Here is a 128,812-nt window from a genome sequence, read left to right on the forward strand (position 1 = left end):
GAGAAGCGTGCGCCGAGCCCTAACCTAACGTAGAGGCCCTTTTGACACGTTCATGAAATGTAAGATGTACACCGAGCTGATGCTGCCCTTGCCCATGTCATAGGACGCACGCAGAGGCAGGCCCGACAGGGTGTAAGGACTATTGAGAGTTGTTGGAATCTAAAATAAACTAGGTTATTGTGTGAAAGCGATGGGCTAAACACTGAGCTATGGGATAAAAAACCAGACGCCTGCCTAATAAAACGGTATACAATTTTATTTCCGGCAGACGACACAAAAAGCGACATCTGGGATGGCTCAAGAGTAACTCTGGTGTGAGCGGCTCAGGGGTATCGAGAGGCGTGCACCGCTTTCAACCCAGTGGCTGTAACAGCCACTGTGCCAACTCGCGTCTTGCACTTCCACCCTTGGAACTTATAGCTCTAACGACTCCACCCTGGCCGGCCGGCCAAGGCAACCCAGAAGCAGATAATCCTGTCCCACCCACCCTCCTTCGAATGACAGAACTCCCTAGGAACACTCGGGTACGTGAGATCGTTACTCCCAAACTGCATGCCACAAGCTGCCCGAAGTTGACTGATTGCACTGGTAAAATCAGCGGGCCATAGATTATTAGTTTGCAGTTCCTAAAAGCCATTGCTGAAAGGATGTGTAGCTGTCATATACAAAAACAATGGGTAGACAGTCTCAAAGGGTATGTCTTATGATAAATAGTTTCATGCCGCAGTAAAATAATGTGATTTGTAGTATTTAGTTTTAAAATATATTTTTATAATGTGTATGCTAATCTTAAGGTATTTATCTATGGGCCGCTAGTTGCCTGAAATAAATTATGATAGATAGACGGATAGATGGGGTGTTCTAAGAGAAAGTCGCTTTGAAAATGCTTTTGTCTTGTATGGCAGCTTCCTCAATCAACTGCGTAAAGCTCGAGAAAATACTGCCAAAAGGCTAGGCTAGATAATAAGTTTTTATAAAAGAAACATGTCTTTATGGGACCCATAACATTGAAGCAATACAAAAGTTAGAAATGAGAGTCAAATCTGACAATCGTTATCTACGCACGAAACGCCCCTTATTAAATGATACTTGATCGTGACGTCATGATTAAGTTTAATGCGTTTTATTTGCATTGCATTTACAAAAAGAGGAGCTTTCGAGTTTCGAGGATTATGTTTTTAAAATACGTGTATATTACGTAGGTTTGTTTGTATTGATTTTTTGATTCTAGAAATAATAGTTGTATAACCTTAATATGTATGTAGGTAAGTACTAAGTACATAAAAGGTACCGAAATAGGTCAGAAGAGCAGTAAATTCAATATTACTATACAGTATATCCAAAAAGAGCGCTATGATAAGTAAAAGTTCCTTTTTAGGGTTCAGTACCCAAAGGGTAAAACGGGAGCCTATTACTAAGACTCCGCTGTCAGTACGTCTATCCGTCTGTCACCAGGCTGTATCTCGTAAACCGTGATAGTTTGTTGATATTTTCACAGATAATGTATTACTGTTGCCGCAATAACAACAAATACTAAAAACTACGGTACCCTAGATGGGCGAGTCCGGCTCGCATTTGTCTGGTATTATTTAAATATAGGAGGCAAATGAGGAAAGCCCATGAACAGAGGTCGTACCTATCATAGGATAAGTAGATATATATGTACAAAGAAACAGCGGTATGTTAAGTAGATTTTTTTTATATAGTAGGCAAACGAGCAGAGCCCATGAACAGAGGTCATACTCTTATCATAGAATTGGTAGATATGTACAAAGAAACAGCGCTATGTTAAGTAGAATCGATTTTTTTTAAGTAGGAGCTAAACGAGCAGAACTCATGAACAGAGTTCGTATCATAAGATTTGTAGATATGTACATAGAAATGGCGCTATGTTAAGTAGAAGTATTTTTTTAAATATAGGAGGCAAATGAGCAGAGCCCATGAACAGAGGTTGTATCATAGGATAAGTAGATATGTACAAAGAAATGGCACTATGTTAAGTAGATTTTTTTTTAATATATGAGGCAAACGAGCAGTGCCCACGAACAGAGCTCGTATCAGAAGATTTATAGAGATGTACAAAGGAATGGCGTAATGTTAAGTACAAGTATTTTTTTTTAAATATAGGAGGCAAACGAGCAGAACCCATGAACAGAGCTCATATCATAAGATTTGTAGAGATGTACAAAGGAATGGCGCTATGTTAAGTAGAAGTATTTTTTTTAAATATAGGAGGCAAATGAGCAGAGCCCATGAACAGAGGTTGTATCATAGGATAAGTAGATATGTACAAAGAAATGGCACTATGTTAAGTAGAATTTATTTATTTTAATATAGGAGGCAAACGAGCAGAACCCATGAACAGAGCTCTTATCATAAGATTTGTAGAGATGTACAAAGGAATGGCGTTATGTTAAGTAGAAGTATTTTTTAAATACAGGAGGCAAACGAGCAGAACCCATGAACAGAGCTCATATCATAAGATTTGTAGAGATGTACAAAGGAATGGCGTTATGTTAAGTAGAAGTATTTTTTTAAATACAGGAGGCAAACGAGCAGAGCCCATGAACAGAGGTCGTATCATAAGATTTGTAGATATGTACATAGAAATGGCGCTATGTTAAGTAGAAGTATTTTTTTTAATATAGGAGGCAAATGAGCAGAGCCCATGAACAGAGGTTGTATCATAGGATAAGTAGATATGTACAAAGAAATGGCACTATGTTAAGTATAATTTATTTTTTTTAATATAGGAGGCAAACGAACAGAGCCCACGAACAGAGCTCGTATCAGAAGATTTATAGAGATGTACAAAAGAATGGCTTTATGTTAAGTAGAAGTATTTTTTTTAATATAGGAGGCAAACGAGCAGAACCCATGAACAGAGCTCATATCATAAGATTTGTAGAGATGTACAAAGGAATGGCGTTATGTTAAGTAGAAGTATTTTTTTAAATACAGGAGGCAAACGAGCAGAGCCCATGAACAGAGGTCGTATCATAAGATTTGTAGATATGTACATAGAAATGGCGCTATGTTAAGTAGAAGTATTTTTTAAATATAGGAGGCAAATGAGCAGAGCCCATGAACAGAGGTTGTATCATAGGATAAGTAGATATGTACAAAGAAATGGCACTATGTTAAGTAGAATTTTTTTTTTTTTTTTATAGGGGGCAAACGAGCAGAGCCCACGAACAGAGCTCGTATCAGAAGATTTAAAGAGATGTACAAAGGAATGGCGTTATGTTAAGTAGAAGTAATTTTTTTAATATAGGAGGCAAACGAGCAGAACCCATGAACAGAGCTTATATCATAAGATTTGTAGATATGTACATAGAAATGGCGCTATGTTAAGTAGAAGTATTTTTTTAAATATAGGAGGCATAAGATCAGAGCCCAGGAACAGAGCTCGTATCAGAAGATTTATAGAGATGTACAAAGGAATGGCGTTATGTTAAGTAGAAGTATTTTTTTTAAATATAGGAGGCAAACGAGCAGAACCCATGAACAGAGCTCATATCATAAGATTTGTAGAGATGTACAAAGGAATGTATGACCTCGTAATTTATTCACCTCGTAAATTATTTGCAGGTGACTAAATAAACACCCTGTATATATTTGTTGTTGTATCAACAAATCAAGCATTTACATTAAAAAAGTGAGTGACATTTAATTAAGTGGAACTGCTGATGAAGACCAGACGGAACACCTCAACTACGCGTATTTCACGTTTGGCGATATCTTCTTCGTTGAGATTGTTCTGCAAGTTATTTTTTAAGCTTCATTTTAGTCAAGATCTATTTCTGATAATGGATCCCAGGAATAATGGATGAAACTCTTCAAATATTTTACATATAGTATATTTTTATATTTGCATTTAAACAGTGCTATTTGGTGAAACGTGTTCATGAAGATTAGAATATAACTTCTCCTTGACAAGTATTTTACGAGTTAGGGCTTAGGTATATTATATGGGCTTACCTATGGGCTATTGTTTTCAATATCATTTCATTCAATAGTTTACATATGTGAAAGAGAAAGTATAACAATATGCTTGTTAGACTAAAATAGCTTTAGTTTTGTTAATTTCAAAAACTTAGTAGGTGATAATTATAACATAGGTATAGAATCTTCAAAAATAAAACAGTAGATACAAAGCAGGTGTTATTGGCCCGTCTTTATATATAGAAAATCGATGGCATGATTCCTAGGAACAGATCTTCGTATGTGTTATAGTTTCAAACTTTCCCATACTGAACGATCTAAATAGGCCACCATGTATACCCTACGGAACATTTTATTTCGTTGGATGAATTTAGGGTGTAGGGGAGAAACTACCCAATTATGAGCTACTTACTGAAAACTATCATTAATAGACAATTGTAAGAATATTTAACATTGCCAAAATAAGGTTAAAGGTGCCCTCTAGTAGTACTTAGTCGATATTGTGATACAATGAATGGTATTATAAACATTTTTCTTTTTTCATATACTATGGACATTCCTCGATGGCACCAAGCTGCAACTGGAAAGCGATGATCACACGGCAAATAAAATCGTGAAGACTGCAGCAGCCACGTCTAAGGAGGATGAATGTATCCACATTCAATATTTTTTATTTATTTTTTGTTTGATATGTAAAGATGCACGTTAATAAGGTGGCAAACTATTATTAACAGAGACCGGAATTATTGTGGCATTCTTGAACTGTCATAGAGAGTTCTCATTTATCGACTTCGAGTACACATATATCGATACAACGTAGAACACAAAATATAAAAAAGTTATAAAGTTAATGGATATTTGACTGTAAAAGAAGTAACTGCTTTTTTGCATTTCTTTTTACTTATTAAAAAATAGCTCTATAGTTAGGGAGTACAAGTCCAGTAAGGGTTGCTAGATAGCATCTCTCCAGCAACTCTTACTGAGTTTCAACATAATTACTTATATTTTCAAGAAATGAGAGGGGTAAAAAATTATAACTAACCATATTATTCTCAAAATGTTGGATTGTTTTAAGCATGACATCAGTGGAATACATTTTGAGCGCTGGGATTCGGTGGTTAACAGTCATAGTCGGTCTTTCGCATGTATTGCCGTTATTCTTTAAAAACGGATGGGAAAGTTACTTACATTTTATTCACAAGAAATGCAAAGTAATTTAATCATTCAAATTTTGAAATATTTTATCACCTAGGAATGTAAAATTAACGACGACGACGACTTGTGATGATTTTGTAGTTTAAATAATTTTTGGCGTTGGTGTGGTAATTATACATTAATTCATAACGAGTTCAATTATTCACAACCAGTGGCAGTAAATTAAAACACGATCGAAAGGAGTGTTTTAAATCGAAACGAGTTGCCAATTATCTATTCGCACATATACAACGTTTTACAGTACATATGGCACTTTAAATTTTCGACATAGGCGCGTAAAGTGCTAATTAACGCCCTAGTGCGGTAAAGTAGTACCATATGTACTATAAAAAATGTTGTGTTTCAGTCGTTAGAAAAAATTGTTTAACCCTCGTGTCTTCAAACCCCCGAAACGCTCAAGATTTCCACTTCTCTAAAATACATAACTGTTTTAGCCAAAAATATTAACTGTTGAACTATGTATATTGAAGGCCCGGTTCACATTGAGTGGCTGCACCACTGTGCACATACAAAGTTTATTCTAACTGTAACTTTTTTGACCACATTATTTTCAATATTTCTCGATTTTTAGCGAGGTAAAATTTTTTTGATGTCATGTACCAAATAATACAAAAAAGGTACTAAAACTGAGAGTAAGCGTCAGGATGTCAGGACCATGATAGCTATTTATATCGTTATTGACCGAAGCGTAGCGTAGGTCTACGTTTTGACTCGGGCAATCTGCTTTCGTATGTCCGGATGTTCTCCTCTACAGGTCGCAATTCTCAACCGATTCGCGTGAAATTTTGTGACCATATTCTATGATTAAATAGAATTTTTTTGTCGATCCAGTTTTTGGAAATTCTTCAAAATGGCGGAGTCATGGTACGTCACGCCTAAACAAATAGCTGTATCCATATCATAAGAGTGTCTTCCTTGTGAGACATGTTTACTGAGTGATTTGCGAAATATTCAGATATTTTAGAACGCTGGTTTAGGGGGTATTTAGATATTTAAGTTTTACTCGAGAATAAGTAGCCTAATTTCACCGTGTCACAGTTGGAATACGCTCGCTTTACAATGACGAGGTTCTGGGTTCCAACCCCATACAATGAATTCTTTTTTGTTTTTTTTTTTAGCATTTTAATTTCCTATTTTTGATTAAGGTTTGTAGCAGGGAGAGAGAGGTCCCTGGATCTATCCCCTGAATTGTAACTTTTTGTATTATTTTTTGCATTTAAATTTCGAATTGTTGATTGATCAAGCTAAGCGCGTTCGTATCAGTTTTTTTTTGTCTGAACTTTTTTTTTCAGCCATTATAGTTCAAGGATACGGACAGTTGCGCAGGCGAAAACGGGTGCGATGTGTGGGGGGGTCCATGTTCAGAATTTTTCGGAGCAAATTTTACACTTTAGATTAATTTATCAACTTTGGCTTTTCTATAGATTAGTTGTAGATCGGAATATTGATATTATTTTAGGAACAGAAGTTTAAACGTAAATGTTTGTTATATTGCTTTAATTACCAAATTGAATATCATAGCTAAAATAGGGAAACTGTTTTTATAGCATTTTTCCCCAGCTCCTGCCGGAGCTGCAATGTTTCAAGATGGCTGTCGCGGCAGGAAGTTCCGGTACGGCACGTGGCATTGTTGTAGATAATTTTGGTGTATATAGATTACTAACAGTAGGCGATGAGAAAGTGGCGCCATCTAATAGATCAAAGGCCAAAGCAAAGGTATAGCGTTTCAAGCGATGTCGCCATAACCTTTAGGTTGTGCCCGGTAAGATCGCGCCGGTTTTTGACATTTAACAAATTGAACACATATTAGTGAAATAATAAGGATCAAAGTCAAATGGCGTTCTAAAAGTTTTAATCACGTGTCGAAAGATAAGGCAGTAAATTAGGTGGCTACAAAGTTTTCTTTGACAATACACCTCTATTTCAAATTATCTTTGCTATTAGTTACCAGCAGGTAGATTACCAGGCAGGGGCCGCATATTAGTATAAACCCAAATCAGTTGAACAGTTTGCTACCTTGCTGTGCGGTATTTAGAGCACCAACATAGGTCTTGACTGGCTTAAAAAGTTAAAATGCTCAGAGTTTTTGTATGTTTTTGTTTCGTTATTTTTGTTGCATGTTGAGACGGCCCAATGATGCCATTTTGAGGTCATTTACTGAAAATAGGTCCGTTGGCACTGTTTGATGTACCTATCTTTCTAATTATGCTCTACCCGTTCCTCGCCTTTAGGTTGTAATGGTCAGATTTGATAACGGCACAGTCACAAGAACTTGGCGTCCTAAAGAACTTACATTATTCAGTCAGCGACAGTAATGCAGTTGGCAGTAATGTTGCGTTACAAATACTGCGGCAGTAGTGCAGCTGCGGTCGGAAATCCGAATGTTACCTTTACATTGCTTAGAGTAGTGGTTGACCTGGGGTATCTTGCTGTAGGTTGTTTATACGTTGCGCTTTCTCAGGTTCAAGCCTTTTGGATCGCCTCGCTAAAATTAAGACTGTGAAACTTCTTCTATTGCGATTCAAGGACTTCGAGGAGGAAAAAATACTGAAAAGACTGGCAAACCAAACAAACCGACGCGTACGATGAAGCATCACGGTTCCAGCTTACAGGCCAATTTCGAACGTACACTGACATTAGAATCCACTAATTATATATGAACCATTTTATTTAGTTATCATGCGTCTCGCTTGCGCCAATACATGTACGGACTCCGTAGAGTACGAGCGAAATGCATGATAACTGAATGACATTAATATTCGATAATAGGTGGTCCAAAAATATAAAGTAATGAAAATTTCTTTTCCATGCGGGTTTTTTTTATTCCAATATACGTAACAAGTATCCCTAGCAAAATTTAGAGCATTAAACATCATTTAAGCGTCGCTATAAATAAAACAATTCTGCCATAAACAATTGTATGAAAATAAATTGACCCATCAATAATTCTGCTTTGGAAATGTCCTTAAGGACTTCTTATACGTTTTATTTATTAATCATAAGTATGTTAAAAATATGGCAGTTGATTTTTTTAAACTTTTTGGTTACTTTGCATTTTTTAATTTGTATGAGGATATTGCAAATCACAAAATCATAGCGAGTACAGCGACCACTAAATCATTTGAAAATTAGTTCAAATTATTTCATAATATACTAAAGGGAGCCTTGTGAAGATAAAATCAATTTCATTTTTTTTCCACATACAGAGTAAAGTTGGACCACCCTATTCGATAATTATGTATTTTTGTCAATTTAGTTTTTATAAATTCTTTTAAACAGTAGAGTCATACATTTATTAAATTTTAAGCTATGCTCGCGAGGTCTACAGCTCACAGAGCTACTAGTAAATAGCTATCACGGTCCTGACATCCTGACGCTTACGATACTACAATACAGTAAGGGCTATAACCGCGAACCACTTCATTAGTTCATCTATTCGCCTCTCTATCACTGCGCGATCTTTCTTTGTGCGAAAGAGAGGCACATAGGCTTCCCCTTCCCCCTGACGAAATTATGCGTTCCACGTCTTAATCATTAATTTAAGAACAATAAAACATACGAAGAGTATTATTGTATTATTTCAGTAGTTACAGTAATAATAGGCATAAAATAGGGAATATTACGCAAAACTCTGCGTAGAGGGCGTTACTAACGCACACGGGGCCTACCGCGAAATGGAAAATCTAAATTGTGGTTTCTGCCTCCATCATTCTTGCATATTCGATAGACAGAGAGGCAGATAGGTAACGAAATTTCGTTTCGCGTTAGACCATCTGTAACCAAAACGCCTTGATGCATCAATGCCATAGTGAAAACTTGTCAAAAAACTGTTTAAGGCATAGTATGCATAAGTTACTCTCAGGTTTATAATACATGCTAGTGCTGCTCTCTACAGCCTGAAAAAATGTATGGCCTATCTATTTCAGGAGAATGCATCGTACGCGAGCAGTTAGCAATAATATCGCCAACGACAGATTGCAAATGAAATATAGGCACCTTTATGAGTAATTCAATAACTGCACTGAAATATGATGTTCGTACTCTCTGCAGGCAGATTTACAGAAGATCAGTTGGACTCTAAATTAAGTAAAAGAAATAGTTTCCCGTAATCTACAAATTTATTAACGAGATATTTCATTATATATAACTTCGTACGAAATGAAAAGTAATACGTGGGAATATGAGAAAAAATTAGTATATTTATATTAATTTATAACCTACATGCTCATTAATGAATAATTTTTACAAGCAGTAACATTACTAGATATCTCATTTAATATAATCCGACTAAATTACATTTCCGCAACACCTCCGTATTTCACAAAATAAATCAAGACATTATGCAACTTATATAATTTTGACGTATATATCCGAGTCGCCCGTGTTGCGACCGTCGCGACTTTCATGTAGTAACACCTAACATGGAAAAGTAAATAATAAAGACTGAATCTTCACGGATACCGCGTTGTTCGGGAAATATATATAGGTCAAATAAATACTTAACTAAGTCGCTTGTAATAAACCTTGCGTAGATAGATAGATAGGTAGATGTATAAATAGAATACTCTTTATTGGAACACCTCAGTAAAAAGATACAAAAGAAAATAAAAAACAAACAATTGATTAAATGTAGAGGCAGACAACAGGCGGCTACGTAACGACTTATATATACTTATAGTACGTTATTCTTTTGTTATATAATTTATTTCATTGTCAATAATATGATAATCCGACAATATGTACGAAACGGCAGTATTTAGTTCTTAAAGCTCTGCTTCTTCTGAACATTTTTTTATTCCACTTCATTTACTATTAAAATTGGTAACAAATTCTTAGGCAACTTGTCTGGCGCTATCAACTATCTCAAGTAAAATGTGGAGCCAGCGTGACTAAAATAAATATACTAAGTACTATTTTTTTATTGCTTTCCACAAAACCGGCAATATGTAGAATTGTGTAGCTTTATTTACAGAAATTTGGTTTCATATAGAGATTGGCAGTCATTGTTAATTAACTTCTCTCTGCGCCGAGTAAAATATAACCCGACCAAGTAATGTATTGGCTATACCATCCATATTTAACAAACAAATTTATGACGTTTTGTAACCTTCTTATTTTGGCAAATATATACCGACACATCCGAGCATGCACATTGCGAAGGGTGGTATTCTGGTTTTTCATCTTGGTCCAATTTGTATTTGCGTCTGACATTTTGCTTAATGAGAGAGTGAGACGCAATGCACATTGGACAAAGATCTTAGACTAGTGGAATATCACCCGAAAGGAAGAATTGAGTCACCGGGTGGCCCGGAGGCTCCGGGAAGTCCGATTTTTGCTCATAGCATGACCGGCTAGTCTCCGGTCCGAGCCCGCACCGGGCCACTACAGAGCTCCGGTGATGACGTAATGCTTTCCATAGTAAACGAAGCGCCGGAAGCTCCGGCCCGGCCCTGCCCCTGTGTAGCGTGAGTCAACCTTAAGGCTTGTGTTGAAGGTACTTAGACAACGATATATATAATATATAAATATTTATAAATACTTAAATATATAGAAAACACCCATGACTCAGGAACAAATATCCATGCTCATCACACGAATAAATGCCCTTACCAGGATTTGAACCCGGGACCATCGGCTTCGTAGGCAGGGTCACTACCCACTAGGCCAGACCGGTCGTCAAATATAGCTTTATAAACCATTTATCATAAAATAAATTGTCACATACTAATTGTTAAATTGCTTATTTATATGACCATGACCATCTGCATAGATTTTCGACATTGGGGATTACGACCCCGAAATCATCCAGTACATTTGAAACTCATTCACTGTTTATTAAAAATACTCAAAAATTTATACTTCAATATTTAGATAACAACGTAAGTCTGTTGAGGTTTGCAGACTGTTTCTTTTCATTCTCAGTCCTTGTATAAAACTATATTATTATCTGACTCTGAAAGGGATATTTGCTAGACCTTGATCCAGTTTCTAGCATTTTCCAGTAAATTACACTTTCTTATGGAAGCTTGTATCTACTTTTACATTTATGCTTTGAGTTTTCATCCCTTAATAGAGTTAAAAAAGCGGCCAAGTTCGAGTCGGACTCGCCCATGAAGGGTTCCGTACCATTTATGACGTATTAAAAAAAACTACTCACTAGATCTCGTTCAAACCAACTTTCGGTGGAATTTTGCATGGCAATGTATATCATATATTTTTTTTAGAATTTTCATTCTGTTATTTTAGAAGTTACAGGGGGGAGGGACACACATTTTACCACTTTGGAAGTGTCTCTCGCGCAAACTATTCAGTTTAGAAAAAAATGATATTAGAAACCTAAATATCATTTTTGAAGACCTATCTATCCATACCCCACACGTATGGGTTAGATGAAAAAAAACTTATTTTTTTATTTTATGACGTATTAAAAAAAAAAACTACTTACTAGATCTCGTTCAAACCAATTTTCGGTGGAAGTTTGCATGGTAATGTCCATCATATTTTTTTTAGGTTTATCATTCTCTTATTTTAGAAGTTACAGAGGGGGGGGGGAGACACACATTTTACCACTTTGGAAGTGTCTCTCGCGCAAACTATTCAGTTTAGAAAAAATGATATTAGAAACCTCAATATCATTTTTGAAGACCTATCCATAGAGACCCCACACGTATGGGTTTGAGGAAAAAAGATTTTGTGAGTTTCAGTTCTAAGTATGGGAAGCCCCCAAAATTTATTGTATTTTTTCTATTTTGGTGTAAAAATCTTAATGCGGTTCATAGAATACATCTACTTACCAAGTTTGAACAGTACAGCTCTTATAGTTTCGGAAAAAAGTGGCTGTGACATAATCGGACAGACAGACGGACATGACGAATCTATAAGGGTTCCGTTTTTTGCCATTTGGCTACGGAACCCTAAAAAGGGGTTAAAAATATGTATCGGGAAGTAAATACACGTGAATGAAGTCGTGGGCAACAGCTAGTAGTAAATAAACATAAATTACAAACATAGATGTATAATTATAATTTGCAAACCAGACCAATATTTGGAAGAGTAAATTCCTTAGAATTTGACGTAATTTATCATATTCTAAATGAAATTCGGGATACTTAATGAAATTTTACAAATTTCAATTAAGTGAATACTGAAATTTATTCAACATAAACATATACAAAAACAACAACAGAACCACTAGTGTAAATTTATTCTATATCGTGACGTGACATACGCGTTTCTGTTAAGTCCGGATTTAGAAGCAGCGTACCAAGCGGGACGTTTTGGAAACTCAAAATCCCATACAAAATGAGACTTAACGCAACGCTCTCGAACTTACAGATACGTCAAATATTAGGTCGATATGTCACGGTCAAAGGTTTGTTCAAACAAAAACATCACTTTTGACACTGACATATCTGATGCATATCGTATCTGCACCTAGTATTTGACGTATCTCAAGTTCGAATCGGGCCGATAATCACGAAATAAATTGAAATTTACCAACTTGACGGATTACATCAATGAAACCTTAAATTATTTAATTATTGATTCGAATGATCTTTTACAATTAGCTATTTACTTAATTTTAGATGGAGTAACAGGAACATACTTAGTTTATTTTTACATGGGGCAAAATAATATAAAGACAATCCTCAACAAGTGTTCTTATTACCTCATGTGCTGACGATACCTATTTATTTATTAAATTTAATTGCTAACATTTCAGTTACCATTATTGTAATGTGTGTTATATTGGATGTAATGTAAGTTATGTATTAGGATTATTAGTATAAATTTTAAAATTACTCTTAAAGTATTGAAAACAAGCAATACTATTTTATCATTTTAAGAGTTAACGATCACTTGAATAGCATGATCACAGTACCGAAACGGACTCCAGTATTTGTCTCAACAAGCTGTATCTATACAAATCCTAATGACGCAATAAAGAAACTTTTACTAGAGTCTCCGAGCACTGGAGCATCGGGAACATTCAGCCACAACGTAATTTGTAGCAGACGTTATTAAACAGTTCAGTCTGGCGAACTTTCAGGTCTAGGATGTATGAAATAAAAGGACAAAGAACCTCAACAATTGTTGTCACTATCTCGTTTGTTTTGTTTTTATCTTTAGGCATTTGTTTTACAATTGTATCTTTTATGACTTAACATTTGAGTGAATCAAAAGTTAGCTTGGTCTGAGCATGTTGATAATTAATGTACTTCTAGGTGTTTCGACACGGCGCTCTACTTCTTTGTCTTGCCTGTCACTCAAAAGAGACTAACTGGCTATCTAAACTAAATATACTCGTTAACTTAGTATATAGTCTGTCCGTCTACCGCAACCCCACGTTTCGTACTGTTGGTTATCACTTGAGCCTTGATTCGATTCATTTGAAGTTCAAGGCTTGCGTTTGTTGCTCAGGTCTTGGAACTTGATCAGAACTTCTACGGCGGAAGGGGTACACAGAACGATTCCATCGGCAAGGCGAAGGTTTGATAAATTCCTGTTACCGAAGACCACTCATTTATCCCCCCAGAAAGATGCTCTCAAAAATTTCTTCTAAGGTGCTTTTGAATAGCTTCGGAGTTAACGGGTCAACGGGACACCTCGCTGTATTTTGAACAACGGATGGGATCACAATACGATTGTTTATTTAAATGTACTGACACCGTCTGCACCACGGCATTTGACAAATTTTAGAATAGCTTTAGGTACTTCGTCGGTTGTAATTGGGGTGACAGTGTTGGTGCAGAAGAATTCCTCGGGGCTGTAAGTACGTTTTGTATGGGTCTGAATATAGGGAAGTGTAAAATTCTTTACATATATCCATTAATTTGTTTCTGTCGTTGTATTTCTTGCCATCTATGTCTATTAGGGTGGTGAATTTACCTTTTTTTCGTTTTTAGATGCTCTGAGTGTACCTTTATTAATAAGTACGGTTAAGGTATTTTTAGTTCTACCAATATAAATGGGATGTTAGAATGAATAAAGAGTTAAGAGACATTTTAGTTTAACACCAAATTATTCGCCGTCACCACTAGGTATTTTTCCTGGGTCTATTAGGTTCTATGAAGATTCGATTCGTGTTGTAAATATTATTTCGACTCCCAAATTTAGCAATAGTTACTCGAAATGTCAAAAAGTCATGTGTGTACCTAATGCTATCGAATAAATAAGTTTTTATCTGCTGAAATGGTATTTTTCCTGCCATTTGCTGCGTTTTATGAAACGTGGGCGGAGAATGACAGTATAGACCATCCCATTTTACGTAAATACAATGAAAATGTAATTTGACATGCTTATCCTTTTCATACTTTTTTAACTTTGGGAAGAATTTATCCAATATTTTGATTTGTGTTTTTAATAAACACCTTGTCACTTATTCTTTACTATATGACATCTAGTAGTTTTCAATTATAGAACGTCGTAGGTAAAGTTTTTTTTTCAAAAAAACGTCATTGACTCTTTCAATTCGAATTAAGTTATCTTTTCGTTTAGGTACTACTAACAATATTATTATTAATATTACTGTAGATAAGTGGGTTTACATTATAGACTAAATGTGATATTTGGATGGCAACTGAAGCTACTTACTGCTGCGGTGTTGAAGCGGGTGGTGTGGCGTTGGCGAAGCCATGGTCAGGTGAAGCTGAGTGGACTGTAGGTATTTATAGTTAAAAGATGTACTAGGAAAATAAAGATTTATTCCAGCTGAAATGGGAGCACGTTACATTTCGAAGGTATTATGAAGAGTGTTTCTATAGTAACAAAAATCAATAATGTCATAGTTTTTAAATAAAGAACTTTTAGTTTATTTTTAATGTTGCTAACAGGCGTCACTGTCAATTTCCTTGACGTAATGAAATTAAGAGGATATATCAAGTGAGCCCCTTCTCAGATTTGAGAATTTTAAGTAAATATTTCCGTCGCCCTGACGGCTCCTAAAATTAGTGCGATAAGGGCAACTGCAGCTCAGGCGAATATTCATGCGTAAAAATGTCAGAATTAGAGGTTACGTTCTCGACATTTTCTTTTCCTCCTCCAAAACTTTACCAATCGTTACGAAATTTTGGAAACGGAATGAAAAAGAATTATCTGTATCAGCCCGTTTTGATTTTTGCGTTTATTGTTGCCGATTTTGTATGCTAGGCGTCTATTTACGGCGCATTTATTTGGCCGTTTTAGCGCTGTTTGAAGTAATATAGTTCTTATAAAAACAAGAATATTAAAAAAGAAAAACGTACCAACACAGAAACTGTTAATATTGAACGCATTTATAAAAAAATATATATATCTAGGGCCAACATCCAGAGAGGAAAATGTCGAGAACGTTTGTATGGAAAAATGCCTTCTAATGTTATCCTTTTAAAAATTCGTTGCCGCTTTACTGCCGCGATTAGAACGTACAGCACGTACGTACTCGTTTTATAAAGGACATTGACAGTGACAGCGCTCGCATCAGTGCCATAGCAGGAATGCAGCCGCAGATCTGTCAATTTCTTAGACCAAGGTAATGACCTTCCCAGCCGCATTACTGCCGCGATGTTACCTTAATATAGGCAACTATTGAATGCATTATCTAGAATCTATAAATATGGCAAACATTCAAAGTATAAATACTGTAATAATGTCGCGTCCATCTGTGTGCACAACTGCTTCCAACATGCGCTCGCGAACCCGCCAACTTCGTCTGAATGAAACTCCGAGACTTTCGTTTTCCATACGAGCTCACATGTTCGCTTTGCATTTTGTTTCCAGCTTTTTCACGTGACGTCACTCGCGATACGCTAGTGAAAATAGTAAATAGAAAATGGTTAACAATTTTTCGAGACCTATAACATTGTACAATCATCGTCAAAAGTATGTAGATACTTTTGACGCATTGTCTGTACCGCTACTTCAAACAGCTTAAGAAAATAAGATATATCTCTTTATATATAATAAGTAGACTGTAATAAATACTTTTGAACGCGGACTCTAGATATATTATATCTCTATTTGAAAAAGTATTTTTGCAGATACTTTTGGCGCTTTGTTTCATCCGCTACTATTGATTCTGACTGTTCATGACAACAGCAGCTTTAACGTTGAAATAGTCACTCATTAGAGCTTCAGAATCCTATAAATCTTTCAAGACATTATCAGTTATGTGTTCTGTAGTTGGTTCAATAACGCATGTAAAATTAAAAAAAATCTGATGTTATTGGATCACCACATAAAATCCAGTTATTATTAAAGTCAAGCATCAGCAAAGGTTACCGATTAGGAAAAAAAACCGGACAAGTGCGAGCTGGACTCGCCCACCGAGGGTGCCGTTTTTTTAGTATTTGTTGTTATAGCGGCAATAGAAATACATCATGTGTGAAAATTTCAGCTGTCTAACTATCACGGTTCATGAGATACAGCCTGGTGACAGACAGACGGACAGCGGAGTCTTAGTAATAGGGTCCCGTTTTACCCTTTGGGTACGGAACCCTAAAAACAGACGCACCCACAAGTATGTTGTGTGTCAACCGTAAGCAATCTTAGTTTTCACAAGGTAAAAAAATCACAACGAAACCGGAACGAAAGTAGTCATTAACTAAAAAAAGATAATAAGACCTACCTACCTACCTCCCTACCTGTTACCTACTTTTTAGGGTTCCGTAGCCAAATGGCAAAAAACGGAACCCTTATAGATTCGTCATGTCCGTCTGTCTGTCCGATTATGTCACAGCCACTTTTTTCTGAAACTGTTCAAACTTGGTAAGTTGATGTATTCTATGAACCACATTAAGATTTTTACACAAAAATAGAAAAAAAAAAACAATAAATTTTGGGGGTTCCCCATACTTAGAACTGAAACTTAAAAGATCTTTTTTCATCACCAATACCATTTTTGAAGACCTACCCATATCTATGGATAGGAGGTCTTCAAAAATGGTATTGAGGTTTCTAATATCATTTTTTTCTAAACTGAATAGTTTGCGCGAGAGACACTTCCAAAGTGGTAAAATGTGTCCCCCCCCCCTGTAACTTCTAAAATAACAGAATGAAAAATCTAAAAAAAATATATGATACACATTACCATGCAAACTTCCACCGAAAATTGGTTTGAACGTGATCTAGTAAGTAGTTTTTTTTAATACGTCATAAATGGTACGGAACCCTTCATGGGCGAGTCCGACTCGCACTTGGCCGCTTTTTTAATACTACGTCAGTGGCAAACAAGCATACGGCCCGTCTGATGGTAAGCAGTCTGGGACCGGGGTTGCAGGAGTCCATACTCCTGCAACCCCCTGGTGGCTAAAATATACTTTTAACGTTTCGTCAAAAAGTTTAAAATTGATTTTAAGTTACCACCAAAATCTACCCGCATGAAAAATTATGTTTAAATAGTAAATCTTTTATTGTATAAAGGCACAGAACCCTCTGTTGTGCCTGATCCAACCTACACATACGAGTAATATTTTTTTAATTTGTTTTAAAATACAGAAATTAAACGCAGGCAAAATAGATACTTAATTATTATCAGTTCAACGAGAGTGGCGTGATTGCCGTTCAGCGATTTGATTCGCCAAGGCCGTGGCGCGTCTCGTCCAGGAGTCAATAAGTTTGAACTGTAAAAATCTCAACTTGATTTCATAAAAACTTATAAACACTGACCGGGTGTACTGCTACTAAGGTCAAATCAATATCAAATTAAATGAAGATTTTAAACTTCGAATGTGGCCCTAGATGTCCTCCATGCAGGCGCACTGTTTTGGCAAAATTAATTTATTTTATATAACAGACTACAGAGGCTATCTGTGGCGCGGTTTTATTACGATGCCGCTCTTAGTTCACTAGGATAGCGTCACTTAGGTGGAGCCTAGAACTAACTTAGGGTACCTAAATGTCAATGTTTGTATAGACTAGGCTATAAATTAAAATGTAAAATTATTATTTGTTATTAGTATAGGCTACTATTGTGTTCCACTGCTGGGTAAAGCCCTCTTCTTCATCCACGCATCTCGGTCTATGGCAATGAAGGTAATATAACAGTATATTCAGTATTACAGTTTGTGTGCTATTAAATTACAGTGCAACTTAAAAAGTTACATGTTAAATTTACTTAAAATGTTACATATGGAAGTCATGCTTCTGTATTTTAAAGTTGTTCTATATAAAATTTGTAGTCTAGTTTGTGTCAAGTTTGTTGTACATTTAAATAAAATACAAATGAACAATAGTCGTCATTGGCTGCCAATTCTCACTAGTGCATTATACAACAAGCAAAATTGTATTTTTAATGTTTTTATATTATTTATTTAATCCAGTTGTAAACTGAAATTGATATCACACACGAAAGAAAAAGTAACCACGTCCACCGTGAATTTGGGACGGGTACCGCCGTTGCCGGGTGATCTAGTGGTCAGCCCGCGTAGCCAACGTGCCTATCGTTCACGCTCCGTGGCGAACGAGACGCAACTGTCACAGTCGCACTAATATGGAAGAGTGATAGAGAGAGATGACTACACTACGCTACGGAGCATTAACGATTGTAACGTTGGTAAGCTGACGACGCGGGTTCGATTCCCACCTCGGTCACCGGTGGACTTGGTCAGTTTTTCTATAGTGTATGATATATAATTTATACATAGTAGAGGAATACTTTAAAAGCGAATAAAAATATATTTCATAAAATAATTTAATTTGTTCTCTAGTTTCATCCAGTTAATTAAAAATGTACTGTACTTATCAGTGGCGGCGCGTCACAAATATTCGTAGGGAACCCGGAGCTAATTTTGGTTTCCTTTTCTCTATAAACGGATCCTGAAAGTACTCAACGGGCTGAAATTAGACAAGCCGGTGGGAATCGAGTTCTTTGAACGATCTGCCACTGGTACTTATACACAAAATGTAAGAATAACATAAAATAACATAACGACATAGCACACTCATTTGAAAGTCACCATCGTAGTTCATTCCGGTCTTTTATTAGTAATGCTAAGTTATTTTATGACACTGTTTTACAATTCTATATCCGTAATACTAGATAGGTTTTATTGCTTGATTAAGGTAGCCCTTTTATTATTTCTCAGCAGTATATTTTAAGCTTCTGTTAAATAATAACATAAAATTATGTTAGGTATAAATTAATATCCGGGCAGCAATGACTGCTACTTTTATCTCAGTTTCATCAAAATGTAAGATGTGACATGGCTGTCTCATGTCTATTTGCCTGGGCGGTATTCAGATTATAAAACCCACTTCTTAATATCATGTCAGGTACTATGTGTGACAATATTTATTGTTTTACTAAACACATCGCCTATTCCATTACCGTGATAGAATAGAATACAATAGAAATAATTGATTCAGACAACACATCAATATAAATAACACACAGCAAATTCAAAGCAAAGGTGCCATTCACTTATTACGTAAGACGATTTAGGGTGGAGAGGGGTCGAATATGTTTTATTTTTTCTTAAAAGGGGGTGGGAGTAGGTTTTCATAGTTCTTACATATGATCATAAAGATGGGAAAATTTACAAATTTCTATGAAATGATGACGTTTAAAATAATACTTCCACACTCTATGCTATCAAACACGCTGTAGAGTGTAGTTAGAGTTAGCTTTGACGGGCTCCAGTACCTTTGTACGTTGTTCATACAATAAATAAAGAACAAATAAACGTTCCGAAAATGTTTTTTAAGTAAACACTAAAACATACCAAACTTCTATTCATTTTTTCCTTTACATTCTTGTGTAATATAGGGGGGAGGGGGTCAGCATATTCTTATTTTGTCTTACATAGGAGTAGGAGGGGGAAAACATAACAGAATAAATGAAGATAAATCCTAGGACACTTTTCCGTAATTAGAATCAAAAGAGTTTATGATTTATAAGTAAAAAACAAATAGGAAATTATATTTTTGGTAAAAGGACAGGACAAACGCTGGTGGCCTAGCGTGACTCGGTGAGAGCATGCGGACTTGTAATCCAGAGGTCGCGGTTTCAAACCCCGGCTCGTACCAATGAGTTCTTCGAAACTTATGTACGAAATATCATTTGATATTTACCAGTCGCTTTTCGGTAAAGGAAAACATAGTGAGGAAACGGGACTAATCCCAATAAGGCCTAGTTTACCCTCTGGGTTGGAAGGTCAGATGGCAGTCGCTTTTGTAAAAACTTACGCCATTTCCTGGGATTAGTTGTCAAGCGGACCCCATGAGCCTTAGCAATAAGGCGGTAAAAACGCTAGGAAAACGATGATGGTAAAATCGACGGTATGGTATGTTAGCATTGAACAACTTTTATTAACTATTAGCGTGGATATTTTTCAGCCGACATCGTATAGGTATTTAGGAATGTAACCGTAGACGCAGGTGTGTTATCGGTAGACGTCGCTATTTTTAGCATGACCTGACAGGCCGTATGGATAGATAACGTATCAAAAATGCACTTCACGATTTGCCAATATCTCGCTGTATCTATAACTCTATAAAAAGTACAAGAATAATGTAGGCATCTTACAATATAATCATAGTAAAAAAGTCATTTATAGCTAGCTACTTAGAGAAACAGTAATCTACTTATAAAAAAAATCGGTCAAGAGCCAGTTCGTTTTACTCGCGCACCGAGGGTTCCGTACAAACTTTGAATATCTCGTGTAACTATAAAGGCGAAAGACTTTTCAACAAAAGTACCTATACTAAGATGATTAAGCATTAATGTACACAGCGCCATCTATCGGCAAATTGTCTAACTAATTTGCGCGATGTAATGCGTATGTTGGTTTTTCTAGGATAATTCTCTATCATGTCGACCGATTTCAAAATTTGATCTTTTATTTGAAACAACGTGTATTTATGTAATCTCATAGAAATTTTATATGTAATAAACGCACTTAAAGTTGGTTAAATTGCAAACTGAAATCGGAAAGGTTTTTTGTTAATTAAAAAAAAAGTTACCAAGATAGAGGTCTGATTATATTTTTCTTGTGAAATTTATAGTAATGTTAATGTTATCTAAAATTTTCATAAATTTTCGTCGGTAAACTTCGGAGATAAGGGAGTGGTTCTCGAGATATTTAGCGATGTGACGGACGGACGGACAGAGTCGCTTCATAAGGGTTCCTTTTGTACCTTTATGGTACGGAACCCTAAAAAGTAATCGATATATTGAATTTTTAGTTTTCTTCTTAAAAAACCAGTTTCTATTTACTTACTGAAAATATAAATTTGTTAAATTACGGTTTAAAAATACATTATTTGGTTATTTCTGGAAGAGTGTATAGGATGTTTATACATACTTTTACATTTCTTTACTTATAGGTATTATGTTAAAAAAAATTAGACAAATGACTATTTACGAATGGTTTCTTAGTAAAAAAATATTAAAGAGTACATGATGATATAGGTAATTATATTTTAAATGCAGATTCAATTGTGTGTAATTACATAGGTACCTATCTCGATTCAACCCAAACACTAATCAATGTCTTAATAACGTAAGTCGCCGTTTCTTTATCTTGATAAATTCCAAAAAGTTATCTTACTCTTTATTTGTAACATAAGTTTCAATTCAATTTAAAACCTAAATAAATGGAATAGGGTCCAGAATAATAAAGTAACTGTAATCACGATACGAGTTTGTGAAAGTTACGGTTTACTGCGGTTGTTTTCGAACCGTACCCGAAAGTAATATAAGAAAAGAAGACATAATTATGCGAACACGTCTATTAGGTTTTCGGAATGAACGCTAATGTGTCTGGCGGCCTACTTTGATATACCTAGCTTACACGTGTATCCAACTGATAGTATATAAACTGCATTCAGGTATCAGGCACTTATGACAGTTGATTCCGTATTTGTATATGATTAATGTCGACAAAGACTTATGTGCCACTACAGTGTAAGATGCATTTTGCCTTGGTAGTCGATTTGTCTAGACTTTTGACAAACTTTACATTGTATATGCATATATATTTTTCACTTATTTTAAACATAAATAAATAAAAAGAAAGTTTATAAATGCAGGTGTAACACTAGTATAAATCTAGAGATTTATAATAAGATTAACTAATTGAACGTATATGCTTTTAAAGTATTTATACTTTAAATTAAAAGTAATTTGATTATTGCAGTATATACCAATTAAATATATCCAGTTCCATGAAGTTCCCAAAGCGCATTCATCCGAAATATATTTGAAGTGTTATTTTACACGTTACCAACTTACTTATTTAATCTTCGGAATCATTTTAAAACTCGATAATTTCATAGAAAAAAGATTTTCCCAAAAAAATTCTTAAGCGGTTATGGAAAAACAAATGAACAATAATGAGAACTACAGTTTGTATGTAAATATCTGCTTAAAATACGATGGGCCTTGTCACAATGCACATTTAACTGTCACAGGTTGTAAACCGATACCTAAATTGTATCTTAGCATCCCATTAGAAACGAAGTAGGCAAATATACCAATAGAAAAAAAATACAGCAATGACACAGTACACAGTCAAGATAGGTACCTACACCTTATTGTCATTTAAAATTACTGAAGGTCGAAATACCCACTAGTTATAAATATACATCAGCAAAAAACGTGTGAATAAACTAAAACGGTGCTAGACAGTGACGTCATCTCTTGATTTTAAGGTCTAGCTTAGAACCGCTTTCGCCAGACTCGGCTAGATTAGGCTTTCGAATCCTTGTTTTGTACGACGGCAGACGCCGAAATATGCGTTCGTCGACCTTTTGCAGGCCGCCGGCCTTATACCTGTCTAGCTTAGTCTGGCACTGAGTCTATAAATAGGTACCTATATGTGTGTTTAGTTCTAGAACTTTTAAATTTAAATCTTATGACACTGCATAACACCATGCTTTTTTACTGAATATTTACCAAATGAATAAAACACCTGTATACACACCTAACGGTATCATTTTGACAAAATTACGATTTCTCAGTACATTTATACGAGTGCACAGTACAGTAAACTTAATTGTTTGCCTAGATAATTATTTTGTTGTTGAATGACTGTCAGACTAAAGATGTCAATATTGAAACAAAAAGTTATTTTTAGAATTAGGCCCAATTTAAGTACTCGATTTTAACTGACATTTTGGTTTTAAACTAAGGCTTACACTAGGATTAGGTCTTTAACCAGCTGTGGCAGCATGGCTCCATTTTTATCACTTGCCACTATACCCGTCACTTTTGCGCTTACATACTTGTTAGAACGTGACAGCAATGGTGACAAATGAATGATAAAGAGCCGATCATCTTAGCGCTACTGGTTACAGTAAACATCTATAGCTATAATTTATACTTCGGGTATTGCGATTGGTTTTTGAATTAAAATTAATCGTAGTTCTAACGAAAAAATACGTATGTACCTATATTGCAGAAGCATATTAGGAGTTGGGGTTGTAAGAACCGAGACAGGCGTTCAAACCACGCTTTTTGCGTGCCTGCCTGCCGCCGTCTGGGGCAGGGTTGTTAATGTCATCGCGTAACGAGTGACCGCGACTGTTTAATTCACTTTATGATAATAAGTATGACCTCTAGATTTGTAATAACTATACGTAGTTGGAGATCACACTTATACTGGCTCGCCTGATTTTCTTACTCTCGCTATATTATGGGAATACAGTGCTAGTAGCCTTCGTTTCATCCACTGCCCACGCCGCGCCGGCTTCACCTATACCATTCTAAAACAGCCTAAGGTCGTAACTGTCAATCTTACATAGTGCTTTTCTTAATATAGAGACAAAGTTTGCAAAGGCATGCATTTTTTAATAAACGACAAATAAAAACGCAATAAACGACTCTTAAAACTTTTAATTTCTAAGACTAACTATCCTGCTCTAAATGACTATTATAAGCGATATGAAAAAATATTAAAAAAAATAGTAACAAAATCAAAAAAGCTGCACTACATACATAAAATTAAAAACTCTGATAACACTACAAAAACAATGTGGCATATAGTAAAAGAGTGAACGAACAAACTTCCCAAAAAAAGTAAACAAAATTTAAAGTTAAAAATTAATAACACTGTAATTGAAGATCCGAACAAACTTGCAAATTACTTTAACGACTTCTTTGTATCAGTGGGCGCGGAGGAGGGAACGAGTACCGACAGCAGCGCTAGCGCACAACGCGCGCCCGCTGCTGGCCGTCCCGTCCTCGCCCCCACCCCCAACTCGCTTTACTTAGATCCAGTTACCGAATACGAAGTCTTCCAGATTATACGCAATTTAAAAAATAAACGAAGCTTTGGTCACGATGAATTACCCCCTATACTGATTAAAAAATGTGCCGATGAAATTACCCAACCTTTAACTTTTCTAATAAACCAGTCTTTCACTGAGGGTATATTTCCAGATTCCTTAAAACTGTCTATAATAAAACCAATTTATAAGAAAGGACAACATACTGATTGCAATAACTATCGACCAATTGCACTTTTACCCACTTTTTCAAAAATTCTTGAAACAGCTATGTCCACACGTCTATACTCATTTCTTGAAAAGTACTCTATATTCAGTGAATGCCAGAACGGATTCAGGAAAAAACATTCTACAACCTTAGCAGTGTATAAGTACATCAGCCAAATTTTGGAAATAATAAATAATAAACAATATGCTGTGGGAATCTTATTGGACATGAGTAAGGCGTATGATAGGGTTTCTCATGATATCCTTTTAAATAAGTTACAAGGTGTCGGGATACGGGGAATAGTGCATAAGTGGTTTGTGTCATACCTCAAAAACCGAGTACAATGTGTAGAAATCGAATACTATGATAATAGAACTGGAAACATAAATAAGGTCAGATCAAGTATAATAAACGTTAAAAGGTCCATACCTCAAGGCAGTGTGTTAGGGTGCATATTGTTTTTAATTTATATAAATGATCTACCAAAAATTATAGATTCACCAAGCGTTTTGTTTGCTGATGATATATCCGTTGTGTTTCCGTGCTCAAGCGTTAGTAACTGTAAATTTTACCTTAATAGTACCCTTTCTAAATTAGAATCTTGGCTAACTGACCATAATCTCCAAATAAACTACAACAAAACCAAAATAATGCAGTTCAGGCCTTATCAAAAACAACCCTTAACAATAGATATTTCATTTAAAAATAATAAGTTAGAATCTGTAAATACGTTTTCATTGCTAGGATTAAATATAGACTCACATATAAATTGGAAGGACCACATACAACAATTAATTAGTAGATTATCCCGATTTACGTATGCACTGCATGAATTAAAAAAGACTACGGATATAACAACTGCTTTAACAGCCTACCATGCTTATGCCCACACCTTGTTCCGCTATGGCATATTGCTTTGGGGAAATAGCACGATTGTAAACAGTCTGTTCACTGTACAAAAAAAGTGTATCAGAATAATAGTAAATATAAAACAAATGCACAGCTGTCGAACCTATTTCAAGGAGCTAGGCATCTTAACACTAACGTGCTTATATATATTAGAAATATGTAAATTTGTAAAAGCCCATAGCAATCTTTTCTTACAAGCCAAAGAACGTCACACAAAACCGCTAAACCTCCGAAACAATAACAACCTCGCGCTACCCACATCCAACCTAACATTATATCATTCAGGACCTCACATGATGTGCACTAAAATATATAACAAAATTCCACAAGCAATAAAATCAATAGCAAAACCTAAATCATTTAAAACCGCCTTAAATAATTATTTATTAGATAAAAGTTATTATTCTTTGAAGGAGTTTTTTGAAGATACCTTTCCGACAAAATAGAAAACTAGTTTTTTTTTTTTTTTTTAGGTTTATTTTTATTTTTACCTACATAGCTGTGCAATGTAATGTAATTAATAATATTAGTTTTAAGTATAAGTACTTATAGTATAAGAATAAATTGCTGTGCCCTTACAGGGTCTGTATTCAATGTAATATATGAGCAATAAAGATGTTATGAGATGTTATGAGTTATGAGTTATGAGTTTAAACAAGCTAATTACTTTCCATGCGTTGAGAAGTTTTTTTTAATGTTATAACCTCATTAAGCCTTTGAATGTTTGTAATAGGTTAATGTAAGACTATATTTTTACATTGTCCTTATTACAATGAATAAATAAATATTCCAATATTTATTTATTATTTATTGTCCTTATCAAAAGTGACAGACTATGAAAGTATGTAAGTAATAAAGTTATTACTTACATATTTTTATTCTTCTGGATATCCCTATAAGTGCATGTTACGCACATATTTACACGAAGTGAGACAGTTTTGAAAAATCTTCTTTAAAAAGTTTGACAAAATAAATTATCACCTGATATTTATTTTAATCTTTATTGCACATAAGAAAACAGACTATACAAAAGGCGAACTTACTGACATAAGGCATTCTCTACATCTACAAATCAATCTTTAGGCAAAGCAGATAATTTGTAGCAAATAATGTTGATATGCAAAACATAAACACAAGTCCTTATTTGTAACAATTATCATCAAAAATTATATACAAGGCCCAATAAAATGAATAAAACAGTTTGAGCACGCGAAAACACCATGTTCGTAAAAAAATTGCGTCCATCTTTTTTCCTGATTTAGTAGTTACCTGTGAATTAAATGAACGCACGGCGAGACAGTTGAATGTCAGAAGAGGTCGCGTGAGGAAAAAAAAGATGTCTATGCGCTTTGAAGTAGACATACAAAAAATTGTTCGAACTTGAAAGTATTATCTTCGCTTACCGAGCGCAAGCGTGGCGGATAGTTCCGGGCGTTCCGGCAAACCAGCCTTAAGTGCTTTTTTTATTTCAACACAGTTTATGAAATCACTTGTCGTGTATACACTGGTGTGCAAAGCCTTCGTCCGTTATTATGTTCAGCGAGCAATGAGAATCCACGGCCTAATGCCGACGGTCTCGCTGCAACGAATCCTACGATTGTTTTAGCTATTCTACGGGCATGACGCACTGTATAATTGTATAATGTGCTTGCGTGTGGCATATGTTCAAGGACATAAATCATCTTAAAGTACAAGCATAAGTAATTTTTTTTCTCACAAAGACAGTGGCCCTGGCCTTGTTTACTTTTTAATAAGTATATTTCAGTTTCTAATTTCCAGTTTTTTTTACTTTAAAATAAAACGTATTAAAATATTCCACTAAAACATTATAAACTGAAATAAACGTCATTATAGTATAATAATAATATTTAATAGAATAATTTGATTTGTTTCCTAGTTGAATTAATATTTTATTTGTTCTATGGTTGTCAAAACATAAGCGCTGGTGGCCTAGCGGCAAGAGCGTGCCAGCGGCAAGAGTGAGCTTGCAATCCGGAGGTCGCGGGTTCAAATTCAAACCCCGGAACGTAGATACCAATGAGTTTTTCGGAACTTATGTACGAAATATCATTTGATATTTACCAGTCGTTTTTCGGTAAAGGAAACCATCGTGAGGAAACCGGACTAATCCCAATAAGGACTAGTTTAGCCTCAGGGTTAGATGGTCAGATGGAAGTCGCTTTCGTAAAAACTAGTGTCTACGCCAATTCTCGGGATTGTTGCCAAGCGGACCCAAGGCTCCCATTGCCGTGGCAAAATGCTGGGACAACGCGACGGCGCCATCTAGTTTTAACAGTTTTCAACCTTTTTTAAGGGCTTAAAATGCTTTATTTATGCTTTAAATTGGGTTATTCTCAACTGTACCCACCAAGTTGTTACCAGTGGTTACAACTGGGGAAAAAAGTCTCAGTAGTTAGGTACCCGCAACATCTTGTTACCTACTACTACATAATTATAATATACTTCAATACTAGTAAAAACAGATTAAATATAGAGTGCTTTAGTAAGTAATTGTATGTTGATTAGTCTTTCGGTAAACTGCTTTAAAACCGATCAGAAATATTAAAACAATTTCACCGGTACAAGTGTAAAACAGTTGAAATTAACGTTTTTATGAAAATTCATCTTATTAATTGTAAATTGAATTATTTATACGAACAAATATACAAATCTGTCGAAAATCGACAGAACTGAAAGCTACTTTATTTTGTTATATTATAATATTTATACCTATTATAAAACTTACTTACTTATTGCTGTGGCGCAGCGACCCGAAGTGGATCTTGGCCTCCGACACCAAAGACCGCTATACTTCTATGTTGAAAACCCCGATGGCTCGGGCACGTAGTCCCGATGGGTGAAGGTCTATTATGAAAACCTGTCCTTTACTTATTTAGCCTGATTATATTATAAGTATATCCAGCCTTTATCCAGCTTTGCATCATATTATAAATAAAAATATTATAAATGAAATTAGGTATGTTTAACTTAGAATAACCCTTTAAATCTTGTGACTGTGTGAATGTGTGTGAATCGCGGTCAGTCAAGTATAATTTTAGGTTTTGATAATTATAAATAGCTTTAAGGTGGCAATTATACGCAAATAAATAAAATATATAAATAATATTTAATATCATCTAAATATTGACGATTCTCGCAGCGTTGCATTGTTGCCAGTTTTCTTTATTTACTAGACTCTGGTACTACACATAATTGTTATGACTGTATACTGTATAATATGTATAATGCTGTGCTGTGTATGTATGATGTTAATTCTAATGGTGAGTTGGGTTGCAAGAGAGCTCCTAAAGATTAAATATGTCGACGGCGAGAGAATTTAACAGAGCAGTAACGCGAATAATACACTTCCGAAGTTGCAACCGTCCATAAGCTACGGTATTGACGTTTACAATCAGACAGGCCTTTCGCTAACTACCGTCGTAGTATAAGAAGTTGGATAAAAGCCTGCTGAATTAATGAGCTATGAATAATTGCAGCAAAAATGAACAATAGCTACTACTTGCCGGCTTACCTACTTCAAGCGCCCCGCTGGTGACAACTGCAAAAGGTGCTAAGGTCACTGTCTAGACATTTGCTTGTTACAATGTTTTATCATCCTATTGTTTTTACGGTTCCGTCCTAAAAAAATATAAGAAATATTATTAGCTAATGGTTCCAGACCTCCGAAAGATTTTACGTCGGGTAGGTTAGTTACGCTGTATGTTAGTATATTTTGATTGTGGCATTAGGGTAACTTGAAGCTGGGTAATTGACATTTCAAAATTTTCAATATCCCTAAATCGAAAACCATTTCGAGAGGCGCTCCTGTAGATTACAAAAAAATAAATTTTATATATTTTTTACGAATTTTTGTATTAAAAATCTCTAAAAATAGTTAAAACGGAAATTGACGTCATGCACCCAGCTCCTTCAGTTCTGCCACTACAAGCAAAAAAATGACTTCCGATTGGGTTGACATTGTCATTGTCATTGAAAACGGGATGAAAACCATCGTTTGACTTGACTTTTGACGTTTGTGACACTTGTTAATTTGTGATTTTATTTTTAACGTTTGAGGTTATGTCACTCGCACTGTTGTCTATGCTCAACCGTAAATTAATTCAACGTTTTTTCCAGTGTATGAAACAGATCCGTGACGTCACGATTCTCACAAATGACGTTTGTTACATACGCCCTTTTGTTTCAAGTAATAATATAAATAGATTTTATGACCAAAATATAGGTCTTATGCAAAAAAAAATAAAAATACGGGTACCTTAAATTAGTGCGTTCTTTAAATGTAGACAATAAAAAGTAGCACTTAAAAATATCAAATGTTGTCAATTTAAAAAATGACAAATATAAGTATCTAATAAACTAGAAGCACCTTTTAGATCGTGTCATTCTCGACAACGCGTGCCTTGACTCGTATTGTCATGTTATTAAAGGTTAGATTTGACAAATCTGCGCGTCATCGTGGATGAAATGAACTATACTGCAGCAACAGTTAGAAAGATGGCAAGCGTTGCAGTGGCAATGGCGTAAGTGTAGCTAGCGTATGAAATGCTTTTGAGTTTATAAATATTTGCTATTTTCAAAATTATCCCTCTTCCGAAGTTACCCCAATGTACCTTACTTCAGAGATTGAATAGAAAACTGTTTACGGTTTTTATTTTGACTAAACCATAGCTAAATAAGTAAGCATGGAGTGGTCACTCAATGCAAAGATAAAATCCTATTATAAGAAGTCTAAACCGTGCTTTGCGAAAACCGTATTTTTAATAAGATTTAAGCCTAATAAGTATTGAGTTTTAAGCAAGCTTTAAACTTATTAGCAATATGTTTTACCATAATTCCCATACACCTTAATATTATTAAGTAAGAAAACTCATGTATGGAATGAACACTCTATGCTTACTTATTTCTCTAAGACTAAACTAAAAGAAACTCACTTTCCGCAGAAAATCCAACAATACCTACTTGTATAATATTAAATTATGCACTCTCAAGTCCAGGCAGTTCTTGATGGAACTTAATTTTGTTCTCTATCCGTTTGTCTAAGACATCGCCTAATAGGTATTTAGTCTAGAAACTTGTGTAACTGGTTGCAAGAATATTCTTTTAGAGCTAGCATTAGACGATATTAAACTGGTCAACGACATCAAGTCATCCAAAAATAACCTAGGTAACCTAGAAAGTAAGCTAAAAAGTAGGAAAAGGGAAGGTCTATTCAAACTTTCGAACACTTAATTTGATTTCATATTAATTAATAGAATCAGGCGTTACTTTGCGGAAATCCATGCTAATTAAAACAAGTAATATTACTTTGCTAATCCGCGAGAAAATAACGTGTTAGTCAATCAGTGCTAACCCGTTATACTTACTTGCGTATTTTTACATGCAATTAATGTTCCCACCCTCCCACCGCAAAAATAAATACGCAAATAAATATAACAACCCACCACCAAAAGTACAAAACTCGACACACGTGTCGAAACACGAAACACGTGTCGAGTTTTGTACTTTTGGTGGTGGGTTGTTATATTTATTTGCGTATTTATTTTTGCGGTGGGAGGGTGGGAACATTAATTGCATGTAAAAATACGCAAGTAAGTATAACGGGTTAGCACTGATTGACTAACACGTTATTTTCTCGCGGATTAGCAAAGTAATATTACTTGTTTTAATTTGATTTCATATTTATTTGACACTAGATGCACCTACTCGTACACCGCAGAACTCTCTTTATGCGTCATAAGATTTTGAATATATTATCTTGTTCACGGTGTCTAATCTAGGTCTAATACTCACAATAATAAGTGTCACATATTGTTGTAATATGAATATTATGTACTAATTTTATAAGTTAAGAGACCTATAGCCAAGCGTTTCTTATACAACGTGTATTTTTTATCAGAACACATATTATAAGCATAGTTATTTTAGGTGCCCTAATGGGCAAACATTCATATGTTTTATTTAGCACACGATGTATCACTACTTCATTTTTATTCAAAACGTCGCACTCACTTAACTTTTTTTTATACTATGTCGGTGGCAAACAAGCATAGGGCCCACCTGATGGTAAGCAGTCTCCGTAGCCTATGTACGCCTGCAACTCCAGAGGAGTTACATGCGCGTTGCCGATCCTAACACAACACTATGAGTAGGGTAAGTAAGTAAGTAAATATTCTTTATTGCACCAACAATTATACATTTTACATACATGTAAAACTACAAATTAATTTTAAAGGAAAATAGAACTAGGTAACAACAGGCGGTCTTATCGCTAAAAAGCGATCTCTTCCAGACAACCTTTAGGTATAGTGTTATTTGGCTGCGGTTTCCTGTAAGGTACTTCCCCAGTGGGCGGTTGGGTTGTAACTTGACGTTACAACTGTCATAATAAGTGATAATGATGTATGTAGAGTTAGACCAAGAAAAGTCTGCAACCATTTTGATAGCAGACGCAATGGTAGCGTTATTTAAACGTCAACCTTCTATGAAATCATATAAGTAATAGTATTTGATTATACTTTTGTAGGTTTATTTTATTATGTTTATCTATAAATAATATTTTGTTTTGTTGTTCGGTTTTTATGAATCTCTTCCGCACCAACACTATGTCTCTGTTTGACCCAATACCCAATGGTTGACTGGTAGAGAATGCCTTTTGTCATTAAGATGATACAGTTTTCTTTGTTTATGCAATAAAGTGAAAATAAATAAATAAATTATGACGTATTAATAACAGTTGCACTAAGTGTACTATCAAAATCGTTGCAGACTTATCTTGGTCTACCTCTACTGGATACATGTTTAAAAAATTACAACTCCTTCCGGTGGCCTTTAATTTATGCCTATATCGCCAAACGATTAAATAAAGGACATTTTAGTTGGTAGGATTTTTAACTTTCTGTCAATAAATAAAATTTCAAATAGTCGGGAATTTGCCACACAAAGGATGATTACGCTCTGGTAGTTAGGACCAACTTATAAATTTCTTTCAAAATCATTTCATAATACTGAGTCGTACGTAGTTTTGTACCTATATCAAAAATACACGCTCATAACATATTTTGAATGCAATCGGCCCATGTAGCCAACATACCATTCTGTCACTGATACAGTAATATGGAAGAGTGAGTGAGATGACTACGCTTCGCTGCGCAGCGTTAACGACTGGCATATTGGCTAAACGGGGAGTAATCAGTTGTTAACACGTCCTTCAAATTTTCACACTTTATCTACACGTGTAACAGATGATTTGTAACGATAAACCGTTGTCTCTGAAAATTTGCAATTTTATCGAAATGTTATTTCTATCTAAATTGGGCCGTAAACTTTGTGTACTTTTCGATTTTAAAGCCTTTTTATTGATACATGTACCTACAGCTTAACAGTCTTTTCTTCCCCAAGATTATTGTGAAATGATTTTAATTTACTAGTATATGAATATTTAGGTAGATGATGTAAAATTAATGTTACATGAAAAACATTTTTTATTTCAGTTAAATGTCTTTAGGCGGTGCATTTTATCAACACGTGTGGTGCCTACTATTAATGGCTCCTCTACACGATGGCCCAGCGCCATCCCGCAGCGCCATAAGCCATCCGACACCACTACTTTCTCTACACGCTGGCCCATCTTAGTGGACCAGTATGATGGCTCATCGTGTAGAGAAGCCATAAGAGTGACAGCTTGGTTTTAAATTAATTTCTACCGTCATCTGCTTGATTTAAACTAAGACCCTACACGAAGATTGAATTGCAATTGCCTAGCATAATCAGTGATTACGTGTGATACATAACACATTATCTCTGCATTATTATTATATATATACATAACACATTATCTCTGCATTATTTCTTCAGGCTTGCTAAGTAGGTAATTTGTCTTCGGATCTTTTTTTTTATTAGTCATTATTTCTACGTCTATTGGCGCGGGGTAAATATTAGTATGCAACCTGTGATCAAACAAGCAAAGAGTAAAAAATAATGATTTTTAAATTAATGTATTTTCAAATAAAGACATTTTTAGGTATATTATACTTTTTATGAAATAGAAAATTATTTAAAATATGGGTACTATTGACAATTCTTATCGCTCAATTGTTCAAAGGTTAACTGGAAGAGATCCCTGAAAGGGATAAGTTCGCCTTGTACAAATGATGCTTGTTTTTTCCTGTTTTATGTTTCTTTTTGTACAATAAAGTGTTTTACTACTACTACGATAACTGAGTGTCATCATTCATGTAGATTTCATCATCTTTTTAATCATTCATTCATTTTTAATATCAGTGTACGTTCGAATTGGCCTGTAGATCTAAATCAAATAACAGATAAGGGTACTTATAGCTTATGCATATTGTATAACTACCTTATATTGCTTTTGTTATAACTGACCGAACTCTGAGGGGTAAAATATACAATAGGCCATACTGAATAACTCTTACTATGGGGCCAAATCCGAAATTGCGGAAGAAAATTAGAATCAGAGTCAATGTGTTCTATAGAGCAGCTGATCTTTTTTTCAGGCTTTCGGGCCCCCATAGTAAACGATGTTCAGTATGACCTACATATTCCTGGCCGGCCCGATTCGAAGAATGATTAAGACACGATTAAGATCTTAGAAAGATCTTTAAAAGATCGATAACTAAACGACATGTCAAAATTGACGTTTATTTCGATTCCGCTGTGATCCCAATAAGATCTATCTACGATATTTCTAACGTGAAAGTGGTATTGATTGCACAAATTGAGCTGCTTCTGTTAATTATACGCCATACAAACGATTAGATATCTAAATGAGAAATTATCTAAACCAGAACTTATCGTTATCTTATCTTTATCGTATCTCATTCTTCAAATCGGGCCGAGAGTTTGGTCAGTGATAGCTAAAGCATCCTGTATTTATGCTAATTACAGAGAGCTTTCTTTGGGTAATTATTTTGTCTTACCATTTTCTAGAAGGTTGTTTCAACATGGCGTTGAACTACTAACTTAATTCATACATGTACAGACATGTGCAAATACCTGAACCCGTGAGGCTATTTATTGTCCACTCTCAAAGTTTTTCAACCACTCATTTGTAAACAATGCCCTTGCAATTAGTGATAATAATGCAGTTTATAAAAATGCAATTAAAAGTTAGCATTTGTCAAGGTACTCAATTTTTATAACTTCTTGACATTATTACAGATGACGTTCGAGACAAATTGCAACAATGTCATAATATAAAATTTAGATTTTTTCAACTGATAATATTTAACCAGTAGTAAATTTGCAGGATGGAAAAAAATGCCTCAGATATAATTGACCGTAGCGTTAGCAAAGGTCACCTTTTAAACCCGGGCATTTTGCTTTTTTCGTATGTCCGGATATTTTCTTAACCGATTCTCGTGAAATTTTGTGACCAGATTTGGCATACAGGACTTACGCACCAAAAGAGTCTATAGCTTTATTTATCTTAAGACCATTGTGGGTTCACTGTGATAACGATTCAACGAACTAAGTATTTTTCATTTTTACATTTTCTATGGTGGAGGCGGATCTGCGCGAGCTTCGAGTCGACAATTGGCGAGAGGTCGCACAGGACCGAGAAAAGTGGCGCTGTCTTGTGTCGGAGGCCAAGTCTCATTTTGGGTCGCTGAGCCAACGGAGTAAGTAAGTAAGTAAGTACATTTTCTAAACTTAAGAGGCTGTCAATACCTGAAGCGCGCACACTGTTTATTTGTATCGGAGTAAATGAGATAGCACTGTCGCATGTTACTGGGCCTGGGCAAGGGAATAATAAGAAAATTATTTAAATAAAAAAAAGTGGATTATTAGTGTAATATTTTACTCGTTAGCGGTTTAGATGTAAATGTTTTGAAATTGTGATTTTAATTGCAGACCCATAAGTCAAATCAATAAAGACATAGAACCGTTTAATTGTGATTTTAAGACCAATCTTTGCAATTATTTTCTATCGAGCCGATTTCGTGCAATCATGTATCGAGTACGACCACGGTCTTTGAAATATAATTAATATTAACATATATTTTTCTTACTTTACTAAAACAAATAGTCTTTCTTAAAAAACTGTTTAAGTAACATCAATTTCAAGGACATTGGGTGTTGACAGCCCCTTAACACGAGGTCTACAGCACACAGAACCACTAGTTGTAGTTTTAGAGGTTTTCTTGTAATATCATACTCATACTACTAATTATTGTATTGTATTGTATCCTATCCCTACTAATTTTAAAAATGCGAATATAACGCTGTCTGTCTATCTGTTACCTCTTCACGCTTAAACTGCTGATCCGATTTAGATGAAATTTCGTCGTGGGCAAGCTAATAAGCAATAAATACCTTCGCTCCATTTTTCTCAATAATAACGGTTACAGTTTACACTCATATATGGTCATAGTGTGGTGTTCCTACCGGAAACCTCAGGAATTACAGGCGTCCATAAGCTACGGAGACTGCCTACCATCAGACGGTTAAATCACATACATTTTTTTGTTCCTACTATTGCCAATAATGCAATAAAAACTGTACAAAATATATTTACGTCACATATTTTTATTAAGAAAATCACGGCTTTGCTAGTGTTCTTCAACAACAGATTAAAGGGGAAAGGAACCTAAAGCTGGTAGGTGTTTTTTTTTTAAATGAAGTGCGGATGTCAAAGTATGCACATTACGTATGTGAAGAGTCCTGTGTTTTAGTAAGTTTCAATGGGCTCCAGAGTTATTATATAATGTAACTAAATGCAAATTTAGGATATGGATGAATTTATGAAAACTACGACAGAAGTGTTTCAACGGATAATTCGAAATAAAAAGTTTTGTCATAATGTTGATAAAACCATATTATTTTGGTACTTAGCGAACGATGAATAAATATATAAAAAAAAAACAGATATACAATCTTGATTGTGGCCTTATTGTGGGTTTTCACCCACAATTTGCTAAAAAAATATAAAATAGTTTTAAGGTTATTTTTTGAATTAATAAAACCTGTTTTTTTTTATAACAGTTACACACAACCATAGTGTCAAAATATGTTTTATGATTAGATTGTCCTCGTTTGTAGTGCTTCTATCCGCTTTAGGCTAGGTGGTGAAGCAAAACGCGTTATTAAATTCTTAATTTTTTTCAAATCAATAATTATTAGGTACAAAATTACACATTATTTTTATCTTATATTCAAGTTCTGTAACCTGATAGCTAACAGGTGGACAGTATGTATAATGAGAAATGATGAAATCACGTATTAAATGGACGTATAAAATAATATAAGCAAGAAGATATCGCACAATTTCTATCAATGATAACGGCAGACTGACACATATGACATGGAATAACAAACCAGAAGTATAAAGATTTGAAACAGAAGTTTAAAAAAGGTCGCATGCTGGCCAGTCGCTAACAATAACTCTTCTCCGTTAGTTCACCCGCTTTAGGCCTCCCTCCCCTAGGTGTACTCACAGAAAATTAAGCTCAAGTTGGCTATCGTGCATCCAAAGTTAGACGTTTGCGAACTAGAGTATTAAGTAAATAGTAAAGCGAGTACTGAACTTACGTGTGATGTTGGAGCTTCTTCAAAGTCACGTATAAGTTAACTGTCGTGAACTTGTAACTATTTAATAGATTCTATACTTTTTTTTTTACTACAACTTTGAATATCATGAAATAAACAAATGATTCTACATACATTATTTCGAAACATATTTTTATAATTAACGGTCGACTTAGGTTTTAAATTTAATACAGAATAGTAAAATTAGTGCTATAACTTTATAACAAAGACAAGCGGCCTGATTCGTACTTTAAGATACTTACATCAAATATTAGGATTGGATATGACAGTGTCAAAAGTGACGTGTCTTAAAAAAGGTCACTTTTGACATTGACATATTCGATCCATGTCGTATCTAGACCTAATATTTGATGTATCTTAAATCTCGATCCGGGCCGTAGATATGTATAAATGTGTTTTCATGTACATAATTACAAGTAAATGGCAAAATTATTGATACAATATACGCAAAAGCAATGAAAACGGCCAATTTCCATTCCGGTAGCTCAATTTCCATTCATTGACCGATTTTCATTGCTCTCGAGTATATATTGAGTAACGCTCGACTCTCACGCAGCCGATTCTCAGAAGAAGGCTTACCTACCGCCTTCGGAAGCCACGTTTTGCCACCCACTGGATGGGAACTTGGCAACTTGGCACGTACATTTGACTACACGTTAACCTATATCCTTGGGAACGGATTGCGGCAGTAATGAGCATATCAGCGATCTTGAATATATTTATACATTTTAGACTTATGATTCGTGGCATCCAGGATGACGCGCATGTTTGTCAAATCTAACCGTGAATAAGACGATCTTAAAAAAAATCTGAGAGGGAGTCATTATAACCATTGTACTATTATTTATAGGTATAGAACCGGCACAGAGAACCTTTATTTTGCGCCATGAGTGGTTGTTGTTTTGACAACAAACTATAGAAGTTGAGTGTGGATCTCGTGACTTAAACGCGTAAGCGCCATCATTTTTTACGGCGTTTACGACATTTTGGCCGCGTATTACAGGTTGTGATTGCGACTATTTCATTGTTTGGTATGGCTACTCTGTAGAAATAATAACTCAATGTTATAAACGTCAATCAAAGCCGTTTCTGTCCCAGTCGACGGCGCCGAGTTCGCTAAGGTCTTTTTGTACTTCGTCTCTCCAGCGGTACCTAGAGCGTCCAGACGGTCATCAGCGATTTGGAACATTTGGAACGGCTTTGGACAGAGAAGCATGGCGGTCTTTGGTGTCGGAGGCCAAAATCCACATCAGGTCGCAGCAGTAAGTAAATTAAGTATTATAAACGTCATATTTTCATAGAAATTTGACATTAATTATGACATTGCCACGTTTTGTCATAACAAATACCATGCATAGATAGCTTAGTCCGAGTAGTCAATTGTTTGAATCTTATATTTCTCAATTAAATGTCATAGTATGATGTAACACTAGCCCTTAACCACTGACGTGTTTTTGCGGTACGCGAATGTGAACGTTAACACGCCGTCATAACGACTATGGCGCGTGGTTAAGGGCTAGATGTGATTATTGGTATTCTGTACAGTAAAAAATCTGGTAATCTGGAAACTGATACCTTAGATGGAGATTTCACCTTAGTTTTTAAAGTTGTAAACATCGTGATCTTGGGAATATTAATAAAAGTAACTTATATACCCAAAAACCTAAATAGTTATAAATTGTAATTTTAATCATCAACGGCCTCTTTACTTGAACGTGGACTTCAAGTTGAAGTTAACATAGTAGTGACCCTCCTGCCTATGAATCAGGAGGTCTCGGGTTTGAATCCCGGTAAGGGCATTTACCTGTGTGAATATTTGTTCCTGAGTTATGGATGTTATCTATGTATTTAAGTAAATATTAGTACCCATAGTACAAGCTTTGCTTAGTTTGAGGCTAGGTTGATCTGTGTATGATTGTAGCTAAGTATTTAAGAGTATTATTTTTTATTAATCAATTAAGAACGGCATTTACATTCATCAGAAATGAAAGAATTTGATTATCTAATGTCATTGAAATTAAATCGCCTAGCTGTATTTTTAAATACCATAATTATTGCAACTAGCATGCAAAATATACGAATTACTTCTAAAACAATCCGATACGGTGGAAACAGCACATTTGATTTCTGGGAATATTACACAAAATATCACTTGACCGGTGTTGCATTTCTTGCACAAACGTTTAACAATGATTTGACGACGAAGTAAATACAATTAAATATACCTAAAGTGAAGCTCAGGTTATAAAAACATATTATTATACTACCTATTCGTCACTATGTTTTGTTGCTAGGTTTTCAACTGATTAAATATAACATAAAGCTTAAAAAAAAAAAAAGTTTAAGCACAGTTTGATAGTTGTCAAAACATTATATAATAATATAAAATTCTGATGGAGAATTTGTGGCAATTCTTGGAAAGCTCCAGATTGACCTCTTGAAGACGTAAACACGCGGTCAATTTTTGAAAATTATACGTTACAAAAGTGTATCCTAAACAATCTTGCAACTTTGCCAGAAGGATCAATTGGTTATATTAATGAGGCCTCTATATCACCGCAAATTTGGTGACCACCATTTTTTTAAACTAGTTTATATCTAAGATATTCCCCTCCAAACATTGCATATTTTTCAGCTTCACAAGCTTTCACAAAAACGACAAGACAATTCTGCAGGAGGCAGACTTGGAAAACTCTGTCGAGTATATATTTAATCAAAGAAAGCTATTGAATTAGGCAAGGCGGATACGTCCTTAATATTATGTGAAATAAATAGCATGTAAAAGCGACATGAACAGGGAGCCAAGTATAGGGGGACAAGTAGGAAAGCGGACCCTGGCAAAGCCCGGGATAATGCTAGGTAGAGGAAGACGACTAGGGAGCGTACTTCGGACGTGTTTTTTTACGTCATTTTTCCGAGTGCTATAAAGAATTCTGCAAAACCAGAACAACAATATTTATTAGGTTGTATTGTAAGCTTATCATTTATAAATGATGTTTACACCTGTATACATGAATAATTAAATTTCTATTTCCTATTATTCCGTGAAAATTCTGGTAACAGAACTTAGTAACCAACTAGGTACATTGTGACTAGAAAGAAAGTTATGTTACTTATATTTTATTAGCCAATTTTATCATTTTAAATGTTACTCTATTACAGTATTTTCTAACTTCTAACGCTTCTTAAGTGCATACCGGGTAATGTTTTTCTTGCGTATGTATGTATGCTGTCCATTTCTTTGACATGCCCTAAATCCGAAACTGATACGGTTTTTGACATAAGAGGGGTAGTTGAATCTGTCAGAATTGTGGTAGTGACAGGCGGGGGGGGAGGGGGGCAGGGTTCTTACCAATGGCAATATGGGTATCAAATGAAAGCTAGTGAAAAGACCATTTCAAAAATACATGTATATGTATAGTGGGTCAAATCTTGGAAGCAAAATTTTACCTAAGTATATCGGATTGAGCTGAAAATTTGCATACCTATTACCTACATATGTGAGTTTGGTGACAATGCAATATTATGGTACCATCGAGCTGACCTTATGATGGAGATAATAAAACAACGCAACCTAATTGTGTTTGGGTTTTTAGAATTGTCTCGATGAGTATTTATTGCCTGCGGTAAGGAAAGTACAGGTAAGCGGTAAGGAAGGTACAATAATAAGGTACTATACACCAACACGCACCACACTTTTACATAATCCATACTACGACACTTATTATTATTTTATAGGCATGCTACTAAATATTTATGTATATATATGTTTTTTTTTGTTACATCGTGGATCGTTCGTGATCTGGGTTCTAGCACAATTATTAGTGCTTCACCCGAAAGAGTGGAGCGTATTACTGAGCCAGAACCCTTTTGTTTTGCTGCAACGCACACAGCACACATTACCTTTTATTGATGCTTTTTGTTCTTTATTTAATTTTTATTTTGGTGTTGCTATTGTTTGTATTATTTTTTTTTAGTTGTGTGTATTGTGGCAAGCGAATAAATAGTTATCTATCTATCTATCTACAGTCAGCTGTAAAAGCTTGTACTAATAACCGGCCAAGAGCATGTCGGGCCACGCTCAGTGTAGGGTTCCGTAGTTACTCTTCCGTCACAATAAGCTAAACTGGAGCTTAAAGTATAGTAAATTGTTAACCAAGGGATGAAACGGTACCTTTCACCCGAGTTAAAGAAATAGGCAAATTTGCATAATCAGCACCTAATTAAAGTAAGTCTTTTTACTATGAAGGGAAAACTTTTTGCGATAACTCAAAAACAGCTAAACTGATCATGTCTGCTATAGTTTTCATTTAATGTCTTTCTTAAGCTCTACTTCCAAGATTTTTTTCATATTTTTTGGACCTATGGTTCAAAAGTTAGAGGGGGGGACACATTTTTTTTTTCTTTTGGAGCGATTATCTTCGAATATATTCACATTATCAAAAAATGTTTCTTGAAAACCCCTATTAGTTTTGAAAGACCTTTCCAACGATACCCCACACTCTAGGGTTGAAGCGAAAAAAAAAATTCACCCCCACTTTACGTGTAGGGGAGGTACCCTAAAAAAATTTAAATTATTAGATTTTATTGTACGACTTTGTCGGCTTTATTGATTTATATATCCATGCCAAATTTCAGCTTTCTAGCACTAACGACCACGGAGCAAAGCCTCGGACAGACAGACAGACAGACAGACAGACAGACAGACAGACAGACGGACATGGCGAAACTATAAGGGTTCCGTTTTATGCCATTTGGCTACGGAACCCTAAAAACGAATTTTACTGCCAAAAACTTATTTGTTTTTATAATAAAAGCTTGTTTATACAACATAGTATGTTAGTCCGGGTTCTTAGCCTAAACTATATGTCCATCCAGCAGAAAGCATAATATTTCTGTAACCATAAACCATGTATAAAAAAATGAAATAGTAATGATTCGCCAACTATTATTTTTCCCTCCTTTTTGACAAGAATCTCTAGCTTTTTGAGTACCTTGTTCATCTCATTTTTGTGTTTCTTTGATGTGTAAAATATTAAATAGGTCCCTACATCAAAACAAACCACGTTATGCAATGCTATAAAGAAAATACTTTAAGGGTTTTGAAATCGTAACAAAATGCCAACAATGAAAGTGATTGATGCTACTACAATTAGTTTAATTAAAGGCTCTATTGTCGAGTCAACAATCTAAACATCTGGATCATGCAGTAGCCGATCAATTTTCAATTACCGCCATATTATCTGGGGTACTTACTTTCACTTATTGGAAGGCCGCGGGCCTGCATTCGACTACAACTGATACAGTATAAGTTTATAATTCTAGCTTAATATGATTTAACTCAAATTAGCCAATTTCAAAACTAAAAATATAACCCCATCTGACTATGTTATTATTTAGCCCGAAACTATCCCAGAGGTCATAGTCAAGAAAACCATCGTTTATCGACAATCGTCAATAGAAATCCTATAAACTAGATTGTATTGTAAACAGATAATAATATATATAATAATGTTATAACAGTTTAGTTTTATGTAAATATGTAATTAAACTTTTGCATGCCTAAATTAAGGTACAAACATTATTGATACTGAATAACTTTGTAATCCACCAACTACACATAATGTTTGGTAAAATAAATGATGTGTTTACTATTAAAGTTAATATAAAAATGTATTGAGATGACAAATGTGACGAAAAGTCATTTTTATTTGTATTTAAGTTTCGATTGTCGTTTTATACGGGCTGATATATTTATGTTGCACAACTGTACTCATTACTATGAATAACTAGATTGCTTTAATAGTGGAAAAATTACTATTCGCTGGCTATTGGTGAGATCTTGGTAGCTTAGACGGTAGAGCACTGGGCTAGCGATCTAGTGTCCGTGAGTTCAAGTCTCACCCAAGACAAGTCACAATTGTATGGACACCAGGATTATTTTTTTGTGATTCCAGAGTTGCTGCTATAGTGAAAGTTGATCATAGAAATGAGTACAATCGCGTACATATATTTTGTATCACTGGTCGTGCAATTGTGATTAGACTAGAACCCCAGTTTTTTAGCTGGTAACCTTATTAGGACTGAAATTTAATGATGGGATGAATCATCGTCACTTCTCAAAATGATCGCCAGTCACGACTGTTGTTTTTTTTTTTAATATATTCACAATACGCGTATTTTCTCTGAGAAACCCTCAATTTTGAATCAAATGGTCAATTTTGAATCACATAACTCGGTTTTTATCATTTTTTTTTGAAGCCATGATACAATGAATGGTGGTTGACGTTAATCTTGTTAAGACGTTAACGAATGATGTGGTTTGAATAAGGTTTTCTGTTGAAAAATTAACTTCAGAGTAAATGCCTTTAAATATAAAAATATAATATATGTATGAAAATAACATTAATCTTTATTATTTGTAGGAGCGGATTTAAGTTTTTATAGACTTTTTGTAAGTAATTATTTTAAATTTAATATTTCGCTTTAAGTGAAAAAGAGTGAGTAAGATATATAAAAATATTTATTGTTCTGTTACATAGGTACTAATACAATTGTAACGCCTCAATTTGGTTTTGGAAAATTATTCCAGAAGAAAAAAATGTGCGAAATTCAAATACTTGTATGAAAGTTCGCCTTTTCTACTAAAAACAAAATGGCTTGCCATGCTATATGTATATATAGGTTTTTTGAGTCCATTTCTAAATTAGTCATAAGACTCATAAGTTAAATAGTGCTTTGTAAAACTAGTTCTATTTTATCAAAAGTATGTTTATGTATTAACATTAATGTGTTTGTATGTTTGAAGTATATTAACATTAAATTACAGCATAGAGTGCAAGCGGCAATGAATTAACTCGGAGTCATTATCCGGGGTACTTTCACTCGCGGAATTAGACAAAGCGCGACCCGGGGCTGCAGTTTCGGTGCAAGAACAAAGACCTAACTTACATGAGAACTGAGGCGGTTGTTTACTTCCAATTAAAAATACCTGGGAATGATTATGAGCAAATTGAATTAATTTAAAGTGAAAAACACGGTAATGTGGAAAAGATTTTATTAAATTTTTTTTAATTATAAATATTAATGAATTATGAATTTTTTTTTAAACTGACATGTTTTAATTTAACTTATAATTATTACAAAAATAAACAATATTTGTTTATTTGTTATATTTTATAGTCTCGTATTAAAAGTATGCAAGCATTAACAACACTATGCTATTTCTGTTTATGCAATAATGATGCTACGGGTTTTCAATAAGCGGGCGAGTGAAAGGTGGCGGCTGTGCGCTTGACCGTCTCGGCGCGAGGACGCAAGGGCGCCGTGCGTCTTGCCGAAATTATTCGGGGCTCGCTGCACAATCGATTTTTCCCGTCCGATGCGGAAAATTCTTCGGGGCGGGGCGGGTGTAGCGCGGCGGTCGGAGAGGGGGCCGAGGGGGGCAGGGGGGCAGGCGGAGTGCAGCGGGGCGGTGCAACGCGCGCCGCCGGCCCGGCCGTCGACGGGCAGACAGTAGGACGGCAACGCCACTGCGAGTCGGTGACCAAGGCGCGAACAGCGCGCTCGCACCGTGACATGTAGCGCGGCCGCCGCGCTCAGCCTCGCGACTCCACCGTCGGTGGCGGCGCGCCGATGCGCCTGCCGTCCCGCGCCGACGACGCCCGCGCCGCCGTGATCGTACCAACGCGAGTACCGAGTGAATCCCTCTCTTGGACCTGAAACGAGCCCTTCAGCCCGACGACCGTCGGATGGAACCCCGAGTGCGCCGATTCGCATCAAGGTTAGCTGAATATTTGAATGTGAGTGATGTGCACCGGCCGGCCAGCTCGCGCACCCCTTTAACCCCCTGATCGCGGCTACATACGACACTGTAATTGCCTATAGGTGGGCTCGGAACACGTGAAAGGGTGACCGCGAGTGACTCATATGAATTTCCACAGCCAGATTGCGACTTATCTTTTATGCGGTGAAGGAAAAAATAGGATTATGACTGTTATGATATATGTATGTATTCATGCAATTAACTTTCATCATGATGTCTAGACAGATTTTTTATTTAAATATCTACGTGAGACTAAAAGTTACCTATAATTCTAGACCGTAACGGTGCACTATTGAAACTTTGGGTAATTTCCGTCTTTTTGTTGTTCGCCAGTCGAAAAATGTCATTAGGCATAGTCTGTCTGTCATGTTTTGGCGCGGGCCGGCGTCGGCGGTTGAAAACGCAGTAGAGCGACGGCAGGGTGCACTGTGAGTTCTATATATGTTGGTTTTAAAAGGGTGATATTTGAAGAGCCCTGACATTAATCGCATCACATACAATATTATTGTTTCAAACATGTAAGTAATTCCCTTAATAAACATTTTAGTTGTGATTGACTCAATGCGGTGTCTTTTTTGCTCGGTCTAATGGAATTGTACATTTGATAAGTTAAATTGTATCTTTCTAAATGCTATTTTCACGTCATGTTTGACATTGTTTTAAGCTTTTTGTATTAGTAATACATGCTTATATAATAAGCGCTGGTGGCTTACCGATAAAGCAGGCGTGTTCCTAACCGGAAGTCGAAGATTTGAACCCTGACGCGTAGCAATAAACTTCTGACAAGTTGCAACTTATGTACAAAAATGACATGTGATATTTAATAATTATTCTTCAGTGATGGAAAACATCGTAAAAAACCGGAGTTATCGCAATTAGGCCTGGTTTACCCTTTGAGTTGCAACATCAGATGGCAGCTGCTTTTGTATAAAATCAGTGACCGGACCAATTCTTGGAAATATGGTTTCCAAAACCGACTGCGGGCTAATTTATCATCAAACCGTTCCATCAGAGCACTAGTATGCAATCTCAATTTGGAAGAAATGCGTTGGCGTAATCTTTTCATGTTGTATCTGTGTTGCATCAAACGCCTGTTTACTTGCTTACTCAAAGTAATGAGATAGAAAATCATAGATTGGTCAAAAATAAGAAGAATTACGAGATTCTGTTAAAATGTTGGTACCTATAAACGTATTTCTTTCATTTGTGCTAGTACTAATCTCTATTCTAAGTTTTTTTTTTTACGTTTGAAAGCTTTTGGAAAACTTAAATATAAACTAAACGTACCTAAATAAAAAATAAAACTTGAAAGTGAAACTTATTAGCATTGCCTACTACAAACAAAACTTACGGAATAAATTAGTAACGGACTAAATATAACGCTTTTTTAAACAAGTAAAATTATTCATCACGTGGACATGTCCATTACAACATACACTGGAGCTTCATTACAACATATTAAAATCAGATCATAATAATCATATTAATCATGTATGATGTTGTTTCAAGCGAACGGTCTCATAGCGAAGAGTCTCGACCAGCACCTTGAGAGACTCTCGCTAGGTGGTTGGATTAAGGGTCAGATGCAAAGGCGGTGATCTTGGACACGGCGCGGATAGTCCGGCGGTTCCTCTCTCTGCGGCCCTGACCACCGCCATCTTGGGCCCTGCCCCGCTGCTGCCGGCATCCTAGGTTAGGTTTTTTATAATGTGTTTATATGTGTTTTGTATTTTTTTTAATGTGTTTTTATATTTTACTTTTATATCCATATTGTAAAAAACCTCAGTCTAAGAAGTAAGAGAAATAAAGGATATTAATCATAAATTCAATACCAATTGAATACTGCCAGTAGTCGATGTGCGATGCGAGAGTGAATCTACAAGTAGCAGTTAGAAAGGTTTTTATCCGGATTGGTTCTCTACGCAGCGCCGGCGCAGGCCGTGCTACGTTGTCGTAGCGTTTGAAAGTAGCTTTACCCGTCCGTGCGATAAGCCGCAACGTCGTTGGTGGACAAATGGAAATTTTGGCAACTTGTCGTGCTTATTTCAATTGAGATATCCAACAGCAGTTTTTAAAAGAAGTAACAAAAACATCGTTCGATAAATTTATCAATAAAATAATAAACACATTTAAAAAATATGATACATAAACAGAACGTACTTATATTCAATTATTATTTAATATATTTTACTACACGATAACAGTAATCAATATTCATGAAAGTGCTAAATATAAAACAAAGTAATAAGAGTTGTAGGTCGCCCGTACTGTAAGTGAGGAGGACCTATAATTTTTAAAAAGATGAAGAAAAAAAAACAGCAGCCGGGAATGGTTTCTATGTACTTGTTCACAGTTTGCAAATAACATACGCATTTCGAGACAATTGGATCAAAATACGGTTTGAAGATCACTTCCTTGTTCAAACGTATCTTGTTTGATCCTGAAATTCATTCCCTAAGAAAACGAAAGAGATGTTCCGAGTTAGTACAGAAGTGAGTTTCTTTTTAATTTATTGAATGCAGATAAAATCGCGGGTGAAGGTTAGTGATACAATACTTATTTACTTCAATTTGAGAATGCTCTTATCTGTGTAGATCTTCTTGGCCTGCTTTAGCTTATTTTGTTTCACTTGTGTGAATGTTTTGTTTCTGTACATTCCTCTTCCTTAGCTTTCTCTAGTCTTGATGTCGATTACTTTCTGAACTAGATCTTGTCATGTCATGTCTTAATTTATTTTGTGGGATGGCTTAGGAAATATTTATTTCGAAATATAAACTTTAATGTTTGTAGTATATAGGAATTTAATTTAATTTTCAATTAATTTTTTTGCAACCAAGGACAAAACACATACAACTTAATTTTGGATGTACAGTACGTGGAGCTGATAGGGCGCAGCAAAAACTTTAGGTACTACATATAGCAATTTTTTATCTAATGGTAATTAATCACTAGTAAAATATAATGGGACTTATGGATATTCAATGAATATCTAGACAGCTGCATATGATGGCAGTGCAATTCGATAGAAGACAAACAAAATGGTGATCTTTAAGCTTAAGTAAGAAATTAAAAAAACTCGCATTTGCCGCACCACGAAGGGGCATTTGCCGCACTAAGAATTTTGTATAATAAACATTAGCAAATTCTCAAAATCAAATGTAAATAAAGCAAGAAATTTTTTTTTGTTAGCCTAATAAAATAATAAATGTATTAATTTTAATTATTCTTTATAATGACATGTTTTGTATTTTTATTGTTGTATCTTCCTTTGTACTAATGTAATTATGTTTGACATCCATCTTGCACCTATGTACCTAATAAAAATGTAACACTGACAATGTATAATTAATACAAATAAACGAATATGAATATATGAATACTTTAGTGTCCCACTGCTGAGCACAGGCCTCCCCTTGTTTTCCTCACTCGACCCTGTCATTGACATTTTCACACCATTTTGGATCAACACATGTATTTTTAAATTATTCAATTTAAGTTCAAAAACACAAAAACATTACAACAAAAATGTGAGGTTTTGGGTATGTGTGTATAGAAAGTTGACCACCATATTAAAAAGAAGTAACGCTGAAGTTTTTGCTTGAAAACCTTTGGCTCGGATTGTGTATTTTAAACCATGGTCACAATAAATATTAACTTTGATCCATTTGTCGTTAGGTTGCGTTATTTATCTGTTATAATCACCTCACTTTAGACTTATATCAGTTACATTATCATCAATCCCTTAAAAAGTGGATAGTTGTTGTACTAAAAAGTGTGCAGAAAATGATACGCTTATGCTCTAGAGCACTGTACTTTCTAAGTACGTTTTTTTTCTCTTTTTATTTACAACATTAATTAAAATTTTAGTTTTAAATGGATTTTCTGTTGAAAGTACCCTCAGGTAATACTACTGAAGTAACCGTGTTTTTTACGTGCACGTATATTTTACTTTCCTCGTATTCGAAATGAAAAATAGAGTGTTTAACTCGGGCAAGAGGCACCAATTCGTCCCTTGCCTACATTCTAGACTTTAATTTTTTTATTTTTCGTGACCTTTTTATGATATTCTTATTATTAAATTAGCTTTTTATAACAATTCACACAGGCCCCTAGAAATCCAAGCAGATACAAATAATAACATTAATAAATTGCTTTGATAGATGAAATCGTTTTAGACTATTCTTAAGTGCTTGTTCTTAGACCTACAAAAGGCTTAAAAAACAGCTAGGTATTTATAAGGCGCCCAGAGATAGTCTTCTCCCTTCCGTGGTTAGGTGTTGTTTGGTTTTGGCTGCGACTTCCAAATCTGAGGCCGTTGGTTCAAATACACACCCAAAAATTTATTTTTTTGTATAACAAAAACTTTGAGAAAACGGGTCTTACGGGAAAACGTCACTTTCGTAAAAACTAATGAATAATTGCCAAGAAATCGACTGGACTCTTTTCTCCTATAGAATAGAAAATAAGCGGGAAAAACGCAAAGTTCGTGAGGTGTTCCGCTTTGTCCTTGTACGCAGCATCGAAAGATGCAAAGCTATGGAAAAACTGTGTTAATATTATGACTAAGCTGGTCGTTGTGCGATTTCTACAACCCTGGCAATTGCGGACGTTTACCATTCTTAGTCGGAACAGGATAAGTTTACCATTTGTGGGGTTCTATTCAGCTGAAAACATAATTAAGTGCTCCCCTTGTTCTTATAAATTTCATCCTTATTCTCATATAACCCAAAAGACATCTACTAGTAGGCCTCCTTCAATGGTATCTTCAACGGCCGTTTGTGCACTGCCCGCAATCCACATCCAACGGTCCCTTGCGATCTTAACTAGATTCAGATTGTTAGCGTCAAATATCTCTTTGTATGGTACGGCTCCAACGGCTTTGTCCATGGCGTTTCCTACACTACAGTAACAGTGAAACTGTCCATTCTGACTAGTTGCCCTCAGTGTTCCTAACTGAAAGAAATGTTTGTGTAACAGTAACAAAATAAGTAATTTGTTACTACGAGTACTTACTTTTGGGACTTGATGGGATCTATTGTGTCATACAGGTCAACATGTCGGTTTGTAACAACCAGTTTTAGGATATTGATCAAAAAAAAAAAAATTACTTTAGTTCATAATTTTTTTGAGTTTGGCTAATTATTTTGTTCAGATTAATAACTACCAACTTCTCCATGCTCTCATCGCCCGTTATAATATGTCGGAATTCGGGTTTTAATTTGTGGTTATAAAAGGATTGATTGGTCTGAGGGTCCAGGGTATCTAATGCGTCACTTTCTTTAAAGAAATAGTTTCGGAACGATGTTATATAGGTGATACTATTTTTTTTACTCCATAAGATTTTTAAGAGAAATTAAAAAATATATATACGATAATTATTTAGCCAATTTCACTGGTTAAATTTAAATTTATATGTATAAGTAACATGTAACTTCAAAATAACAAAAAAAAACCTACCTGATACTATTCATTATGTAACTACAATACATATTGAAGCTTCCTGCGTATTTGGATATAACAAAGTAAATAGGATGATTGGTAAAAGAGAACTCAGTACATATTGCTCTATATTTTTAGTAGCTGTACAAATTTTTTGAAATTTTAGTAAACTACTTTTTATGAAAAAGTCTCATTTGACGACAATACTGAAATCACTAATGGATAAAAATTCCACACAGTCTAGATTATTTTTTCATCACAGATGCCCGAAAAATATCTTATTTCATGCAGGTGTACTGACGGATAAAGGCCTATATTGTTCCCGCGGGAGTTATGGATTCTCAAAAAAAGCTATAACGCAATCAGGAGTCAGGAGGGTTTTTATTCAATTATGTGACTAATTAAATACGAAGCAAACAGGTTATATTATATTTATATTCATAATTATTTCACTTAAAATTTTGTTTTTTCTTCGCAAGTTAGTTGAAAAACATTGTGTGTAACTCTACCGGGGTAAGAATATTGCAAACTTGAGTCTTTAATTCATTCCAGTCTGCGACTGTCGTGAATATATGGACTCCCGTTTACAATATTTCACTTACCTCCCTCGTTGCATAATGTACCATCGCATTTTTACAAAAAAATGCATAATAAATAAAAAATCTTATCTAGCCACTATCATAAAGGGGTTAGGCGATTGCGTGACAGTACTGAAGTTATGATACGAGCATGAGTCATGAACATCACGATTTTTTTTGCATTTTAACCCTCAACAGGATAGAGTACCAATTTTATATTTAGGAATATGAACAAAAAAATAACATAGATTTTTGAATAATTTTAGGTGTTCAAAAAAAAGGTCCCTCCATTTAACATATGATTAGAAATCGGATAGTAAAACTCTTCTATTACGTCAATTTAGTATTAAAAAACTATACAACGTATATTTTTGATACGACCACATAATCAAAGGGTAGTTCTTTTAGGCTTCAACGAACGCACTTTCATTGGTTTTATAAAGAATGCACGACTTTTATTTTTCCATATAAAATAATTCAGCAAGCAATGTATCACTACTTAGTACTCACTTTGTTTTAACTCAAAACGTCGCAATAATGACGCAACGCCACAACTAACCCAAGTGATCACGATGAACGGAATACATTGCCGCTGCCGCTCGAAAACAATCAAAAAAATAATTATGCTGTTGTGGTTAAGTAATAGTACTTAAATAAAATAAAAAAAACAATAAGTTCATACCACTAAAACCTACAACCTGGTTTCAGTTTGTAGTTATGTCAAAAATATATGCAGTAGAATACGATACAAACTAATTACTCAGTAGATAGGTTGTAGTGTGTAATAAATACTAGATTATTATATATTAAAAAAAACTGCAGCATGTCTTTCTAACATTTTATGCAAATGCTAAATGCTATTTAATTGCAAATAATTTACTTCGGTTTTGCATGAAGGGGCTTCATTGAGGCATCCAATAGTTAATTAGGTACTTATATTTAAATTGCACAAGTCTAGTGTCGTGGGACAGGAAAGGTGTAAACGATAACAAACAGGCCAAGCAACGCGGCTGTCCGCTTATGGATGTACCCTTAATTGTACACAAACTTAGCAAGGCCGCCGTTACTAAAGTGTGTTTTAAACAATTGTATGAAATACGTACGAGTAATATTACCGGTTTCAATAGTGTTTATATTTTAGGCGTCTTATCACGTCTTATCTTAGGTTATAGACATGTTTGTCGAGTTGAAATTAATGTAGAAATAGGAAGTAACTTTATAAATAAAAGAAATAAATAAACATTGTTGCGGGCACTTAAAACGATAAATATAACATATAACTACAAAGATCCCTTGACTCAGGATCAAATATCCATGCTCATCACACAAATAAATGTCCTTTCTGTGATTCTAGTTTCTACTACTACTACTTACTTATTCGACTCCTACTTCTGACTTAATCTTTTGTGTAGTTACTTTATTCTAGTTTGTATATCTACTTCGGATCTTAGGTCAGAGGTTGATATTTTCATGTATTTCGTATGTCATGGTGACAGCTTAATGAGGTTGCATCTTACGAACCATATATATTTAAATGAAAAATATTTTTCAGTTTGACGGCTTCCTTGCCTATACCTAATTTTTTTAGCATTAGAAAAGATTACACGATCTTGAGGTGACTTTTTATTGAAAAACGCTGTTAAAACATAGTAACTATATAATAACTTATGAAACCAAAAATACGTAATTGAACATATATGCTATATAAATGTTACATATTATAAAGTTACTTCTTTTTCAAAAGTGTTTTTTAATCTGCAAAAAAAACTAAGTCGATCCCGGATTCTAATCCGTGTTTATCGTTTATTCTGTATAAGTATCACGCATATTTATTTCTGAGTTATTGGTGATATCTATATATTTAACTATTTATTGTTATTGCTTAGCCAAAATGGTCACAACGGACTTTTTATAATAGATTCTACATGTCATGTGAGAAGTCTCTTTGTCTGCAGGTTTTTATTATGGAACTATAAAATGTATAATAATGATTTGTATTTGGAATGTAACAGTTTAACTAAAAAACAATCTAGAGGAAAGCATCTCCGTATAAGTAACTGCGCTAAATGGTCAATTTTGTTTTATGTCGCGATTATTAGAACAGTTGTCACGTTTTGATATGTAAGTGTGTGGGTTGGAGAGTGATTAATGCTTCATCTACGGCGTTTTACGATACAAACGGCATCACATCCAGGTCCACATCTCGCTTTAAATTCATTAACGTTAGTATAATTGACGTACGGAACCTTGCACTCCGTTTGCTGTATGTAATGTGGAAACTTTTCTGTTGTATTTTGTTTGTCAATAAATATATGTTCTTACAGATTTTACAGGCACAATGACAAATGCAAATCGCAAGGGGTCGTAAGTTCAAATCCTGTCATTACTAGATTTTTTTGATATCGCTAATATGATGGTGATTTGGAATAAACGCATTTGTTTTTTTTTTCTAGTTTTTTTTTTACTTGATGTGCCAAAGTAGTCTGAGATGTATATTTTGTATATATATTTATGTTATTATTGTACAATTCCATCCATTGTTAGAAAAATTTACCGTTGTTGATGATACATATTGATTTTACGACTTTATTTATAAAATACTTCGCATATAAAAAACAACCTGGTTTTTTGTCCCTGATTAAAATTATTTATAGTAGCCATTATTTAATTTAAAATAACTTTGGCCTGAAGGCGTCACAAAGATCTTATTTAAGCGGAATTAAATACTTTTTATGAGAAGCGATGCGAAGTGCTCTAGACGTAGGTACTAGAGGTATAAAAACGTAATATTATGTATTTTTGCTAAATCATTGAAGCTAACCATCAAAATTCGCAATTCAGGTCACTAAAACTAGAATGTTTAGGAGGATGAGAGCATCACATCGCGGGTGGGTGCAGCGACGCTAGGTCGCGTGGCATTGACGCGGAATTCATCCGCGTATATTTCGGGCATGGCAACTGTATCTGCAATCGAAAAAGTCCGCCGTCTACGCACTCATGCAAGCGGCACCAACACACACGTAGCACAATAGAGGCGTAGATTTCGTCTACACGCGCTGCGCGAGCGCGCCGGGCGCAGACTTTACCCTTGAGAGCATGCCGTTACGAAAATTGGTGCATTGATAAAAAAACGTGATAACCTAATTAACCGATGCTAGAGTGTCGCGGTGTTAAACGTGTCGGCCACCGGTGTCTGGAGGATACGCGACATTACTGTGTAAATAGAACGTGGAGGACATTTGTTACAACGTAATATACTCGTATGTTGTTTAAACAATAATCCCTACTACATAACAATATCACAAGGCCTCAAGGCATTAAGTCCGCCTATTGTACTTTTTACTTGTATTTGTACAGTAAAGTTTAAAATAAATAAATAAATATCCTCATCCTCATTCCACGCGGTTGCCCCAGGACTTAGGTCTACCCAAATGTAAACTGTTACAAAAAATGATATATTCACTTCTGTGAGATTCATACAATACAATACAAATACTTTTCATAGCTCACCTTAATACAGAAAAAAAATACAGCCATTAAAGCTAAGGTATACACCGAGCCTCAATATTTGTGTTTAATGTTAAAATTTCATAATTCCAGAATCATTGTTCAAAATTAAGTAATATTTTAAAATAAATGTCTGGCCTCCGGACAGGTAATATAATTTATACCTAAACGAGAAAAAAATAAGTCACCTTGCATTGTGAAAATGTTCTTTTTACGTTAAAAATAACACTCAACCATTTAGCGTTGCATGCATAAAAGTTATGTGTAATAAGCATACACTTGCCACATGAGTAAAGATTTGAGTGCGTCGGTTAGGTACTAGACACAGCCTAGTTGTTTTAGTGTTTAAAAGGTTATATGTACGTACACGCTGGTTGTAGCGCTTACGTCCTTTTGCGCTTCAGCTTGCGCCTACGCAGCCGCCAGCGTCATTGCAGAGTAAATGACAGGAGAGACAGACGGCCACATAATTATACGGTCAAACAAGAACATGCGATTACGGCTAGGTTTCAGGATGGGTACACAGAGTTTAGATTAAATTATACGAGTATGTTGTAAAATAGTTGAATACAGGGAGATTCTACACAAGATGCCTTAAATTAACAGAGTATAATTCCAGTTTGAATATAATAAATATAAAATAATATCTTAAAGTGTGTCTCTCACGTTTAATATATCTGAATCTTGACTTTGTTGTTTTTCTGCTCTTCAAATCGCACAACTTTTGATGTCATATAATTGGATCTAAATTAGTTAGTATCGTTGGTTCGTACAAATTAAATACTTATTATTGTTCAGCCCGCTTATTATGCGGAAAATGCCGTTAATTTGTCTTATCATTTAATATATAATATATACTGGATGTTTATTTAATCACCTGCAATAATTTACAGGCTGGTTGAGCAACTTTTACGACTTTGACCGATATATCCACCCCGAAAATTATTGCAGGTGACTAAATAAACACTCTGTATAGTACCGTAAAATGTGCCTACGTTGCACGTTGCTCTAAAACGTGATCCAAAATTAGAAATGTATACTCTGGCAAACCCACTTTGTCAGTAGAAAAAGGCACGAAATTCAAATTTTGTATAGAAGACCGAACTTTTGCGCTTATACTTTTCTAATTTGCCGCCTTTTCTATTGACGGAAATGGCCAGCTGTACCTAGTTGAAATTTTAAAATTATTATATTCCGGTATGTATTTTAATTATAAAACTCACGCACTCACGGACACTCAAACATAATACAATTATGATAAACGGGTTACTCACGTATTACTCCTATTAAAGCGATGCTATACCCAACAGCTCTAATTAAAGGGTTCAACAGAAAAACTGTTAAAAAGCTTCTAGGGCTCAAAAGACACAAAATCTGCCCAGTGTCTAGAATATTGACTGGAAGTACTGGAACAAACCCTGTAAGTTGAACAAACACATATTTCAAATTAGAAAGAAACAAGATGTGACATGCAGGTTCTGCCAGGAGTTAGAGGAGACTGCAAGGCAAATTCTCTGTTCCTATGGACCACTAATGTCAAATAGAAGTACCTATCTACTTAGGGCGGCATGTATTGCAACCCGATGCAATGAGGTACAGAACATTTCGGCCCAAAGAATATGGAACTTCCTAATGAACTTTAAAGGACTGTCACAATAGATCACTGCTTGGTCGACATGGCACTCAAAGGCCCGCAACACCCCAATAATAATAAATAAATAATATCTAACTTACAGTCAGGGATAGGCACGAAACAAAAGCTTCACTCGCTCGCTTGACCCTTTTATACATGTCACTATAAGGCTATAAGTTAAAAGGTCTTAGTTTCGTAAATACCTTATATTTATTAATAATGAAGGCTAATTCATAACTATCATAATTTACTTTTTAACTTACACTGACTGACTATCATGTTTAAAGATATTTTACTTATCAAAATACTAGCGTAATTTCGACAAACCTTATTATACTGATCATTGGCTCAAGGCATAATTGTGCGGCTCCTGAGATTGAGGTCCGGAATTTAAGTACTAGAGCGAAATTATGTTTTGTGTTTTTTTTTTCATTGATCTTACCGGTTTTTACATTGTGGATTAGGCAGCACTATAAAATAGCACTTGCATGTTTGTGTTACAAAAATCGCCGCAAAGTTATCATGGTCTGACTCTAAAATATAAAATATTTACTATTTTATGTACACAGTTGTTTAGTATACTTACATATTCACCCCTCAGAGTTTGGTCACTGATAACAAATGCGCCCTGTGTAAGTTATTTGATTATAACTATATTAAGGTAATTAAATAAAGTAATAGCGAGAATGTTAAAAGGACTAAGATAATGGTATCTTAGTCCTTTTAACACTTACCTTTTACTTATGGAAGTAACATAACATTTCCGACATAGCATTTGATTTTAACCTTCTCAATGACATGTAACAAGTCAAGTTGATGAATACATTATTTTTTCATTCAATCATAAAAAAATTACGATAACAACGATTCCGTTTATTCCAATGTTAAAAGTTGCCACAATTTGGCCCGATGTTATTGATGAAAATAAAAATAAATAACTATAAGGCCTGTCTTACAATGTCCAAGTAAAGTCCTGAACAAGCTACTTGCCACTTATCTGATCAATAAAGTCATCATTGGAATTTAACAGTCCTCAAATAAGCTTAACTGGTAGATATAGTGCTAAGCTTTGCAGGAAGTATCTGACAGTTAATTTATTTATTTATTAGCTATCCAATACTTTCCTCAGACTTTGTGAAACATGCCTAGGTCATTGAAATAAATAAAAGATAGGATGTTTGTATTACGTATTTTGTTATTGTGACAAAAGTTACGTGAAAAATTAAACCCAAACAGTTATTTTTGTTATAAGTTTCTTTGCCGTGACTTTCTAACATGAAAATTAGGCCACAATAAGTTAGTGACGCTCGTTGATGTCTACTAAAGGGCTTTCCCTTTTGCTTTCCAAATATTGTTTACTTCATTGCATCTAGTATCCATTACCCACGCGTGTTGTATTTGTTTTAGGAACTTAAAATAGTAAATAAGGTAGTAGCTAAAATAATGCGTTTGAAATACACAAGAAACAATAATAAATCGTCGTCACTATAGGCAATGCGAAAAAATGCCCCAGATAAATATTGTGACAATAGAGGCAAGCCAAGATTGTCAAGTCTACTCTTTTTTTGGAGGCAAATATTCTTGAGGCCTAGCGTCATGCATGCAAAAAATACTTACCTACTACTCGTAATAAATAACGAAACAAAAACTTAAGGCGAGTCTATTGGTATGATGCAATTAAGTAATTCCTATGTCACAGCACAGACTTGTACTCGAAGTTATTTTATACGAGTTCCTATCGTCATATCACGAGCTGTTATTAAAGCAAGTCGGTACGGCCTCTGCATGGGGCCATAAAAACGCACGCACTGCCATTTTCTCGTTCGCCCATTCTCATCTCTATAGCAAATAATGGCACAATTACGCTATGTGCGCTTGTGTGTGTTAGTCACGAGTCTTCGCCTTGGTTCAGGGGAATAATTATAAATGCTTACCGAGCGCGGGTTTTAAGACTGGACGCTCCGTCCAGTGGCGACCTCATTAGCGGAATGTGTTTCCTAATAAACCAATAAACTGTATAAATCAGTATATGAATGTTCCAACAAAAACAGAAATGTGAAATGAGAGCCAAGTTCAATATTAAGAATATGTATTGTATCGTTTTTGACTTGCCGATAAAATAATTGAAATCTATATTGGTGCCAAGTTCTGTGCTGTGTAGAAAATCCTGAAATTATAATGGATTTGACTTGGCTTGTTTTTACTAACAAACCAAATTTTAGAAGAGTAATATAGACAAATATAATATCCTATACGTAAAAATTGATAATAGTCTACCGTCATGCCAAATATCAAGTTTCTAGATCATCTAGAAGTTGGTTATGTTTTTGATCTATAAGTTTTAATTAATCTAATAATTATCAAAATGTGTTATTTTTTCCTCGAATCATCAATAATATTCAGTTTTCAGATTTTTTCCTCTATATAAATTTAATACACATACTACATTGATGCCAAATATTAAGTTTCTAATAGGTTATCTAGAAGTGGGTTATGTTTTTTTTTTATTTATAAGTCTTAATTAATCTTATAATTATCAATATATGATTTCTTAAATCGAATTTTCAATAATGTTCTGTTTTCAGATTTTTCGCCTTTGTAAGGACCGTATCGATAAGAAAGTAGACAACTACTTAGCTATATAATTAGATCGTGTTTTTGAAAAATAACAAAAGTAAATGGAAATATGTAGTCTGAAAAAGGTTTTTTTTTAGGTAAACAACTACAATGGCCCTACTTTGCCTGCAATCTGACTTCTCTTTTGATGTTCTGCATGAGGTTTTGGACGACTTTCTTGGTCACGCTTTCATAAGCCTTATTTCACTTTTTTTTCAAGTTAGCAAGGGAAGTTGAAGATATCTTTTCATAAGGGCCCAGTATCTCTCGATAGGGCGAACTTCCGGACAATTAGGCGGGTTCATGTCTTTCTCTACAATATCTACCTTGTTGGCCTTATAGCACTCTTTAGTCACTTTCGCATAATGACAGGAGGCCAAGTCTGGCCATCCTGTGCTTTTTGATCAAAGGCCACAACATCTTTTGTAGGCATTCGTCGCGGTAAACTTGGGCATTTATAGTTCCCGTAGCGAAATATGGTTTTGATTTCAGTCCGCATTGACAAATTGCTTACCAAATAAAAAAAAATATTTCCAATTTTTTCCGTATTGATTGACTTATCTTTTTGAGAAACCTTTTTATTTGCCGAGACCGTTATAAATTGTGGGCCAGGTAGAGTTTTGTAATCGAATTTACAATAAGTTTCGTCATCCATTATGATACATTGCACTTTTTTAGTAAGAACTCGGTCATAAAGTTTCTGGTTCGTTTTCGAACAGTAAGTGTCTGTTTTTCATCATGTTTGGTTTGTTTTTGTTTTGGTACGTCTTCAGGTTGCACCTTTTCTTGACACGCTGGATCATTTCTATAGAAGTTTTTGCTTTACGAGCAGCATCCCGAATAGACAGAGTTAGTTTTTGATTGAACATTTGAACGAGTTTTCTCTGCAATTCCGGGTCGGAAGGGCCTCGTTTTCGTCCAGACTTTGGTAGAACTTCTAAGGTAACAGTAGTGCCAAACTTATTAATTAATTTATGTACACCTGCGGGGCTAACATTGTATTTTTAGCAAGCTTTCTTATAGTTAACCCTTTATTTTTGCACCAGTCGTCCAGAATATTTTTTCTCACTTCTAACTTAATTATCCCCATTTTGAGGAAAATTAAGTTAGAAGTGAGATGATAGAATGTACGATTTATTTTTAATTTTAATAGAGTTAAGAAATATGTTTATATTTCAGTAAAACCTATGTTTGTCTTTGAAGTCCGTGAAAAAAATATGCAGTCGAAAAGTTGTCTACCTTCTTTTCGATACGGTCCTTCTAGCTGGCCTTCTACGGCCTTTCTAGGTCATCTGGAAGTGGGTTAGGTTTTTAATCTATAAGATTTAATTAATCTTATGATTATCAGTATAATATTTTTTTTCCATCGAATTAATGAATAGAATCAGGCGTTACTTTGCGGAAATCCGAACTTATTAAAATGAAAAAAAATTTGCTAAGCCGTGTAACGATAACGTACTAGTCAATCAGTGCTAGCCCGTTATACTTGCGTATTTTTTACATGCAATTAATGTTCCCACCCTCCCACCACAAAATTAATACGCAAATAAATATAACAACCCATCACCAAAAACCGCAAACTATTGTCCCGTTAAGCCTATTGTGACGTAAGGGTAACTACGGAACCCTACACTGAGCATGGCCTGACATGCTCTTGGCCGGTTTTTTATTATATGATCGCACTTGTGAGGTAATGTATGATAGTCCGGCCATGTTCATATTGTAACTAATTGCTAATAATTCAGAGTTCATATTGTAACTAATGTATAGAGACGGAGCCATCTTAAATTGGTCGAGTAGATTTTAGAACGACGAGGGGCACCGGCGCTCGATTTGCTTAATCGAACACCATATCGGAAATCGCAACAAAATCCGTGCAATCATGAATATCATAACGATGAATCGACATTGTATGGCTCTTTGCGATCAATGATTTGATTTTTGTCTCATTCATGACGCAGGCCGCAGGCGCTGCACGCATTGCATCCCTCGACTAATTGCTCCGTGTATGAGCGCTGTATGCTGCATCCCTCGATTGCTCATCGATGGTAACGACCAATCCCTCCGTGTGCTGACTCACACATTACGATGTCCCTCTCTAACGTATAAGTCGCATGATCCTATTTCTCGCTAGACTGTGCCCTAACAACTGCTCGGAGCAATCGTGAGCCGAATGTATCTATCCAAAGAACGTTTCCGAATAGTTGAGTACCACTGATCATGTTACATTGGTCTGCTTAAAAACTCGGCTTGCCCGCGTTCGTACACCGATATGAATAAACGCCTTGTATGGAGGTACATATACATATATTTATGACATTGCCATAACATCTATAGACACAAATCCTTATGCAGGTGACAAATTGAATGCAAGGTTTTATTGAAAACAATGAGATTTAAAATATGTCAGGCTTCTTGTTTCAATAAAGATGTCTGGGCTGTATGTAAAAGGTCTAGACTTATTATAAATGTAATAAGGTGCTATGCATTTGCTATGTAATTAAATTAATTAACGAATAAAATTCTGCTAGTACCTTGTTTTGTACACGCTTTCATCATTTGTTTATATTATTATTACACTTAACTTATACAAACGCCAAAATACCGGATAAGTACGAGTCAAAAAAAGTTTTTCAAACTTTAGTTTCTCATTATTCTCAGAATGTTAGGGCCCGCCCGGAGATAAGTGTGAGGGGATAGTACATTTTCGCTTGTTTTCTTAAATAATTTCAAAAATGAGAAGTTTAATGATATATATTGGATTTGTTCACAACGAATGTTTCATGTTATATGTGACATGATATAAAAAAAAAATTCAGGACAAATTCAATGTACTGATCAATTTGTACAAAATGAAACCATTGCAGCAATCGAATATATTCAAAACTTATTCAAATACTAATTGATATAATTTGCAAAACTATATTTTTAATACTCTATTAAATTTAACCCCGTCAAAGTGGCCCATATGTTAAGAATTCCGTCCGTTCACGTCCGTCTTTAGGCTACTCACATATTTGTATCAATCGGTCCTGTAGTTTCGGAGCACACTGGCTGTGTCAGATGGACCGACAGTCGCTTCCGTTTCTCCTTTTGACGTTGACGTTAAAATCTTTTTTTTTTTTTTTTTGGGTTTCCGTAACCCACCCGCACCCGGACGTGGACGGACGGAACTTTTAACATGTGGGCCACTTTGAGGGGGTTAAATTAGAGTAATAAAAATATAGTTTTACAAATTATATCACGTCACATATGAAATGAAACATTCGTTTTGAACATCTCCAATATATTAAATATGTTTTAACTTGACATTTTCAGGTGCTATGTGTGTATATTACAATGTTTCTAGATGTATGTATAAAGTTTTACATGCCAATATAGTGGTGAATTATGTTGAACCACCAAATTATGTCCACCATCTACAATGTACCATAATTCTAGCAAATAAATAACTATAACTAATATATGCACATTTTAAAGACTGACTTTTGGGTTCCGTAACCCAAAAAAAAGAAAAAGACTTTCCACGCACTTTTAACGCCTTAATTGTGTGTTTTAGCTTTAAGATATATTTCATAATAATAGGTAGTTTTAAGGTTTATTTATGAGCCAATAGTTGCTTGAAAATAAATATGTTCATTTCATTAAACCATCTACCTACCCGCTGGAAAAAACAATCAAAATATAACAAAGTAATATATAATGACCCTGTGTCCAAGACTATTTAGTACATGATAGTTAAAGTTCAATCTAAAGTTAACTAGTAACTACTTGTTAAGTTAAATTTAGAACTCGATAAAAATAAACCACCAATACCCCTACAAAAACGCTTCAAGACAAGATGAGTAAAAGCGAGTCCATTAAACGGCAATTATTTTCGGGTTTCCTTATAGCCGTTTTTATTTCAATAGAAGTAAGTAGAACGATTTTGCCATGGGTTTATAAGCTTTAATTCAATACTAATAAAGCTTAGAGGTAGCGACTTTGTTAACACATAGCGATGGTAAGTACTTACTCAATCAGAGCATACTTATACAGTAGCAGACACCGACAAAAAGTGAAAGAACGTTGAACTACTAGAATTTGGCCGTTTTTTGTGCCCTAATTGGGGAATACCTATGAAGTATGAGTAGTTTGAGTAGCGGTGTTACAGTACGGAAATACCATCCGACGGGCGACTGCACAAACTGAAACACTTGAGACCTTATGTCCTTGCAATAAGGCTTACAATTGGTCAGTGGACAATGTGGAGCATCGGTCACGAGAAAAAGCACGAGGCGGCGGTGTTGTATATGTATCTGGTACTCTTTAAGCCATTAACATTCACAAATAGTTTGTTTGTTGCTTTTTTAGTATATCTAGTCCAAGGGGCCTAGCCAAGATGACGTTGATAGAAAACGCCAATCGAAGCTTTAAATTAAATAATTCCTTAATTTATTAAATCAAACTAAATTGAAAACAGAACCATCATCTATTTAAATCCACAGCTCAATTTTTTTTTTCTATTCGTTTGCCATTTGTCGAAGTACGATTGTCATCTTGGCTAGGCCCCCTGATAACCCACGACACCATCGCACTGGACACGGTCTTTCGCGAGCCTTTAACACGAAAACGTAATGGGTCCACTGCGCGGTAGATAGAGTAAACAATCTTCCTTCCGTTATAACTACATGCATTAGTATATTTGTAGTATAATATAAGTCCCTTATTTGTAAACTTTACGTAAATCACCAACCAGAATTTGAACCGATGGACTGATCAAGGTCAGTTAGCAGTGAACTATGAAATTTACCATACAATATTATTTTTACACTTAGATATATTTATATCAAGTACAAACAAGGCAAGACAACTGTTCTTTTAATTAACTTAACTACTAAAAACATATTTTTTAGTCGTCATGTATTATAAAACGACGATTATGAGTGAGGCCACACTGGTACGTTGCGTTGCGTTTGCGTTGCGTCGTCGCAACGCATCAATGTGGCATGTCATAAAAAAATATACGTAAAACGACGCAACGTGGACGCTGCGCCGACGCTTGCGACGAAACAACGCGACGCAACGCAACCCACCAGTATGGCCTAACTCTAATTAATAAAGAAATTCAAACAAAAAGGTGTCTGTCGACTAATAGTCCGTTAGGTAGACGGGTTTGCCGTGCCAGACACTAAAAAAAGATTAGTCTAAACTTTGTGGCTAGGTTTTAGGTATTTCCAGTTTTTTGTTAGTCTGGTAATCTCAAGCGTAACATAAATAAAAATACAATGCTCTGTAGAATTATTAATTATTCAATCAAACACACTTATCTAGGCTTTAAATGAAACCAAAGAGAATTTCAAATAGAGGTGGATTGTCAAAGAAAACTTTGTAGCCACAGTAAATTTATTGCCATCTTTCGACACATGATTAAAACTTTTAGAACGCCATTTGACTTTCACTGATATGTGTTAAATATCAAAAAGTGACACCATCTAATAGAGCATAGGCCAAAGGTTACGGCGCCATCGTTTGGAACGATGCCGCCATACCTTTGACCTATGATCATAAGGATCAAAGTCAAATGGCGTTCTAAAAGTTTTAATCATGTGTCGAAAGATGGCAGTAAATTTACTATGGCTACAAAGTTTTATTTACAATCCACCTCTATTTTAAATAATCTTTGTTGATACTCACAATTTAAGAAAAAATGTTTAGTAAAGTAAATACTTGTGAAAATTTCATATCTGTGAACATACTTTTCATGGACTTGCCTATTCTTCAAACAAATGCAACAAATAGTAAGCCACAAACATTGGCTTTTCTACGAATATTTTTTTTTATGTTTCACCACTCCATCATAAACAGGCATATAACAACGAACTATACAACAACACCGTAACGACAATCTCAAAGTAAACCAGTACTAAATAAAGTCGCTATCTAAACTTTAAACTAATTAGGTACATATATTATGTTTTGATCAGTATAAAACAAGCTTTCAAATCATAACTTAATTACCAACATAAATATTTTTTATTTATTTTCCTACTCCTCTACTGTTATCTGTCATTTATGCATTCATTAACACGAATATAAGAACATACATAAAAGATTTCAAAAAAAGTCTATATTGTCTATTCCTCATAAAAGCTCTTGTGCTTTTATAAGCTATAATGTTACTGCGATTAATGGCTACCAACCTAACAAAACCAAAACGAATACAGTTTTAAACTAAGTGCATTGATGCCAACTTACAAAATATTCATTTGGTTGCATACTAAAAATAATTACTTCATAAGTCAGAAACACGCATGTGACCCGTAATATAGCAACACCCATAGACTACGAAGACCGCTTAGCGTTGCTTGTTAGTCTCCGTAGGCTACGGTGGCCAAAATTGAGAAAAAACTGTCCAAAAAATTAATTTAGCAAGTAGCAAGTACCAGGGCCTCATGAGTTACGAGGAGGTGTCGCCGACCGGCCGGCCGCGGCCCGGGGCGGGCCGGGCGCGTAACAAGGTATGCTCGCGCGTCTTGGCTATATACTTTTGCTGTAATTTGTTTACCTAAATTAAGATTTATTTTTGTTGACTCGTAGGAAAAATATTGTATGCAACGTTGTATAAGTAGGTCAAAAAATTCTCGTGGCGTATTCCTTTACAATGTTCGCCTACGCCTTCGGCTCCGGCTCACATTGTAACTCACGCCACTCGCCTTTTTTGACCCTTCTTATACAACTGATGCATAAAATACTATAAAAGCTTTGTATTACTTTTCAGTCAGTCAGTCAAAACCTTTGCGTCAGAACTTATGATGTGACTAAGTATTTATAAAAAAAATATCAACATTTTTCGAAACCTACAAACCACATAAACAGGTGGCTTCATGAAAAAAACCGAATAATTGTTAATTTAAAAAAAGCGGCCAAGTGCGAGTCGGACTCGCCCATGAAGGGTTCCGAACCATTTATGACGTATTAAAAAAACTACTTACTAGATCTCGTTCAAACCAATTTTCGGTGGAAGTTTGCATGGTAATGTATATCATATATTTTTTTTAGATTATTCATTCTGTTATTTTAGAAGTTACAGGGGGGGGGGGGGGGACACACATTTTTTCACTTTGGAAGTGTCTCTCGCGCAAACTATTCTGTTTAGAAAAAAATGATATTAGGAACCTAAATATGATTTTTGAAGACCTATCTATAGATACCCCACACGTATGGGTTTGATGAAAAAAATTTTTTTTTTTAATTTTTATGACGTATTAAAAAAAACTACTTACTAGATTTCGTTCAAACCAATTTTCAGTGGAAGTTTGCATGGTAATGTATATCATATATTTTTTTTTAGATTTTTCATTCTGTCATTTTAGAAGTTACGGGGGGGGGGACACACATTTTACCACTTTGGAAGTGTCTCTCGCGCAAACTATTCAGTTTAGAAAAAAATTATATTAGAAACCTCAATATCATTTTTAATGACCTATCCATAGAAAAAAGATTTTATGAGTTTCAGTTCTAAGTATGGGGAACCCCCAAAATTTATCGTTTTTTTTCTATTTTTGTGTAAACATCTTAATGCGGTTCATAGAATACATCTACTTACCAAGTTTGAACAGTGTAGCTCTTATAGTTTCGGAAAAAAGTGGCTGTGACATAATCGGACAGACGGACGGACATGACGAATCTATAAGGGTTCCGTTTTTTGCCATTTGGCTACGGAACCCTAAAAATGTGCTTCTCCGTTTTCACCTCCTTACTGTTAAATTTTCATAATGTTTGCATGTAGGTGTGTATCAACATGTCAAATATGCATTGATATATCGCAACGTATCGGTACAATGCACATAAATTGATATTTTCGACTTGTCATCCGGAAAACATGCTATGAAAACAATAATTTTGAATTTATTGCATCGATGTTGAAGTTGGATAGGCGTCGCCTTGTGCAAAAATCAACGTGGGCGCAACATTATGCTTTACGCCAGAAAATACGCTACGCAGTTTGTTTATCTAGTATTTAATGTGATTACGATTAATAACCTTAATTCAGAGACAAACAATTTTATTACATATAACGATGTATGGAGTACTCTATTTATTGAATCATTTTATTATTCCTAAAGATTAAGGAACACAACTACACCAAATTTAACTAGGTATCTACAGAATAAAATAGTTGTAATATAGGGCTATTCCTACCGGTAGATAAACATGACGAAACTATACCTAATGGTTCCAGTTTAGCCATTTTGGCTATAGAATTCTAAAAATGGATTATGACATGCAAAATTGGTTAACGGTTAACGTACTTCCATAGGAGGCAAGTTTCGATTCCCAGGCTATTCTATTTCGTTACCTAATGTATATAGGGTATTTACATACCTCACATTCTCGTCGACCAACACAACTACACGATGAAGCTACTGAAAGCGTCTAATACAATCTGAATTTAGCATTATTATAACCGGGGGAGGTTTTCTATTTTTATTTTGCTTTCATTCTTTGGGTCGTTTTAGGGACTGAATCTTATTGTTTTGATATTCAGATCCTTAACCTACGGAATCTACAACGTATTGTGTGCATGTGTGTGTGACGTACGCAGCACACACAGTCTTACAACGTCACAACATGGTGTTACAAAGGGTAGTTGCCTTAGTTCATTGAAGACTTATAAGTGGTTTTATGTATATAATATTTAACGGTCAAGTTGCGAGTTATGACTTTGATTAATACTGGACATCTTAAGGGGGTATGGCATTTACAGCACAACCATACATTTACGGTTGGCGTCCTTGAAGACCTTGAAGTAAAACATTATGACAATTCAGATTACATTGACCTGACCTTCACGAACTCATTTTCCTCAACCAGCACCGGCGGATTTAATCGTTGGCTGGGCTTAATCAAAAACGGAAAACTGCATTATATGTTGCGTTGTGTGTTATCACCAAGTGAGATATGCTTTGAAACGTAATATTATTAAAGACTATAACGTAGGTATATATTTTAAAATCTTAATATACAAATTTTGTTAATATAAATGAAGTTCCAAAAACGGACCAACACTTGAACATACATCGGAGAGTGATATATCTTAGGTATTAATAAAATTATATGATTGGGCTAAAGACATTATTTGAAATTATTAAATAGATTTTAACTTAATTTTAAATATTTCCAACTACACGTTAAGAGCTTAACGAGTTAAAAAAATGTAACAACTAAATTAAATATAATTTAAGTAATTACTCATACGGAACAATCATATTATTTAACTAGCCCGTTCGGCGGTCGCCTTCCGGTCCATAGCATCAGCATCTCCTTTCATGGTTCAGGTCTAGTAAAACGATACTACACTCTCAATCACCTAGGAGTTAACCAGTCATGTTGTTTCAGTCTTGCATACCACTATTATATAACAACGGAAGTGTTAAAGATAACGTTTTTTCGAGAATTATTTATACCTTTAGCGAGAATGACATGCGTAATCACTAATCACGATCTCACGAAACGAAAGATGCGTAAGATTTTTTGTGAGTTTTTTGTTCCTGTCGCCTAAACATGGCAACTTGAGGAAAAATTGACGGAAATCTAATACTTATATACATTGAGATGCGAGAGGGTAAAGAAACTTGACCATTAGAAAATAAGCCGTGCGAAAAGTACAAAAATAACTACAAATAATTAAAAAAATATATACAATGTATATGTTGCTCTTAAAGACTAAGAATTGTTATTATTTAAAGAACAATGGTTTACAAATGTGTGAACTACGATTCAGACAGAAAAAGACATTCAATATTAGTTTATAATTACTCACTTACCTTACCTGCCTGCCTGCTACCTGTTGTTACCTGGTTCTATTTTCCTTTAAATTTTATTTGTAGTTTTACATGTACCTATGTAAAATGTATAATTGTTGGTGCAATAAAGAATATGTACTTACTTACTTAAGACTTATCACCTTAACAAAATAAATAGGTTCTTAAGTATTAAATATTAAACTGCAGTAGATAATCATTATACGAGTGGTATAAGTCTAGTTTTACATTTAAACAGTTGTATAAGAATCGGGCCAAAAAAGACAAAAAAGCTGCTTGAAAATACGTGCTTTCTTTGTACGGTTTGAATACAAAAAAAAGCATCAGTCATGGAGTTAACAGATCCACAAAATATTTAAAATGGGATTACTGTCACAAGTTTCAAGATGCTTAACAATTATTTAAAAATTAAAATAAGTTCAAACTGAAGGGTTGATTTGTAATTGTTAACCATGTTTTTATTTAAATCTCAAGGGCTTTATCTAATCATTAGATGAACAACCGGTATATCTAATGAAATAGGTTTTATACCTAGTCACTAATTAACTCGTGTACTGTTCGTAATTAGCCCAAACAGACGACAGAGGACCATTTCGACATTTTTTGGTAGCTCGAAACATGGCTTCTCGTAAAAGCTACGTTGATATGATTGGTGAGGTATCAAGATCATGATTTTGAAGTTTAAATAAATTGGCTAGTTATGTCGCACTGTTTGCAAATTTTCGCGTTTTTCTACAGAATCATACCATACCACGTTAGCTGTCAAAAACCAAAACCGAATACAACATAGTTCATCGTTCAACGTTTTAGCCTGTATAACAATTTATCAGATAATATATGGATTTATCGATATTTACTACGCCTGTACCGGCGTCACCTGAATTTATTAAATTTTCGGCTACTGTAGATAAGGTCGCAGACGGATGTCCAATATACGTTCGTATGGTAGGGAGGCAACTGTTCAAAGATATGAATGTCCAGAATTAAAAGGGCTTAAGCGTGTTGGTAGCTGCATTGCAGATAAGTCATTTTGGGTCCGCGCAGCTGTAAGTACGGCGTGTACGCATTAGTTCGCACGACCTTGATCTCCACGCAGCGCGCTCGGAGTTGCGCGTGTAACACGTAATATTAGCACCGCCGCGCATGCGAACTGCATCCTCTATAGAATAAGGCGGTGCGTACACTAGATCCGGATGTTGCGGCTGAAAATAGCGCTAGTAGGCAATATCGCGTTCTCGGAGTTAAGTAAAATGCAATAAAAATCTGTATACGCAAAAAAGTATATATTACGTGTGTCATCTTCTCAAACATACACCTCTAAATCTAGTTAAATATAATTCATAAAAATGTAAGGTAAACATTTATTTGAGAGTGTAAATAATATTTATTTTACTGGCAACAAAAATTTGCAAAAGTAAATAAACCAAAAGCGTTAAAAATAACATATATCTCTTCCAGATAACTTTTGGATTGACCATTTTGAGCAAATTAACCATACCTAGTAGATGGCGAATGGTCGCAGAGATATCATGAGTGGTGACTGCACATCAGAAAACAGCGCGGATAGACCCTCAATAAGGTAGATCGAAGAAGATCGAAGGGAGCCGTTGCATGAGGACAGTGTTCGACGGTCGTTGAAAAAATCCTTGGGCTTTACGGCATATATTATGATAATGATGATGAGGACGCGTAAATGGTGTAATTACATGTATACATCAGGTACTATACAAATGTATAAGGTGTTCTATTATTCTTATTTTAAATGATCAGATAGTTTGACGGTGGGTGCTATCGCAAAGATAAACTAAACTAGCAAAAAAAATCTTATTTCAAGAGAGCCATGAAGACTTTTATCATAAAATATTGAAATCAAATGAACAAACATAAAATGTAACACGATTTTCGGCATACTTATTATAAAAAGAGTCAATTTATTGCATAAATCTTTCCAACAACTTTGAAGGGTTGAATATCGAGCCGCAAAAAAGAACTTTATCAAATAATTAGCTTAACATGATATTTTTAAGAATATTCAAAAGTGCATGTTGCCTTTTTGAAAAAATAATATTTTAATCTTGAATTAGTCTGTAAACGAAAAAAGGTCACATTCAGGCGATGTGGTGTCGTGTTACGTCTGAAGGTTGATATTACAAAATGAAAATAATCACTCAACATATCAGTTTTTCGCCAACACATTTAGATATCATCTTTGTGTATTGTATTTCTTTTTTGAGTTGTGCAATAAAGAGTGTTCTATGTATTCAAATTAGATTGTCAGAGAAAAAATTGTAGCCACAGTAACTCCGTAATCATGTGTTGTAAGATCAAAAAAAAAAAAAAAATAACCAAAAGGTTAGTTTTGGTAAGAAACCTGATTTAAGGAGTGATCACTCTATGCTTACTTTTCTATGCTTTCTTCTCTACTGATTAAAATAGTTTTTTGATGATTCGCTGTAACACTTATTTCATCAATATTAATTTTAATTTTGATTTCGATAATAGTTCCTTTTTAGGGTTCCGTAGTCAACTAGGATATCCCTATCCCTTATAGTTTCGCCATGTCCGTCTGTCTGTCTGTCTGTCCGAGGCTTTGCTCCGTGGTCGTTAGTGCTAGAAAGCTGAAATTCGGCATGGATATATAAATCAATAAAGCCGACAAAGTCGTACAATAAAATATAAAAATTTAATTTTTTTGAGGGTACCTCCCCTACACGTAAAGTGGGGGTGAATTTTTTTTTGCTTCAACCCTACAGTGTGGGATATCGTTGGAAAGGTCTTTTAAAACTAATGGCGGTCTTCAACAAACATTTTTTGATAAAGTGAATATATTCGGAGATAATCGCTCCGAAAGAGAAAAAAAATGTGTCCCCCCCTCTAACTTTTGAACCATAGGTCCAAAAAATATGAAAAAAATCATGGAAGTAGAGCTTAAGAAAGACATTAAATGAAAACTATAGCGGACATGATCAGTTTAGCTGTTTTTGAGTTATTGCAAAAAGTTTCTCCCATAGTAAAAAGACTTACTTTAGGTACTGATTATGCAAATTTGCCTATTTGTTTAACTCGCGTGAAAGGTACCGTTTCATCCCTTGGTTAACAATTTACTATACTTTAAGCTCCAGTTTAGCTTATTGTGACGGAAGAGTAACTACGGAACCCTACACTGAGCGTGGCCCGACATGCTCTTGGCCGGTTTTTATTTTCAAGTTTCGGCATGGCACAAACCGATTTAATTAGATACTAATTTTATAGGAACAACTACTTTTAAAACCTTCCTCTTAAATAGTTCCACGTGTAGTTTTTTTTTATGAATTTGGTTTCCTTATTATTTTGACTGCTGAGCTAATGTGAGAATATTCAATGTCAGTCAACGCGAAAACAAATTTTTACATGATCGATTACTCACAACACTGCGAAAATTTAATTTCATTTTGTAAGTAATTTGTATTTCAAATATTTTTTTATAATGACATTTTTGTGGATTTGTTACCATTATAGTGAACCGGACCTGACTTTTAAGACATAACTCAAATTATTTATGTAAGTAAATAATAAACACTATTACGAAACAACAGATATACCCTACATTAAAAAGAGCAAAGGCGGATTTATCCTTACTTAATTACCCTAAAATACGGGCTGTTTTTTAGTCACCTGCAGTAATTTACTTACTTGCTGTACAAGTATTGCTCAGTATAACCTATATCTTCAGCCCGTAAATTATTGCAGGTACCTAAAAAATAACCTGTGTAAAGTTGTATCATCATTAGGTACATATTTATATGTAGTTCAAGTAACATTCAATCATTTGGATTTCTATCGTCTGTCCACTGCTCTGCTGGCCTCGTAGGAAAAATCATAAGACCTCTGCCCACAAACTACGAGATCTCAGGTTTAGATGACGTTACAAATTCCTGACTGTCTGCCTGCCCGGGGCAAAACATCCCACACATCCCGTGTTCACAAAGGGGGTGGGACGATGTTTTAAACAAATTAACATATACCTCCCTCCTAAATAGCACCGCAGGAGCTGAACTAGCCCAGCTGTTGGCTGTCGGCTGCAGAGAGGCTGGCCACTGGTTGATCGCCTACCCGTCGCCCAATATTGGTACCCACCTAGACTCCGAAACACTCCGATTGGCAATGGGGCTAAAGTTAGGGGCCCCAATCTGCACACCGCACAAATGCTCCTGTGGCTTTGAGGTGGACCAGCTGGGGCGCCACGGGCTTGCTTGCCAACGTAGCGCGGATCGCCTTTAGCGCCACGCTGCACTTAACGACATAATCCTTCGGTCACTTGCCACCGTCAACGTTCCGGCTATACTGGAGCCTGCCGGTATAGCCGGAGACGATGGCAAGAGACCAGACGGGATTTCTTTGATTCCGTGGAGGATGGGACGTGTGCTCGTGGGTGACGCAACTTGTGTTGACACGCTAGCACCTTCCCACCTTCACGGAATTAACACACAAAGCCGGCGCGGTGGCGGAGGCGGCCGAGGCTCTCAAAAAGCGCAAATACGGGAGTCTCGACACCAACTACAACTTTGTTGCATTTGGAGTCGAGACTCTTGGTCCATGGGACCCCGCAGCACAGGGCCTATACCGGCAATTGGCGAAACGGCTGTTGGCTGGGACCGGGCAGCTGGCACCTTTCTCGCCCAATGCTTGAGCATAGCGATCCAGCGAGTAAATGCTGCCAGCATCCTCGGCACCATGCCACGGGAGCCCATTTTAGATTTTGGTTTTTAGTTTCATAATAATAATAAATATTCTTTATTGTACACCACATATTGAAGGGTTTCATAGTAGTTTTAGTTTAGTTCATTGTAGTTTGTTAATGTGGTGGTGGCCGAGTGGATATGACGTCCGACTTTCAATACGGAGGTCGTGGGTTCAAACCCAGGCTCGTACCAATGAGTTTTTCGGAACTTATGTACGAAATATCATTTGGTATTTACCACTAGCTTTTCGGTGAAGGAAAACATCGTGAGGAAACCTGCATACATCTGCGAAGAAATTCAAAGGTGTATGTGAAGTCCCCAATCCGCTTTGGGCTAGCGTGGGGACTATAGCCCGAGCCCTCTCGCACATGAGAGGAGGCCTGTGCCCAGCAGTGGGACGTATATAGGCTGAATTATTATTTCCTTTATTTATTTTTCGTCTTAGGCTAGGTCATTTATAATATGAATAAAAAAGTAAAATATAAAAACACTTCAAAAACAATACAAAAGATATAAACACATTATAAAAAACCTAACCTAGGGTGCCGCCAGCAGCGGGGCAGGGCCCAAGCTGCCGGTGGTCAGGGCCGCAGAGAGAGGAACCGTCGGACTATCCGCGCCGTGTCCAAGATCACCGCCTTCTGCATCTGACCCTTGATCCAACCACCTAGCGAGAGTCTCTCAAGGTGTTGGTCGAGACTCTTCGCTATGAGACCGTTCGCTGAAACGACTATTGGGACAATGATCGTCGAATCAACATCCCACATGGCGGTTATCTCGTGGGCGAAGTCTAGGTACTTGCTGGACTTGTCCTTCTCAGCTTTCACGAGATTCTCATCATGGGGAATGGTGATATCGACGAGCACGGCCCGGCGTTGCGATCGATCTATTATCACGATGTCAGGCTTATTGACTACAATAGTCCTGTCAGTGAGATAGATCGATCCCAATAAAGCGTGGCACGACCATTTTCGAGAACTGGCGCAGGTGAGTACTTGTAGTACGATACTTCGCGGTCCACAAGGCGGTATAGAAGAGCAAGTTGCTGGTGAATAATTCTAGCTACGAGATTATGTCTGTGCAAGTACTCGCCGTTAGCAAGATGAGAACAACCGGAGATGATATGTCTGAGTGACTCTCCGGGACGGCGGCATGACCGACAAATGTCGACCGTACCGTCCCTCAGGATATATTTCGATAGTTGTTCGTCATCATAACTTCGTCCGCAATTGCACAGGCAAAACCCTCGGTTTCTCCGAAGAGGTCCCCGAATCGTAACCAGTTCACTGACGCGAGCAGGTCCACGTCAGGTCCCGTGAGGGCCTTGTAGAACCGCCCGTGTAGCACCTTACTCTCCCATGCCGCTTTGCGATCCGCAGTACTTAGTACCACAGGTTTGCGCCAGTTCTCGTTTGCCAAGGAGAGCGGCGTGAGGTTCCTGTCTACTGCCACCACATCACGATGCATCCCATACTCGTTGTTAAGGAAATAATCCCTGAGATTGCACACCTCGCGGTTGTGGAGATCTTTGGCGTTTAGGAAGCCTCGACCTCCACACTTCCGTGGGATGTACAATCTCATAACAGACGAGCGTGGGTGTAGCATACGGTGTGTGGTGAGCAGTAGTCGGACCCTCCTATCCAGGGCGTCCAGCTCGGTCTGAGTCCACCTTAGTATGCCAAAGGAGTATGTGAGTAGGGGCATTACCCAGGCGTTGAAGGCGCGCACTTTGTTGCCTCCTGACAAAAGACTGTTAAGGACTTTTGTGAGCCGACTGAAAAAGCGCGCCTTCACCGACTGTCTAATACCCTCGTCCTCAATACCCAACGATTGTGACATACCAAGGTATTTGTAGGTTTCTGATTCAGAGATAGATCTGAAAGACATTGTCTCAGAAAGTTGTAAATTTGTTGAATTTACAACCTTCCCCCGCTGTACATGCATAACCGCACATTTATCGACACCAAACTCCATGTTGATGGCATTACTGAAGACTTCGGTGGTTTTCAGTAGCTCCAACAAATCTTGGCTATTTGGTGCAAATAATTTGAGGTCATCCATGTAAAGAAGGTGAGAAATGACTTCACCCTCTCTCCGAAGCCGGCAACCTAGTCCCAAATCCTTCAGCAGGGTGCTGAGGGAATTCAGAGCTAGGCAGAACCACAGGGGACTCAGACTATCACCCTGGAATATTCCTCGCTCAATCCTTATAAAATCCTGCGGGCCAAGGCGGTCATCCCCGCCTCCTGGTTGACGAAGGACTGTGGTCCACTGCCTCATACACGCGCTTAGAAAGGTTCTTAAAGCTGTATCAACTTTATACAGCTCTAAGACCCTCCCCAGCCATGAGTGAGGCACCGAATCATAGGCCTTCTTGTAGTCAATCCAAGCGGCAGAGAGGGCCCCCCTGTTCCGACGGATTTGTTGGCAGATGGTCATGTCTATGAGGAGGAGCTCTTTAGTACCACGGGACCCAACCCTACATCCATTTTGAGCAGTGGCCAAAATGTTATTAGCGACAATATGCGCGTTGATTTTTGATCTCAAAATGGATGTAAAGAGCTTGTAAAGTGTAGGCAAGCACGTGATGGGTCTGTAGTTCTTCGCTTCCGTGGTACTACCGGACTTATAGAGCAGGAAGGTGACACCAGTTGTTAAGGAAGATGGGAGAGAACCAAGCTCGAGGGCTTGTTGAAATTGTGCTGCCAAGCGCGAGTGCGAGCATCGAAACCATTTTAGCCAGAAGTTGTGCAATCCATCCGGCCCAGGGCTTTTCCAGTTCTGGGCCGTGCGAATGGCACAACTTACGTCATCAGGACTGATGGTGATTGCCCCCATAGGTTCGATGGACTCGCACTCACGCTCGACAACACTCATCCAACTCCCCGCGGTGTGTCCGACAGGCACCGACCAGATGCTACGCCAAAAGTCAGTCATGGCAGTAGCATCCGGCGGCTGCGTATCGGACGCACGAGGGTTGGTTTCCTCCCACTTCCGGTACACCTTCCTTTGGTCACTCTGAAAAAGACGATTCTGCTGGAATCGATCCACACGCTCTCTGTAGCGGCGAATACGGTTAGCCCATGCATAGACTTTCTGCTTCAGAAAGTCGATGCGCTCCGTGACATTGGCCATGTAGTCACGGGGCCTGATATCCGTCCCCGCGAACGCCTGGTTCACAAAGCGCATTACTCGGGGGCGATTGTTGCCCCCCCTGAAGCAGGTCAGCTTTGCAATGAGAGTCCTAAACGAGCTAATACGTCGCTCGATCCGTGCTTGCCATGCAGGGACACCTCCGGCGGTCCTAGGTGCACGTTCAGCGTCCGGGAACTTGACTCGAGCAACACGGCACGCCGCGATGGCACCGCAGTACATGATCGAGTGCGTATCATCAAAATCTTTACTAGTCCGTAAATGTGGCTCTATTAAAGCGTTTAGGGCTCCCATTAGCGCTAGATTGCGTCTATTCATAGGCAGACGTGGTAATCGTGGCCTAGAGTTGGTTGTGGTGCGATACTGCGTAATCGCCTCTTCCAAAGTCCTCCTCAATTGCTCATTGGCAGATGTACCCACGCTCTGACTCGCAAAGTCCCCCTCATCGGTACTGAAATCAACCCGCGGTGCCCCCGATGCCAGGTCGGGTGCAGGCACCGGATCCGGCGACGTGGCGGGCAGATCCCGCACAGAGGTGAAGTCCGCGCGAGCAGAGAGAGCCTCCTGGCGAAGCCGATCAAGTGTCGCGTCATCCAACCGCTTTAGCCGCTGAATGACACGCACCTGATCCGATAATCGCTGTTCCGACACGGTGATGGTGGGTTCAAGAGCCTGAAACAGAGGCAGTAGTCTTGAGCGATACGCGGACAGCATGGTTTCCCCCTCTGTAGCCCCATAATAGGCGCGCATGACGTTCTCATTCATTGTTTGAGTCCATCGCATGCGTCGCACTATACCACCGGCAGCGGGAGCCGTGGGCGGGGCAGGATGTCCCGCAGGCCCCAAGCGTGCCGGCAGCGGTGGCCGCCCTCGTCGCGCAGGTGGTCGTGGCGGCGGCGGCGGCGGCCCGCACTCGTCGCTGCTCGACTCGCTGGTGTTCGCGTCAGGCGCAGTAGCATATTCGTCGCCTGACGACGCAGGCGAGGAGCTGGACGAGGCGGGCGGAGGTGGTGGTCGTGCGCTTCGTACCGCTTTTGCCCGTGATCTCGTGATCATTCTCACTAAATATAATTATAAGTCGCCGTTTGACAGTTTCATTCGTATGTGTATATAATTCTTGCACAATTCGTCTTGATTTATATATTTGATGGTACACATTTTAGCAGCAGTAAAAATACACAAAAACTGTTAAATATAGGCTAAATCGGCGGTAAATATAATACAAAATTAATTTAAATAGTGAGAAATTTCGCTAGACACGTCTGTCATTGTCAGCGGTCAGTTTTTTTTATATTATTATAATTGTAGTTTATTTGTATAATTTTCAATCGAATAGACAGATACTAAATTAAAAAGTAACATTCATAGATGAAGTTATTTACAGGTTGGCCCCAAAATACGTTGACAAAGATTTTTATTAATATTACCGTTCATAATTTTAACAGACTTTCGTGTTTGTATATCAAAGCCAAATAAGAATATTTTGAAAATAATACTTTTTTCAGTTTTTTTTTGTGTCATTTTACAAAATGGCAAACATTTAAGTTTGCCATTTTGTAAAATATATTTAAGTAAGGAACAAAATACTAAAAATTATTTGTGAATTATGTGTGTTGTGTGTGTTATTATATGTGTGTGTGTGTGTGTGTGTGTCTGAGGAGGCCTGTAGGGCTGAGATGATCGGGTTTTTATCATCTATCGTCATGCCTGTCACGTTCTAATAAGTATATAAGTGCGAAAGTGACGCATGAGATAACAAATACCACAAGGCTCGAAAATCGGTTAAATTTCCAAACCGTTATCATGTATTGTACTTGGCGCAAAAACGTTTAATTTCGGTTTCTTGTCAAATTAACCGATTTAGAACAATAAAAACCGGTTTCTTCCTATGTCGGCGTCTATGTTTATGTGGCACACCACCAGACCAACTGGCCGTTGCGTCGCTCGACGAAAAAACCGGTTTTTTTAAGGTTACAATAAAGTTCTTAAAACGTTCGCGTTCTTATAAAAGTTCAGAGGAAAACCGAAATAAACCGGTATTAACCGGTATTTTAAAAACCGGTTCCAAACCTTGAAGTGATAAAGCGATGCGACCATGATACCGCTGGACCACACTCGGTACCACATATGGGTTTGTGTTATGTAACAAGTGGTTTAACTCACCTTTTATTTGCTGATCTCTTTTATATCAATAGATGATTCCCTGTTTAGTTATTCTTGATTCCAACGTGAAACAGATGTGTCGACTTAAATTATTGAGAGTTTTACATGAAATAGAGTTACTGTGATTTGATTACTTATCGCTTCGATGGTGAGATGATTAAACAGCACTGATAATAGATATAATCAGACCAAGATAACCCTGCAGCGATTTTTACAGACATTTTAAACGTCATACGTGTATGAAATTGACGTTTAAATAACACTTAGACGTCTGTGCTATAAAAATCGCTTCAGAGTTATCATTATCCCACTAATAAGAAATTTTCATTTACCGTTTAATATACTGACTAAAGAGTTATTACTTATTAAGTTATTATCTGAGAAAAATGAGTCAAATCTGTTCAGTAAAAAGTGACGTAGACGTTGAAGAAAGATTGATAGTTACGTATATTATCAAGATAAGGCTTAATATGAAATATCAAAGATATAAAATAGTGACGGGCGTCGCTGGACGCCTACGCATTTAAATATCTCTATATAAAAAGATATTAATCATAAAGTATCTTTGCAGTCAAAAGTGTAATAAAAATAGGTAGGTAAAATTATTACCCGATAATTTGATGGACCTAAAATGTCATATGACGCTGTGAAAGTTGAAGGGAATACAATAAACTGCACAAGTTGGCATAATTGCACACGCAAGGTTCCGTAAGTAATGGCTATATTTAAGGTTTTTAAGTTTAATTTCGCAATAGATAAAACTTTATCGATATTTACCGTGCCTGAACCTGCGTTAGGCAGAAAAAAGAAAAGAAAGAAAAGAAAATATTATATCTTTCAAACAAAAAATATCAAAGATAATAAAATTCTCTGTGGACAATATTACTAAGTATAAGGATTATGGTTACTAAGGATAGCTAATCAGATGGATCCCAGACCCGGTGTGGAGCCTTTCAACATTAAAAACGTTATTAGCATCACGTATATATTTAAAAAAGTTAAAATTACTACGACAATTTCTGTGGGAATGTTCTGTGGTGGGTCTGTAGACAGGCTTGTTTCGGTTATATGTGTAAAATCATTTTTTAATACAGTTGCTCAAAAAGTGCTACTTTACGTAGCTGTTTAGCGTGCGGAAAGTTGCATTTCGCGAACTTGTGCTTTTTACTTTTCCACTTGTTCCAATTCATGACTACTTATTGATGAGTGTTAATGTTAGTTTCCTTTAAAAGTCATCATCAACATAAAAACCTACTGTTAATATAAAAATAATAAATATAAGCATATTTCATTTTTATTACTTACCTCTTCATCATTATAACACGTTTATTTTTTAATATTGAATATTGAAAAACCGTTCTTAATAAGTTGTCTGAATGGAACGGAATAGCTGCCGAAACGCCTGTCAAAGTAGAGGCATTTTTCTTACTGCAAGAATATTTTAAGTTTCCAAAGGCAACATTCGATATTGTTTTTATACAATTTAAAATAATATACGATACACAAATAATCGTAAATAATGATACTTAGGTAATAATAGTATAATATTTTATATTTACAATTGTTTCTGTCTTATAGAACATGCATAAAAAAGTACTTGTTGTTTTTCTTATTTTTTCGCAACTGTATTAAAAAACGCCGTTCGATACACGTGCGGAAATGTCATTCTTCACTCGTCCCGAGTCTTGTCACTCGCCTACGGCTCGTGGCAAGATATCTCGGTACTCGTGAAGTAATGACATACTTTCCGCACTAGCATCGAAATGTACTATTTTGACAAGGGTTCTATAGCGACTAAACTAAACCAATAACTAGCTTAAACTTAGCAGTTATTTTAATTTACAATGTTAATGTTAGCTTGAATTACATAATACAATGACCTGTGATCAATAACAGTATGTGATAGCCACTCTGAAGTTTAAGTTTTAACATACCAAGGTTTCAATATACGAGTACATACGTATGCAAAAGCGGCTATAGTTATTAATATTTATAATACCTACTAGTTGATCGAGGGTACACTACACAGGAGGGTGAACTGTACTGCAGCTTGGCAGATTAGTAGTTTAAGGCTTTTTGGAATCTTCTTTTGATTCAAATAAATAAAAATAAAATAAAATAATTACAATTGCACAATGACTTAATTAGAGTACTTATTATGAAAACCCTCGCTTATTATGAAATGATGATTCGAAATTGACAATAATATTGCGGTTTATAATAAGGAGCCATATATATATATATATACCGAAAAAAATATATTCATCTGAAAATAACCAGCATGTGATTTAACTGACAAGATGTTTAAAATAATGAGATGTTTAATAATTTCTATTTAACAAAAATCATTAAACATTATTAAGAATTAAAAATTAAAATTCATTTTAATAATGAGATGTTTAATACTCGTAATTCCTATTATGTCAATAATAGTTTGTCTCAAATGTCATAATGAATGTGTCATTTGATTTATCATTTTTATCAACGTGGTGGCCAATTAAGAGTTAGGTTAAATAGGTTATAGAATCTGTTCAATGAGTTTTTTTAATTATCTCATTAAAAGGGTGTTTTTAATATGTAGCAAATTATAACTAATTATAATTTTCTCAAAAAAACATCATAAAGCTTATAATGTATCATACCTAGGAATAAAGCTGTAAAAATATTGGTAATTAAAATAATTACTTATTTAAATTTAAATGTATAATGATTATCTACTAATCACCATGGCCTCGTCCTTTAATCGAAACACTCCTAGTATGTCCACTCCTTAAAACGCAATAGCAAACGCTTCACAATTGTGCAGCGAAGGTCATACATGAGATCAGCTGACGCCATATTGACTGTGTGGTTTACATCTACAAGTGTAATCGCCGCGTTCTAGGGTAATCCCGAAGACCTAGACGAATGCAGAATTTTTAATAAATATACCGTCGGTAAAGTTGTAAGTATACTCCAAAATTAATGCGTTATCGTATAAATGTTATAATTTCAATTAATTAAGTTACCTTTGTTTACGTGATTTTATCTCTGAAACATTTTGTTTAACACAGTTGCTCAAAAAGTTCTACTTTACGTAGCTGTTTAGCGTGCGGAAAGTTGGATTTCGCGAACTAGTGCTTTTTACTTTTCCACTTGTTCCAATTCATGACTACTTATTGATGAGTGTTAATGTTAGTTTCCTTTAAAAGTCGTAATCAAAAATAATAAATATAAGCATATAAGTTTTAAGTTTCCAAAGGCAACATTCGATATTATTTTTATACGATACATAAAATAATCGTAAATAACGATGCTTAGGTAATAAATAATAGTATAATATTTTATATTTACAATTGTTTATATCTTATAGATATAGAACATGCATAAAAAAGTAAGTACTTATTGTTTTTCTATTTTTTCGCAACTGTATTAAAAAACGTCGTTCGATCCACGTGCGGGAATGTCAGTCTTCACTCGTCCCGAGTCTTGCCACTCGCCATACTTACAATGTAATGACATACTTTCCGCACTAGCATCGAAATGTACTATTTAAACACTTCTTAATGCAGGATATCAGTGTATAACTGTATACCCCAGTCCGACCAGGAGGTATAATAAACTCTAAGCTTTAATGACATTGTTAACAGCGTGGGTCATCCACAAACTGTCTAATTTTGCTGTTAGAAAAAATCAAGAAAAGATTAAGTTACACATATGTACCTAATTATGTAAAGAGGTTAGTTTATAGATTTGCTGTCAAAAGAAAGTTTCAAACTCTTAGTGTGACCAGTTTCTTTTAATACATTACTCCTTTAGCATTCGATAAATAATATTGGCCACAGTAATACTTGGACAGTCAAGTCACGTGCTTGACTTACGTTGCTGAGGCTCTAGTAATACTTACCTGCGAGTAAGTGTACGCTAATTTTCCCAAAAAGAAAATAGTTACTTAATTTTTTTTAATACTACGTCGGTGGCAAACATACATACAGTCCGCCTGATGGTAAGCAGTCTCCGTGGCCTAGAGACGCCTATAACTCCAGAGGTGTTACATGCGCGTTACCGACTCTAAACACTCCGTACCCTCGTTGAGCTATGGCAACCTTACAAACCGGCAGGAACACAACACTATGAGTAGGTTCTAGTGTTATTTGGCTGTGGTTTTTTGTAAGGTGGAGGCACTTCGTTTTCCTAATTGTGCTCTGCTCTAGATCTAGAATGACATCCCCTGTGCTGTGCCCTACCTCACAAAGCGAGATGACACTAACAGTACCCATATACCTCTCTTTTGAACGTAGTTTAAGGACAGCCGGGTCCCGGTATATATGTGCTGTTAAATTTTAAAATATTTCTTTCAATATCTAGGCGATCTGTTCATTAGCGCCGCCGCCTGTTGTTTAGCTCTACCTTTATTTGTTATCTGTGCTCCTTTGTATATTTATTTTTGAGGTTGTGCAATGAAAAGGATTTGTATTGTAATGTGAAAGCTTTGCCACGGTTCTTAAGATTCCCTAAATAATATGTGACTTTGCACTACAGAAGAGTCCTCATGTTTCAAATGCAATAAGGACGTTTCTATCTGAAATTCCAACAGAAATTCTGATAAAAACGTCCTTATTGCAGATGAAGCATAAGGACCCTTCTCTTATAGAAAGCCGCATATTATTATGTTATACATACCGACACACACATGTCTTTTTATAAAGATACACCTGCTACATCGCTGGTAAACTATACTCGGTGTGCTCAATAAAATAAAGCAAAGCGATACTTTACTCAAGGGCAAAGACTGCTACTTTATAAATCGCAAGTCAGACCCCATATGGAATTAATTTACACTAGGGGTACTGAAGCCGTGTTCCGTATTTCATCGTAACTGGCAGATTTAAAAAAAAAAAACCTTAAAACCCCTTGCAAAAAAAAAAGTTAAAACCTTGTTTGAAATCTAAATTTCTTGTATAAATATTACAATGTTATTTAATAGTTATTATTCTAATGATATAAACAAAAAGGCTTATCCATAACATTTATCGATTTATTACAATCCGACTCACGCGTCCCTGTTTTTTTATGATTTGTTACTGTCCTTTATTATCACACCAAGTTCAAAGTTAGTATGTTTAAGTGATATCGTCTTCCTATAACGATTCTTGAGCCCATTGACAACGTGCAAACGGACAAATAGCTGAGCTTACTCAGTGATAGGATTCCGATTGCTCTAGGGAACCCTAATAAATTACAAATTGATGCATTGTACAAATAAAACAAATAATTTCATCACTTAGATACGCAAACAAGCGGGCGAGTACAATTACTGTATTTAACTGGCGCAGTTAAATATTAGACTAAGTACTATTTTTTATTTAGGTACTTTATTTCTGATCCGTACAAAATTTATTTTAGTGTCCATTAGTAACTATAAATGTTAAAAAGTTAGTTTTTAGCGAACGTTTTTTTGTAATCTTGTTAGGTATAGGTATCCCTTCCTAATAACAACCTAGGTAACAAAAATCCAGCAAAAAAGCGTAGGTCAGATACATGCGGTCAAAAATATTAAAAATAGAATTCGCCTATCAGCGCGGAGTGGGGCGCAGACGGCGCGATGACATCACACGGTGCAGTGCCGCGACCGCCAGCCATTACGCAACATACGCCCTTGATCTTGACTGCGTTTGCGCCGCCGAGCGCACGTATAGCGCTCGCGGCTGGCCTAGCTCCTTTTGAAGACGTTCGAGGACTTTCCTCTTATTATGCATGGTGTGAGTTGGTTTAGCTTTTGTATTGTGATTTTGAACTATATATTACCACATTTGAATGCAACATCTGTTTGACGAGCATTTTCGCGAACGTATAAATCAACGTGTACTTAGAATCGTAACTTGTTTGTTGATGGTTTGTTGCTTTATATTGCGGGCTGAATCATTATGTACGGTATCGGTATAATATTTTATTGCATTTCTAAGCAAAATGTATATAAAATATATCGACACTTCTTAGGTTCTATGCTAACCATCGTTTAAATATTCGCCCTTATTGAATTTACACTCTGTACAGGCCCACTTTATTTTAAAGTCATCTAAGGACTTTCCATTCAATTGATACCAATTCCATATGAGTTAGTTTAGCTGTTGTGTAAATTTCAAACGTTTTAACACCTATGTGTGCGAATACCTAAGTATATTTTGTAAAACGCGTGGTTGTTATGTACGGTAAACACAATGAGGTGGATGGTTTCCATTAATAGCACACAGCACTATATTATTATATTCATATCGTAGCATTTTCCGCTACCATTAATGAAAATATCAACGCATAGTCATATATTTTTAGTAAAATAAACTTAAGATCCAGATAGAAAATAGAAACTCCTTAAAGTGTCGTACGATGTAGAATTTTAAGTGAAATAATAGCCTGCGTAAAGTCAAAATACGCACGTTCCTACCCTTGTCTGTTACGGCATGTCTTGATAGCGAAAGTATTTATTTACTGATAGTTCCTCTCTCCACTCCACTGATAGTTAAATATAAGCAATAACCGCATTTACATTGAAAATAGTGGCCATACTATGCTCGAAAATACAATAAATGCAAGATTTCTATTAGAGCTACGAAAATCAATCAAACACGCGTTTCAGGGAGTACTAGTAAAAAATACGACGGCCAAATGTGCAAGTTCCGTAAGTAGCATCAACACGGTTTGCGTCTATTTTCTCCTACATGGTACACTAGCAATAGAATTGCTAGTCATTCGTAGGCATTTAACGGAGGTCAGTAATTACGCACAGATGGTGTTTCGATTAGCGTAGATTCCATCACGATTTTCAGATCCTATACGCGCTGGGATTCCCTGGCAGTGCGCTTAGCAGATTTTATAATAAAAAATATGGAACGTCACTAGGCCCACACCAGCGTACTACCAACCATAAAAAAACTCCATAAGCGAAGGTCGTGGTCTGTTGGTATCGTACTGCCCGACACGTGTAAGCATTATCAGTGCGATAAACCAACAAATTAGCCAAAAAAACTTAAATTTTAATCAAAACAATATCCTATCGCAAAGTTCTTTTTGAACCGGCTGATAAAATAGTAATGATGGCATTAATATAACAATAGATAAGTGATAATGTTAAGTCATTGCGCGTGTAAAATAGGCCTCTGGAAGCTGATAACGGATACACGTGCGTACGCTGTATGTACTTAAATAAGTAAATATAGTTTCAATAGCCGGTGATGTTTCGCGCAACGGAAAGAGTCTTAAGAGTGTATGAACTACGAACTAGAGTTTCTCTTCGAGAGTTCTCGAACCGAGAATTCCCGGGAAATTTTGACTTACTCGAGACGAGAAAAAAGTGGTCGAGAAATCGAGAAATCGAGAAATTCAGTCAAAAAATTTAAAAACATAATAAAGTTTTAACAAGAGGCTTGATTAAAAAAGAGTTTCAGTTATATGAATCAACTGGCAAAAGAACACCAAATCTGGAAAACTTGTATAAAGCTGTTATGTCAGTAAAGCCTACGTCGACAGAAAATGAACGGGTTTTCTCCTTGTCTGGAAACTTTGTGACGAAAATACGAAACCGATTGTCAGATGATGCTATAAATGCCCTCGTATTTTTAAAGGCTTATTTCCTTAATAACAAGACATAGTGGGCTAGCTTTTAATTTTGAAGCAGTTTCCGCTTTAAATTGTGATTGTAATTAGTCTAAGATTATTAATTATTTATTAGGTTCTTATGTTTACGTACGTAGTAACGAAAAGACTGTCCATTTATAACAAATATTGAAAAGTTGATACAAAGACTAAACTAAGGTATCTTACTCGTAAAGTCGTAATTATTAAGCTAGTCTGATTGTTATTTTTTATACCTAATTGAAAAACTGTCATTTTATGTTACATACTTAAAAATTTGGAGTACAGACAGAGACTAAAGTAAATTATTTAGTATGTAAGGTACTAAGTTTTATTGTGGTGACATGATGACATTGTTTTTAGAAGATATTTTATTTGTTTATTCCAAAGAAAAAGACTATTTAGTTCTAATTGTTTGTAGAAATAATGATTAAAAGATCTCGCTAGAGTTTATTTAAAGTTTTCTATAGTTATAGTCACATGACATTAAAAATAAACGTTGTTGATTAATAAATGTTGTTTAATATTGCATAAAAAGCGAAGTTTTATTGTTAAATCACACATATTTTTAAAAATTTCCGTATTTCTCGACAACCCGGGAATTCCCGGGAAATAGTGGTCGAGAATTCTCGTGCTCCGGGAAATAAAAAAGGTCGAGAAATGAGAAACCCTACTACGAACTTTTATGGCGTTCTGGCTAACTTTGCAGTTAGTCACGACGCAGTGCGATCTCAGTTTTGATGTAGCGTATGTGAAGGGAAAACCAGTCTCATTGTATTTTATCTAAAGATTATTACGTAGGTAGATCTTAGGATGTTTTAGCTTCAACTATATCGTTCTTTATGGTTTGTGACCAAAGCTACAATTGTACAAATTGGGAAGAAATCAGTTAGATATGGTATGAGATAACTAACATAGACAACCTAAGATAGTCAAAGAAAAAATAAATTAGAAATTTAATGCATAAGTATGAAATAAGTAATTTAATTTCAATAGACTAGAAATTGGACTATACATAGTTGGGTGGTTTTGCACTTACGTTTGAACTCTCGTTTAAAACAAGTGGGATCGATTTGTCACTTGTCACTATCTCCCTTACTTGCTCTACGAGATATTCAGAATATAAACTATGACCAAATCATTTCTAACTGTCAAATGAATAGTATATATAGTATTTGTTAGAGCTTTATAACTGTACATGATTCTTCAACAAGTTCAACAACATAACATTAATTTGACAGTTCACTCGTTTAGTAAATTAATACGGGTTGCTGGACCTGTCAACTGTCAAGGCTTGGCTAGTCAAATATAGGTATGTTATTTTCTAAATATATTCGTCTGAAAAAAAGGGGCTTAAAGTGACATTCGGATATCAACTGAAGCTGCATTACTGTTGCGACATTAAGTACTGCTGCGGCGTTGGTGCCGCCGCTGTATCCGCCGTAGCCGCCGATATTAGCCGCCGTATTTCGTATGACGTTAAATCCGTCACTATTTTATCAAAGGAAATTAGCAGGTACAGCGCCTGCTTCAAGGTTTTTGCAAAAGTAGCAGCTGCAGTTGCCATACAAATGTCACCTGTGGAATTTTTTGGAACTCTTGCAAATATGGGAAGGTGCGAAGTCGGCGGAGGGAGAAGTAGCGCTTATTGTCACAATCACACTTAATCTTATAAAATGCCAAACATTAATGCTAGCGGCAGCCGTTGGAACGAATTTAACTTCATAAAATTTAACGTACGAGTATAAAAACCCCCCAAAATGAGAGTAGCCGCAGAAGTGTAGCTAGCGAATACTGTAAATACACCTTTGAAATCGGTGGGGTTATATTATGTGTGTCAAACTCGGCAAACAATTCCTTATTTTCCTACCTTGGTATATGTGTTATAACTTTATTGGAAGAGTAACAAAATGAGCTTGGTAGACGTAGGAACTTATAAAGGTATATACAGCCATCATTTAATCGCTTGAAGGTGCCTTCTCTTCTTATCTAAATACGATTAAATCCAAATTGGTGATAAATAAATAATGTGCATTGGATGGTAATCTGCGATTGGTTAAGTTTCCCGCCTCTATTTGATAACTATGAGGTTTTACCAATAAGAAAGATATTGATAAATTTCGTGTAAATAAAGGAGGTACCTAAAACCATAAGATACTAAGTAGGTACATTTAGTTAAAATAAATTGCACATGCATTGAAAACTACTCGTGATTACTTAGTCCTACACATACATAGGTACTACACACATCTGTAACACAGAGTAATAATTAAATTAACCTTTTGAACAATAATTGAATTTGGATCAAGATACAAAATTATTTATATTATATACAATAAACACAAAAAAAAAACTTAAGAAAACAAAACTTAAGACTAACTTAAGTCTAGTCAAAAAGACCCCCCGAGTTGTCCCCGGCGCAAAGGTACCCATAACGCTAGCCGCATTGCTACGTTGAATGGCGATGGATAACCTTATGAATTGATTTCTATATACCTACTTATAAATTAATGTATATTTGTCAAATAATTATTTAGTTTCTTCAGAAGGAGGCTATGGTCAAGAAAGTCAAAGGCCTGGGTCATGTCCACGAAAATACGACAAACTAGCCTTCTTTTGTCCATGTGTTCTGTGACAATGATGGAAGAGGTTAAATCAAAGAAAAAAAATCATGACACACATGTTGTATGAACACCCCTAAGTATATTAGGTAGTCAAAAGAGCCCTAGCTATAACGATGGTAGATACTAATAATGTTTAATGGAATTCTTATGGTTCTGATATAAAAATATTTTATTTTAGTTTATACTTAAATTTATTTTAAAAGATGACGTTTGACGTTTCAATCCGCACAAATTATTTTCCGCCATATAACGCTATCTAATTAGACATGAGCTAGACTTTTTAACTCAGGGGCACGATTTGTTCTTGTTAAGAGTGGGCTAAAGTTAATGGTAGTTTTTGTAGTAACTTTATGCATGGTTTAATCAAGAGGAAATGGCACGAAAAATATATACGTAAACTATAATATTTGCGAGGGCAAACTCTGACTAAAACATTAAAGTTGAGATAATAATCATGCAACATATACCTACTTGGTCAAGCAAACATTGTCAGCAGCGAAAGGCGGCAGATTTGAAAAATCGCGGGTTAGCAAGACTGTTTTCGAATAGGGACCGTGCGCGTTGGAGGGTCTGCCATCTTGTGGCCTGAATCGGAACAATAAACATTTACATTTACACGTCACGTGTTTTCCTGTGCATAGTAGGTTCTGCCATCTTGTGGGCTACTTCGGAACAATAAACATCACATTTACGCCTCGCGCCAAAAATCTGACGGCTCCTGTGCTGCCGCCTACAGTTCATGCACGCTCCCTATAATTCCAAAATAGTGAATGACAGCCATCATGTTTGTTTACATTCTGAATCTAACCAACCTATTTTAAGAGCAATTTCTGCTGTCACCATTGAATACCAATATATTCAATAAGCTGGCGCATGAACTTAAGCATCGTCAAGGTGCCTACAACATACTCGTACAATCACGCTCGTTGATCGTAAATATTTGAAAAATTTCAGGTTATGATAATTACATGTTTTGGTTCGATGTACATTGCTGTTTTTCTTGCGCAATACCGCTTTTTGAGTGTTGCTCTACTTCACTTTGGTGTACATTGCTACTGACATACTTTGCTTGACAGACTATACCTATCTAATTTTTATTTAATTTCAGTTGTATATCTTTATGCTAAATAGGTAAGTAGGTAGATATAAATTAAATTGCACAATATTTTACCTTTAGATTACCGGTTAGATTATGAGCGCTTTCGTTATGATAAAGGTTAGATTCTGATAAAAAGAGTGACAGAGTTGAACGTTATAATCATGGCAGCAATGCGGCAACGATAGCAACGCAATATTACAAGGAAATTCTCAGTAATAACGCCCGTTTCCCGCTTTAAGTGCTATTTACATCCACATTTTATCTGATATCAGGCCCGAAATCGAGCCCGAGCAAGAGTATTTTTCCGTTTCACTAAATATCAAACATTGAACATTTTTGGCAATTAAAGACGTAATATTATTACTAGCAATCGGGACTAATTTTTGGCCCGATATCGGGAAGTGTGGATGTAATTGGCCCTTAGCCTTTAGTGAATCGCTGGGTCTGGCCCGTTTCACTAACTCTTGTAGTGGAAGTTCATATTTACCTCATATTTTATAAAAAAATACCTATTACATGTTACCTTTCGTGAAATGGGTCATATGGGTATCTAATGTATGAAAATGTATTGGTTAATGAAAGCGGCATAGACAACGGTGTCGTATTTTAATATGAACCTAATTAAAATCTACATAGATCTAAATAGTATCTGCTTACTCATAGAAAATAAATAAACATTTCATTTTCAGACAGTCATATTAACTTACTACAAGTGGCACCAAAACGCACGATGGTATACCGTAATTTTAGCCCGCCAATTGGACATTCAGTACCCCTAGTGTAAATTTAATCGACATCATAACGTGACGAACGCGTTTGCGTTAAGTCTCATTTTGTATAGGATTTTGAGTTTCCAAAACGTCCCGCTTGGCGTACGTCACGTTTCGAAATCGAATTTATTTACACTAGGGGTACTGATCAATGCATTGCCTTAACTTACGGTGCATTTTAACTGAAGAAAAATGGAGCGTTATTTTGATCTTAAATTAAGCAACACTGTTTTAGCCAAACCAAAAGCTTGTCTAGTTCTAGGACTGAGGGATTGCCCGCATCGGTCTAGGTATAGGTATTAATTTAGCGACGAATAAAATGTAAGCAACAGTAAAACACTGGTTTAGATAGCCAATTCCGGTATAAATAGTGCTCGTTAGAGAAATAATGATAAAAATGTGTCTAGCAAAAGCGTAAGGTCGATATGCGCGAGGCACAAACATCCAAAAGGGATTCGAACCATCGTATCTAGATTTAAATATCCAACTTCCAAGAAAACGGGCCTATAGAGACCGTTTTTAAGTTCCACGAATCAAACGAACCCGCCTTCGTTTGCAAGTCAAGGTTACGGGGGGCTTCTATTACTGTTTTTAGAAATCTAATCGCTTAATGTCGAAGGATCGCCATGGAAAACCTGTTTGTATGCGATCTTCAATTAAAAGTAGGCATGTTCAATTGTGGATCGCTTCTCGTCGTCGCACTTAAGATCTCCTGCGGTAAAGGCTTGTCTGTTCTCGATAAGACACGATAAATGACCAAGATTGTGTGTTATATAATATCTTCTGTAATTCTTCATCCCGCCTATATATTGCTGCATAACTTTCGTTGGACTTTCATGTTGGTCACTTTTCCAACGATTCCAGGTAGGCATGATACTGAGGCGTGCAAAGAGTTATACCTAACGCGCATTCTACTTACTTTATAAGTGCAAAGGTCCTAATGTATTATGAGGTTGGGTCTTCAACGGATTTTTCATGTAATTTTTAACAATCTGCTTCCACTTTGTTCGGTTTTCTTCTTCCTTCCACGCGGCTGCTGGTGGTAAGAACCTTGCGAATTAAGGTGGGTCTGTATTAAAAGCAACAAACAACACTTTCAATGTGTTTGGGTTCGCATTATTCATAACTGTTCCATTTTTCAAATCGATAGCTTAAGTAGTTCTCTAGATGATTGGCGATGTGACAGACGGACAGAAGGTTTCCTTTCGTACCTTTTTGGTACGAAACCCTAATAATACAAGCCAAGTCTGGTCCATAATTGATTGATTATTAATGATTAAATTAGCCAAAGTCATTCATCAGCCATCACTATGCTGATGTTTGGGTAGTTGGTAGGTCCCACGAGGATTCAAAGGAATTCCTCAATTATTACCAACTCAAAGGAATTCCTCAATTATTACCAACTAACATACGTAGTCATACAATACATTAAGGTTGATATTCAAAAGTGACTCCTTTTTTGAGCGCTCAGTGAACAATTTCCGCAACTGTATTGATAGAAGTAACATACCCCTAAATGTCCCTATGCCCTATTATTCATTAAAATTAAAAAGTTTAAGTAATGAGTTCAGGCGTCAGGTGGTACCTACCAAATTTACTTGTTATAATCATTGTGTCATAGAATCGGAGGTATCGAAGAGCGTGTAGTTCTCAATTACCTTTTTCAAAATACGAACAGTAGGTGCACTTCTAAATAGTTTTCAATCTCCGTCATTTTTTTGTATGTGATTGACACAATGAAAAACTTGGATTATAGGTTTTCCTTTTTTTTTTCAAAATTCGCCAAACAATTAAAAAAAACGAAACCTAAAATATATTATGGTGAAGCAATCGACATCAAAATCAAAGTAATTTGTTAAGATTTAGTTAGTGGAAACCGTTTTCTTCCGAAATGAAATTTCATAGAAAAAGTACCGTTATTTCGTTAGGATCGCAAAGTTATTCTTCCCTCTTAATTTTCTTAATTAATATTACTTAAAACAAACTTGAAAGAACTTTGACCTCTTCTTCGGTAAAATGCAATTTATTAAAGATTTGCAAGAATATAAGATTTAGATTTTTGTGGGTTATATTCATTTATTTTATTTATTTATTTATTTATTTATTTGTTGGTTGTAGGTACATGTAAGTTGTGTTTGTAACTTATTAATAACTACTAAACAAGTATGTCCTAACGATAACCTAATCTTGTGTTGGGCATGTAAATAATGTATGATTTTTCTCTTTTGTTTACAGCGGCGGGAGCTAGCTCAGACATGGGAAGTGAGCACTATTGCCTAAGGTGGAACAATCATCAGAGCAACCTGCTGGGAGTTTTCAGCCAGTTGCTTCACGACGAGAGTCTGGTAGACGTCACGCTCGCCTGCTCCGAGGGTGCCTCCATAAGAGCTCACAAGGTAGGCATGTTGTACTTTTGAACTTTTTAGTGGCAGGTTTAGCTCAAATATGGCAAATGAGTAGTAAATCGAGTTAGTATCTATGAGGAGCTCTTATTGCCTTCGGTGACCTAATCAATAATTGAGGGCTATATGCAGCATTAATACAGCGTTTAAGTTTGAATAACATTAAATAAATATAATTTGAGTTGTGCGATTCGCCTTCAAATTGTTTAGAAAATTTCAGCCGAAAAAAAAAAAGACGAGCGAAATGGGCATATTTTTTTATTACCGGCCAGTGCGCGCGGTGACTGCACCATGCAGGTTTGCCATGTTACAACCTGAGATTTAATTTTGATTCCTAGTCAATAAATAATACAAAGATTTCTTATAATATAGATTTATTAAAGAAAATAATCAGTATTTTTTTCCAATTTTCTGGTTTAAGTATTTCAAATCTATATTATAAGATTTTTTTTTATTATTTATTGACTACGAATCAAAATTAAATCGTAGGTAAGAAATGAATAAAATGATTAATCAATTTTGGAGTCATGTCCACATTATTGCGAGCAATGACGATAATTTGTCCAATATCTGATTATAATCGAGTATTCAGTAATTTTTCCATTTTATTGTTTCGTCCACCCACCGTCAGCCAAATTTAAACCAAAATTTAAACGAGAATAATTTAAAAAATTATCACTTATATCAAACTTCAGGAGCTTATGGTCCTTACGGGGTTTGATCTGAATCTCATAAGACAAGATCAGCTTGAACTTGAAAAGCAAACATTAATAGACTACGAGCTAGACCCGGAAAATTGTAAATTATGATAATGAGAGCAACGGAACTACAGTAACTGTAGTTATTTCATTTCATTTATTTAACATTTAAAGTCATGTGCATTACAGAAGATGTTAGTTGAATGTAGTCAGTACATGAAACCCGGGTAGGGCGCATAATGTTAATACTTATGAGGTACTTACCTAATTACCAAATTTATTGTTTGTGTTTATATAGTTGAAATACTTACATAGGTACGCTTGGAATGTATAAGTTCAATAAGTTCAAACGGTTGAACATTTAGGGTTCATAAAGTACTTTTCCATTAACCTTTGAAATAGATACGATTTTAATGCATTACGCTTGAAACTATTATATTCAGAATATATTACTTCAGATAGCATACTTGTTAACATTAAAAAACAACTAGAATATATACCGTTGTTTTTCACAATTAAAATTTTATCATTAAGCTATCGCTAAAAAACTATCTTTTCTAGAAAACTTTTGGGTAGCAGGAGACTAAAGTAGGTATCTACTTACAATTTTGAACGGGTGTTGCCGATATACATATATAATTCAACAAACTGAAGACACAGTCATTTTTATACACTTTAAAATAATACACACATGTATAATTATAAATAAAGGCAAGTTAAGGCAGCGATATGAACTTCTATGAATTCTAAACGTAAGTTTTACTTTGTATATTTTACTGTAGGTATATTGAAGCGGCCGAAGTGTTCAAATATATCTGAACACGCACTCTAACGTCTTGACAATAGAGGCGTGTTCATATGTGAGCATCTTGGGCGCTCCTATATATTTGATGGCGACTGTACCTAATTAATAGCTGTCAGACGTCTGGATCCAGTAATAAGGATAGTATAGCAAACTAACTGTTCAGTTGCATTGCTGTCATGTAGCATTTACATTCACCGGGGCTAGCTCTCAGACTATAAGGACCACTCCACATTAGCGTTTCCCGAGCGTCGGCATCAAGTCAACTCAGTAGCTGCTGCTTGGGGCAAAGTTGGCACAACTGCGTGGCGATGCTTTTTTCCATAGCGCTGGCTGGCCCTGCGTTGTTAATTAGAAAAAAGTCAACTTAATTTATACTTAGCCTACTGTTTGTTTAGGCATTTAATTTATTAATTTATTTAGCATTTTGCATTAGGTCAAGGCATGACATTGGATAAACGATTGAAACGTAAATACAGTAAACTAGTTACACGTGTTTGTGGACAGGTATCCAATTTTTTTCTTACATAGGTTTCGAATACTATTTACGTATTGGTTCCTTAATAAATTTGCATCATCGGAGAGAAAGAATTATTATTACAGGATAAAATTGTTATGTTTCATCATAGTTTTACTCTTTTAGGTATAGGTTACCTGGAAGAGATTTCTCTTAGGGATAAGTTCGCCTTTGTACTACACAATTATGTTCTATCTGGTCTGATAATTTTTTTTTCCCGTACAATAAAGTGTTTATTTACTTAGGTACGCTGAGAGGTCATAGGTTATTGTAGGTCATACTGAACAACTTTCACTAAGTATGGGGCGAACTCCGAAATCGCAAAAATGCAATCTGCCTTCTCATACATTTTGCTGAATCACATGTCAACGTTTTCTATGGAGCAGCTGATTTTTCCACATAATATTCACCTCTCAGCGTATGATCAAACATAACAATTTCACCCTCTATACCTCTCTCTATACCTATAGGTAATAGGTACTTATGTATGCCATACTTGAAGTCTGTTGTACTGCTCTGCTCACTATTCGGTTAGTTTGGGCGTCGATCTAGTAAAGATGATTGAAATAATTGAAATTGAAGTACCTATTGATTGTAGACATGATTGATTGAAATCAATCATATTAATATAGTGTTGATAAGATGCTTAATAATGCATATAAAAATTTAAGTAACTGCAAGATACTAATAATATGTTATACCTTCATCTGAAATAAAATATTAATTTATTCTCTCGTAGTAAGTAGTTGTTAAATGCGCTACCTATATGGGATTGAATGCTTCAGTCCAATGCGCAACCGATGGATTCGTATCTTAAGTACCTTTATGTTTTTGTGTTATTGTAAATATATTATGATTGTTTTTTTTTTTCAATTTTTAATTAATAAATAGTAAATACTCATCAAACTAACTTATCCATTTTTGCGTGATTTTTGCACACTTTCAAGCCACTGCAAAAATGTACCTACTCTACTCATGTCAGAATAGTTCATGACGTAGTGATAATGTATTAGATAATTTTCATGCCAGCATTTTGGTAGATTTTTTTGCAGTAATAAGAGTACAGACCTACGGGCAGCTTTTCTATGTACGTAATTCTTACTAAACACAAATGGGTGGAAAAACAATTAAAAACTTATAAATAAAAAATTTGTCCCAGATCGAGACCGCTTGGCAGGGTGCCCAGAAGGCTGGCTGCATTGCCCCTCTGGATAGCAATGCTTATCCGCTGGGCGAAGTACAGGCCAGCCCTCTGGTCACCCGAAGCCTCTATAAGGCGTTTTGCTAACTCCTTATAGAGGCGGCGCGCGCTAGGCCCCCACGGCCCTAGGGTTTCAACCCCAAACGCCGCAAATATGTAACTACTGCCGAGGTTGACATACTTGCGACGCTTGAGGCTTTCTGCCGAGGATGCAGCCGCACCAGCGTCAACTTTGGTGCCTGGAATATGGGACGGTGCCAGGGTATCTACGCATGTAGCATCCCAGACAAGGGGCCGTCCCATACTCCAAGGCACCAACGTCATTCCATCAGGCCTCTTGCCATCATCCCTGACCAGGCCGTTCGGCTCGAGGAGCGCCGGCACCTTGGCACTAACAAAGGCCCTACGGATGACGTCATTGATGCTGGCGTGCCGAGGTATCCTCCCAGCACTTCGGCTGCAAGAGAGGCCGTGGTGGCCTAGGTTGTCTACCATGACGCCGCATTGGCATCGGTGAGGCATGTTTGTTGATGCTCCTATTCTAAGGCAAGTGGCCAACCGGAAAGTTGAGTTATCCAGCAAAGTTCCTATTGTTGGTGATGGAAGTGCCTGCAACCACAGACCCGACTCCCACTCCGCTGTCGCAATGAGACGAGCTCGATCTGTTGGACTTAGTGCCGTCTCTAGGAGGCTGTTCCTTGTTAGACGACAGAGAGGCTCGTCCCACTGCCTTTGCGAGCATGGGTTGACAGGTGGGTCTGTGTTGGGGCATGTTAGTGACCATACGTTCTTGGCCTCGGAACAGTGCGCAGCCTCCAGGACCCCAAGGGAAGGGGCTAAAATTCATTCTTACTATGATTACAAAAAAGTAAACTATCTCGTATGTATAGCATCAAGGAACGGTAAACTATCATGGCCTCCACAACCTTGTACCTGTTTAAAAAAGTAGGCAGGTAAAGACATTTAACTGTTTAAATACAATTTACTTTAAAATATATTTTTCTCGCTATTCAGGTCGTTCTGTCTGCGTGCTCATCCTACTTCCGTTCGCTGTTCGTGGATCACCCCTCGCGGCACCCCATAGTGATTCTCAAGGACGTGGGTCTGGAGGAGTTGCGGACCCTGGTCGACTTCATGTACAAGGGAGAGGTCAACGTTCAGTATTGCCAACTACCCGCGCTCCTCAAGACTGCTGAGAGTCTTCAGGTATGGTGGTTTGTTCTTATTGTACTGGTGGTGGTTAATATGGACCACAAGTTATTGAGCATCATTATCTAAGTGGTAAGGCAAACGATTTTCAAAAAGGGAATGGGGGGTGACCATAAACAATACCTGAAGTTCCTTGGATGGTATCAGCAAGTTTCTAATTTTATTACTTACTTAAAAACATCGTGAGAATTACTGACTAATCGTAACTAGTTTGTTTTGTCATATTGGTTGGAAGGGAAAATGACCATTGCTTCGCAAAAAAAGCTTTGGGGTACTGCGTACCGTGGTCGACTTGATGTACATCAATAAGAAGAAAAGAAAGATCAATATCCAGTATCTATCCATTGACAACTGCCTGCGATGCTTAAGACTGACGAAAGTTTCAATGTTCAATGCTTGTAACCTGAATTTAAAACAATCAATCAATATAGCTATCGCTGGAAGTATAATAAGATAAGCCTCTAGCATGTTTAGTACCTACACTTCTGACGAGAGCCACAAATACATGAATTACTTATGAGATGTGCGTTTAGATAACTTTTTTAAAATAACAATGTTTAGTTTACTAACTAAACCTATATTTCGATTGAGTGTGTATATAATGTATATGATGCTTCTGGTGAATGTCACTCATGGGGAAGTTTGCAGTGATTATCATTTAAATATTTCACCTCACGAATCCATTAATTAGAATACATCAATGTATTAATATAATAAATTAGTCCAGTGGTTAACACCAGATTTTGTCATTTCAGGTCAAGGGATTAGCTGAAATGACTACATTAAGTGCAGCTGGTATTGATACAAGAAACGTTCCTGAACCAATGGATGAGTGCCAATCCCAGGACACCAAAGAGTGTCAAGAGTCCCACGAGAGACTAGATGGTTGCGAGAAATGGGAGAGAGAAGAAAGGCGTGACGCAAAGGATTTGCGGGATACCCGTGATAGAGAAAACAAGGATCGAGACTCAAGAGAAGCTCATCCAAGAGAAAGTCGTGAGGCGAGGGAATCACATAGAGAGCACAGAGAACCGCGAGACTTAAGAGAACATCGCGACCATCGTGATGTGAGGGAACATAGAGAGGCAAGAGAGCCTAGGGAACCTCGTGAACCTAGAGAAAATAGAGAGCCACGAGAAACTCGCGACCATCGCGAAGTTCCTCGGGATTTAAGAGACAATAGAGAAATTCGAGAGTCTAAAGAAATAGAGTCATCACCTCCTAGAATATCGCCTTTACTGTCAGTTCGGAGATTTAGAAATGAGAACTCCACAGAACCTCCTATCCCAACGCATCCTCCCCTGCCAAAGGATGAGCCGCCTGACGAGCCAATGCGTCCTTCATCGCCAGAGGACGACGCAGTATCTATAAGATCAAATGGGGCGCAAAATGAAAACATTGGTAAGTATATGTATAAAACGTACTAGTTACGCAAAATGTAATAAGTATCTCAAAATCTGTACCTACCTGTTTATTTATTTTTTGTTTCGATTGTTATGAGATTGTTAAAAGATAGTTTATTTTATTGCCCAGTCATCTTAACCGCAAAAAGGGTATCAACCTCGGCATGACAGATAATAAATTGGAAATACGCCTATAAACCTTTATTGTGGCGTTCTAAAGGTTCCCTTAAAAATCTAAGTATTAATCGTGTGCGCGTCGAAAGTTATTCAAGGTCTAGACAATGTATAAAAAACGATTTTTTGGGGATATTAAAGTTTATATAATGTTGTTTATATCTAGGTAGAAATTGAAGAACATAAAATATGCAACAATACTATGCAGTACAAGCCTATACTGTCACACGACACGACTCAAAAGCCTGTTTGTAATGAAATCCAGGGGCTCCAATTTCCTTAGGTCCCAGTGCTGCTAGCTACTTCAAGTTAGGTTTAACCTCATCAGCGGTGGCATCACGGTTCCATTTTTATCACTTGTCACTATGCCCGTCACTTTCGCACTTACATACTTGTTAGAACGTGACAGGCATGGTTATAAATGATAAAGAGCCGACCATCTTAGCCCTACAGCAGTGGCAGCATGGTTCCATTTTTATCGCTTGTCACTATGCCCGTCACTATTGCACTTACATACTTGTTAGAACGTGACAGGCATGGTGACAGGCGATAAAAATGAGACTGTGCTACCGCCGCAGATGAATATGTAGGTACTCGGGCAATTTGGAAAATGTAGGTGCGAAAGATCGATCTCCCGTACAAATTTTGAATTTCACGCCTTTTTCTGCTGACAAGGTTTTCTTAGGTACACGCCATAATCATTGCTTTTTATAACACGAGTCCTATCTTATATAGATCTCAGGTACCCATGAATTCACGATCTGGACCCACTGAAAACAAAAGATACAATTTTATAGGTGATTTTGATAATATTATTATGTGTTTATATCGTGTCAAGAAAATTATTACTTTTGAACGATTTTCGAGGATTTTCGGCTGTCACTGTGTGTTGTCATATAAGCTGTCAATGTCACAGCCAGTGTTGCCAGGCGTACGATAATTATCGTACATATGCGGTAATTTGGGCTTCCGTACGGTGTACGTACCAAAGAGCATTATTGTACGCAAAAGTACGATATTACTACAATGTTCTGCCACCAGAGTGCAGCACTAGTACCTTTCGCAAACCATAGAGTAACTTATACATACTGTCCCTTAAACTTTTTTGACAAGTTTTCACAGATAATCAAATATGGCATGGATGCATCAAGGTGGTTTGTTTACAAAGGGCCTACCGGGAAACGAGAAAATCGAAATTTAGTTATTTGCCTCTTCATCGCTCGAATATGCAAGAGTCATAGAGAGGTTAGATTAATTAATTGCTACAATTAGGATCCTAATTGTAGCTTATTGTTTGGCTTCTTGGTTTGAGCGGATACGGGAGCTGAGATTTAAATATTTTAGGTGAATATATCCGTCTCGCTAACGGAAGCGGCTGCTAAAACTGGTGTGTTAAGGACTACGCCAGGATAGGCGAACAATCCTGCATAAAAACCTATAAAAACGATATTTTGTACTCGACTGTTTCCTCCTCCAAATTTTAACCAAATGTATAAACATTTTGAGATCTAAATGGTTATAAAATTATCTGTGTCAGACTGTTTTGCTTTTTAGGCTAAATGATGTCAGTTTTGAATACCATGCTTCTGTTTGCGGCCTAGTAAATTAGGCCGTTTTGCAAATATTTGAAATGCACTAGCGCCTTACGAAACAAAAATATCAAAAAGGCAAACACAGACACAGAAATTAATAATAATAATCTGTGTTGAAAAAATCATTGCTCTATCTTCAAAAACCACGGATGAAACAGTCGAGTGCGTTTGTATGGATAAATGACCACTTGTTGCCTCTTAAGTCAACAATGTCGAAATTTCCTGAAACCGTTTTGACCTATCACAGAAACACATAAATATAAAACTGATTTGACATGTAAGCTTATTTTGCAAGAAATTTTAGGGATAATGTTTTTTTTATAGGAGTACGATAATTTTTTCATCGCTCCGAGAATTTTGATGCTCAAATACGATAATTCTCTTCTGCTCACCTGGCCACACTGGTCACAGCTAAGTAGCTAACTATCAATGTCAATTATGACAAACACTCCAAGTACATCGACTTGAAGTGTGTTTATTTATTACCTTTAAGAAGCCTAAAATAAAACAAACTATGACAGTTTCAGGAAAAAGGCTCTTTTGGGATCTTAAAATTATCTGTTCCTATCAACAAATTATGTTGTTTCCGACCTGAACGACATGTAAGACTTTAATAACATACATAGGTACTTAACCAAGTATTTACACTGCGCCTATTTTCGTATTTTTCTATCTATTCATTTCGGAGTAAGAACTGTAAAATAATACAAAACGGCGCAACGATAGGTGTACACTTTGCTAAGTTTATAAATTTACGTTTCAGGCATAAACATGACTATAAACAGCCACGGCGTGCTGGGGCCGCGATACTCGCCAGTCGAGCAGCGGCTGAGCGTGTTGAACGCGATTTCACACCCTGGTCTACCTCATCCTTCACATGCTTCGTTGCCCAGTCCACGAAATGAGCCAATCGCAGGCCCCTCGGGTCTGCCGCCGGTGCAACAAGTACCCTTGGTAAATGATTTCTCTTTTACTAGTTTGTGTTGTGAATAATTTCAGATGAACACTCTTGTTTAGTGCAGTTGTTAACCCTTATTTAAGGGCTGACTGTTCAAAAATGACAATTAAATATCAATAACAATAGCATATGCCTTGATAAGGATGAATAAAGTATCCACTGCAATGGTGGTCCTCAACTTCCAGTAGGTTGTACCATGTGAAACAAAGAAGTTTGGTAGTGATAGATAATTAATCAACACAGCTGACATATTCATATACTAGCCGTGTCTTATCCAACCTCGACATTGGCAGAATCATCAACACCTTGACGGAGCCATAACACGAAAAATTTATTGATTGGGTAAATGATGTCTGTCAATCACCACAGTTGTGTATATCAGTTTCATTTCTTTTTTCAATAATTATTTGGGAAAAATTTGTATAAAAACCCAATATTCCAAAGTAAACATATTATTAGGGACAAACAAGTTGTTGACAGCCTCCTAGCCTAATTGGTAGTGACCCCGCCTACAAAGCAGGAGGTCCAGGTTTTGAATCCCTGTAAAGGCAGTTATTTGTGCATTTGTTGCAAACATTTGTCTCTAAGTTATGGATGTTAATCTATGTATCTAAGTCTATTTATCTATATAAGTATGTATTTTGTCGCTTAGTATTAGTACTCTTAGTACAAGCATTGCTTAGTTTGGGGCTAGGTTGATCAATGTCTCCAGAATCTTTTCTAATACCTACCATAGTAGTTAAAATTTAAGCTAATTAAAAGGGGTTTTTCATATCCTGTTGGTACTATAACTACATGTAGTTTTGTTACCAATTCCAGTCTCTGAAGAAGGAAGTTGACTGGGACCGGAGTAACGAAGACAAAGGTGGCGAGTCATCCACAGACTATCGAATACCGCATGAATCTGTGAGTATTCAGTACATTTTATTTGTGTTGTACTCAGGCAAAGAGACCTTAGTAGGGTAGGTGTTTAAATGTAAAGTGCCATATTTGTATTTTTGATGAAACTATAAATGCCTGTCTCACTAAGGTTTCTATTTATTTGAAACTATTTCATACAGATTTATTAACCTTTTGAACACTATTTGTATACCAATGAACAGTATATGAATGCATAATGGGTATGCACCAATAACCAGAGAATTGGAAACTAAAAAATATGCAAAATCAAACCAGAATAATCAAATTATATTTACCGAATGTCAGTCATTGATAAGGTAATGTTACTTATCTAAGTGATCTAGTACCTAAAACTGATTTTATTAGGATACCACAAAATTACGTCTGACTTTTCATATCTTATTTCATTGTGACATTTTCAATTAAAAGGTTGTCGATTGTCGATAAGGTTGATTTCAAATTGAAGCTTTTTGGAAATATTATCTTATTGAAGTCGATAAAACGTCTGGTTGTGCAAGGAAGAGTGGGAGGTGACAGGGCTAGAGGAATATCGCCAATGAGATGGACCAACCAAATCAAAGCCAGTTTTTCAGCCACAAAAAACAAATGCTCACGGAAAGCAGCTCTATGGGAGAACTGGCGATGTGTTGTTAAGCGAGTCGTTCAAAAATTAACATAATGGCCACAACCCCTCTGTTAAAAGTGTAACAAACAAGATCTTATTGACAACCAACAATAAGTACCCTTTTGGTTGAAAATGAAACTTTTGTGTATATTATGTGTTAATTTTCTGGGAAGGCATATCACTCAACAGTCTAGTTATGTAGCATAAATCTAATATAGTCATTAAATACATGACTTTATATTCGGTCCCATAGGCGATTGAATAGACGTCAGGATCATGACACGAACTATTCTATTTTAGTAAATAAATACAATATTGGCTATGTGATTATGTGAACTATTCTCGTGGTGCCTCTTGGATGCAGTGAAAAGACTGTGTATTAAACATTTTACATTTAGTAGCATAAACTGACGACTAGACTGAGTGATGACTTTCCAGACAATTTACTATTTAAATTTATTATAGTTAAATGTAAATAATAATTGGTGTTGGTGCTGTGTTCCTTGCTTGCTTTAATTTTGTTGGAGTTCAAAAGGTTATCAAGATAATATTTTCTTAAAGTCTCTTTAATTTGGAGGCTGAAATATTTTCTTTTCAATTATAATATTTACCATGTTGTTGTAGACTAGCTATTTTATTTTAAAGTTATCACAATAATGTTCGTAGTTTTCAGTGTCTCAAGAATATAGAATTCTGAAATTAGGAATATCTTTTTCGATAAGGTATAAAATGGTTAATTAACAATGTCCAGGAATATAACTGCCTTTATCATGCAGTGTATATAACTTTAATAACAGAGGATCGCACTTCCTTGCATTTCGTTCTTGGTGTTTTTTTTCTTGATTACTAATGGCATTAAATACTTGATAAAACAAATTAGGATTGAACAACCTTTATATTGTGATAACTTTTTAATAGTATACTATATGTGCATTGTGCATGTTGTATATATTATGAAACAATGTTCTGTATCATGTATCTATTTCATAATAGATATTATATATACTTATTTCCCTGTATACCTATGTGCCGCTTACTACATTTCATGGACATATTTTTACGCTAGAAATTTCATTATTGTCAACGAAGCTGTTACATATTTATATACGAAGTAAGCATAGAGTGTTCACTCCATACATAGGTTTTGGTACCAAAACACTTATTATTTTCGTAATCAGTATCTACCATCGAGTAGCGGAATTATCAGTACCACTACTTGACACTAGATATCTTGTGTGGCGCGACTGACGAAAATTTTATTTCTCAACTATTTACAACTTTTATTACAAACAGAAGGAGTTGAAAATAGAGTTCGTTTTTTATATAATTAGCTGAAAATTGTTGAGCATTAGACTTTTCTTTCGTCGCAACATCTATTGTCAAGTAGCAGTACTGATAATTCCGCTACTCGATGCTAGATGTCGACTACGAAAATAATAAGCGTTTTGGTACCAAAACTGATGTATGGAGTGAGTCCTCTATGTATACTTCTTATTTCACTATGACGGAGCTGACGACTGCCAAATGCAAAAAAATGGCCGTTAGATTTTTTCGAGATATAACGGGGCTGGGCTGAGAAACCATGACCAAAAATAATATATATCATGGCACAAACAATTATAATAAAATTAAGTAACAATAAAATAAAAATATGTGAGTATATAAATAGAATAAAAATCTAGTAAAGACCAAAACACCCGCCAGTGTTTGAATTAAATAAAAATATCTTCTAAATTTAATGTTAATATAACAATATCGAGGTAAGTACAATATCTAAAAACCTAGTATCTGCGCCCCATTTTACCCACAGGTCCCTTTGAACCTATTTGAACTTAGTTGCTGGAGACAAAATTAAACAAATGGCAGACTTGATGCCTTAAGGTAAATACCTAAAGAAAGGCATCAAGCTAGGTCTACTAGTGATTAAAAATATGATTCAATCATTTGTAAAACTCTAAATAGTAATCTAACGGTTGTTAGACTCATTTTAAAGCTATCAAGCTATCATCAAAGTAAATTGGCGGCTTTTAGACTTTGATAGTTGAATATGAATAATATGTATTTTATTAATATTGATTTATTTTTCACTAAGCTACATTTATTTTAATTAACCTAAAAATAACTTGAAATCGTAAAATGTATTTAAAAAGGTAAGGTCGAGTGGCTTTTCAACAGCTTTACTTTTATGTAATGAATAGAGATATTGTGCGTAGTACTCGTACTATGCTACGTGTATGCTTTATGATAATAAGAAACTTTACCTGACAACTCATTGCCAAAGTAGGTACCTACTTACTTCAAGCGAATAAACTCCTAGTAGTGCTGCGGTTAAAACGCTCGACCTTAACCTTTTCTTTTTCCTGGATGTATATATCCGTCCCTTCCACATTTCATATTTCTATATAATCTAAGCCACATAGCACATTACTAATAAAACTATTGACAGTTGGTCTTCCAATTACATACCTTGCCCAATCATTATGCAGTGTAGTTATTGGTGTTTTAAGTTGTGTGGACGTTGATTTCGAATTCAATGCATGCTTTTTTGATATGCTGCGCTATTTTGAACATCGAGTACTATGCCTTGCTGTCAAGAAGTTGACCTTCATATTGTTGGCCATCATTTTTATATCCATTCATTTTGTTTGATATGTATTTTGGGCAGATGTATATTTTAACTTTGGCCATATACATGCATTTGTTTGAGTTCGATTCGGTGATTCAGTGAGCGCGTTGCTAACCAACAAGGCATAACGCGTCGCGGCTCCCGCGTCACTCCTGCACTTTTATTGGGCAAAAATGAGCGTCAACTTCTTAGATAGACGATTAAAAATTAACCGAGACTGCATTACCATTTAGACAGTAGTGGTAGCGATATTGCACACATTTTGGTCCGTGGACAAAAAAGCAGACGAAAAAAGAAGTTGATGTTCTTTTTTGTGGTTGCAGGAGTACGAAGGGTCCGCTAGGGTGCGAATTGAGGAGGGGGAGAGAGGGTACCCGTGCATACACTGCGGCGCGGCGTTTCCCCACCAGAGCAAACTAACGCGGCACATACTGACCACGCACACGCTCGACACTCTGAAGTACCGGGACGCTATACTTGGGCGGCCGCTGGGGTTGCCGATGCTGGGTCAGTTCGCGGACCCGCCCTACATGTCCATGCCCACTGAGGAGTCGCCTATAGACCTGGACATCGGGCCGGTGGAGCCCGGGAACGTGGTGTTGTGCAAGTTCTGTGGCAAGAGTTTCCCGGATGTTTCATCGTTAATAGCCCACCTACCGGTGCATACCGGCGACCGACCGTTCAAATGTGAATTTTGCGGAAAGGCGTTTAAGCTGAGACATCATATGAAGGACCATTGTAGAGTGCATACTGGTAAGTTACTTACAAGTTTCTAAACAATCTATATATTAATTTATATTCACCATTTTGAGCGTCGCACGTTAACCATGCTCTCTGACGCCACAAATATACGACACTAAATTGTAATATTTTAGCTTTACCTATAATCAAATCCGATACAAAAGCAAAAAAAGTATTTACAGGAGCTCGGAAGCCAAGTACCAACCTACATTAGTTGAATACATAAAAACAAAGCTGTAAAGATATTTATGTAGTTTAGCCAAGGTTTACAGGTTTATTACAGTGCAATCCTTAATGGCGGTGTCGTATCTGGGGCAACATGATTTGACGTCTTGTGCGCTCAAAATATTTAAGTACCTATCGCATGATTAATTTTTCAAATCTTTATTACAGGTGAAAGGCCTTTTCGGTGTGTTTTATGTGGCAAAACCTTCTCTCGGTCGACTATCTTGAAGGCGCACGAGAAAACCCACTATCCAAAGTACGCGCGAAAATTCCTGTCGCCCAGTCCTGTGGACACCGAGGAGGAAAGCCCGCACCAATGAGTATGGGATGGCTATAGTGTACAATTGACGCGCGAGTGTATATTAACCAATAATATACATTATTATTGGACATAGTCAATGAGCGAGCAGTGGTAGAATTGAACAAATGGAGGACAATATGTTGTAATTTATTAAGAATGTGATTAAGCGCCGCAACTGTGATCTGAACGATATGATTAATATTTGATATTTCACTAATAGATAATTGTCACACAAAAGTGGTTACTTCTCAGTTTTCTTATTGAAGATGAGCGTTTATTTTTCTCATTTCGTTTGCTTATGTTTTATAAGCGTTTGGAACGTTAGGTGCTTTCTTTACGCTTTAGATAATATTGAAATCTCATCGTAGGATGAGCCTTGTAGACGGCATAGCCAAAGTTAGCTAGTGAAGTAAAACTTCTTTTTTTAATATTATTTGTTTTATATGTGAAAGAACATTTTAAAATGGAGAATGCGCTCATTATTCTGCTTCTTATTTTGAGAACGTTTCTTAAATGAGCTCTCATGTTTGGTTGCCATTTCAAAGCTTTTTAGTATCTACTAAACGAGGACTGTAAAATAATTGATTTAGAGCTGACGTAACCTTTAGAGACTTGCATTATTAAATTTATTATAAGTAGTTCATCTCTCAGAGTTGATTTGATAAACCAAATTAAAGATTGATAATGAGTGCTTTAATTATTATTATTAGAGACCATAGAACAATTGCACTCAATAAAATATAGTTTGTAATGATTAAAAATTAGGGATATGAGATTTTTACTAATTTTATGTCTTTCGAAGTAAATGACGCACGCTCCCCTGAGGTAATTCAAAAGCAATATTACGACATATAAAATGTACATAACATATAGTTTGATAATATCGGATTTATAGGAAATTTATTAGAACGTAACAATAATGCTTCAGTAGCTCCGTATTTGGTAACTTGGGGAGGGTTGTGGATGTGTGATCCTGGGAATCAAAGCTTTAAACGCTGTTTCTGTTCTGTCCGAATATAGTCTATGCCTCTTCATCCCAACGGTTCACTCTTTCGGAAGCACTGTTATGTTCTGGTTCCGCGAATTATATTGGCTACCATATGTGTCATGTTGAGATGTAAGAGGCATAGCCTGAATATATTAATATATATCAAATTTTCTATCTATTTTCATACTGCAGAACCATATTGTTTTATTGTACAGAAAGTTTCAAATGCTTTATTACTTAAATATAGTGAAAGTTGAATCGTTGATAATTCGGTTAGTTAAATATTAGATCAGCAGGGCCAGTTTACTTTTTATTACAAATACAATATACAGTACAATTTTTAAAATCTGTTATTACGAAGCATTTGAAACTTGTCTCACAACCACTGTGTTCAATAAATTCAACAGAGTCAAATACAGGGATATTTTATGGATTATAATATTCATTTTAATTTATTTTTGTTTTTGACCGCGACTCAGTAGCCTAATGGCTTGCCGAAGTCTGTACAGAGGTTTATCCGCCACAAACATAATAACTATAATTTAACCAATTATTTTTGAACTAAAGCTTTGATTTGGTACTGATTGGAAAGTTGGCTCACTTTAGTCGTAAGTTTTCTTGTTATTATTTTTTTGTTCTTTATTGCTTACGGTACTCCCTTGTTCACGCAGTTTTATTTATTTAAATTAAGACCGAATATCACTATTGTAAAAAAAAAACGAATACATAATAGATATTAAACTAGTCGATAGATAAATACATACCCTTATAATGATTTTCAAAATCTATGTGACCTAAGTACATGGGGACATATCATCATTTTAACTATCAAAATCAAAGTGTTTTTGCACTTGTCTTAACATACGTAACTTGTTTAATTTTTGTATTGTTGGACTAGTAGGATAAAATATATTTAATATCAGATTCTGTTTAAATATAGGCGTTAAACACCTCTTAACGTGTATAAGAGGATTAGTAGCTGATTATTTGGAAAAATATCAAATGAAAGTATTATAGTTAATTAGGAAAAGAACTGTGATATATAAAAAAGTAAGGACACCATCTGGGAGTTAAAATTTCGATCTCAGAATGTGATTTGAGTCGTATTCGCGTTTCGGACCTCAATGGTCGATGTGTTTTAAAAGGATATTTTGTGATCTATGGTTTTAATAACTCGTCTTTTAATTTTTTTACTTATGGAGATTTATGAGATAAAATTAAGTATCTAAATTTAGGTTTAGGCCTCTTCAAAACGATTTTATTATAATGATCATTTATAAATTTAATAATATGCTAAATGAATTTATAGAGAAAACATATTATTGAAAAACACGACTCCTACGTGTCTTTTCTATAAATATTTCTTTATTAGGCGTTTTGTAATAAAGGACTTAGGTGATGCACAGTACCTAAAACGCCTAACATTCCGAAATTATTCCAGTGTGGGCAAAAATATTATTTTTATGCAAATGCCACCGATACTTCGTAGTTGTACTTATAATGTATTTGTTAAGTATACTGTCTTAAATATATGATCAATGTCCTTATTTCTTTATGTTTGGGAGTACCGTTCGCATATATTCATGCTTGTTTGATTCAATGGAATGTAAAGATACTAAAGATATTGTAATTGTATTGAAATTATGATGTGGTAGTGTTATAGGAGCTCTTCCAAATGCACGTGGTAAGGTTAATTAGGTATAGATTGCGCAGTAATTGTGTACGATACTTGGTTTAAATGGTTTGGTAAAATGTAAATGTATTTGTGCGCGTCTACGTTTAGGATCACTTATAAATAACTTTGAGTACATTCCACTTACATTTACTGTACACTTTCAAGTTTGATTTCAGAGTATTTGTCGTTTGTGTATTTGGCGCAGTCGGTAGGGGTGGTCCCGCCATTTTACAAATCAAATGATACAAAATTTGTCTCTGTTATAGATTAAGATGTCTCTAAAAATAATAGTATTTTTACATACTACATCAGACTTACATTAAGAAAAAAATATGTGCGATTGCAAACATTAAACGACAAATCACTATTAATTAATTATTTCTTGAAAACAGCAATTGTTCAATATCATGTGTTCAAAAGAGCAGATGGAATTTTATGGAGTCATTTAAAAGTACTTTACTTTACCCTTTATCTAAATTATTAGTGAATTTGCCACGTCATGGAGGCGGAAAAACAAAATTCAAAGTTCGTATTTAAATTTATGAAGTGTAAATGCATTTTAGAAATAGATTGGTAGATGCGCTACTTCCCGGAGCTAGAATGGTCAAAAATGTCTCAAAGGCAAGAAAATGAAATAAAAAAAAAATACACGAGAATGTTGCTATTTGAAAAGCTGCACTCTTTTTATTTTTTGGAGTCTAACGTTACCAAACTTTATAGTAATATGAAAACCTTGATTAATGTTCCTCTTCTTATTTTAAGAAAGATTGAATATTTACAATTTACATAAATAAATAATAGCAATAATGTCAGTAATAATGAAGCGAATTATCAAATTTGTACGAGTTTTTATCGAAATAGTTTAATAATAGAACAGAATACAGTTGAAAGGCTATTTTGTTTCCTAACTTTCAGAGGTACTATTTATTAATAATCAATTAATATTTATGAATGATAATATTAATAGAATTATATCTTTATGTATTGACGTTGTAAATAGGCAGTGTGATGAATGTTGTTAGTCAATTGTAACATACATAACGAGAACAATAGATTCTACGACCCCCAAGTGCAGTTATTCAAATTTTAACATTAACCTAATGTTGCCACGCCCTGCGATCACTCACGCCGTTAGCACAACTACATTTAATATACATATAGCATATGTATGTATATATGGTTACTTAGAAGTTTTCTTAAGTATCTACAGTGCATGATAACTAAAAACACTAGCACGATCTCTTGTTTTCAAAATTAGATTTAATGTAGATTCATTTTATATCAAATTGTGACCACAGTTTTATATTTAGAGTGCCTCTTGCCTATACAAGACTTATATAAAGGCTGCAAATCACGGAATATTATATGTAGCGAATAAACTATAGTAAAAGTTGTACATTTTATGGTGAAAATTGTAACTTGAGTTATGATATGTAGCCAGCGGGGCGAAGTATATTCGAGAGGTTTGAGTCGAGCATTCCCGGGTGGGCGATCTCCGCAGCACCGGATCGCTTGACCACTCCGAGGATAGCGCATTCCAATCTTGTGATATTATTCGCCGAACAGCCAGGGGTACTTTCATACATACATTAACAATAGTTTTATTTAAAGTAGCCTTTAGAATATTACATTAAGTTTCGTCCACGAGAGTTGTGTAGGTATTTGTAGTGGGAGCGTTAATTGTTACTTTAAATTAACCTACCATTTTTAAGTGGCATACCTAAATATAGAACTAAATTGCAATTTTTCTAAGTTCCTGTAGGTTTATTGTATATTGTACAATTTGTTTTAATAATAATGTGTTTAATATAAATGATTTAGATTTAAAATGTTTGTGACTACTATATATGTTAGCGTAATATTTAAAACAGCATAAGTTATAAGAGTAAAAGTCCCGACAACATAGGCGTGACAAATATAACATTATGTCAAAAGATGAATGTTTATCTTGTATTGATTGAGTTTACTAGTATCTTTGCTGTTTTGAAAATTACGCTATCAACCATTTTTATTCAGCACAAGTTCAAATAATGTAGGTCCACTTAATTTATAGAATTGTTTCTTCACCGAGAAATCGATGGATTTTCATAAGCTGTTTTATTTAACAATCATTGTTGACATTGTAGATTAGAGAAAATCTGTTTTGCCTTTTAACAATATTATCTATTGATAGTTCATAATGTTGTAACAAAAAGCTGAATTTTGTTAAATATATATTGCAGCAATCATAGTTACAGAATATCAAAAAGAACGAGGATCAAATTGGTGTAATATTTCGTCAATTGTGCAACAGTCTTAACCAAGACCCTTTGCTGTTGATCATTGTAACTTTTGAAACAAATATAAGCATATCATAGCTGTAAAAATACAATTTTGACAAATAAAAGCTCTACAATCATTACAAAACTCGTCTTTTGTTTCTAATCCATCTAGATACGAACGAGGTACGTTTCTTTTTTTTTCTGTAACTTCTACGGTAATACTATGTCGCTAGACTTTCTATGACTAATAAAGAACTATTTATTTTACAGATGTGTCTGGACATGACATGCAGTTCACCCAGTATCCCGAGTCCCATTCCACCGCGAAGCCCTACCGCTCTACCGATCTGGTCCCCGTTACTCGCGTTACAAGCATGCCGCTTACGCAGGTATCTTAGCGATGACTGCATGACTTACCAAAACAGGCACCTCCTCCACTCGGAGAGACGCCGATGTGGAGTATGCCTCGCCTCATTTCCCTCTACGTGGCTCCTGGAGCGCCACGCCGCCCTGCAGCACGCGTCGCAGACCTCTTGCGACGATAAACCATTTGTTTGCGAACAATGTGGACAAAGCTACAGATATAGGTCCGCTTATGTAAAACACAGAGAGCAAAATCACCGAGCTAGGCTACCGGCTGACAAACTATTCACCTGCGACGTCTGCGGAATGCAGTTCCGCTACCTAAAGTCATTCAAAAAACACCGTCTGAACCATACTTTAGAGCGACTTCACACAAAGAACACCGATCCGAGTGACAGTTTGGATCAAGTTTCTAGCACAAACGAGGCTTTGTTAGGTCGCTGTGGTGAAATGGACCTTTCCATTAAAAAGAAAAACAGACCTGAAAGCACCAGAAGCCCTCCGATTGAAGTTCATGATGAACAAGACAGTACCGTTGATTCGAATGGCCCATCAGACTCCATAGTGACAGTTGACGATTCGACTGACTGCAGGAACTCGAGTGCCGAAAGTGAGAGCAAACGAGACGACACTCCCTCGGAAGAGAGAAGGCGCGTTCCAGTTTCATTTGCCAGCGTTAGTTCAATCGCAGATAGTTCAGAGAGCGAGTCTCGAGCTGATAGCAAACATGACAGCGCGAGTCCACATTCGGGAATTATGGGATTCTTGCAAAGTGATGATAGGCAACGAGATAGGGAGAGGAGATTTGCATGCCCATTTTGCGGGAAATGCGTTAGGTCCAAAGAGAATTTAAAGTTGCACGTGAGGAAGCACACCGGGGAGCGACCGTTCGTGTGTTTGTTCTGCGGGCGCGCGTTCGGGGGCAAGAGCGACCTGACTCGGCACCTCCGTATTCACACCGGTGAGAGGCCGTACCACTGCGAGGCCTGCGGCAAGTGCTTCGCGCGGGCCGACTACCTGTCCAAGCACTTGACCACTCACGTGCACAACGCGCGCTGATCCGCCGCAGCCGACGCCTCTGCACCGACCGGACCGTCCTCCGTTCAATATTCGCATACCTCTATATTTATTGACCGAGTCATATTATAACATTAAATCGGAATATTTTTTAAAACATTTTTAAACTTTACACGACGATATTAAGCAGGTTTTATTAATAGCTCACAGGACTGTTTTTATTTTAGAGTTATTTAAGAATAAGTAGTTAATTGAGGAATTTTTGATAATTATCTAAGAGGATACACTTTGGAACGTCAAAGATAACAAGAAGTGGTTGCACAAGAGTTATATACAGTTGATCGCTTGTATGCCTTACAGACCTAGACTTTCAAGATATTAATGTTTTGCATGTCCGCGTCAGAATAACGGACCGGATAGAATATTTGTTTGTCTGAGTCTGTATGCGATATTGCGTCGATTGCACCTTATATTTCTTGCTATAGTATTCTTCTACCACACAGAAAAGGAATTATTACTTACACTCTTAAAATTCAACTAAAATGTAAATTAACCTAGATTATTTTTTAATCCTATTTATTTTAGCTTTCTTGTAATTCTTATTTGGAAAGTGCAACGGTGTCGATAGGTATTCGGTTTCGTATAAGAACACATTAATAAATGAAGTCACCGTCCCATGTATCCAATTCTTACGACGGAAAAGGATAAATACAAATATTTAATAAAATTACCTACTTTTTAATCGTAAGTTTAGTAGGTATAATTTCACAAGTCAACCAGTTAGGGTGTAAGGTTAATTTTATTTCTTTGGCGCAGCACATTATTCAGATCGGATTTGTTTGTATGATGTGCTCGATCCGTTGCAGAGTGATCTAATGCAATACAAACGGGTGATAATGTTATTATAATATAAATACGTAATTGATATATTATTTTATTCATTACGACAGCGCCACTTATGTTTCTGTAACGGAAGTGCTTCACATAGTTTCTTTTGCCATATTTTTATATGTCATTGTAATTTTAAGATTGAAGTAACTCATTCCATGAAGAGTATCTAGAAAATTGGTAGTTGCGATGATAGATACATAAGTAGGAGAATGCAAAAGCTGTGATTTGTACGATTAAGACCAGTCAACCAGTTTTAGGACATCGAAAAAGTTTTGTATAATTTAAAATATGATATAAGCAAATAATTTTAAAGAGCGATTAAATAAGTAAAGCTAGGTATAAGAAATCTCTCTGTGCCAAAATATTTACCTCATACAAATAAACAGTGAAGTATATTATAAAGGATTTTTTGCCGTGCTACCTATATTAATATTAAATGCAAGTGACGGAATCACTTTTTTTTTATTAATATGGACATGCCTGACGAATCTGGTTTGATTTTATAGATAATAATTTAATAATATGTACAATTTATACAATTAGTTCAAAGTTATAGCATTTTTACTTGTTCTATGTATTTACTACATGAAATAAAACCACTTTTTCGTCCAGTCGACCGAAAGCTCCTACGTTAGGTAAGGAGTTGGCGACTCTAAATAAGTTACTGTGTTTTAGTACAAATATACTGGCCTGCATATTCACTACAGTATGCTAATACGCGACATTAGTCGCTCTTAGACGATGTCAACTGCCGCAAATGTGATAATCTTTGTTGTTACTCTCAAAAAGGAGATTGGGTGGAAAATAAAAGGTTGTTCTTTCAATCTCAATACACCTGCATTCAGCAGAAGTGAATTTGTAGCCTGTAATAGGTACATGAACACGAAAAAAACAAGAATTAAAAAAAAAAAAACAACCGTTGAATTAAAAGAAAAAATGCTCTATTTTCTGTGCAACCTCCTTTTCAACTAGATTCCAAAGTAACTATACAGTGTCAATTATGTACATTATTATATAGAATAAGTGATTTAATACCGGCATTTTAAAAGTAAGTAATTTTATTAATTGCTTGCGGGCCAGTATTTTTCTGAGAATAATGCAATAGACATTGTAAAATAGTTCTCATAATCTACATTTTAAGTGTATTGTATTTTATGATAATAGCAGCCAATGCAACGAAGTTGAAAGAAATGGGAAAACAATATTATTTAATTCATATACCTGCCTTACGGTCTGAATTCTAACTAATGATTTTCAATCGTATATGTATAGCTTCCGTTTGATAATTGTTATTTCATATGAAAGATACAGTTGAATATGGATGTACTGTTATATTATAATTATTTAAGTTTGCCAGAGGGATTTAATAAGTAATATTTAGGTAGTCGAAAACTTCTAAGTATAAACGAGAAGCAATACTCTGAATTTTATTTTACTACTATTTTAATACTCTTTACAGAAGGAATAAGTCGACTGGTCAATATTAGGACACGTGCACTAGTTTTGTGCTCTTATTAATAATTATCTTTTCTCGAAATTCAACGCGAGGTTAATATAATTAGAAGAAATGCACTACACCAACGACTCGCACTTTGATATTGTTGATCAGTTTTCGTGTTTTTCTGTAAATATTGAAGTTTTTCAACAATACCATCGAAATAAACAATGAAATACCATGTATAACTAATGGAAACAAAATGTGGATAATGTAGATATTTGCCATTACGTCCAAATTTAAACAATATGATATATTAATATTCAAAATTGATGTTGACTGTTTTATTAATTATATGATCGGTAGTTACTTGATGTTGTGGTGTAATTAGTGTCTTATAGGTATAAGGTTATTAACCACTCACATTTTGCTCTCAGCGTTGCTGTAATGTTCTCTGATAGAACCCCCATTGTTGCCAGTTTTATACAATATGTAAGTAGGTATCCATTTTGATATTCCATGATATTAATAATTAGAACATCAAGTCAACGCTTCGGCAATTATGAGTGGTTCATTATTTTGAACTCTCTTAGTGTTAACTATTGGTGTGGTATTCTTATATTTGTTTCATGTAATATAAATATCTCTAATATAAATAATTTTAAATCAGATTCATAATTATACTCAGCACTGCAGAGGATTGTAAATATGCGAGTACTAACCAGGACAAATGTGATAAACTAGAATGTAAGGGTTCTCTTTTGTTTAGTTTTATAATTATTGTGAGGAAGGTTTTTACCATTATTATTTAAAAAAAAAATATTACATATCTTCTCACAACACATGCGTTATTTTAAACATGGTAAATTTTGTTATTTGCCATATTTCAACTTCAGACTTTAGTGTTTTATCTAAATGGGCATTATGTGTTGTATACGTTTTGATGGGGCTTCTAGGTGGAACTTTTGGAGACCTACCTCGACTCTTACCAAAGTCTGGCCCTAACCATATGCTAAAGTAAGGTTTGGTCTCGGAATTCGGTTAAATAATAGGTACGGTGACGCACAATTTACACAGTAATCGTTATATCTCCGTCCATCTAAATATTTAATAATTTGCACTATGAGTGTCTTTCATTTTCAAACATGGACAGAAGTATGTTATTTATAATAGCATGACCATTAAGCTTCCGCAAACTTTGCCAGTTTTCTGATGATTTTTTAAATAGTTCGTTGTTTGTGAAGCACGTTAATATCTAGGAATACGATGTGACGAAGTAGCGACTTATCGAAGGAGACGATTCGGTAGAAGTCCGTTCTGTAAGGGCTCTCTCCGTAGGCATTAAATCGTAAATAGCGAGGTGGGGTGATGATTGTGATATTAATTTAAGTCGCAACAGTGGCCGAGAAATATCTCCAGCGTACGCGATCAATGAGACCGATTCTAGACTGATTTTTGGGTAGAAGAAAAAGTAGGCCAGAAGTTTCGCCGTTTGTAAAATCGTAGCGAATTAAAATAAAATATAGATTGATTTTAACGTTTTAAAAGCCAAAACAACGCAATAGTTCATGATATCAAAACAATAAGAGAGTTTACATACTTAAGTTTTAAACATAACATATACAGAATTTTTTATATACCAATCTTAAATTATTTTTCAGATGTACTTGATTTTTATACGTCTCCATATACAACGTTTGAATAGAGGGTAAGTGTAGGTATCGTAGATGGTCTATTAACCGCGTGGTGGCTACAATGTGTAATGATATGTGATAGAACACTGTTCTACAGAGACATTTTATTTATTGAAACTTCCCATAGGTAATTAAATTATAACCTACATAAAAATACTGAAAACAGCATCAGCAATAATTTTGTTTAGATGTTATTACATAAGGGTTTTTTTGGTACAGTATTTTTAAAAGTACTTGTGTCAGTTGTGTCTCTAGAGAAGCAACGTATTCAATATTGTAAGATTGTGTTGGTGTACGGTGCTTAGCCATTCGGATAGAAAAATGGATTACGCAATTTGGGTTGCCAGTGGCCCTTGGAAGCTAAGAGGTTATATGTATTGTTAAATGTAAAGGACATTGGACCTATAGCTTCCAAGGCCGCAACTAGGAAGATTGATGCTAGGCGAGGCGAGCCTAGGCGAATTGCTTCAAATTATTTCCGCATTCGCGGTAAATGTGCAAATATAATTTCGTCGTATAAGGCAGAACCTGCCTGATAAGTAGCTAGTAAAATTTCCATAGCAACCATTTGTCAATAGGCAACAATAGTTTATTGAAGTTCGTATTTTATTGTATGTTGATTGTTGTAGGACCTTATTAACAATTTACAGATTTTTACACTAGGTCCCCTTATTTCGTTCTTGTATGGATTAAACATTGACTTCGAAGTAAAAAAAAACACGAAAATAATTATTGTCTCGTTTAAACGATAATAAAGTGACATGATTAATGTTTAGATACTTATGTATTTTCAACTAAAAACGGAAAAAACAAATTTATGTAGTTTGAGTTATGATTATGATAGACAATCTGTGGCCTGATTTATATTATTATACAGTCAAGAGCAATGAAAATGTGACTCTTAACAAACGTAAATAATTTTCATACAAAGCGAACTCATTCTTATTGCTTTTGAGTGTAGACTTAATTTAATTTTTATTTTGTTATAATCAAGTAGTCGTTAGTAAAAATTTGCTGTTTTGTAAATTAATATATTTTTATTATTATTTTACCTCGTCAATTTTCAGATAATATTATTGTTAAAGGTGTCATGTTTTTTTTATATTTGTAAGATGATTGATAACCCAACAATGTGAGATCGTTTATTTAACACAATGTCAACCGATAAAATAGTCCAATTCATTTGTGTATCTTGTCCATTGTCCAAATTAACTTAGGCATAGTTCCATATTTTGGATGTGTATTATATCTACGATTTAAATTAAAAGCTATTGTGTATATTATTTCATTCAATATCGATGTGCAAAATTATAGTAAATGTCTTGGATCTCTAAAAATAAGAAAAAAAAAAGACAAAAATACTTTACAAAATTTCTAAATGTGCAATAAATGTGTGTTGTAGTGTTACCATTAGGCGTAAAATTTTCAGCGACAAAAACATTTTTACTGGAACACGCAAATGTGTAAATTGGCAATTTGTGTGTTCAACATGTATTTGATCTCATTATTAAATTAGTAAATGTGTTTTTGTGGCACAATAAATTGAATATTTGGCACTTTAAAAAAGGCACATTTTCCTAAAGTAATTGAAAAACGGTTTGAAAACGTGTTGAAAATGGATTTGTTGGTAATTAATTTCATAATGAAATATATTTGTTTCATTAATTGAAACGTCTTTTATTTGTATTGTTACCCAATTCCATCAATACCTACTAGGTGATACCTAGTCATACCTACATAGATATGATTCACTTACAACTCGCATTAGTTATAGGTACTTAGGTACAAAATTAGTAAAGCCCCTCTTCTAAGTAGTGTAGTAGTGACGTGTTTAGATAGACAATCCTTGTTTGAATTTTTTTTAACATAAACCTTTGCTGTACCTTCGCTTTCGCTTAATTTCGCTTGGAATGTCCACTTACAATTAAATCATTCCTATATAAATGGTTGTCAATGTTAAGTTATTTATTTTTTACCATACCACCTCGTAAATGTTTATTCAAAACCTGCATTTTATCCACAAGAGTGGCCAAGAAATTTGATGCAAATTTTGAGTTGTTTCCTCTTGTTCGCTGGTGGAATTGACTTAAGTGATGTTTCTGAATGATAAATATTTAATAGCGTTCATTTGAATTTGATTTGTAATATTGAATGGTTGAATTTTGGAATCTTTAAATTAATAAAATGATAATTGACTGTAGAAAACTGTCATTTAATTTTCTGAGTGCAAATCTCAAAGTTCCCTACAGAGAAAACGAGAACAGTATGAGTATAGTTTATCTTCTAACACTAAACTTGAAACTACTGAAGGAGGTGCGCAGATATTTTCTAATGACCGAGATGGTGATGGAGTATTAAATGATAAACAAATTCACAGTTAGTTATAGTTCGTGACATCCATGATGATGCGCAGATTTGTCAAATCTAACCTTTAATAATATGAAAATATGAGTGAAGGCTCGCGTCTTCGTGAATGACACGATCAATGTACTTCTACCCCAGCCTCTTTGACTTCGTTTAGAGAAAAATGGCCTCATTGGTTAAAAAACCGGACAAGTGCGAATCGGACTCGCCCACCGAGGGTACAAGTTTAACATTTTTTTTTTATTAATATTATAATAACAATTGGAATCTCCAGTTTCAACTATCAAGTCCATGTCGGTCGTAAAACGAACTATCGATTTCTAAGAAATAACTTTCTACATACCTAGTGATTGAACATTTTCATTGTCATTAGTTGTTTGAAGAGCTCGCCTCCACCACCCTATCAGGATTATTGATATATCCTTGACCTAGTTTAAGCAAAGCCCATTTGTGAACGCTACTGAAAAATGGGCAGGACTGAATTATTCAGACGTATAAATCAAAATGTTTTACGAAAGTTTGAGCTTTTTAGCGGAAACACCAATGATTTTTTACACACTTTTACACAGCTTCACTGCGTATATACATATTTATATATATACTAGCTGTTGACCTTGTACGTGTGATTTTTTATGTTGGTGGTTATATATTCTATACATGAGCGTATTAGAACATTATGCAGCATAAAACAGCAGTAGGGACGGTTTATCAATTGTTAATTTTTATACAACGCCTAAGATTTGTTTGTCCCACCCAATGAACTTTCAACCCCTAACTGAAAAGAATGTTCTCGATATAATCCTTCTGAGCCCCCTTAGAAGACTTTCAACTCCACTATTTAAAATAATAATCGCTCCCGATGAAAACTTTCAACCCTTTTTCATCGAATTAGGAGATTAATCCAAACTTTTAATCAATTTTAACTCCCTTAGGGAATACATTTCTAAACACGCTGAAATCACTTTTCATGTTTTCTATTATTGTGTCTTTTTACGACATTTCAAGTTCATTGTTTACAAAAATTTTCGTTCCTGATGCAAACTTTTAACACTTTTTTAACCAACTCAGGGAATGAATTTTCAAAAACTGTAAAAATAAGTTTTCGTCTATTTTAATATAATGCCCTTTACACCAAGTTTCAGTTTACTTTAAAAGGAAAGTTGCTAGCTTATTAATTTTAGCAATGTTGTATTTGTATTACACCTGTTGGCAAACGTATGCCTTTCTAAAAAGGTTTAAAGCATTATTTTTACTGGATTCAAACTTTCGACCCCATTTTAACCCTTTTAGAGGTTGAATTTTTTTAAATGCTGAAATTACTTTTCTTATATTCTAATAATATGCCTTTAAACAAAGATTCAAGTCCTGCACTCACAAAAATGTTTGATCTCCGTACAAATATTCAACCCCCTTTTCACCACCTTGGCAGATGAATTTCCAAAAACGCTGAAATAAGTTTTCTTCTTTAAAAAAACCTTCTAAAGAAGTTTCAAGTTCCTAGCTTTAAATAATATTTGAACCCCATACAAACTTCCAACCCCTTTTAATCCTTTTAAGGATTTTTAAAAACGCTATAAGTATTTACTTTTCTTGTATTTTAATAATATGTGTTTATACAAAAATTCAAGCCCCATACTCAAAAAGATTTTTGATCTCCATACAAACTTTCAACCCCTTTTTCACCACCTTAGGAGATGAATTTGCGAAAACGCTGAAATCCGTTTTCTTGTATTTTTTTTAATATACCTTTTTACGAAGTTTCGAATTCGTAGCTAAAAATAAACTGTACTTGTACACTTTATAAATGCAACCTAGTGTGTAAATTTCAACTTTCTAGCTTTTGTAGTTTCGGCTCTGCGTTAATGAATCAGTCAATCAGTCAGGACAAGTGCATTTATTTATATACTAGCTGTTGCCCGCGACTTCGTCCGCGTGGAATCTTATCTTGAACATTTTACATCTTTAGTAGGTACCTATAATTTTCATATCCAAGCAATGTTGAAATTACTTTTCTTTTTTTGCAAATTGTATGAAGTTTTAAGTCAAGTGGATTTCGATGTTGGTTGCTGTAATTCAACATGAACATATTTCAATAAATGCATCAAAAAATAGCAGTTGATTTAGAATTAGATGAACAAAGACTGACTTAAGAAAATTAGAGAGACAATTGTCAATCTGTGGCAGAGCCACAAATCACACAGATCAGATACATAATCAATAATTAGGTATTACATAGCTGCAGTAGTTAGAGGTCTAAATAACAGCGACGTTTTATTTATTTATTTTGAAAACTTTAACCTTTAGCTGAAGCTATCCGGTAGACTTCTTCTTCCTAGCGTTGTCCCGGCATATTAACAATAAGCAACTGTATCGACTTCGCCGACAAGAGTTATAATACTCGTATCTACATATAATGGGTGCCGAGTTCTGTGTAAAAAGTCCTCAAATTTGAGTCATAGGATTATGCCGCACAATTTTTTTTTAATGTTAATGGCCAATTACTTACGCAGTGCGTTTATTTCACTTGGGACATGATCATACCCCGGGGTTTTTGTTGCAGGAATGTTTGACATTAGCCAAAGATTAGGTATTGACTCAAAAAACAGAATGTACTAATGAATAAAACTTCATATACATGTTTAATCTGATATTTTTATATGTTCAATAATAAAATATCATTGCAAAATAAGTCCAAAATTGTTACATTTTAATCCCATATTTAATTTTATACCTTTTAACCGGTGTGCCGTAGGAAAAAAGCAAGCTAAAAGTATATAAGAACCGTACTTTTTTTTAACGTATTTCGTTATTTTAGACTTAAATCTAACTTTTGGTAGGTAAAGTTAGGTGACTTTAATAGTTACTATTAGAAGTTAAAAAAAAGTGTATTTTTTTCGTACAAAAGTGACACACCCTAATAGGGCAACTCACGCACAACTTTCATTTCATTTCGCATGCAAGAATCAGCGAGAGCTATCTTTAAGGTCGCATCAAATTTAGATCAAACCTGTAATAAATGTCAAATCTGAATTGGGCTCACAGCAGGGGGATAATAACGTGCCCTTTAGTTCCATTGTGGCATGCAAAATCAGTCCAGGGAAAGGTTTTAAATTTCCCGGGACTGCGTCAAGAGCAATCTCGGGAACATTTGACGGTAAGGTAGTATTTAGTTTTGAAACGATAAATTGCGGGGTTCGGTAAAGTGATAACACAAAATCACTTAAAGTTGTGTATAAAAATAAATTTTAGGTGCTATTGTGAATACTTATATTCATATTCAATTCATTATTGCAGACAAGAAATGATTCATTTTACGATAAAATTATTAAAATTACATTAAAATATTTAACAGGTAAGAATAGCTTTGCGATCCTAACGAAATAACTGTACTTTTTCTATGAAATTTCCATTTTAGGAGAAAATGGTTTCCACTGACTAAATCTTAACAAAGCACTTTGATTTTGATGTTCCTAAAAAAAACGTATTGAAATTTTGAAAAAAAACGAAAAGCCTATAAACCTAGTTTGTCAATGAATATTTAGAAGTGGAAAAACATTGTCTGTTTTTGTATGGGCGACACGTTGTATTGTATACTTCTCTCTCTAGGAGTTTTTTTTTTAATTTGAGTTTTTTTTTACACTTTATAACACTATAAGTTTACCTGCCATGACCCAGCATACTTTTAAGTAATGGTATCTTCTCCTATTTAAAAATGAGCCCACACTCCTACACGCACCTTGATCTAGATCTACTTTTGAATTATTGTTTTGAATATCATAGACTTTTCGGTAACTTTTAAATATCTAGGAAACTTTTCAAATATTACAGCAAATTTTGGTACGTTTCCTTTAATCATGAATTTCCTCGCAGAAAGCGATACTCGTACCTAATTCATTAAGTTTGTCTACTTGTTACTGTTTTCTGAAGTCGATTCTTTTTTAGGGTTCCATACCCAAAGGGTAAGAACGGGACCCTATTACTAAGACTTCAGTGTCCGTCTGCCTGTCTGTCACCGGGCTGTCTCATGAACCGTAGTGACAGTTGACATTTTCAAAGAGGATGAAAGAGAGGAAGAGGATTTCTGTTGCCGCTATAACAATAAATACTAAATCCAGAATAAAATAAATACTTAGGTGGGGCTCCCATACGACAAACGTGTTTTTTTTGTCGTTTATTTGTGTAATAATGCGAAGCCCTTCGTGCGCGAGTCCGACTCGCACTTGGCCGTATTTTTTTGTAAACCGTTACCGTTAGTACGATTTTATTGTTTGTAAAGACTTGTACCAACGACATTAAATAGATCATCAATACAAGCGTGAATAAGAAAAACCTCAGAAAGTTTATGAACATTATATAGATAAAGGATACCAAATAATGAAAATAACTTTGAAAATCTTCAGTTACCACGCGATTTTCAACTAAACGAGAAGGCCTATTCATTCAATCAACCTACATTTGCTCGTTACTGAAGTTTTGTTTTCGTGCTTTCCTCCGCATCTTGCGTTAGGAAAATAAACTTTATTATGAACGGCTCTAAGTTTAAGTCTTTAAATTTTTAAAAAGCTTTTGGAGTAAGCAGTCAATTTTGCCGACGTAGGCAGAAGGGTATGGAATCTTGTTTGCATACGTCCAGCGGCATTATCCGGCCTACTTTGTCCGTTGGATTATCATACCGTCATATAGGTACATATATTATTTTACTCTCGACATGTCATAACATGTGTATATTGCCTTGGTTTAATGTTTATATATTTTGTATAGCTTTAACTTTCCTTCTGTCCTGTGCCTTTCGGATTATTCTATGGATAAGGTAGTATCCTTCATTTATTTTTCTTCTAGGTTATTTTATAATATGGATATAAATTAAAATACGCAATGACACATACAACATACTCGTACCTATAAACATATTATAATAAAACCTAACTTAGGGTACCGCCGCCAGTAGCGGGGCAAGGCCAAAGCTGCCGGTGGTGAACTCCGAACCACGGGACTATCTGCGCCGTATAAAATAGTTACTACCGCCTTCCTCATTCAATTCAGATAGATAGCTCACTGAAACGACTATCGGGACAATGATCGTCGAATTAACATCCCACATGGCGATTATATCGTGAGCCAAAACTAGGTACTCACTGGACTTGTCCTTCTCGGTTTTGACGAAATTCTCATCATGGGGGATGGTCACATCGACGATATTACGAGTATTATAATTATTTTATTTAAGTGTTAACTAAGTAGGTAGATATACCGGCGTATATTCATTTCGTTGTCTCGGTTTTTACATCATACCTAATGTGTTGCACAATACTGCCACTATTCGAAAATCGGTCAAAAATACGACGAAACTTACAGCGCGGCTTACGTGGGCGATGACTCGCGAATGCGACGCGGCGCGGCGCGGTGGTCCAACGGCCTTAGGCGGCAAACGTTAGCGAGGGTGAGACTAATACAAATCAATTCGAAACCTGAACCTTTTCAAATACAATTTGTAAAATGCGAATCGTCTCAGCCGTCTTTGAGGAAGCGGAAAAAATACACTGTTGAACAGGAATTGCTGACGAAGAGTAAAACTTGTGGCTCTGTGAGCTGTAGACCTCGCCTACTCTTAGGGGTCGGCCATTTTGAAAAATATCTAAAAACGAGTGGACGAAAACAAAACATATGGTATAACTGCTCACAAAATTTCGTAAATATTTCAAGTTGTAAAGGCAAACAGCCAGACAAACATACGAAAGCTTTTTTGCCCAAGTTACTCGGTTGAGGAAATTGAAATGGTTTTATGAAGTCGGTTATAAATAATAGTACATTATGATACAAGTGCGCTAAGTTGCTCGCAAGTGTGTTGAAAAACGTTGTATGAGACGCGTGTGCGATGGTCATTACACACATTCGGCTTTCTTATTGCGCGCTCGCTTGTAGCTCGCGCGCACAATATCGCCTCGTGTGTAATGACCATAGAACACACGTCTCATACGACGCTTTTTAACACACTTGCGAGGAAAAAACAAAACTTATAACTTAGATTTATTTTGTCAAAACAGTAAAAGTACGTACAATTTTCAAAATGGTGGCTTACAGTTTTAACAACGAATAATTGCACCAAAGCGAGCTGGGCTTGTAAGCACTTATTCACCGGTTCATTGAAGTAAGCTACCAACACGTTTTCCAAGAAAGACTGGGCGTTTTTGCTGATTTTCCATTGAACAAAAGTTTCATATGACGCCAATAATTTTTCACCCGATTTTGATGGTAAAAGGATATCATCGTTCTCGGCTCTTGCCTCTATTAGTATTACTGGCAGCGTCAATTTTATGTGTTCTTCATTTTCAATGCTTGAAAATGAAATTTTCGTCAATATATAAACTAAAAACATGCAAAACTATTCCAATTTTATGACAAATACGGAAAATGGCTGGCGCGTTATTTTTTTTTTACGCACGATTCCAATGCGCGCGCCAGGCAAAGGCGCGAACGAAATCAACAAACAGCCAATTGAAAAAATGTAATAAAGCTAATATTTTCGTATTTGTATTCGACCGATGGAGATTAAATTGATAAAATGGTATGTTTATTCATTAATGAAATTTACGAGATAATTTAATCTATAAATTATATTTGGTGTGATAAAACCTATTTGAAGTAACATAATTTGAAAAACCTAATAGTTGGTTAAAAAAAAATGTATTACTCGACCAAATTAAGAAGGCTCCGTTTCCATGCATATTATTAGCAATCAGTTACTTTCTTATCTCAGTCGGATTAATGAAAAAGCACGCGTGTTTAATATAAGTGATTATGAGCCAAAAATCGGTGGAATAAAAACGTCGTTTTGAGCAAGTGTGTTGAAATAGTACATTAGGATACAAGTGCGAAAAATAGGAAATTCGAAACGAGTGGCGATAAATTAAAACACGACCGAAGGGAGTGTTTTAAATCGACACGAGTTGCGAATTACTTATTCGCACATGTATCGTACAACGTCTTACAGTACATATGGCCCTTTAAATGTTAGACACAGTAACGTAATATGCTAATTTTTGCACTAGTGCGATAAAGTAGCACCATATGTACTGTAAATAAACATTATAGGACATTATTACACAAATTGGCGAAGTTTCACAGTAAGCTCAATAAGGCGTGTGTTGTTGGTACTTAGACAACGATATATAATATTTCCTACTCCTCTACTGTTATCTGTCATTTATGCATTCATTAACACGAATATAAGAACATACATAAAAGATTTCAAGAAAAGTCTATATTGTCTATTCCTCATAAAAGCTCTTGTGCTTTTATAAGCTATAACGTTACTGCGATTAATGGCTACCAACCTAACAAAACCAAAACGAATACAGTTTTAAACTAAGTGCATTGCTGCCAACTTACAAAATATTCATTTGGTTGCATAGTAAAAATAATTACTTCATAAGTCAGAAACACGCATGTGACACCCGTAATATAGCAACACCCATAGACTACGAAGACCGCTTAGCGTTGCTTGTTAGTCTCCATAGGCTACGGTGGCCAAAATTGAGAAAAAATTGTCCAAAAAATTAATTTAGCAAGTAGCAAGTACCAGGGCCTCATGAGTTACGAGGAGGTGTCGCCGACCGGCCGGCCGCGGCCCGGGGCAGGCCGGGCGCGTAACAAGGTATGCTGGCGCGTCTTGGCTATATACTTTTGCTGTAATTTGTTTACCTAAATTAAGATTTATTTTTGTTGACTCGTAGGAAAAATATTGTATGCAACGTTGTATAAGTAGGTCAAAAAATTCTCGTGGCGTATTCCTTTACAATGTTCGCCTACGCCTTCGGCTCCGGCTCACATTGTAACTCACGCCACTCGCCTTTTTTGACCCTTCTTATACAACTGTTGCATAAAATACTATATCAGTATTTTTAAATACGTAGATAACACCAATGACTCAGGAAGAAATATGCGTGTTAATTACATAAATAAATGGCCTTACCATCAGGATTTGAACCCGGGATCATCCGCTTCATAGGCAGGGTCACTACCTACCAGGCCAGACAAGTCGTCGTCGGTTATTTTTGTAGTAATTGGAGCATACTGAAATGTTTGCCTTTTTACTGACTCAGAAAGCTAGTAAAATTAATGTGTTTATGATTGTAATAGATTTAATTACTCGACCAGTAAAGTGCCTAATGCCTATTAAGTAGCAAGAAACATTAATATTCTGAAGGCATTCCGCCATTAGTCCAACAAACCTTGAATATAAATACAAGGCAAGCGAAGTGACCCACTTTAGCTCTCCTATTTTAAAACACTCGAAACTTGAAAAGACCTATCATACTTCATTTTACTATAGTCGTCTGTCAGCAGAATGTTATTCTATATGTTCTTGACAGGGCAGGAAAGTTTAAATGTTTGCAGTTACTTGGATCTCAAATTACGAAAACCTTTAAGGTGCTCATCAAAAGTCATGTTGTAAACAAGACCAAGTTGGACTTATTCGAGTGTTTTCATAACACTTTGTAGGGCGTGAGTTTTGAAAATTTTGGCGAGGTTCGTAAGGGGTCGATCGGAATGTAACTGCCAAGGATGCATTGAAATTACGATTAACTAAATAAATAAATATTTGGGGACAATCTTAAGCCGCGTCTCCGTGAGCGCACGGGCTTGCGTGGCAGCCTCGTGAGCCAAAGTCTCGGTCGGTGTGGACGTACCTCGGGGCCATTCGGGCGCACGTTGGCTCGGCCGAGCGCGCCACGGGGTCGAGCCGTCGGCTGTCGGCAAACGCGACATGCTCAAAGGTGTGGACAGTAGTTTTGGCTCGCGAGCGTATATTTAGCTTTAAGTAGTTAGGTATATGTACATAGTTTTAAATTATCATGAATAAGGTCAGTCGATTCGTTTACCTAATTCAATTATATGGTGAACAGTACCCCTAGTGTAAATATTTTCGACAGCGAAACGTGACGTACGCGTTTGCGTTAAGTGTCATTTTGTATGAGATTTTTGACTTTCCAAAACGTCCCGCTTGGCGCGCTGTTCAAAAACCCATACAAAATGAGACTTAACGCAAACGCGTACGTCACGTTTCGCTATCGACTAAAATTACACTAGGGGTACAGATGTTATGGAATTCCAAATAAATGAATACAAATTGTTA

At 35.7% G+C, this 128,812-nt stretch overlaps 1 protein-coding gene and 1 non-coding gene across 5 annotated transcripts; both read left to right on the forward strand.

Annotated features, from left to right (window-relative positions):
• The first annotated feature begins 42,908 nt into the window (after nucleotides 1-42,908).
• On the forward strand, nucleotides 42,909-42,981 carry Trnaa-agc (transfer RNA alanine (anticodon AGC)). The gene has a single exon. It is a non-coding gene; the product is annotated as a tRNA-Ala (tRNA).
• A 1,506-nt stretch (nucleotides 42,982-44,487) lies between these two features.
• On the forward strand, nucleotides 44,488-115,099 carry LOC133520696 (myoneurin-like). 4 transcript variants are annotated; one of them, XM_061855309.1, is made up of 8 exons: nucleotides 84,080-84,251; nucleotides 92,850-93,010; nucleotides 97,249-97,440; nucleotides 98,199-98,844; nucleotides 101,376-101,566; nucleotides 102,390-102,476; nucleotides 106,045-106,474; nucleotides 106,856-112,057. In XM_061855309.1, the coding sequence occupies exons 1-8, from the start codon at nucleotides 84,095-84,097 to the stop codon at nucleotides 107,005-107,007; spliced, it is 2,016 nt and encodes a 671-aa protein (XP_061711293.1). In that variant the 5' UTR covers nucleotides 84,080-84,094; the 3' UTR covers nucleotides 107,008-112,057. The 4 variants fall into 4 exon arrangements, with proteins under 4 accessions (XP_061711292.1, XP_061711291.1, XP_061711289.1 ...); XM_061855308.1 differs by lacking the exons at nucleotides 84,080-84,251; nucleotides 106,045-106,474; nucleotides 106,856-112,057 and adding exons at nucleotides 44,488-44,871; nucleotides 112,183-115,099; XM_061855307.1 differs by lacking the exons at nucleotides 84,080-84,251; nucleotides 106,045-106,474; nucleotides 106,856-112,057 and adding exons at nucleotides 44,488-44,852; nucleotides 112,183-115,099.
• The last annotated feature ends 13,713 nt before the right edge of the window (nucleotides 115,100-128,812 follow it).

This window comes from Cydia pomonella, chromosome 8, assembly GCF_033807575.1.
Source record: "Cydia pomonella isolate Wapato2018A chromosome 8, ilCydPomo1, whole genome shotgun sequence".
NCBI classification, from domain to species: domain Eukaryota; kingdom Metazoa; phylum Arthropoda; class Insecta; order Lepidoptera; family Tortricidae; genus Cydia; species Cydia pomonella.

Excerpts from the sequence above, each read along its gene's own strand:
- LOC133520696 (XM_061855305.1), top strand. The coding sequence starts at position 84,095 with ATGACATCACACGGTGCAGTGCCGCGACCGCCAGCCATTACGCAACAT. Across the intron at positions 98,845-101,375 it reads GGCGCAAAATGAAAACATTG|GCATAAACATGACTATAAAC; the intron begins GTAAGTATATGT and ends TTTACGTTTCAG. Across the intron at positions 102,477-112,182 it reads ATCGAATACCGCATGAATCT|ATGTGTCTGGACATGACATG; the intron begins GTGAGTATTCAG and ends TTTATTTTACAG.